The sequence below is a fragment of the Hyperolius riggenbachi genome, chromosome 1 (assembly GCF_040937935.1).
Source record: "Hyperolius riggenbachi isolate aHypRig1 chromosome 1, aHypRig1.pri, whole genome shotgun sequence".
In the NCBI taxonomy this organism is placed as follows: domain Eukaryota; kingdom Metazoa; phylum Chordata; class Amphibia; order Anura; family Hyperoliidae; genus Hyperolius; species Hyperolius riggenbachi.
The window spans coordinates 674,490,133-674,634,311 of record NC_090646.1 but is presented as its reverse complement, the minus strand read 5'-3'; the positions used below and the strand labels follow the sequence as shown (position 1 = coordinate 674,634,311).

The 144,179-nt window shown below is 45.6% G+C and overlaps 1 protein-coding gene across 2 annotated transcripts; it reads right to left on the bottom strand.

The window, feature by feature from the left end:
• Positions 1-48,452: 48,452 nt before the first annotated feature.
• Positions 48,453-140,993, bottom strand: LOC137532524 (uncharacterized). Of its 2 annotated transcripts, none has more exons than XM_068253126.1 (7): positions 140,912-140,993; positions 127,999-128,171; positions 120,994-121,237; positions 106,866-107,179; positions 76,398-81,709; positions 61,253-61,394; positions 48,453-48,879 (listed from the first exon to the last, which is right to left on the bottom strand). In XM_068253126.1, the coding sequence occupies exons 2-7, from the start codon at positions 128,083-128,085 to the stop codon at positions 48,739-48,741; spliced, it is 6,240 nt and encodes a 2,079-aa protein (XP_068109227.1). In that variant the 5' UTR covers positions 128,086-128,171; positions 140,912-140,993; the 3' UTR covers positions 48,453-48,738. The 2 variants fall into 2 exon arrangements, with proteins under 2 accessions (XP_068109227.1, XP_068109219.1); XM_068253118.1 differs by lacking the exon at positions 140,912-140,993 and adding an exon at positions 128,428-128,542.
• Between the last annotated feature and the right edge of the window lie 3,186 nt (positions 140,994-144,179).

Sequence of the window (144,179 nt, the reverse complement as noted above, 5' to 3'; positions counted from 1 at the left end):
TTGGCGCCCATTGCCCTATTTAAACAGGTCTGCCCATAACTCAGTGCTGTTTGTTCATACAGCGTGTGCCCAGTGAACCTGTTATTATATTGATTGTTTTCCCGGTATTGACCCCTGGCTTGTGACCTCGACTACTCCTGTCTGCTGCCCGTCTTGATCCCTGGCTTGTCTCTCCGCTATTGACCGTCTGCTGCCTGCCTCGACCTCCGGCCTGTCCCTGACCATTCTGATCTCCGCCTGCCCTGATCTTGGCTTGCCTTCGACTTCGAGTACACCTGTACCTTGGCTCTCCACACTGAGACGTCACCTGTTCTCCAACCCACTGTGGGATTATCCTGAGCGCAACCTGGTGGGCACTAGGCAGCGAAGTTCCACTTCCCCCTCCTGGGGTAGTGGTCCTGCTTCCCCCTCAAGGGGTCGTGGGTGAAGACCCGTGGTCACTTAGACTCTGCGCTTGGGTGGTCCGTATCATAGTGGGGCGGTCAACAGCCCTTTCCGCAACCCTAACATGGACACAATGTGGGCTGCACGACCGCTGTCTGGGACCTCCTGCCTGCTGTGTTTATTTACAGCCCTGGTATCACCGCTAGGTACCAGGGCTATTATGTCACGCTGCCTGCCTCATTGACTGCCTGCTGCCACACACTCATCCTCCTCCTCCTGCTGCTGAATTTACCTCCTGCTGTCTGTGTGTTTCCACTGCCAGGGAGCACATACAATGGCGCTTCCAACATGCGTGCGCCACCAGCTATTTGTTACGCTCAAAAATAGCTGCATTTCTTTAAAAAAAAAAATTTGAAAAGAGGAAGAAGAAGAAGAAGAAGAAGAAGAAGAAGAAGAAGAAGAAGAAGAAGAAGAAGAAGAAGAAGAAGAAGAAGAAGAAGAAGAAGAAGAAGATACAGTACTGAACAAATTTCTGGACACAACTTCTCTTTTCAACTTTTTTTTTTTAAAGGAACATCCCAACATAATCACTTGCTGTTGTTACTTGGAAAAAAAGAGGTTTCTTGCATCATTCACCCTCAAAACAAGTGTTGGAAGCTATTTAAGGCCATTTCGAATAGTCAGCTCGAATAATGAGCTCGAATACCGACTCGAATAGTGAGCTCGAATTCCGAGGTCGAATCGAATAGTAAAAATTATTCGACTCGAATATTCGACTGACCTCGAATAATTTACTATTCGAATTCGACCTAACTCGAATTTTGAAAAGGGGTATTTGAGCATCACTGTAGGAAACCACTGCTAAGGACAGGCAACAAGCAGAAGAGACTTGTTTGGACTTAAGAACACAAGGAATGGACATTAGACCAGTGGAAATCTGTGCTTTGGTCTGATGAGTCCAAATTTGAGATTTTTGGTTCCAACCACCGTGTCTTTGTGCGACGTAGAAAAGGTGAACGGATGGTCTCTACATGCCTGGTTCCCACCGTGAAGCATGGAGGAGGAGGTGTGATGGTGTGGGGGTGCTTTGCTGGTGACACTGTTGGGCATTTATTCAAAATTGAAGGCATACTGAACCAGCATGGCTACCACAGCATCTTGCAGCAGCATGCTATTCCATCCGGTTTGCGTTTAGTTGGACCATCATTTATTTTTCAACAGGACAATGGCCCCAAACACACCTCCAGGCTGTGTAAGGGCTATTTGACTAGAAAGGAGAGTGATGGGGTGCTGCGCCAGATGACCTGGCCTCCCCAGTCACCAGACCAGAACCCAATCGAGATGGTGTGGGGTGAGCTGGACCACAGAGTGAACACAAAAGGGCCAACAAGTGCTAAGCATCTCTGGGAACTCCTTCAAGACTGTTGGAAGACCATTTCAGGTGACTACCTCTTGAAGCTCATCAAGAGAATGCCAAGAGTGTGCAAAGCAGTAATCAAAGCAAAAGGCGGCTACTTTGAAAAACCTAAAATATGACAGGTTTTCAGCTGCTTCACACTATTTGGTTATGTACTATACTTCCACATGTGCTAATTCACAGTTTGGATGCCTTCAGTGTGAATCTACAATGTTCATAGTCATGAAAATAAAGAAACCTCTTTGAATGAGAAGGTGTGTCCAAACTTTCGGTCTCTATATATATATATATATATATATATATATATATATATATATATATATATATACATATACAGTGGGTTGCAAAAGTATTCGGCCCCCTTGAAGTTTTCCACATTTTGTCACATTACTGCCACAAACATGAATCAATTTTATTGGTATTCCACGTGAAAGACCAATACAAAGTGGTGTACACATGAGAAGTGGAATGAAAATCATACATTACGCCAAACATTTTTTACAAATAAATAACTGCAAAGTGGGGTGTGCGTAATTATTCAGCCCCCTGAGTCAATACTTTGTAGAACCACCTTTTGCTGCAATTACAGCTGCCAGTCTTTTAGGGTATGTCTCTACCAGCTTTGCACATCTAGAGACTGAAATCCTTGCCCATTCTTCTTTGCAAATCAGCTCCAGCTCAGTCAGATTAGATGGACAGCGTTTGTGAACAGCAGTTTTCAGATCTTGTCACAGATTCTCGATTGGATTTAGATCTGGACTTTGACTGGGCCATTCTAACACATAGATATGTTTTGTTTTAAACCATTCCATTGTTGCCCTGGCTTTATGTTTAGGGTCGTTGTCCTTCTGGAAGGTGAACCTCTGCCCCAGTCTCAAGTCTTTTCCAGTCTCCAAGAGGTTTTCTTCCAAGTTTGCCTGTATTTGGCTCCATCCATCTTCCCATCAACTCTGACCAGCTTCCCTGTCCCTGCTGAAGAGATGCACCCCCCGAGTATGATGCTGCCACCACCATATTTGACAGTGGGGATGGTGTGTTCAGAGTGATGTGCAGTGTTAGTTTTCCGCCACACATAGCGTTTTGCATTTTGGCCAAAAAGTTCCATTTTGGTTTCATCTGACCAGAGCACCTTCTTCCACATGGTTGCTGTGTCCCCCACATGGCTTGTGGCAAACTGCAAACGGACTTCTTATGCTTTCTGTTAACAATGCCTTTCTTCTTGCCACTCTTCCATAAAGGCCAACTTTGTACAGTGCATGACTAATAGTTGTCCTATGGACAGAGTCTCCCACCTGAGCTGTAGATCTCTGCAGCTCGTCCAGAGTCACCATAGGCCTCTTGACTGCATTTCTGATCAGCGCTCTCCTTGTTCGGCCTGTGAGTTTAGGTGGACGGCCTTGTCTTGGTAGGTTTACAGTTGTGCCATACTCCTTCCATTTCTGAATGATCGCTTGAACAGTGCTCCGTGGGATGTTCGAGGCTTTGGAAATCTTTTTGTAGCCTAAGCCTGCTTTACATTTCTTAATAACTTGATCCCTGACCTGTCTTGTGTGTTCTTTGGACTTCACAGTGTTGTTGCTCCCAATATTCTGTTAGACAACCTCTGAGGCCCTCACAGAGCAGCTGTATTTGTACTGACATTAGATTACACACAGGTGCACTCTATTTAGTCATTAGCACTCATCAGGCAATGTCTATAGGCAACTGACTACACTCAGATCAAAGGGGGCCGAAAAATGATGCACACACCACTTTGCAGTTATGTACTTGTAAAAAATGTTTGGAATCATGTATGGTTTCCGTTCCACTTCTCACGTGTACACGACTTTGTATTGGTCTTTCACGTGGAATTCCAATAAAATTGATTCATGTTTGTGGCAGTAATATGACAAAATGTGGAAAACTTCAAGGGGGCCAAATACTTTTGCAGCCCACTGTATATATGTGTGTATGTATGTATCTATCTATATATGTATGTTACCTTTTTCTATTTATAATATTATTAATGCGTACAATTTTTAAGGCTATTTGTTCTATTACAAATATATACATTATGTGTTATGGGTGTTTGTGCAGTGGGGATGGGTGGGGTTAGGCACTCCCAGGGCGGTCTTAGGGTTAGGCACCACCAGGGGGGTCTTAGGGTTAGGCACCACCATGGGGGTGGTAAGGATTAGGCACCACCATGGGGCTGGTTAGGGTTAGGCATCACCAGGGGGGTGGTTAGGGTTAGGCACCACCAGCGGGGTGGTTAGGATAAAGGTCCGTACACACGCCGGACTGCAGGCAACGACGGGTCCGTCGTCACTTCCCGCTGGGTGGGCGTTCCAGCGACAGTCCGGCGTGTGTACAGTCTGTCTGCAGACTGATACGGCTGTTTCTGAGCGACCCGCCCGACGGATCGCTCAGAAACAGCCGTATCAGTCTGCAGACAGACTGTACACACGCCGGACTGTCGCTGGAACGCCCACCCAGCGGGAGGTGACAACGGACCCGTCGTTGCCTGCAGTCCGGCGTGTGTACGGACCTTTAGGAACCACAAGGAGGGGTTTAGGGTTAGGCACCACCAGTGGAGTCTAGGGGTTAGGGATAAGTACAGGGAGGGTTCTGTATGAGAGTAAGGTTAGGTATAGTTACAGTACAACATTTGTAATATATAAAATGTATTACATTATGTATATTTACACAAAGGGGGGGGGACTAGTGGTTAGGGTTAGGGAGAGATCTGTGTGAGCCTATAGTTAGGTATAATTGCAGTAAAATACCTGTAAAATCTACCATTGTATTATTATACTTCATACAAGTGTAAATATCATTTTTGTTATAGACGCTATTTGACATTTCATTTCCGCACTAGAAGTACATTTAGCACTAGATTTTTGTTTATAAACTATAAACGAAAAATATTGTTTTACATTACAACTTATAATTTCGGCTATATCCCGCACCCTTTTTTCCAGGCGCCCTTTTTTGATGCATGTCTTTTGGCGTGTATCCCACTCCGCCACGCCCCCCTCCAGATGTTAGAAACGTCTTTTTCATCACTTTTGTGGCCAGAATTAGTGTTTGTAGTTTTCAAAGTTTGCCTGTCCATTGAAGTCTACGGCAGTTCGCAAAGTTTTTTTTTTGTTTTTTTTTCATCAATCTTTTATTGATTCAGGCCTCTTTCACACCAGGACGTTGCGTTAGAGGGGACGTTAGGGTCGCATAACGTGCCCCTAACGCAACGCCTAGTGGTGTTGGAGCAGGACGCTACCAAGAGCCGCGTTACAAGCAGCTCTTGGAGCGCCTGCTCTGTCGGAGGCACTGCGGAGACCACGTGAGCAGAGCTCTCCGCATCACGTGGTCCCGTCAGCCAAACCGCGGCCGCTCCAGGATGTAAACACTGCAAGTGCAGTGAATAATAAGTAGCCATGTGCCTGGGTACGTAGCGGCCTCTCCCCGCCTCCTCTCCGCCCATAAAATGAAAAAAAAAAACCTACTGAGCATGTGCAAACAGTCTAACGCGGCTTAGCTGCGTGTAAAGTTTTGCATGCAGTACGTTATGTAGACGTGCTGCGTTACAATGTAACGCAATGTGGGCACTGTGAACAGCCCATTGATTTTTCATTGCTGTGCGTTGGGGTGCGTTACAGGCTGCTCTAACGTGCGCCTGTAACGTCCCACTTTGAAACCAGCCTCAAAGTTGAACGATCATAAACATGAATCGTGCAGCATAAAAAGACATATAGATTCCAAGTATACATGAACAAGATCTGTATCCAGCTTGTGCAGCGGTAATGCATATTACAAAAACTTTTGAGCATTTTTTTCAGATACCAATAAAGCACAGCTTGGTTAAGGCTGCTTTCACACAGGGATGTTACAGGTGCACGTTAGTGCAGCCTGTAACGCTCCCCCAACGCACAGCAATGTAACACAAGTGGGCTGTTCACACTGCCCACGTTGCGTTACATGTAACGCTGCACGTTGTAGTGAAAGTGCAGCATGCTGTGCGTTCTAGCGGCTTTAGCCACGTTAGACTGTTTGCACATGCTCAGTGGGGGCGGAGAGGAGGCGGGTAGATGCCGCTACAGTAGCCGCGCACATGGCTACTTAATATGCACTGCACTGGCGGCCGCTGATTGGCCGGCGGGACCACATGATGCGGAGTGTCTTGCTCCGCATCACGTGGTCCCGCCGGCCAATCAGCGCCACTCTGGGAGACCTTATGCAGATAGAGCCGCCTAACGCGGCTCACTCTAACGTCCTCTCCCGCACCACCATGCGTTGCGTTAGGGGCACGTTCATGCAACCATAACGTCCCCTAAAACGCAACGTCTTCGTGTGTAAGTAGCCTAAAGGGTACACAAGCTATGATTGTGTCCTTGTTAGTCCTGTATGCACTAATTTCAACTTGTTATTCCGGAGGTGCTCGAGGACACCTAATTTGTGTCCCCCCCCCCACCTGGGAACATACAACAACAATAGTCTTATTGGACAGTTGGCCCTTAGGACCCCAATAAGTTTGCATTAGACTTACATATAGCGTGTATCAAAAATATATTAGTAAGTTATTTAGTATACTCAGTATGTAAACATAAGAAGTAGAAACGTTAGTTATGGTAATCAACGGATAACGTTTAACTTAACCTAACCTAACCTCACCTTTATTTCCTTGGCTAATCTCTTTAAGTTTGTTTTTTTGAGTCGAAGCTATATTATTGGAATTTGTTCCTGATTACTGTTATATTGTGTGTTAGTTCCCTATCCATAATTTAGGCAAATTGAAGGAGAACGATCCCCCTGAGGTGCGATTTCTAATTTGTTGCTCCATTAATATGTTTCTCTGAACTGTATATTTTAGTTGCTCAATGGAAATTTGGTCAGCTGATTTCCAGTTGGCTGAGATTAATGAAAGCGCTACGAATACAATATGTGCAATTTGAGGTCTGATTGACTTAGGTAAATCCTCTAATAGGGTTCGCAAAGTTTGTCAGTTCGCTAACCTTTTGTGGAAGTGGAACCTAAAATCGGAGGTTCGAGACAGTGCTACTCACATGAGGTAATTTGTTTGATAACCCTACCAGAATTGAGGCCAATATTTTACAGAAAATGTCAGGGAAAAGGTTGTAAAATATTCCTGGATGCTTAAGTTACCATTGATGTGGCTATGTATGTGGAAGGCACTGCAGGGATTGCCAGCAGCATACCAATCCCATGGATTCACTTACTGAACTCATATCTGCCAGCAGGTCAAAAATACCTCATCCTCATGTGTGACAACTAAATCAGGTCCCAAATACCATACAAAACATTCATCTGAGGCATAAAGCAAGCAGTGAAACAATAGCCACTTCTAAAATCTTAAATCAAAATTAGGAAGAAATCCCCGGTGTTTACATCCCCGGTCATCTGATAGGCTTTAGCCTATCTGAGGTGGTACAGGACGGATCGCCATCCTGTACCGCCCATAGAGCGAAGCGGAGGGATGCAGAGGAAGGAGGGAATAGCGCTGCGGAGGGGGGCTTTGAGGAGCCCCCCCGCCAGGCACTAGCAGAGCGGCGGCGATCAGACCCCCCCAACAGGACATCCCCCTAGTGGGGAAAAAAAGGGGGGGGGGAAGTCTGATTGCCCTGCTGCAATCCTGATCGGTGCTGTGGGCTGAAGAGCTCACCCAACACTGATCTGAAAAACCAGCCCTGGTCCTTAAGTGGTTAATAGGCAGCATATACCCAAAGCAACATACAGGGCCAGCACTACCATAGAAGCAAAGGAGGCAATCGCCCCAGGGCCCCAGAGCCTGTAGGGGCCTCCAGTGGCTAGAAGAGGAAAAAAACATTTTCAAAAGACTTTATAGTGTTTGAGAAAATCGATTTTAAAGTTTCAATGGAAAAAAAAATACACATTTAAAAACCCGCCGACTTGAATGGTTAATAGCAAATCCACCTTAAATTCTAGAAACCCTAAATGTGCAGAATATGTTAAGGAGATCATTGGGAATAAGACCTAATGCTTTGTTCACACTTACGCTTTTCAAATTGCGGGAGTGATTTTCACGCGATTTAACATGGAAAAATCACTGGGCGGTGCAGCGATTTCTCAGCGATCGCGTTTTGCGCTTCTATAGCACTGAAACGCGATTGCCTGGAAATCGCCTGAAAATTGTGCAGGCTACGCGTTTGTGTTTGCGTTTTTCGGGCGCTTTTGGGCGATTTGTGCAAATCGCCCAAGTAAGAACAGGCCCATAGGCTTTCATTACACTAGCGCTTTGAAAAAGCGCTAGCGTTTGAGTGTTTTGCCAAAATCGTGCCAAAACGCTCTAGTGTGAATGAGGTCTCATAGTTTTTGAGAAGATCGATTTTAAAGTTTTGAAGTAAAAAAGTATACTTTTAAATGCGGTAAATGTCACTTTTAGTAGCAAACCTAACGGTAGTGTAATTTTACATGCATCAAAAGAAAGCGCAATAAATTTCCTGACGGGGTTTCCAGGGGGTCTATACGCAGCCGCAGCGCTTTGGCCAGGGATCGCTATACAGCCGCAATATGGCTGTATGAAGATCCCTGGCATTTTTTCCTATTTTCCCAATTTTTTTTTTTTTTTTTTTTTATGTTTAGAGTGTGGGATTTTTTATTTATTTATTATTATTTTTTTAATTATGTGGCCTCCCCCCTCCTGAAACGTTTTAACCCCTTGTTCCCCATGCAGGCTGGGGTAGCCAGAATGTGGAGCTCCGACCGATTGGGGCTTTACACCCTGACTATACCAGCTGCAAAAAAAGGTCCCTTAATGTCGATTTTTTGTTCCAGGGTATCTGTTGGGGGCCCCCCCCAGGTTTATTTTGCCCTGGGGCCCCATTGTTGCTAAAACCGGCCCTGGCAACATAATAGGCAGTGTGTTCCAATAAAGTTTATCTGTGAGGGGAAAAACAATAAAATATAGATACTTTCCTCACAGTGGTGCTCACCCGGATTCCGGATATCCGAGTTACCCGGATATCCGAACTTTTTACCGCTATCCGACCGGATTCAGATTCCGGATATCTGGGCTGAAATCCGAATAGCACTATGCGGATATTTGGTCGCATACCCAGATATCCGCGGATATCCGTCGGATATCCGAATACGAATATGGAGACTAAGGAGATTATATCAATGAGCCAATCAGAGGGCTCCCAGCAGAAGCCCAAGCAACCAATCACAGAGGGGAACCCTGGCCAGCCCCACCTGTATATAAGTGGCGGCCATGATGGGAAAAATCGTCCTTGCTTTGTGAGAGACATCTCCAGCGTGTTTGGCTAAAGCAAGTGCTTTCTACTGTGTAAAACCCAGCGTTTTATTTATGAACTTCAATTATGCAACGCATTTCGCAGGTTTGATCCCGCTTCATCAGGCAATAACAACGGAGCAATAGCATATGTGGTCAGTAGAAGAGCCAGAGGTGCCTGGTTCTTCTACTGACCACATATGCTATTGCTCCATTGTTATTGCCTGATGAAGCGGGATCAAACCTGCGAAACGCGTTGCATATTTGGAGTTCATAAATAAAATGGTATCAATAATATCCAACCACACTTACGCCCTGTAATCTGCCATATTTTAATGTCTTCCCTACAACTAATTACCTATAATTGGAAGTCCTCGGATGACCTATCTTTTATCCAAGTACTAACCACTACCAAATCTAATCTTATACTTGACCATAATTCAATCGCCTCTTACTATGCCTACCATCCACTCTAGGTTCTATCCTCCCACAAAATCTTTGGGACCAAGCTATCAAGCTATGTTATGTTAAACTGAGTTCTGATTCTTGCTGTTTCAATTTTTTTCAGTTGCACCTTGATGTAGCACTTTAGTCTAACACTTTAATAAGTCGAACTACATTTTATGAAGCTAGCTTCCCAAGCCTGATGGGCCATGTAAATTGGGAAAACTGCTAGCTACCAACTCTTCATAACATTTCATGCCCTTATTTGATTGTAGATAACTAATACCGTATTTTCCGTCGTATAAGACGCACTTTTTCTCCCCAAAAAGTGGGGACAAAAAGTCCCTGCGTCTTATACAGCAAAGACAAGGAATCCCCGACTTACGAACGCCCGCCGATACACACTGCCGACCTGCCACCATCGGGGATTCCCTGCCTTTGTCCCCGCTGTGCCTGGCTTATGGCTTTCCCCCTGCATGCATCTCCTTCCTCCCCCTTGTGTCTCGGGGCCCCCCGTGCAAGCAGCAGCAGCAGCTTACCTCCTCCATCATGCCCGCAGCGATTGAAGACATCCGGCTTCTGCGTGTGGCTTCCTCTAGTGCCGGGCTTCTAATGACGCGTCATCAATGACGCATCATTAGAAGCGTCGCGGGCATAATGGAGGAGGTAAGCTGCTGCCGCTGCTTGCATGGGGGGGAAGGGGGGGGAGACACAAGGGGGAGGGAGGAGACGCAGGCAGGGGGAAGCCACAAGCCAGGCACAGCGAGGACACAGGGGGCTAACAGGAGGACACAGGGGGCTAACAGGAGGACACAGGGGGCTGACAGGAGGACACAGGGGGCTAACAGGAGGGCACAGGGGGCCAAAAGGAGGACACAGGGGGCTGACAGGAGGCCACAGGGGGCTGACAGGAGGCCACAGGGGGCTAACAGGTGGGCACAGGGGGCTAAAAGGAGGACACTGGGGGCTAACAGAAGGACACAGGGGGCTAACAGGAGGACACAGGGTGCTGACGAGAAGACACAGGGGGCTGACAGGAGGACACAGGGGGCTGACAGGGGACACAGGGGGCTGACAAGAGGACACAGGTGGCCTAACATAGGACACAGGGGGGATTCCAGGACATGGGAGGACAAGGGGGTCACACCAGAGGACATAGGGGGGAGACATGGGGCATACAGGGAGGAGACATGGGGCATACAGGGGGAGACATGGGGCATACAGGGGGAGACATGGGGCATACAGGAGGACACATGGGGGACACATGAGGAACATAGGAGGACACCATTTGTGGGAGGACATGTACAAGACACTACTGATATATGGACGCTCCAGACCAGGTTTCGTTTATTTTTTTCCCTGATTTTTGCCCTCTAAACCTGGGTGCGTCTTATATGCCGGCGTGTCTTATACGGCGAAAAGTACGGTCATTTGCTGCCATGGTGTTTGTTCATAATTTTCATATCCATGTATCAATCTCTGGTATTTTTTGTAACATTGATGGACGTATGTCTCGATGGACGTATGTCTTTTTTCAACCATAATAACTATGTAACACAATTTTAATTAAAATATAAGATTAAATACAACAGAGTCTATTCAATTGTACAATATTGTAAACATATAGATCAATATGAATATGTCCGTAGACCAACTGTGAGTGCACAAGATAGTAAAAAAAAGTTGGAGTGCAAAAAATAGAAACCGGGACCAACCCGAATAAAGTTCTAGTGCAGTAAGGTAGCCAAGAAGAAAAGTATGATGAGGTAGATATAGTGCCTAGAGAAGTTGAGCCAAGAAAGTGCCCTATAAAGTGCCATATAGATGAATATCCTATACAATAAAACCTAACTGTCCCTGTTTCATCCACTTTCCCTGTCGGCCCGTCTAAAGCTTTTTTATACTGCGCATGTGCGCAGTACAGACAGCCATAGGGGCAGGGGGTAGAGCCAGGGAGCAGGGCGGGCAGGTGCGTGCGCAGCAGCCGGGTGCAAGCGCGTGGTGGGTGCACGCGCTCCTGGCCGGCCCCCGCCCCACTGACTGGTGGCGGTGGTGCGGCTGTATTTCTAGCTAGAGCCCGTTTTTAAACGGGCTTCGGTAGACTAGTACTGTGCATAATTAAAGTGACAAATGCGTAGGAACAATAAAGTGAATTAGAGGAAAACTTAAGTGAACTATAAAAAATGAGATTTACTCACCTGGGGCTCCCCTCAGCCCCCAGCAGCCGATCGGTGCCCTCGCAGTCCCGCTCAGATGCTCCAGGACCCGCCGGCGAACACTTCCCGTTTGGCCGTCACCGGCCGACAGGCATGGGAACGCGAGTATATCGCCAGCTGGTCGCAATAGCAGCATAGGGGCGATATACAGGCTGGGAACGCGAAGAATCACGCTGAGGGGGAGCCCCAGGTGAGTAAATCTCATTTTTTATAGTTGATTTAAGTTTTCCTTTAAGGACAGATTGATATAATGCCCATATGATAATGACACCAGTCCAAAGTGCACAACCGATTGGAGTATGTAAAAGAAACATCCGATATGAGATATCGCAGTTGCAATAATAAGTATGGCTGATCTAAAGATTTAAGATAAACAATTGAACAGTAGCCTTTTAAGATGATGAATCTTACCATGCCAGAGAAGGGGGGTGACGATTGATGGCCAGCAGGATGCAACGGCTCGACTCGACGGCTCGGCAGCTTATTGCGAAACTAGTCGGGCCGTTGCATCCTGCTGGCCATCATCATTCCTGGAATGGGGATTGCAGGGGAGAGAGCACTAATGCGCGCGCATCCCCTCTCTGATGACGGAGTTCCACTCTGCCTTCAGCCTCTCAGCAGCGATCGCCGTTCAGAGTCTGTTAGAAGGTGAAACCGCCGCCTAATAACTTAGTACAGCGCTGCAATCTAACGCAGCACTGTACTGGGGACAGCTGTGCTGAAGCCTACGACAGCCAATCACGCTGATTGGCTGGCGGGGGGAGGGAGAGGGGGCGGTTGAAAAATATAAATTAAATAATAGTAAAATGTATTTAAAAAATACATAGATATTTATAAATAAATAAACATTGGGGGAGCATTCAGACCCCACCAACAGAGAGCTCTGTAGTTTGGCAGAAAGGGAGGGGGGGGGGGGGGGGTTCAATCATTTGTGTGCTGAGTTGGACAGCCCTGCAGTAAGGCCTTAAAGCTGCAGTGGCTTATTTCTGTAAAAATGACCTGGTCACTAGGGGGGTTTAACACTGCGGTCCTCAAGTGGTTAGCATACCTATTTCCTCAATAAAATTGCAATTGTTTATTGTATTAGTTCAATTGTTGTGTTTTTTGCAGGGTACTAACCCTATATAAACTGTGGGAAATCGCTTTCTTTTGGTTTTAATCTCGTGAGACCTACATTTTCCCACCAGGAACCTCCCCGGTTACCCCTGGGGATGCTCTTGAGTACGATTGTTTTTTTCTTTGTTTACACTAATGAAAAAAAATCTGCTAACCAATCCACTCAGATTAATGAATTGGATTTTCGGACCGATCCCGTCAATCTTATCGGATTGGTTACGAGATTTTTGTCTATTAGGGGTTCCAAACTATTGTTTCCAATCGCTCATATGAATATTCATTTGTAAACAATCATTTGGAAAATGATATCGTGGCCGTTTTAACCCTTATTGCGGCCAGCGATATGCGCAGACGGTACTGAGGTGTCCTTACCACGGTTAGCGCAGGTGGACACCGCATTTAAAACCCGTTTATTATATCTGAGTAATAAACAAACAGCATTCATTTTGATTGTTTGTTTTCTAATGCTAAAAATAACACTCTAGATTTACACCAATAATCCTGGGGTGAAATAAGTGACTGTCCACAGCAGTAAATTAGCCAGGCACTGGTACTGGATATTAGCGGCCATCAAAAGTAGTCCTGTGGTCAGGCAATGACAGTGGTTTCCCAGCGATTAGGGAGCTGTAACGATATGCAAATCACTCCAGAAATAAGTTCTAGATTCCTGATAATGACCCATATGCAACTGAGGGCTGGTGCACAACAAGAGCGCTTCTGAGCATTTTTTTAAAAAACCGCTGGTGCTTTGAAAAGCGCTTGGTTAATGTATTTGATTGAGATGGTGCACAGCAGAGCGATGTGATTTTTTTCCCAAACACAAATGTGGGTCCTGCAGCATTTTTGAGGTGATTCTGCCTCAATGTAAAGTATCGGGAAAGTGGAAAACCGCTCTAAAAAGCGCTAGATCAGAGTGATTTTCCAGGCTTTATTTCACAAAAGCTTTTTACTTTCAGCTCTACTGTGCGGTGTCCCCTGCTGTTCTCCATTTACACCACCTCCATCGGAAAACTCATCTCCTCTCTGGGTTTCAACTATCACCTATATGCAGATGACACCCAGATTTACCTCCATACCACTGACCTCTCCACCACCACCATGGAGAAGGTATCCTCTGGCCTCTCGGCTATTTCATCCTGGATGTCTGCCAGGTTCCTAAAATTAAACCTGGATAAGACTGAACTCCTAATCTTCCTGCCCCGTGCTGCCTCACCCCCCACTGACCTCTACGTCACTGTCAATGGCACAATCATTCATCCAACCACACAAGCCCGCTGCCTGGGTGTCACCCTGGACTCGGCCCTCTCCTTCACCTCCCACATCCAAACCGTAGCTAGGGCCTGCTATTTCCACCTACGCAACATCTCCAAGATCCGGCCTTTCCTGACCCCAGACACTGCCAAACTCCTTGTCCATGCCCTCATCATCTCCCGCCTGGACTACTGCAACTCACTCCTGTCCGGCCTCCCTCAAAACCGCATAGCCCCCCTACAATCCATCATGAACGCAGCAGCCAGACTCATCTACTCCTCCCACCGCTCTGTCTCCACGGCTCCCCTACGCAAATCCCTTCATTGGCTTCCAATTCACTTCAGAATTAGCTTCAAGGTCCTATGTTTGTCCTACAAATCCTTACACAAGTCCTGCCCAAGCTACATCTCTGACCTGGTCAGCAGATATACACCTGGCCACCCACTTCGCTCCTCCAACAACCTCCTCTTAACCACCCCACGCATCTCGCACTCCCATGCACGACTGCAGGACTTCACTAGAGCTGCCCCCATCCTGTGGAACTCTCTCCCACTGCTCATCAGGCTCGCTCCCACCTTCAACACCTTCAAAAAAGCATTCAAAACTCACTTCTTCAAGGAGGCCTACATCAACTCAACACTACCCTAATCCTTTCTGCCCATAACTTCTTGCTGCACCCCCTCCTTTTGTGTCACCAACCCTTCCCTCTAGATTGTAAGCCTTTGGCAGGGCCCTCTCCCCTATGTGTATCATACATGACTGTGTGCACTTTACCCAGAATTTGGAACTTGTTACCACTACCACTCCAGTGTATGATCTGGCATTGTACTACTGTCTGCATTGTGTATCTTTTTGCTATTACCTGTATTGTTGTATCTATGGTCTGTTACCTGTATTGTTCTGTCACCCCTGTTATCATTGTCTGTAACCTTATTTATTGTACAGCGCTGCGTAATATGTTGGCGCTATATAAATCTAATAAATAATAATAATACTGTATAAAAAATAAAAAAGTGCTACACCAAAAAGCTCCAAAAATCATTAATACTCAGAAAAATCACTTCTAAAAATGCTCAGCGTTTGCGATTACGCTAGCGCTTCTAGGTGTGCACCAGCCCTGACTCCGGAATTTTTTCCTAGGAGATAATTTTTCATCCTCTATCAAAGATAACTTTTCAGAACATTGAAATACAAAAAGTACCAAAATAACAAAAAGTAGGTGAAAAACTACCTCAAAACTGTATTTGAGTAATTTGAGCCAATGCCCCATATGCAATTAACTTTTTCACCTAAGTTATCTCCTAGGTGATGTTTTTACAACTTGTAATAAAACGCCTTTTAAACCACCAGCAAGTAAGACAATACTTAAAATACTTTGGATAGAACCTTTACACCTATTTGTGGCACTTTTCCAATTGCAAAGTTCTGAAAAATTAGTTTAAATGCAAGATAAAATATTATCTCCTAGGAGAAACCGCAGGCGAAAAAGTGAAGTGCCTTTGGGACAATGGCCTCAATTCACTAAGATTTATCGATTAGGTAAATGATCAAACGTTTGATAAAGTGTTTGATAAAGCTTAGTGAATTGAGGCCAATGAGTACGATGAGATCCACCATGCGCAGGGTCGGACTGGGACACTGGGGGCCCACCAAAGAAATTTCAACCTGGGGCTAGTGTTGGGCGAACAGTGTTCGCCACTGTTCGGGTTCTGCAGAACATCACCCTGTTCGGGTGATGTTCGAGTTCGGCCGAACACCTGATGGTGTTCGGCCTTTTAAGTTCGGGTTCGCCCCGAACTTCTGTATGCCCCCGAACAGGGCCCCTGTTCGGGCGAACAGGGCCCTGTTCGGCCGAACAGGCCGCAATACGGCCCCCCTATGGGGTCGCAGGCATAAGGGGGGAGCATGCCCCGATCGCGGGGGGGGTCGGAAATTCCCCCCACCCCCTCCGCTAGCGCTCCCCCCTCTGCCCGCTTCCCCATAAAAAAAGTTTAAATCAAGTTCAATAGTAGTGTACCTGGGCTGGTGGCATTGGCTGGCAGTGGAGTGAGGAGGAGGAGGAGTCCGAGTAGCAGAGTGACGTTGAGGCCGGGCAGCGGGCGGTTCAGCGCTAGTACCCTTGTGGTACTTCCGCCCTTTCTCTGACCTCACGTCCTCTGCATACGAGGGTACGCATCACGCGTACCCTCGTATGCGTCATCACGCAGAGGACGTGAGGTCAGAGAAAGGGCGGAAGTACCACAAGGGTACTAGCGCTGAACCGCCCGCTGCCCGGCCTCAACGTCACTCTGCTATTCGGACTCCTCCTCCTCCTCACTCCACTGCCAGCCAATGCCACCAGCCCAGGTACTATTGAACTTGATTTAAACTTTTTGTATGGGGAAGCGGGCAGAGGGGGGAGCGCTAGCGGAGGGGGTGGGGGGAATTTCCGACCCCCCCCGCGACCGGGGCATGCTCCCCCCTTATGCCTGCGACCCCATAGGGCCCCCAAAATGGGCATGTTCGGGGGTCCCATTGACTCCCATTGAGTTCGGCGTTCGGGCCGAACATGCCGAACATCTGGCCCATGTTCGGCCTGTTCGGCCCGAACCCGAACATCCAGGTGTTCGCCCAACACTACCTGGGGCCCACACATCCCATGAGTGCAGTGAAAAAAGGACGTGGTCATGATGTATTATGGACAGGGCCAAATGTACATGATCTTAGCAGCATTGTAATTCAGAGATACTGCTGCCCAGCAAAACTTTGCATATGGTCCCCTCCTTCAATATAAAGTAATGTCCTACTTTGCAGAGGTTGCGACCGCAGAGATTGCGATGGCATTGGGGCTCTTGGGCCAAAGGGGCCCTGGAGGGCCCTCCCTCAACTACAGTATTACCTCTCTATTGGTCCTTTGCTCATAATAATCACTTCTAGAGATACTTTGAACAGTGGTAATCAGTAACAAGCTATTTCCCATCCCCTTCTGGCACCTCTGACACTGTAGTTGCCATTGGCAGGGATTGCTATGTATAGAGTGCTTGGGGGTAATCAGTAACAAGCTGCTCCCCATCCCCTTCTTGCACCTCTGACACTGTAGTTGCCATTGGCAGGGATTGCTATGTATAGAGTGCTTGGGGGTAATCAGTAACAAGCTGCTCCCCATCCCCTTCTTGCACCTCTGACACTGTAGTTGCCATTGGCAGGGATTGCTATGTATAGAGTGCTTGGGGGTAATCAGTAACAAGCTGCTCCCCATCCCCTTCTTGCACCTCTGACACTGTAGTTGCCATTGGCAGGGATTGCTATGTATAGAGTGCTTGGGGGTAATCAGTAACAAGCTGTTCCCCATCCCCTTCTTGCTCCTCTGACACTGTAGTTGCCATTGGCAGGGATTGCTATGTATAGAGTGCTTGGGGGTAATCAGTAACAAGCTGCTCCCCATCCCCTTCTTGCACCTCTGACACTGTAGCTGCCATTGGCAGGGATTGCTATGTATAGAGTGCTTGGGGGTAATCAGTAACAAGCTGCTCCCCAGCCCCTTCTTGTACCTCTGACACTGTAGTTGCCACTGGCAGGGATTGCTATGTATAGAGTGCTTGGGGGTAATCAGTAACAAGCTATTTCCCATCCCTTTCTTGCACCTCTGACACTGTAGCTGCCATTGGCAGGTTTTGGTGCGTCGTATCAATTGTTATGTATAGAGTGCTTGGTGGGCCCCAATGTAAAACTTGCATCGGGGCCCACAGCTCCTTAGCTACGCCACTGCTCTCACCATGAGTGATTACAGCACTGAGAAGAGAATTTTTGTGCTGCAGGCAGCAATTGGAGCTCTGTCAGACAAGGAGGGGGGCCCACCAGAGACCTGGAGGGGGGGCCCACCGAGGGAAAAAACTGTACTACTGTGGCCCAGTCCGACCCTGACCATGCGATGGAAAGTCACAGTGATATGCATAGAGTATAAACTACCATTTCCCTGGCACTAATTCAATTCCAGGTGATATGTAAGCAATGCAGAGCAATCCAGTAATCCAGCTAAGGCCTATACATAATCCAGGGACAGAGTGTGGAGGACTGTCCTATAAATGGTGCAAGACGACTAAATCCACTTCCTGATTTACATTCTGAAATGTATCATGGGCGGCGACATCTCTAGTGCTGACTGGTGCATCACTGCAGAATGTTTGTTTGTTGTGTGTTTTGAAGTGAGCAGAAACAACACCTGGGGCTATATGCAATTAACTGTTTATTCCGAGTTTTCTCCTAGGTGATCATTTTAAACTTTTCAATAAAATGCCTTTTAAGCAAGAAAATACTCAAAATAATTTTGATAGTACTTTTTCACCTGCTTTTCGATACTTTTCAGTTGCTGAAAAGTTATTTTAAATAGAAAATGAAAATGATGGTATCTCCTAGGAGAAAACTCGGAAGAAAAAGTTAATTGCATGAGTCCAGGGCCCGTATGCAATTACATTTTTCTCCTGAGTTTTCTCCTGGGAGATAATTTTTCACTTTCAATTCAAATTACATTTTCTGCACTTTGCAATTGAAAACTTTCCAAAAAGTTGGTGAAAAAATAAAATCAAAATTATTCTGATTATTTCCTTGCTTGCTGGTGGTTTAAAATGCATTTTATTGACAAGCTTGAAATTATCTCCTAGGAGAAAATATAGATTGTTATAGATTGGTCCTTTAGATTGTGAGCTCGCAAGGGCAGAGCTCTCTCCCCTTTTGTGTCTTGAAAATGATCATACATTTTATTTATCATGTTGCTTTTATCACCGTCATTACCACTTCTGTATTTTCTATTCTGTATTTTGTATCATTCTTGTATTTTGTCACTAATTATGTATCTTGTATATTAGCGTACACCATTGTCAAACTCGGCAGCTGCCTCTCCCGAGTGAGGACCACAAATACTGGTGCCCCCCAAGGATGCGTACTGTCTCCGATCCTTTTCTCCCTGTATACAAACAGCTGCACCCCTACTGCCGACCATGTTAAGGTCATCAAATTCGCAGATGACACTACCATCCTTGGCCTCATCGACAGTGATGACGAATGTGCCTACTGCAGCAAGGTCGAGCGTATCTGCAACTGGTGTAAGGACAACAATTTCGTCCTAAACGCAGCAAATACGGTCGAATTGGTTGTGGACTTCAGAAAGCGCCCACCCCCCCTCCCCCCCCTCTAAATCCGGTCTATATCGAGGGCACCGAAGTCACAAGAGTATCAAGTGTCCGCTTTCTGGGCACCACCATCACCAATGACCTGAGATGGAGAGAAAATACCACTAAATGCCAAAAGAAGGCTCAGCAACGGCTGTTCTTCCTAAGACAACTAAGGAAGTTTGGTATGCAGCAGGAGCTGTTGTCAAGTTTCTACACGGCAACCATCGAGTCTATCCTTTGCTCCTCCATCATCGTTTGGTACGGTGGAGCCACGTCTAGCGACAAGTACAGGCTACAAAAGGTCATAAATGCCGCAGAAAAGATTATTGGTACTCCCTTACCACCACTGGACCTCCTCTACGAATCCAGGATGAGAACCAGGGCAAACAGGATCACGAACGATCCTCGTCACCCCGGCAGTCACTTTTTCCACCGCATGCGCTCAGGCCGCCGCTACAGATCTATTCCCGCCAAAACCTCCAGGCACAGGAACTCCTTTTACCCTCAAGCAGTGCTCCTTCTGAACTCCAGCTGAACTCATGCACAGCACACAGCGAAGCCCCCTAGGATGACTGTCACCTAGGCCAAAATAACTTGTATAGTCTTATTCTATGTTTGCGCATTGCATGTTTGTTGTTTTTGTTTTGTTTTTTTGCACTACTATGGTCAATGACTTTCTCTTTGTAAATTTCTTCTCTCTTTATTTTCTCCCTGCACTATGCACTTGCACTATACTACATGCCGATGTGTACCACAAACAATTCCGGGTGCGGCAACCACCGCACGTGGCGAAATAAATACGATTCTGATTCTGTATTATGTACCCCATGTTTGTTTCTTACTTTGTACAGCGCCACGGAATGTGTTGGCGCTTTATAAATCAATAATAATAATAAAATACTTAATTACATAATGTAGATAAAGGAAGTGAATCTGATGCTGAAATCAGGATAAATAACGTAACATTGGTTATCTTGAATAATTCAGTACATTCTTCTATATGTCGTGCCGCTGGGGGGTTACTTACCTCAGCAGGGGGAGCTTCTGGATCTTAAAGGACACCCGAAGCGAAAATAAACTAATGAAATAAACAATTGTATCTATCTTCCTTCTCCTAAAAAATGAGTTTTGAAGATATTCCACAGTTTTATTTTATGTTTAAATCTATTTTTTAAGTTTTACCTGTTTTATGGTTTTTGTTCAATGACACATTCATTGAAGTATGCCAGAGCTAAAATCTATGAACTATTGACCATTTTTATAAGAAAGGGGAGAACCGAGAGCCCAATATAGTGTAGTAAGTCAAGGCAAAATGGTATAATAAAGAGTAATGTATATACTCACAAACCAGGGTTACCTCCAGGCAACCACTGTATAGGCAGGTGAGGAGATTAGCCTGTCCCCACTCAGGACTAAGAAGTCGCTCTCTGTAGACGTGAAGAAGAAAAAGGGGGTATCCCCCTCCACCAAGGGTGGATATATAATGTAGTATGAGACTGAACAGAGGCGCCAAAAGTATAAAAACAGTATTTAAAATATTAAAAATTGCTTTGGAGGCAGTGGTGGACTTACCTCCCTCAAGCTGACACAGGAAACTGTGTATTTCAACAAAACAAAAATTTATTGGTATATTGGTATATGGAATTCACAAAAATTGTACAGACATCACCGATTACAACTCACAATCTGAGATTCTTGCTAGTAAATTCAAAGCATGGCAATATCCCAAAAAAATAATCAAGGACGCCATATTCAAAGCAAAAAAAAACAAAAAATACGAACCCACCATCCCACTATAGACAACTGTCCTCCACCGATGGCCCTCAATTCATTACACAATTTAATGCTTAACACCCCCAGATCCACTCCATTTTGAAAAAAAGATGGGAAATCCTACTCCATGACCCATACCTCCGCCCAATTATTCCACCTACTCCTGCCATTACTTTTAGGAGAGAACCCAATCTAAAAAGTCTTCTAGCACCAAGTTGGTTAAAAACACCCACAATTAACAATGACACAAATAACCAACATACACCTGGATGCGCGCCCTGCAATAACACCAGGTGCACAGCCTGCCCGTTCGTACTAACCACTACCTCTTTTCAATCCCACATTACAAAATTACAACTAGAAAAGATCTACTAATCAGCTTTATTTTACCCTTTTAGTCGCCTCTTTTATCATCTTCGTTTTGAGCATTTTTTTATTTTAATTTCTTATATTTATATTTTGTATTTTTATATTTGTTTATTATGTAGAACCGTATGTTATTCTCTATATTTTCATTGCATTTCTCTTATCATGATGTTTATGACAACAACCTTTAAATATAAAGCTGGGACCAATATCCCCAATATAAACTTAGCATAAAACCTCCTTGTATAACACAAGGTCTTTACACAATTTATTTTACTGTTTATTTTTCTCATGATATATACTGCTTTTTAGATTTGCCTGTCTTTTATATATATATATATATATATATGTCTGTCGCTTTTATTCATATAGGATGTATCTTTTTATATATATGGATGTTCTTCTTTTTTATATATATATATGGATGTTTATCAATTTTTAATTATTGCTTACATTCCATTAACCTTCATTTATTGATTTTTTTCTACATAAGCATTGGGCTGTGTTGAACCTCACATGTCAACAAGAGTACATAGTACCAATAATGTCCAGTAGATGTCACCAGCACACTTGAATAAGAATTCTCCTCTGTACTCACAACGAGACAATTCTTTCATATAAATAAGACAGCTTACATCTAATTCTCATAGATAATTGCCACCCCTTTTTTTCCCTTCAGGAAAGCCATCAACCTTCACAACATAACTTAATCCTCTTGTCAGGGCCGTAGCAATAGGGGTTGCAGAGGTTGCGACCGCATCAGGGCCCTTGGGCCAGAGGGGCCCCGAAGGGCCCTCCCTCATCTACAGAATAAGCTTCCTATTGGTCCTGTGCTCATAATTATCACTTCTATAGATACTTTGAATAGTGGTAATCATTAACAAACTGCTCCCCATCCCCTTCTTGCACCTCTGACACTGTATTTGCCATTGGCAGGTTTTGGTGCGCCGTATCAATTGTTATGTATAGAGTGCTTGGGGGGCCCCATTGTAAAACTTGCATTGGGGCCCACAGCTCCTTAGCTACACCACTGCCTCTTGTGCCCGCTTCTACGTCTAAAAAGCCCCTGCTGGCAAGTATTCCCACAGCAAATATGGTGCATGTTAATCCCACACATGCGCACTTGTGAGTGTCCCGTGTTCCGGCCGATACTCCCGGCCGGGTGGAAATGACGCATTACCACAGCCCTCTCCAACGCGGAAGTAAGTACGCAACAATGCGTCTTACTTAGCCTGACACACGGCGCCATGGCAACGCACCGGCGCTTTTTGATGACGCGTCTCAATGGCCGCCTACAATGCGGACGCGGCTGACATGGCAAAAAAACGCCCGCCCAGCCAGAAATCAAGCAATTAAGGGCGTTCCTTACAATACATAAGCGGCGAGTCAGTAACACCTAGGCACAAAGGCGCCAGGTGTGACTCTGACACTGTGCTGGTAAGTTCTATGTTTCCCCTTAGTGTTTTTTATCTGCCTTTTTACTTTTGCCTATAGCCCCTTATAATGTCCATACCCACCAAACCATTCTACATCTAACCTACCCACTTTGCATTGTATACATTTATAATGTCCATACCCACCCAACTATTCTCCATACAACTTGTACACTCTACAGGATCCTCCCCTTAGCACTATGTATCACACTCTTCTCTCCACTACTCAGAACCTCCCTATATTTATTCAACCTCTCCACTCCACCTCCTCCCTCTAAGCTCCTCCCATCTTCCTATACAGGTCTATAATATACGTTGCACATACTATTATAATGTATCATATTTTACACAATTTTCCTATGCCAAATAAATCTTTTTTCACCCAGCAGCTCCCCTCATTCCCTTTCACAAATAGTTACCTTCTCCCCAAAATATATATATCCAAACAAAGAAATTGATTGCATGTTTATTATGTTGTGTCGAAATCACATACCAAATGCGTGCCTTTTGTCCCTATCAGTGTACTCCTGCCTCTACTGCCTGAAGAAGCGGATGTAGACCTGCGAAACGCGTTGTAAGCAATGCCCTGGAGTGTACCAATAAATTTACTTTTTGTTGAAATACACAGTTTCCTGTGTCTGCTTGAGGGAGGTAAGTCCACCACTGCCTCCAAAGCAATTTTTAATATTTTAAATACTGTTTTTATACTTTTGGCGCCTCTGTTCAGTCTCATACTATATTGACAATTTTTATCTCTTTCCTGCTCTCAGAAGCCATTTTCTGCTAGGAAAGTGTTTTATAGTTAGGAAGTGACTACAGTCTGACCCTCACTGATAAGAAATTCTGTCTGATTTAGGACTGAGTCGGCCACTTACATACCTGATATTTAACTCTTTCAGGCAGAGAAAGAAAGAAAAGGAACATAGCATAGTTATTTGTGTGCTAGACACTGTACATACACATGTCTATCTCATCATGTCACATGTCACCTCGGGTATCCTTTAACCATTTCTGCCGCCCGGAGGTGAAGCTCACGTCCAGGCGGCTGCTCTGATGTGGTGTCGCGCTTCGGCGCGCTCCCGCCCGCGACCACAGGCGCCCCCGCCTCCCCGTGGTGTCCCCCGGTAGCCCTGGGATCAGTGAAAGGGAACATGGTTCCCGATCACCGATCCTTTTCCCCTGCAGAAAAACCGAAGCGCTCACCCGTGAGGCTTCAGTTCTTCTGCCCAGAAGAATTTCCGCATCTCCCTTGTACTTCCGCTTAGCGAGAAGTACAAGGAGGGAAACCAAAAAACGAAGGTGGCCATCTTGTGGCCAAATAGTAAAACTACATCTACACATTTTTTATATTACAATTTACACACATACTAACATAAAAAATTAGCTATTTATGTCCCACACCAAAATATTCACCAAATAAAATTTTTAATGGAAAAAAAAATATATAAATAAAAAAAAAAGACAAATAGTTATCTAAGGGTCTGAAATTTTTAAATATGCTTTTGAAGGGGGTATACTACAAACATTTTTTTAAATTATAAACTTGTAAATAGTGATGGGCACAAAACGGAAACAATGCACCTTTATTTCCAAATAAAATATTGGCGCCATACATTGTGATAGGGACCAAATTTAAATGGTATAATAACCGAGACATACGGGCAAATAAAATACATAGGTTTTAACTATGGTAGCGTGGATTATTTTAAAGCTATAACGGCCGAAAACTGAGAAATAATTAATTTTTTCCATTTTTTTCTTATTAATCCTGTTAAAATGCATTTACAGTAAAGTGGCTCTTAGCAAAATGTACCACCCACAGAAAGCCTAATTAGTGGCTGAAAAAACAAGATATAGATCATTAAATTGTGATAAGTAGTGATAAAGTTATTAGCGAATGAATGGGAGGTGAAAATTGCTCCGATGCATAAGATGAAGAATCCCAGTGGGCTGAAATGGTTAATGAGGCTTCCCCTGTCCTCCTAACATCAGTAATCTAGTGGTGCCAGCCCCCATGCATACTAGTGTCTCTCCACTCAGGCTCCAGTGGAAATAGCTGAGCCCGACCGGGTCTGCTCTACTCCTCAGGTGCAAGGCGTCTGCACCGGCGTTGTAGAGCTGACCCGATCGGGCTCAGCTATTTCTGCCAGAGTCCCAGCGGAGAGCTGCTAGAGAGCATGTGTGAACCCCACCAAGCGAAGACAAGGAGATCTTTAGGGGGGCCCAGCATTGGATCCCCTCTGCTGGAGATGGGAGGAGCCTCTTTAAGATCCAGAGCCTTCCTCCTCCTGAGGTAAGTACCCCTAGGGGCACTTCTTTTCCATACCGGTTTACTTTAAAGTGAACCTCCAGACTAAAAATCGACTCAGCAGCACTGAAAAGGCCTGGTGTTTCTTTAACAGTTTCACAGCATCAGAACTTTGTTTCTCTTATTTTTAGCTGCATAGAATAAAACTGCCCGGGCATTTTTCCCCTAATGCTGTGCATTTTACATTTTGAATTTGACATTTGAAGCCTAGTGTGTGCAGCTGGGAGGGGTTATCAGGACAGTTGGAACTGTGTCTCATGCTCACTGTCACCTCCTTTCAACCAAAAAGATGGCTGTCCCCCATGACAAAGATGGCAGCCCCCATGAATCACAAACATTTGCCTGTTCTTTTAAAACAGGGTGGGTAAAAGATTATATTACCCATCTATTCTAATTAACATAACTAATGTAACTTAATAACAGTATGTTTGTTTAGGCTGAAGTTCCCCTTTAAGTGATGCAAAGGTGTGTTCAGTTTATCGTACCTGTTGCTTCTTCCAACCCCCTGTAGTCCTTTATGTCCCTCACTGTCCTCCTAGTCCGCTGCATTTTGTTGCCTGTGTCCCACCGATTCAGCCCTGTCACCGAGTCAGCTACTGCACATGTGTGGCCCGGGCATGTGCACTTATAAGTTTTATGAACTGTGTGTGTGCAAAACACTCCCACCCATGGAAGCGCGAGGAGGAGGAGGTTACTAGCCAGAGATTTCAGAGGCGGAGGGGAGAAGGGAGTGATTTTTTCACATGCTGAGGACTGGAGATGCAGAGCAGCTTGCCTGTAATGATGACAAACAGAACATGGCTGCCCTTGTTGTATCACAGGAATAAATCATCATATACTGTTGACGCTGTTTGCAGACAGGTTTGCTGTGTAATCGATCTAAACTTTAGATAACATATATAGACAAGTTACTTGTTATAATTAGTTTATCATCTCAGATCCGCTTTAAATAGGTCTATGGCCTCGATTCATCATTGTCTTTGGGATAACTTTTTCCAGTTTGTTAAATTACCGAATTTAAAGTTTATCGATTTCTAGTTGTATTCATCAAGGTTTTTCCGCATTCGGTGTGAATTCGATAAAACATCGATAACAATTTGGTAACCATTCGGTAACGTGCCGATATATCCATTTTACAGCGGTAATTTAACACAAGGCCATAAGATTCCCATGGAATTGTGGGTAAAAGGCGGTCCTTTGAACACTACGTAGCAACACTCTGAATAGGGCTTTACACCTGGACCAGGATTCTGGAAGTGGCTTGGGACACTCCCACAATTTTGCCAGCTGCGGCTTGATAGGAGCCTTTTCTAAAAAAAAAAATATAGTGCATCTAGCAATTTAGTTAACCCCGGCACTGCCTGTGTTCTCTTACAAGATGATTCAAGAGAAATGCAGATGTCCTGTTATAGCAAATAAATCTATTCTCTTACAGATTGATATGGTTCTAGACCTTATTCTTGCCCTTCTGCGCCTTCGAATCACTCTCAGCTGATAAAGAACCACTTCAAATGGCTCCATCTTCTCTGTCAGCAATGATCTGACAGGAATGACGACAGAGCAGTGAAGGAGATAACTAATCCTAAATATAACGCTAAACCACGCCCACTTTCACTTTCATGAATTGCACTTTCTTCCGTTTTATCACATCACTAACGAATGATTACCGAATTATTACCGAATGCTTGCTAACAGCTGTACATAACTTTGATGAATCCTGAAATCAACTTTTCGAATTGGTTAACAACAGTTCAGTAAAATACCGAATTCGATAAGTCTTGATGAATCGAGGCCTATGTCCCACAATGGTAACTTTTCTCTTATCCTTTTGTGGTGTATGCTAATGTCTGTGTAAGATGTCACTCAAAATTCCCCAGATCACCCCCCAGCTCTTCATTCTTCTCAGTGTGCCTGGAGGGGGCGTGGATGATCATGACATTGCGGTGGCGTTGGTGTTCCCGAAGGGAATGTACCCCCTTGCTCTAAAGCAGGGCTGGGCAAACTTTTTCCGCATGCTGCAGACCGTGTCCACATTCCTTTAATTTCTCCCCTTCTTCCCCCCTCCCTCCCTGCAGAGTCGTGGGCGGACGGCAAGCGGGAAAACTCACTAGCTCCGATTCCAGCGTCGTCTCCATGGCAATAGGGCATCACATGACTCTCTGTCAGGATGTTGCCAGCATATTACATGCTGGTTGCCAGGATGTAATATGCTGGCATGTCCTGACATTGACTACACCACTTTCTGATCAGAATCTAGGAGGAAAAAACAATGTACATAGTGTAATACTGTTATTTCCACTTAGTTCTCCCCTCCCAGCGACAGTGAATCACTCGGGTTTTCAAGCTGGCTCCACACTCCGATATATAATATGCTCACCAGATGATGGCCATCTCAGACTCAGGAGGATATAGGCGTTTTTTCAAGAATAACCTCACTGGCTCTTTATATCTTCAAGATCACTTTTAATTGTAATCCCAGATGCTTGCCATATGCAATAAAAACAACCGTAGCGTAAAACCTTTCATAAAAATAAAGCCACCTGCGCTATAATGCGCACTCATGTCTCCGGTAGTGCATGAAATACATCAATGAACCAAGGGAATGACAGGCTGCTGGTAGATAGGTTGTAGGTAGTTATACACTTTACAGAAGACGTGGTCAGTACAATCCGAGTCGGTCCAAGCAGAGTTCATAAGAATAGTTCTTTAAATGAGCAAGGATCGATCCAGGCAGCAATCAGGGAAATCCAGAATAGCAATGGGTAATCCAATGGGAAATCCAGAATAGCAATGGGTAATCCATTGGGAAATCCAGAATAGCAATGGGTAATCCATTGGGAAATCCAGAATAGCAATGGGTAATCCAATGGGAAATCCAGAATAGCAATGGGTAATCCAATGGGAAATCCAGAATAGCAATGGGTAATCCAATGGGAAATCCAGAATAGCAATGGGTAATCCAATGGGAAATCCAGAATAGCAATGGGTAATCCATTGGGAAATCCAGAATAGCAATGGGTAATCCATTGGGAAATCCAGAATAGCAATGGGTAATCCAATGGGAAATCCAGAATAGCAATGGGTAATCCAATGGGAAATCCAGAATAGCAATGGGTAATCCAATGGGAAATCCAGAATAGCAATGGGTAATCCATTGGGAAATCCAGAATAGCAATGGGTAATCCATTGGGAAATCCAGAATAGCAATGGGTAATCCAATGGGAAATCCAGAATAGCAATGGGTAATCCAATGGGAAATCCAGAATAGCAATGGGTAATCCAATGGGAAATCCAGAATAGCAATGGGTAATCCAATGGGAAATCCAGAATAGCAATGGGTAATCCAATGGGAAATCCAGAATAGCAATGGGCAATCCAATGGGAAATCCAGAATAGCAATGGGCAATCCAATGGGAAATCCAGAATAGCAATGGGTAATCCAATGGGAAATCCAGAATAGCAATGGGTAATCCAATGGGAAATCCAGAATAGCACACCATCCGTGGGGCGGTGGCCTGTATGTGCAAGGATTGGACACATTGGTTTGTTATTCAGGCATTTTTTGTATTTTGTATTTTGCATATTGTTTCACGTGTGTATAATTTTATTGGGATACATGTGATTTTTTGCATAGCTGTCATTTTGCACATTAGCTATTTGCACATATATGTGTGTATGCACACGCACGCACGTTTTGTGTGGACGTGGTAATGCACACAGCTTTTTCTCTTTTTTCCAGGATCAAATCACGGCACTAGACACTTTATATTTATGGTGACGATACTATGCACTTTTTGATAGCATCTATTCAGTAGTGGCATCTCATCTGACCAGTGATTGATTATATATTATTGTTGATTTTATCTAATATTGTCTATACGGCGGGAGTAAAATGCCGATTATAATTGGCACTACCCGAGAGATCTAGATGTTTTAATTGTTATTAATTATATTGCTGGCTTTAATAAAGACTATTTTCTTCATCAGAGATCCGAGTATTTGTACATTGTTATCAAATTGTAGGCCCAGATAGACTTCTCTTTTCTTCTGTGTAGATGGTCTTTGAAAATATTTTCAACGAAAATCTGGGCTAACTCTTTGGCTGAAGGCAGTTTAGGAACAGGTACAAAGTGTGACATTTTACTAAATCTGTCCACTACTACCCAAATGACAGTTTTACGCTGGGAAACTGGAAGATCAACCACAAAATCCATGGAAACATGAGACAAGGGCTTTTCAGGAATGGGCAAAGGCAACAAAGTAGCCTGAGGTGCAGAACGTGTCACCTTACTTTGAGCACAAACAGAATATGATTTCACAAAGGTTTCCACATCTTTACTAAGAGAGGGCCACCAAACATCCCTCCTGAGAAGCTCAATGTTTTTTTTTAACCCCAGGATGACCTACAGACTTGTCTGCATGAAATTATTTAATAACCTTTTCACGTAAATCATCAAGAATAAACATTTTCCAAGGGGGTTTATCTTTTGGAGCCTGGTCTTGAGCTGTAACAATCTTACCTTCCAGCGGCGGTTCCCACAGCGTCTCTGGCGGTGTCCGTGCGCTGACATCTTCCAACGGCATCCCCAGCACCTCTGCGGCGGTGAATCCAAGCGCACGCATGCGCAGTGTGTCCAGACAGACGCGCGCGAGACCAAACAGACCTTATAGGCTAAGGAGGCGGGTCTGATTGGTGTCAGAGGTGATGTCACCAGCTGACATCCTCTTACAGGAGGTGCTGTTAATTCTGGGAGTGGTTTTCTGGGATCATCCTTTGTGTATTTAAGGCCAGGGCATTCATTTGCTCACTGGCCTTGATACTAATCAGTTCGCCGGTTCTTGGCCTAGATAATGAGAAATTGAGAGCTACATTTCATATATTGCGCTTCTGCGCAATATATATGTACTCTAGTCAGTCAGTCATATTATTTTGTAGTATTATACATTTATAATATTATCATATCGTAATATATATTGTAACATCTCATATTGTATATTATTCTGTGTACCGACCCTTGCCTGCCTCTAGACCTCGCTCTTGTTTAGTCCTCCTGTACCACTGCCATCTGATTTACGTGTTTGACTCGGCCTGGCCCTGACTCCGCTACTGCCTGATCCTTCCAATACGACTGACATCTAACTTATGTGTATGACCCTGCCTGTTATTTGACTATGATATTGCCTAGCGACCTTGTACTTCTATCTCTGCTCTTGTGATCGATCACGACCTGACCCTGACTACGCCTGTCTCACTGCTATCTGTGAATTGTACTAGTACGCTAGAACTCATCACGTATCAGCGCGATATTATCAAGGCCCAGAAATGGAGGAGTATCGAGACCAGATTTTGTCACTCGCAGGTGCTGTCAATCACCTCACTGAGCAAGTTGCCACTCAGCAAACACAGTTGACTCAGCTGTCTAACACACTTACTCAGATGAATATTGCTGCTAATGTCAATAATCAGCAGACTACTCCACCGGCTCCTATTCCACCTATCATAGAGCCTAAAATGCCGTTGACCATACACTAACCGAATACAATGAGTACCAGGGAATAAATTGTTGCAAACACTCAAGTCCAGAAGGACATAGCCCTATGGGTACAACTCTAAAAGCGTATAACTTTAATTTATAGCTACATAACATAGTAGTAAAAGTTGAGGTTCCACTGTTGTGGATACTCTCTTGTGGGGGTATCAAATTTTTCACCACGTCAGATTGGGGGGGTCGTTGCTTATCCCCCTGGACACAGGAAACTACTGCCAGTTCCAGGTGTAGCTATCCCCCAGCTAGACTGGTGCCTCCACAATGTACATGGATGTGCAGTGAGGACTGGTTGAACACTACCCACTGTTCAATGTGTCAGAACAGAATGGTGTGGACACCTAAAGTCTAGTCCCCCTGCAATCCCATATATGATGGGTGGGTATTACATAGAGAAATTAGTGCGCGGTGCTGTACATGGACTTTAACATGAGCATGTTTCACCCAAAGGCTTCATCAGAAAGTGCATAATACATATATACAGTGGCTTAACGAACCAAACACCACATATTTACAAAGATATATACAGAAAACCCCCCATCATAAATAGCCCCAGTCAGAATGCAAAATGCCGTTACCAGAGAAATTCTTGGGTTCACGATCTTATCTTAGTAATTTTCGTAATCGATGTATGTCATACTTTGTGGTCAGGTCTAGATCTTCTGGAACAGAATCCCAGAAGATTACTCTGATCAAGACCTTACTACAGGGTGACTCCCAAACCTGGGCCTATGGGTTAAATCCCGATCATGTAGCTCTCACCTCTGTTGAAAGTTTTTTTTATGCCATGGCAACTATATATGCTGATCCCGATATTTCAGCCACAGCTACTCGTAAATTGCGAGACCTATGTCAGCGTAGGCAAACTGATGAGGAGTATGCGGCTGAGTTTAGGAGATGGTCTGTTTCCGTCAAATGGGGCAGCACTCTTAGACCAATTTCTCTTCGGCTTAGCTGATTCTATGAATGATGTGCTAGTGGGCCATCCTGAGCCTAGGAATCTGGAAGATGCTATCTCCCTGGCCATAAAGGTTTACAGACGGATTAGACATAGATGTCAGGGTAAAGTCTATTCTGCCTCAGGGAAACTCCGGTCGGGTAGCTCTTCTACTAGTGAAGAACCCATGCAACTAGGCTTCTCCAGACTTTCACCTGCTGAGAAATTCAGAAGAAAACGGGAGGGGCTTTGTATGTGTTATGGTGAGAAGGGTCATTTTGCGCAGACATGTTCTGCAAAGAAGGCTCCGGAAAACTCCAGCGCCTAGGTGAAGTTGGGGAACTTCACTTGGGCGAGCCAGTACTTCCCCTCAAAATAAAAATAATTCTGTTGCCAGTTACCATACATTGGGGCGATAAGTCATTCCACTCTGAAGCTTTTATTGATTCTGGCGCTTCAGGTAATTTTATTGATACCACTTTCACCGCCAATTTAGGTATTCCTGCCATCTCTTTGCAGAACAAGCTGTACGTCACAACTATTGATGACCCTCCTTTACAGACTAAGCAACCAATTTCTATTATGTCTGAAGTTTCATTACAGGTTGGGGCTTTGCATCTTGAAAAGATCCAGTTCTATTTGCTCAGGATGCCATCCAGTCCTTTGGTATTAGGCCTACCTTGGTTGCAGGGTCATAACCCCCACATATATTGGTGTTCAGGGCAACTTACTAGCTTGTCATATCACTGTCAGGACATATGTTTAAGGGGTGTTCCTCTTTTAAGTTTAGGGGTCAAACAGATTGACTTACCACAACCATACTTAGACTTTTCCGATGTTTTCACTCCTCAATCAGCTGACAAATTACCACCGCATAGACCTTATGACTGTCCCATTGACTTGTTACCTGGTACCATGCCCCCACGCGGTAATCTGTATAACCTCACGGGTCCTGAAAAACTAGCAATGAAAGAATATATCAAGGAGAATCTTGAGAAAGGGTTTATTAGACCATCCACCTCACCAGCCGGCGCCGTTTTTTTCTTTGTGGAAACTTTGCTAAACAAAATCACCGTAAAAATCGATACCCTTTACCTCTGATCGAGGATCTTTTCTCCCAGGTGTCAGGAGCCAGAGTCTTTTCTAAATTAGATTTACAAGGTGCTTACAACTTGATCAGAATATACCAGGGGGACGAGTGGAAGACAGCCTTTAACACCCAAGATGGTCACTATGAATACCTGGTGATGCCCTTTGGCCTGTGTAATGCACCAGCTGTCTTCCAAGATTTCGTGAATGATGTGTTCAGAGATGTATTGGGTAGATTTGTGGTCGTTTACTTGGATGACATTCTGATATACTCTAATTCTTTGTCTGAGCATCGGGGTCATGTAAGATTTGTAATACAGAAATTGAGAGATAATTCCTTGTTTGCCAAATTTGAAAAATGTCTGTTTGAAGTCACACAAGTTCCATTCTTGGGTTATGTCATTTCAGACACAGGGTTGTCTATGGATGAAAAAATACTGTCAGCAGTGTTGGACTGGCCACCACCCAAAGGCCTCAAGGCCATTCAACGGTTCATAGGCTTTGCCAATTATTATTGTAGATTTATAAAAAAAAACTTTCCTCTCTGGCTGCCCCTCTAACTGACTTAACTAAAAAGGATGCAGACCCTGTCAATTGGTCCTCACAGGCTTATAAGGCTTTTTCTGACCTCAAAACAGCCTTCTGCTCTGCTCCTATCCTCACCCACCCTGATGTAAATTTACCTTTCATTGTAGAGGTTGATACTTCTGAGTTGGGGGTGGGAGCCATACTCTCACAGTTTTCCGGACGTCCTGAACAGTTACATCCATGTGCCTTCTTCTCCAAGAAATTATCTCCTGCAGAACACCATTACGATATTGGGAACCGAGAACTTTTGGCTGTTAAGATGGATTTCGAGGAGTGGAGGCACTGGCTGGAGGGAGCAATTCATCTGATTACAGTTTACACAGATCACAAAAATCTGGAATATATTGCTGGGGCTAAAAGGCTTAATCCCAGGCAGGAACGATGGGCACTATTCTTTTCCCGATTCAATTCTGTGATCACGTACAAACCCGGGTCCAAGAATTTAAAGACTGATGCCTTATCTAGAACCTTTGATCCTGAAACATCCCAGGTTGTATCTCCTAAAAATATTGTACCCGCACATTGTCTTCTGGCTGCCACCCACACTCAAGTTTCCTGATTTGTATGATTCTCTGCAGTCTTTTCAACAAGACAGCCCTCCTGAGAAGCCTCCTAATGTTGATTATGTACCTTTGCATCTTTGTCTCCAAATACTTCAGGTATTCCATGAGTCCAAAATGGCAGGGCATCCTGGGGAAACCAAAACCTTAGAGCTCCTTTCTCGTCATGTATGGTGGCCTTCTATAAACAAGGACTGTAAAGCATTTGTGGCAGCCTGTGCCACTTGTGCCAGAAATAGGGTGTCTCGGGCTGCCCCCCGAAGTCATCTTATGCCATTACCTATCCCATCAAGACCTTGATCTCATCTATCAATGGATTTTGTGGCGGACTTTCCCTCCTCTGTGGGTAAAACAGTAATTTGGGTCATTATTGATGGTTTCAGCAAGATGGCACATTTTGTACCTCTCTCTGGTCTTCCCTCAACTCAAGAACTGGCCAAGTTGTTCATAATTCATGTATTCCGCCTACATGGAATAGTGTCAGACCGGGGGGTCCAGTTTGTGCCTTTCAGTAATCTCCTGGGTATCAATCTGTTCTTTTCTTCCGGTTTTCACCCTGAAACCAATGGACAAACAGAGAGGACTAATCAATCTTTGGAGCAGTACCTCCGTTGTTTTGTGTAAGATTGTCAGGAGTCATGGTTAGATTATTTACCATTTGCTGAATTTGCTTTCAACAACCTGCCTAATTCATCTACCAAATTATCACCTTTTTGGATTGTCACTGGTCAAAATCCTAAATTCACTTTCTTTCCATCCTCTCCTCCTTTTCCGGCTTTGGAGGATTGGAGTACTCACAACCAGCAGATTTGGCCTCAGGTTCAGCAAACTTTGCAGAATGCTGTTTTCCGTCAGAAATTCTATGCCGATGCCCGACGTTCACCTGAATTTAAATTTTCCACGGGAGACCTTGTGTCAGTTTCTACCTGTAATATTCCTTTATGTTAACCTTCTGTGAAATTAGGTCCTAGATTTATTGGTCCCTATCCCATTCAAGAGAAAATTAATGATGTCGTGTATTGGGTGACATTACCTCAATCCATCAATGGAGTCAATTATTTTCATGTCTCTCTTTTGAAACCAGCTGCTAACACAATGTCATCTTCAGCTCCTCCCCCACCTGTCGAGGTAGAGGGTGAACCTGAATATGAAATAGAGAGAATTCTTGACTCTAGGAAAATTTGTGGTTCCTTGCAGTATTTGGTGGATTGGAAGGGATATTGTGAGAAAACGCGGAAAAGCCGCCGCGTGCGCTCAGAGCAAGGCGGCTGATTCCGCGTCCAACGCGGCGGTTTGCACGCGTAGGCCTACATAAACTAATGTAACAACCTTACCTTCCAGCGGCGGTTCCCATGGCATCTCTGGAGGTGTCCGTGCACTGACATCTTCAAGCGGCATCCCCAAGCACCTCTGAGTCGTTGAATCCACGTGAATCCACGCATGCAAGACCAAATGGACCTTATAGGCTAAGGAGGCGGGTCTGATTGGTGTCATTGGTGATGTCACCAGCTGACATCATCTTACAGGAGGTGCTGTCAATTCTGGGAGTGGTTTTCTGGGATCATCCTTTATGTATTTAAGGCCAGGGCATTCATTTGCTCACTGGCCTTGATACTTATCAGTTCGTCGGTTCTTGGTCTAGATAGTGATAAATTGAGAGCTACATTTCATATATTGCGCTTCTGCATGATATACAGTGGTGTGAAAAACTATTTGCCCCCCTCCTGATTTCTTATTCTTACAGTACACTACAGTACTTTTGTTCTCATTTGTTCCTGAATTTCTTTGGATCTTGGCATGATGTCTGGCTTTTGAGGTGCTTTTGGTCTACTTCTCTGTGTCAGATAGCTCCTATTTAAGTGATTTCTTGATTGAAACAGATGTGGCAGTAATCAGGCCTGGGGGTGACTACAGAAATTGAACTCAGGTGTGATAAACCACAGTTAAGTTATTTTTGTAACAAGGGGGGCAATCACTTTTTCACACAGGGCCATGTAGATTTGGAGGGTTTTTTTTCTCACTAAATAATAAAAACCATCATGTAAAACTGCATTTTGTGTTCAATTATGTTATCTTTGACTAATAGTTAATGGTTTTTGATGAGCAGAAACATTTAAGTGTGACAAACATGCAAAAGAATAAGAAATCAGGAACATAGTTTTTCACACCACTGTATATGTACTCTAGTCAGTCAGTCATATTAGTAATATTTATTGTAACATCTCTTATTGTATATTATTCTGTGTACCGACCCTTGCCTGCCTCTAGACCTCGCTCTTGTTTAGTCCTTCTGTGCCACTGCTATCTGATTTACGTGTTTGACTCGGCCTGGCCGACTCCACTACTGCCTGATCCTTCCAATACGACTGACATCTGAATTATGTGTATGACCATGCCTGTTAATTGATTACGCTATTGCCCAGCGACCTTGTACTTCTATCTCTGCTCTTGTCATCAATCACGACCTGACCCTGACTACGCCTGTCTCACTACTATCTGTGAATTGTACTAGTACGCTAGACTTCATCACCTATCAGTGTGATATGAGCTTTGAGCAACTGGTTGGAAAGGTCAGGAGACAATTTACAAACAGAAATGATACACTTCCTAGGAATTATGGATACAGGATCCATACTATTATTTTCTTTCAGAAAACATCTTTGACAAGGCATCGGCCTTAATGTTTTTTGAACCAGGTTTATAAGTGATTCGAAAATGAAACCTAGAAAGAAATAATGCCCAACGGGCTTGTGTGTGAATTCAACCGCTTAACATTCTTAATGTACTTAAGATTTTTATGATCGATGTAAATTGTCACAAAATTGTCATTGGATTTTCTGCACTTTCCAACCAATTTCTCCATCCTTCTAGAGCTATTTTAATAGCTAATATCTCTCTGTTCCCAATATCATCATTTCTCTCTCAGCAGGAGAGAATTTCCAAGAGAAAAGCGCACATGGGTGTAGACACTCAGGACCTAACAGCCCCAACTCCCACCTTAGATGCGTCAACGTCGACAATGAACAATTTTTTAATGTCTTAGTGAACCAAAATAGGAGCTGAACAGAAGGCCTGTTTTAATTTCTCAAAAGCCGCAACAGCCTCAGGACTCCAATTAGATGGGTCAGCCCCTTTTTTTAGTAAGATCTGTGAGAAGAGCAACTTTGCCAGAGAAATTACTAATACATTTCCTATAACAATTGGCAAATGCCAAAAAACGTTGCAGGGCTCTAAAGCTGTTTGGCTGAGGCCACTCTAATACAGCTTTGAACTTCTCCTGATCCATGGTCAAACTGGTATCAGAGATTACATACCCCACAAATGTGACTTGATTGACCTTAAAAATGCCTTCCTACAGCTTAGCATACAATCGATTCTCTCTCAATTTGGTCACGATGTTCAGATAATGCGTAAGAAAAGATCAAGATATCATCTAAATACACCACCATAAATTTACCCAGGAACTCACGAAAAACATCATTAACAAAATGCTGAAAAACTGCAGGAGCATTACATAACCCAAAGGGCATAACCAGGGTAACTGCCAGGTAACTGGTATTGCTTAAAAGGAAATAAATATGCCACGCCTCCATATTCTTCTCACTTCAGTTGTCCTATAACCATTACACTATCCAGCCACTGCAAAAAATGTAGTATGTATTAATTTTCCTACAGAAAGAGGTTGGGCAATAGCAATTCCAACAGATTCTGTAAAAACATCAATATATGTTCCAATCACAATAAAGTACATGTGAACTTGACATGTTGCGCATTTCATGGCTCTTAAGACGACTTCCTCAGTGGCTTATAATAGAACAATCACATCGGGGATACATTTGTGTTGGGCCAGCATATGTCAGAACCCCCACATTGCCTCTTGTTGATCACTAATGATGTCTGTAGGTGTATTGATAACTTCCCTATTTAAATATCTTATTTAAGATATGGAGACATAATGGCCATGCCTTTTAAGTGTTTTTATTGATTGTAGGCATCAAATAAAGTTGTATTTTGAAATTATACTGTGGCGTATACATTTCTGAATCCCTGACTTTGCATGGGAGCTGTTCTTGTTCTGTTTCAGAGTGAACTTATAGTTGCATTCATAGAAACATGCTGAAACACTGTATCTATATTCAAAATTAATATTATAAAAATGTCATCAAAATATTATGTAATAAAATGTAATATACTGAAAAATAAATCATGAAATCAGGCACCAGAACATATGCATATACCTTCTCTATCTCTGCTTCTTCAATTGAATCTCATGTGGGAGGAGTCTCTTCAAGCGTGTGTAACGATTGCGGAATTATTTCCGTGGTCAGCGCACAAGATGTGTGCTGACACTGCGGAAATCCTCCAAAAGTGTGTAATTTAATGGAACCCAGCTTTGGTGCAAAGCACCTGTAGAGGGAAATTCCCGCCGGCAGATGGAGCTGTGGAGTGCAGAGGAACACAGCCTCTGCCCTACCACAGATGCCAGATGGGAATTGTACAAATTGAAGCAATGCAGGGCAAGATAGCCCTTAAAGAAAGAGAGAGCACAGAAACAGAATGTATGTGTGTCCACCAATCTAGTCGCCACCCAGCGACGGTGAACACACAACAGCGGAAACGAAGTGGGAACGCAATCGCAAGAGTGGCAATTGCCAATAGTGACACAAGACCGAATCAGACAGAGTACAAGTGTAGCAAGAAAAACATAGCAAATAACAATGATCAGAACGTCAAAGAAAATAACAAACGCTAGCTAAACGCGAACTCCGCACTCATTCGCAACAGCGAACGCGTTAAAGACACGATCACCACGCGTTAGACGCCCAGTGATAAGCGTGCCACCCTAATTAACCAATGTAACACAAACACGAAAATAGAGAACGCGAATGCTTGCTAAACGGTTACCTCACCGAGCCTACAGCAAGCGTTCGTACCAGACAAGACAGAGAAAAGGAGTAGCCAGCAGCAACTGCAGCTCTGGCCTACACTCTCAGACACAGTACAGAAGGAACCACCGCCACTACCGCTAGGGCGAATTGCGATCCAGACAGACAGATGGGGCTAGCAGTAGCAACCGCTGCTCTGGTTAGCACCCCTAAGGCAGAATACAGAAGGAACCACCACCACTATCGCTAGGGCGAATGCGATCCCAACAGACAGAACGATTTCCTGTCGACTGCCGCTGGCGACAAGACAACCGCAACAGATAGACAGTAGAAGGCAAACAGATAATACAACCTGACTTCGCTAGAAGGAATGCCTAGTGCACTCCCAAGGAATTACTCTAAGATAATATTAACAAACGATTAGCAAAGGCTGAGACTCCAGGTAAGTCAGCAGGAACAAACCATCATGACCAGCCAGGAATTCTGGGAAGAAATGGTTTTTATACTGCAAACCATCAGAGGAAGCAGCTAAGCAATTTGCATGACAAGTGGATGCAAATTCCTCCCCAGAACAGCAGCTCAGCAAGTTGCAGAGTGAAGACAGGTCTCCTTTCCAGGGACCTGCAATGCTCAGAGCTACAAAATGGTCAAAAAGCTGTCTGCCTGTGCAGACAACAGAGCAGATCATTACAGCGTGGTTCAGGCCTCTGTGTTTCTGCTAGGCTGGAAGCCATTTATTTTATACAACATTTTTGAAAACTGATGCATATGTGGAATTTCCCCACTGACACATTCTTTATATCTTTGAATTTCAAATTAAGTTTCTTATTTCCAAAGCCTGACATTTGATTAATGTGAAAACCTTTGGAAACCTGTGCATCCTTCCACCATACAAACAAGGACACACATATCAAATGCTACAATATTAAAGTTCTATACTTTCCATGTACTTTTTACTTGAACTGAGCCCATCAAATGCATTTCCTGCCTGTCCTCACAGTATAGAATTTGCAGTTATGTTTATTATATTTTATCAACTATAACACATGTCATTTGATATAAACCATGCACCATTTAATACATGCTGCCAACATGTCCATTAGATAAAAACAGCAGATAGCATGCCCACCTCAGAACATGTTTACATATCAGGTTCCCACACATGACAATGGCCACAATTCACTAACATCACGCTGGTGATAATAAGGAAAGTGAAAACTTACCACCACATATCTGTACAAAGCGATCATATGGTTCAGATTCTTGCAATATAAAATCCCCTATTTACATTAGAAACCATAGTTTAGTCTGAGATCCATACAGAATTTTCCTTTAACCATTTCAGCCCACGGGTATTTTTCACCTTACGGATGAGAGGAATTTTCACATTTCAGCGCTTCTCCCTTTCATTCCCCAATAACTTTATCACTACTTTCAAGGAAATGATCTATACCTTGTTTTTTTTCCACCACCAATTAGGCTTTCTTTGGGTGGTACATTATGTTTAGAATTATTTTATCCTAAATGCATTTTAACATGAATAATAAGAAAAAAGTGGAAAAAAATCACTATTTCTCAGTTTTCAGCCATATAGTTTTAAAAGAATACATGCTACTGTAGTTAAAATCCACACATTTTATTTGCCCATCCGTCCCGGTTATCGCAACATTAAAATTATATCCCTAGTATAATGTATGGTGACAATATTTTATTTGGAAATAAAGGTGCATTTTTTTCAGTTTTACAACCATCACTAATTTTTAGCCCATAAATTAATAATAATATGCCCTCTTGACACACATAGTAAACTATTTTTATTCCCTAAACACCGTAGGTGTAATTTTACTATTTGGCCACAAGATTTCCCCATTGAGAACTTCCTATTAGCGCACAATACGTACGCTACAGGAAGCAATGTGTTGTCACATTGTAACTAGGGAAGTGACGCAAGCATCAATGGATGCCTGCGATCACGGTGGCCTGCGGGGAGATTAATGAATGGGAACTTTGTTCCCATTCATAAATCTAACAATTGGCAGCAATAAGCGGTGGAAATCAGCGGCGTGAGGAAGCGCGGTGGCTCGTCTAAGAATAAACACAGTTTTTTAACAAAAACAGTGTTTACTCTCAGCGGACGAGAACGGATTGGGCACATTTGTCCCCTGCAGCCAATCCCCCCTTTTGCCAGCAACATAGCCCCCCAAGCTATGACTATCGCGTCCCTGCGGCTGTATCAGCTGCCGCTGCAGATGTGAGGCTCGTGTCCCAGCGGCAGAAATGGTTAAAGAGACACTGAAGCGAAAAAAAAATAATGTGATATAATGATTTGTATGTGTAGTACAGCTAAGAAGTAAAACATTCTGAGCAGAGACATAAGCCTAATATTGTTTCCAGTACAGGTAGAGTTAAGAAACTCCAGTTATCTATGTAAAAGTGTCATTGAGCTCCACGACTTTCAAAGTCGCAGAGAGCTCTGTCTTATCTCAAGTGTCAGTCACTGTAATGTTTTTTTTTCTGCAGAGGACAGATAGAAAGTTCATTGGCCTGCTTTGTAAAATCATTTAGAATGCTGAGTAGTGTGCAAACTGCAAATATTAGAGATTGATGCAATGTTATAAAAAACACTAGGGGCTTGATTCACAAAAGAGTGCTAACTGTTAGCACGGCCGTTTTCGCGCGAATTTTTGCATTGCGCACGATCGCGAATTTTTGCACGAAACGATAACGTTTTCACGCGCAAATGTGAATGTTCTTGCAAAATCGATATCATTTTCGCGCAAAAATTTGCAAACGCGCGCAATGCGAAAATTCGCGCGAAAACGGCCGTGCTAACAGTTAGCACTCTTTTATGAATCAAGCCCAATGTAACTGAAAATAAAAATATGAGAATATTTTCTTGCTACTAATGTTCTAGTAATTATCGGTACTACACATATAATTCATTACATCATAATTTATTTATTTTTTGCTTCAGTGTCTCTTTAAGAGACATTCTACAGCAGGCGGGTCAAACTGGTCCCTCAAGGGCCGGGGTCCTAACATATTTTTGACACAGCTCAAATGAATTGATGGGTCTGAATCAGGAAAGGTGCGGTCCATCAGCTAGAACACATTCCTTTCTTTCTCAGTCCCTCCTAAACACTGGCATGGATCTGGCCCTCCAGGCCTGGAGTTCCACACCTGTGCTCTAGAGAGAAATAACTCTCTAGGCTTTTAGTGGGATATTTTACTTGGCAGTAAAGCTCAAACACGGCTTTATCTGCTCACATGTGTAGACAGCCCAGCTCTGGGGCTAGCAAAATATAAACCAACTCGCCTCAATTCCAAGACACATGGATTCCTGGAATGGAGGGTACAAGTCAGCGGAAGCGCCCATTTTGGTTCTATGTTCCGGTGCATGTGCACTAAGCCCTCTGCACATCACATGCTCCTGACAGCCAATAGACAGCTTAGAATGAAATGTACAGCTGGCCCACGCTCACAGGGTGATGTCAAGGTGTAACCCTTGGTAAGCTGGAGGGTTTTCTGCTTATAATAGAGGCGCACAATTTGCAGGGACGCCATCTTCTCTTCACTCCATCTTTACTTCAGCTTCTACTTATGCTGTAGTTTCTTGTAGGGTAACGTAATTTAAACTGTTCCTAAGAGGAACCTGAGCCAGTTAACCCCCTTGCCGTTCCAATTATCTCGTCAAGGGGGCGGCGCAGCACTTTTTGAATTTTTTTTTTAATTCATGTAGCTAGCTTAGCGCTAGCTACATGATAGCTGCTGACGAGCGGCATCCCCCTTCCTGCTTTGATCGCCGCCGTCGATCTTTGCAAAGAGGAAATCCTGTTCAGAATGGGATTTCCAGCAAGGCTCCCCCCGTCGCCATGGCGACGGGGCAGGATGACGTCACCGACGTCATGGATGTCAGAGGGAATCCCGATCCACCCCTCAGCGCTGCCTGGCACTGATTGGCCAGGCTGCGCAGGGGTTTGGGGGGGGGCGGCTTGGCGGGTAGCGACGAATCGGCGGGTAGCGGCGACGTTCGCGTACTACGCGCAGCTAGCAAAGTGCTAGCTGCGTGTAGGGAAAGAAAAAATTTGCGAAAATCGGCCCAGCAGGGCCAGAGCAATCCTCCTGCGAGAGTTACCCTGAGCTCAGCTCGGGATAACCGGCAAGGATGTTAATAGGACTGACTTTAAGAGGAACTCCAGTGAAAATAATGTTATAAAAAAAGTGCTTCATTTTTACAATAATTATGTATAAATGATTTAGTCAGTGCTCACCCACTGTAAAATCTTTCCTCTCCCTGATTTACATTCTGACATTTATCACATGGTGGCATCTTTACTGCTGGCAGGTGATGTAGCTGCTGTATGCTGTTTTGGCAGTTGGAAACACCTGTAAACAGCTATTTCCCACAATGCAGCAAGGTTCACAGACAGGAAACTGCCAGGAGTACCACGGTCCTCAGAGTTTCTTGTGGGAGGGGTTTCACCACAATATCAGTCATACAGCGCCCCCTGATGGTCTGTTTGTGAAAAGGAATAGATTTATCATGTAAAAGAGGGTATCAGCTACTGATTGGGAGAAAGTTCAATTCTTGGTCGGAGTTTCTCTTTTTAAAGGAATCATCAGCCAAATTATAAAAAAAGCCGATTTACTTACCTGGGGCTTTCTCCAGCTCCTTGCAGCTGACATGTCCCACGCCGCAGCTCCGCTCTCCACCGCTGGCCCGGGGTCCCCGCACGGTGTCTCTCCAGGCGTTCTCTACTACACCTGCGTGAGCAACACTGTCAATCAAGGCCACGTTGTCTGCGGCTTACTGCGCAGGCACAGAATGACTGCGCCTGCGCAGTACGCTGCATACAACGTGGCCTTCATTGACAGCGGAGCTTCACGCAGGCATAGTAAGGACAACCTCGAGGTCGTCCTCTGCACCGTGCGGCGACGCCAGGCTGGTGGCGGAGAGCAGTTAGCTGCAGAGAAAGCCCCAGGTAAGTAAATCAGCTTTTTTATAATTTGGCTGAGGATTCCTTTAAACACTTCACAACTGAGCGGTTTTACCCCTTCAGCACCCGAGCAATTTTCACCTTTCAGCGCTCCTTCCATTCATTCGTCTATAACTTTATCATTACTTATCACAATGAAATGAACTATATCTTGTTTTTTTCCGCCACCAATTAGGCTTTCTTTAGGTGGGACATTATGCCAAGAATTATTTTATTCTAAATGTGTTTTAATGGGAAAATAGGAAAAATGTGGGGAAAAAAAATCATTTTTCAGTTTTCGGCCATTATAGTTTTTAAATAATGCATGCTACTGTAATTAAAATCCATGAAATGTATTTGCCCATTTGTCCCAGTTAGGGATGCTCATTCGGATTCCGCGGAAATGCAATTTCCAAAATTCCGATTGGAAATTGCATTTCCGCATCGGAATGCGGAAATCGGTAATGCAAGTGCCTTAGGCGTATTTCCGCCGGAAATCGCTGAAATTTCCGCCGGAAATCGTGGAAATTCCGCCCGACTTTAACATCGATTTTCTCAAAAGCTATAAGGTCTTTTTAAAAACTTTTTTTGCATCTTGTTCACAAGATTCAGTTTAATAAACCCTGAACACTTGGTGTTTCTAGGACTTACAGGGGCTTTGCTATTAACCGCTAAAGTCGGCGGATTTTTACTGTAATGTAAAATGCAGAAAATCTGCTTCTGCCTATTTTCTGCATTTACATTACAGTAAAAATCCGCCGACTTTAGCGGTTAATAGCAAAGCCCCCGTAAGTCCTAGAAACACCAAATTTTCAGGGTTTATTAAACAGAATCTTCTGAACAAGATGCAAAAAAAGTTTTCAAAAAGACCTAATAGTTTTTGAGAAAATCGATGTTAAAGTCGGCTGGAATTTCCACGATTTCCGGCGGAAATTCCGCATTGGAATGCGGAAATTGGTAGCGGAAAGCAGAATCGGTATTTGGCAATGGCGGAATGACCGCAGAATCGGAAATTGGCATTTCCGACCATCCCTAGTCCTGGTTATAAAACCGTTTAAATTATGACCCTATCACAATGTTTGGCGCCAATATTGTATTTGGAAATAAAGGTGCATTTTTTCAGCATCCATAATTACAAGCCCATAGTTTATAAAGTAACAAGTGTTATGCCCTCTTGACATAAATATTTAAAGAGTTCAGTCCCTAAGGTAACTATGTATGTATTTTTTTTTAATTGTAATTTTTTTTCTTTTTATTACCAAAAAAAAAAAACTTGGGGAGTGTGGGAGGTAATGAGTTAATTTATAGTGTAAGACTATGTATTTATATATGAAAAATGTTTTTGGGTGTAACTTTACTATTTGGCCACAAGATGGCAACAGTAATTTTTTTGTGAATGGGTCCTGTAAGCGTAGGAAGTACGCTTACAGGAAGTACAATGAGGCTGGGAAACTTTTTTCACAATGATCGCGCAGCTTCTCACGGAAGCTTGCCGATCATTGCTGCGGGGAGTTAGATAAATGAACGGGAACAGTTTTCCCGTTCATTGATCTCCAGGCGAGCATTTGGCGGCAAGCACGGGCGCGGGAGCGCGTTTACGAGTGAGCGGGAGCGCAATCAGCGGCGGAAGCGGCAGAGGGTGCGTGCATCTACGCCCCTGGTGGGGAAAAGGTGTCAAAAGGGGTGTAGATACACGCACCGCTGGTGGTAAAGTGGTTAAAGGAGTACTGTAGGGGGGGGGGGGTTGGAGGATGCAATGCGGACACATAGCCGCATCCCACCGTAGGTGTCCTGAACCCAATGCACCGCAATGGAACAGTGTCCATTGTGCGCGGAGCGATCTGAGAATGTGCAGCATGCTGCAGATTCTCGCATATCCGCTCGCAGTCTTGTCCAGTCACTTTCACATCAGGAGATGCGGAAGTGATGCGGCCATCAGCGGAAGTGATGCAACGCAGCGAGGTAGCCGGATTCACGTCACTATCCCAGTGGAAAAGGGCCCTTAGTGACTTGACATTTCACAGTCTAACAGATATTTCCCAACGCGGACAACAGATGTCACAAGCATTTAAAGACTTTTCTTTGGCAAATGCAGGAATACAAGGGTATAGATCATCAGCAATCTTTGTTACCTCAGCAAAGCAAGAATATGTATACCATCTTGGTGTTGCATTGCAATCTTAAAGGGACACTGTAGGGGGTCGGGGGAAAATGAGTTGAACTTACCCGGGGCTTCTAATGGTCCCCCGCAGACATCCTGTGCCCGCGCAGGATTTGTATCAGCTGTAACAAAGAAATGTTCTTCTTTAAAGGTTATTATGCTGTTAAGTATCTTTTAGAGCAAAGAGGATTGAAACCTTAACTCACGCTTCCCTTATAAAGCTGCATTGCTTTAGCAGAGAAGCTTGATGAATCAAACCCTTAAATTAAGGAGAGAATCCTTATTTTAAGGTTTACCTGGGATAAATTGCTTAGCGAATATGACATACTTTATCCCCTTGGTGATAACAGTAAAAACATCACAAAATCGTTATTAAAGACAGGAGATGAGCTTAGTGAATAGTGGCCGTTGTCAGGTATCATGTCCCCCACAGTTCAATTGCAATTAATATGTCACCCACAAATTAAATGCAAAGAAAATTCCCCCTATAGATCATATGCAAAGAAAATGTCCCCTATAGATCAAATGCAAATAACACGTCCCCTATAGATCAAATACAAATAACATGTCCCCTATAGATCAAATGCAAATAACAAGTCCCCTATAGATCAAATGCAAATAACATGTCCCCTATAGATCAAATGCACATAACATGTCCCCCATAGATCAAATGCAAATAACATGTCCCCTATAGATCAGATTAAATGCAAATAACTTGTCCCCCACAGATCAAATGCAAATAGCATGTCCCCTATAGATCAAATGCAAATAACATGTCCCCTATAGATCAAATGCAAATAACATGTCCCCTATAGATCAAATGCAAATGACATGCCCCCTATAGATCAAATGCAAATAACATGTCCCCTATAAATCAAATGCAAATATCATGTCCCCTATAGATCAAATGCAAATAACATGTCCCCTATAGATCAAATGCAAATAACATGTCCCCTATAGACCAAATGCAAAGAAAATGTCCCCATAGATCAAATGCAAAGAAAATGTCTCCCACAGATAACATGGAAGGGAAAGGTCACTGTGGCTACTGCTGGGGGTGGGGGAGGGGATGGCCACTAAATTTTTCCAGGGGGAGGAGTGGTTACAGGGTGCTGCTAGGGAGGAGGGGGAAAGAGGTCACTGAATGCTGCTAGGGAGCAGGTTTTCTGTATCTCTATTGGCCAGGGGGCGGAGTAGTTGCAACGTGAAGGTGGCTGTAACGATTGGTGTCAGCAAGAGGCACAAATATCTGATTATGTGGTGATCAGCAGTATCACCACTAATGCAGATATATTTTAGCAAAGTAATCAGTATCTTCCTGATAGTAAATCAGCGGAAGGCTCACTCACACAATCAGTGCTTGTAACGATCTTTTCAAGATCAGTGTCACACCCAGAGCCCTGATTTTCGGGGATCCGCAGAATCACCAATAATACAAGGATTGACCCGATTATATAGCAATATGCGGAATTGCTAATAATGCGGGCTGATCAAAAGCAGGGGACACACGAACAATGTGGAAATAAACAATGCAGCATATACAATCACAAGGTTGTGGAAATATCCACCACACGGCAATTCCTCAGAGGTGTGGCTACCTCTGAATGGGAACCCCGTGTGTGAGATCCTCCAAGGTAGCAGTGGAGAAGTCTCGGCCTCTGGCAGTAACGGTCTGCTAGGGCAGGCGTCTCAGAGAGGCAAGCCTCAGATAGTACCCTACAGTGGGAGACGTTCCACTGAAGGGAGAAAGGTCAGACAGACAGAGGTTCGGCAACAGTACAGGCGGCACAGTACAAAAACGTGAGACGAGAGAATAGTCAGAAACCAAGCCAATAGTCGATAACGGTACGGGCTGGCAAAGTACATAATCAGAAAGCAGAAGAGTGGTCAAGACAGGCACAGAATCATACACAGATAATCAATAACAATATTACAATCTCCTAGTCTAGGTGTGAAGTCCTTGGTTTCAACACCTGGGATCTAGTCTAAGGTCTGAGTGCTGACACAGGGTATCGCAAACACAGACAAAGTGTGACTGAAAAGCACTTCCTTATATACTGCCTGGGAAAGAAGTCTCCACCCCAGGCAGCAACCAATCAGAGCACGCTAAAATGTCAGCTGACCTCCAGGTCAGCTGACACGCTTTCTAAGAGTATAAAGGCGTGTCTGGCATGCGGCCGCACCCCCTAGAGGCAAGATGGCAGAACCTTGGTGAGCAGCATGCTGGTGAGTTTGGAGCAGAGTGCTCGGACGGGTTTGCGCAGCAGATGCAGATGAATTTTCGCATCCCGCGTTGGAAGGTCCGCTTGCCGGACTGGATGCGACCATACTTCCGCAATCCATCCGGCGTTGCAGATTTTTCGTTACAGTGGCACTGCTGAAGGGTTTGCATTTTGGTCAATAATGAGGATTTTCTCTGTTGATTGCAAATCCCCCATATATATATATATATTGATACCAAAAGGCTAACCCAAGGAATATGTCTTTTTTAAAGACCTTATAATTTTTGAGAAAATTGATTTCTCGTTGTAAAACTTTTGTACATGCTATTGTCTCTGGATTTTCCATGTATGTCAGGGTCAACAGTGAGGACATGACAAAACTGTTTGTTTGTTTTTTTGTTGTTCATTTTTTTAAAAGAGCTTCCAGCTTTTTAGAAAATTGATGTTCTCAATATCTTTTATAATAATAATCTGAACATTTATATAGCGCTTTTCTCCTGTCGGACTCAAAGTGCTCAAGGGCTGCAGCCACTGGGACGCGCTCAAGAGGCCACCCTGCAGTGTTAGGGAGTCTTGCCTTGAACTCCTTACTGAATAGGTACTGACCCTAGCCAGGGTTCGAACCCTGGTCGCCCTTAACCAGTACACTATTCAGCCACACTACAAATCTTAAGTCTTTCTTTGGTTCTCGTTGTCTGTTTGGTTCTCTTCGTGCCCCGGCATGGTGTAGTGAGCCGCCATCTTCCTCCATTCCTCCCGCTGGAGATCTCTGCTGATCTGCAGCAAGTACTGGTCCGGGTTCTGTTGGATCTGCAAAACAGTCAGGCATGGGGTTATACACTTCCTGCTGAAAATCTTAATAGTAATATAAAGATCAAGAATGCACTCAACATGGGAAAAACTAGGAACCTTTCATTTTACACCATTTTTACACAAAACGTTTTTGGGGAAATGTTTTTGCTTTTTGCTAACTGACATGTATTGTAGTCAGTGGGGCAATCTTGGGTATTTCTTTATTTGCAAAAGTACTTACTGAACAGGAGCTGCTCCGTCCAACAACCAATAATGTGCAAGGAAGTAGTGAAACTGGCTGGCATCTTGGTATAAATAAGTTGTCGCCTTTGTCGCCAAAAAAAATCTGTATTTTGCGCAAACGCTTTTTTGTTATTTTTAAAGAAATGTTAATGGCCGCTGACTATAGTGGTTAATAGCAAAGCCGCTAGAAACGCCACATTTGCAGGGTATGGAGACAAAAAAAGCCCTAATAGTTTTGGAGAAAATCGATTTTCAAGGTGTGGAAAACTGGCTGGAACTTACTTTAGCAATTATTAGCAAAGCCCCCATACAAACTAGAAACACCACATGTTCAGGGTATGTTAGGAAGACAGTGGGAACAAGAGGAAAAAAATGTTTCAAAAACACCTTGTAGTTGATAATGTATCAACATGTTTATAAATGTATTTATATATGTTCAGAGTGTGGGAAATAAAATGCCAGCTTGCACGGTCCATGGTATGGAGGGTCTCTGGAGAAAAGTGGCAGCCAAGCCTCCCCCTCTCCCCCAGAGCCCTTGTCCAATCCATGGATAGGGGTCTCTTCCCCACCGCCGGTGCCCCAGGAGGAGTTGGAGGCCGACGGCACCCTGGGAGGGTTCATGGTGGCATGTGGGAATCTCCTTTAAAAAGGAGAGTCCCAGATGCCAGCCCCCTCCACAGGAGAAATGAGTATGTGGCTCTGTACAATTAAAGTAGTCATCAGCCTATCTTTGCTACCCCACGATCCACTTACCTGGGGCTTCCTCTAGCCCCTTGCAGCTGACACGCCACAGCTCCGCTCTCAGCCGCCGGCCCGTGGTCTCCGCCGGTGCAGAGGGCGACCTTGAGGCCATTCTCTACTGCACCAGCGCAAGTGCTGCTGCCAATCAAATCCACGTTGTCCGGACTGTACTGAACAAGCACAGTAGTTCTGCACCTGCGCAGTTCAGTGTGGACAATGCAGACTTGATTGACAGCGGCCCTCGTGCAGGCGCAGTAGAGGACGGCCTGGCGAGACACCGTCTGGGACCCCGGACATGTCAACTGTATGGGGGCTGGAGGAGGCCCCAGGTAAGTAGATCGTGGGGTAGCAAAGATAGGCGGATGACTCCTTTAACAAGCTAACACATCATTACATTCCAGCGGATCTGGATGTGTGGTTAGCTTCTAAGGACAAGAATGGTTGATTTGCATATTTCAGCAGTGGTGCATTGTGGGAGACATCCTGGAGCTCACTCCAACCTGAATCGCAAATACCTTCTGTTTTTAAAAGTCAAACTTTTGTTTTGCTTAACATTTTAGTAAGAGGGCTATTTGGTCCTTTGTTGCCCCATTACACACTCCTGGGAGTTCTGGGTCACCATCAGCTTGCTGTGTAGTCTGGGACTGGGAAAGTTCAAAGAGTCATTCATTTTGCTTTTTTTCACATCCTAAAAGACATGGGCCCATATGCAATTCACTTTTTCTACAGAGTTTTCTCCTAGGTGATATTTTTCCAACTTTTTTTTTTGCCTTAAGTATTCCTTTAAGTAGCTAAAGGAACCTCAATATTAAGTAGCTAGAGGTGCCCCTGACTGAAGGGAGATCTCATCAGTTGAATGCTGTGAGCAGGTTGATTAATCTCTTATTTACACTCTCATCAGGGCTCTGCATAAGTAAGGAAGGAGGGAGGCGCTCAGGGGTGGATAGTGAGCCACCTTTCCATCATCAGGCGCCTGTAGGCATGTGCCTACAGTGCCTTATGCTAAACCCAGCCCTGCAAGAGACCCGTATGCAATTTACTTTTTCTTTTGACATTTCTCCTAGGTGATGTTTCAACAACTTGTAAATAAAATGCCTTTTAAGCCACCAGCAACAAGAAAATACTCAGAATAATTTGATAGTATTTTTTCATCTACTTTGTTATTTTAAAGAGAAGATAAAACTATCTTTAACCTATTTTGGTTCCTGGACGTAGAAACTACGTCCAGGAACCATGCGAGCTCCCACGGCCGATCGCGCGTGTGCATGCGCACTCCCGGCCGCGGATTCGGTAACCACGGAATCAATGTATCGGGCTATGGCGATTCCTCTCCCCCGCTGAAAAAGCGACAGTTTCTCTCGGAAGCTGTGGTTTTTCTGGCCGTTGCCTCCCCCCTGCGTCACTCTAAGCGTGTGTTACGCTTAGAGTGACGTCATGTAAACAAACTCATGGCCGCCATCTTGTGGCCAAAAAGTAAAACTACAACTAAAAGTAAAAAAAATTACAAACAACACACAATTACATTATAAAACTATAGTTTACATCCCACCCTCCCAAAAATCCCCAAATAAAATGTTTAATATAAAAAAAAAACCATTACAATAAAAAAAAAACATGTAAATATTTACCTAAGGGTCTAAACTTTTTAACCACTTTACCCCCGCCCGTACGGATTTCTCCGTCCCTTTTTCCATCCTTTAACCCCCAGGGACGGAGAAATCCGTACTTTGCGCACTCCCGCCGCTGCCCGCGCTCCCGCTCGTAAACACGCCGCCCGCCGCTAGTAAACACGCCGCCGCCCGCTCTCCCGGAGATCAATGAACGGGAAAATCCATTCCCGTTCGTTGATTTTAGCCCCGCAATGATCCGCTGCTCTCTGATGGGCAGCGAGATCATTGTGAAACGATACAAACTTACCCAGCCTCTAAGTACTTCCTCCAAGCTTCCGGAAGGACGCTTGGAGGTCGCATTAAAGCAAAAAGTTACTGTGGCCATCTTGTGGCCAAATAGTAAAATACACCCTACACATTTTTTACATACAAATAAATTACTTTTACACAAAAAATTAACTCATTACCTCCCACACTCCCAATTTTTTTTTTTGTAATAAAAAAAAAATTAAAAAATGTACAATAAAAAAAAATACATAAATAGTTACCTTAGGGACTGAACTTTTTAAATATTTATGTCAGGAGGGTACAACACTGTTACTTTATAAACTATGGGCTTGTAATTAGGGATGGACGCAAAACTGAAAAAAATGCACCTTTATTTCCAAATAAAATATAGGCGCCAAACATTGTGATAGGGACATAATTTAAATGGTTTTTATAACCGGGACAAAAGGGCAAATACATTTCATGGGTTTTAATTACAGTAGCATGCATTATTTAAAAACTATAATGGCCGAAAACTGAAAAATAATTAATTTTTTTCCCACATTTTTCCTATTTTCCCATTAAAACACATTTAGAATAAAATAATTCTTGGCATAATGTCCCACCTAAAGAAAGCCTAATTGGTGGTGGAAAAAACAAGATATAGATCGTTTAATTGTGATAAGTAATGATAAAGTTATAGACGAATGAATGGAAGGAGCGCTGAAAGGTGAAAATTGCTCTGGTGGTCAAGGGGTAAAACACCTCAGTGGTGAAGTGGTTAAATATCAATGTAAAGATGAAATATTTCTATATTTTTTTTTATTTTAAACTTGTAAATAGTGATAGATGCAGAACGGAAAAAATGTACCTTTATTTCCAAATAAAATATTGTCGCCATACATTGTGATAGGGACATAATTTTAACGGTGTAATAACCGGGACATATGGGCAAATACAATACGTGAGTTTTAATTATGGAGGCATGTATTATTTTAAAACTATAATGGCTGAAAACGGAGAAATAATGATTTTTTCCGTTTTTTTCTTATTCTTCCTGTTAAAATGCATTTATAGTAAAGTGGCTCTTAGCAAAATGTACCCCCCAAAGAAAGCCTAATTGGTGGCGGAAAAAACAAGACATAGATCAGTTCATTGTGATAAGTAGTGATAAAGTTATAGGCTAATGAATGGGAGGTGAACATTTCTCAAGTGAAAACAACGGAACGCGAATGGGTTAATTAATTAATTTTTTTTTATGCTTGGTTGTGGCGTTGTGGAGTTCAGCCAATGTACTTGGATTCTGCTTGTTATGATGTGAATTTTAATTTTTATTGTTGTTTGATTTTTGTTTTGTGAGATATTGGAAAATGACTGCGTCTGATGTTTTGGGTAACGGAATATCCCTGTATTTCTTCTGTTTGTCTTTGACCAGATATCTTGGTTAGTTCCAAAGATTTTGATTACTTTATTACATTTTGTAACTTTTTGATTGGGTTCCTCTGAGCCCAGTGGCGGCTCCAGGGATTTTTTTTAGGGGGTGCTATGCAGGTGCTGGACCAAATTCCGGGGTAGCTGATGATGGGAAAAAAATGGGTGTGGCTCACAAAAATGGGCATGGTCATGACTGGATGAGGGCGGAGCTAACTGTAATTTAAAAGTGCAACGCAAAGACAGTGAGCCCAAGTTTTGGTGACCCTTTCCCGAGAAAATTCACATAATTCACATGTGCAGGTTTTCTCAAGAAAATACACGTAATGTGAGCAGATTTGAACAAAAACCACCTTCAATAATTTGGTAGATCTGACCCCAATATGGACAATCGTTGGCAGATCTGACCCCAATATGCACAATCGGTAGCAGATATGAATCCCAATATGCACAATCGGTAGCAGATCTGACCCCAATATGCACAATCGGTAGCAGATCTGACCCCAATATGCACAATCGGTAGCAGATCTGACCCCAATATGCACAATCGGTAGCAGATCTGACCCCAATATGCACAATCGGTAGCAGATCTGACCCCAATATGCACAATCGGTAGCAGATCTGACCCCAATATGCACAATCGGTAGCAGATCTGACCCCAATATGCACAATCGGTAGCAGATCTGACCCCAATACGCACAATCGGTAGCAGATATGACCCCAATATGCACATTCGTTAGCAGATATGACCCCAATATGCACAATTGTTAGCAGATCTGACCCCAATATGCACAATCGTTAGCAGATATGACCCCAATATGCACAATCGTTAGCAGAAATGACCCCAATATGCACAATCGTTAGCAGAAATGACCCCAATATGCACAATCGTTAGCAGATATGACTCCAATATGCACAATCCTCAGCAGTTCTGACCCCAATATGCACAATCCTCAGCAGATCTGACCCCAATATGCACAATCCTCAGCAGATCTGACCACAATATGCACAATCCTCAGCAGATCTGACCACAATATGCACAATCCTCAGCAGATCTGACCCCAATATGCACAATTGTTAGCAGATCTGACCCCAATATGCACAATCGTTAGCAGATCTGACCCCAATATGCACAATCGTTAGCAGATATGACTCCAATATGCACAATCCTCAGCAGATCTGACCCCAATATGCACAATCCTCAGCAGATCTGACCACAATATGCACAATCCTCAGCAGATCTGACCACAATATGCACAATCCTCAGCAGATCTGACCACAATATGCACAATCCTCAGCAGATCTGACCACAATATGCACAATCCTCAGCAGTTCTGACCACAATCAGCAGCACCACCTGTTGAAAAACCCATTTACTCACCTACAGTAAGAAGACCTCCTGTCCCGACCTCCTCCTGTCCCGACCTCCTTGTGGCGCACAGCTCCCACGATCATCTTCCTTCCCGACGTCACGTGACTTCCTGCCTGCATGCTGAGAGCAGGGCTACGGGAAAATGGCCGCCCGAAGCCCTGCACTGCAGACTCGGAGTCTGCAGAGCAGGGCTTTCGGAAGCCATCTTACCGTAGCCCTGCTCTGCTGCTTCGGGCTGCCGCTGTGAACTGACTCGGCGTCTCTTAGACGCCTGAAGTCAGTTCACGCCAGGGGGTGCTTTGGGGGTGCTTGGACAATGCTAGCGGGTGCTTGAGCACCCAAAAGCACCCCCCTGGCGCCGCCCCTGTCTGAGCCCATATTCTAAAATGCATGTCTGTTTAATTTTGAAATAAAGTTTTTTTGGGGGAAAACTTAATGGGGTGAGGTGGTTTAGAATGAGACTGTAAGGAACTCACCTGTCAACGGTTCCAGCGCCAGCGGCTCAGACAGCGGAGTGCGACCATGATCTTCCTCCTTCGGGGGGATCCCGGGCACCCCTGCAGCGGTGACCGGGAGGGCGTGCTTTCCTTGTGTCCCTGGGCGTGCGCGGCTCAGAGCCACTTTTATACCGTCCGACGTCTGAGGATTTAGTGTCAGCTGACACTCTGATTGATTGCTGTGGGTTGAGGCCAGCCCTGGGTGGGCTTTATATTATTTAAACCCCTGGCTCACCTTCACTCACTGCCCGTGATAGCATTCAGTACGCTGGTGCTGGGCACTCTGACTCTCTGTGATATATTTGTATGTTATTAGTCTAGTTGCTCTGATAGATATATATGCAGTGTTTGCAATATATATATATATATATATATATATATATATATATATATATATATATATATATATATATATATATATATATATATCCTTTAGACTAGTGTTTGTTATTTTCTTGATATACTGTGTACGACTTTTGCTATTCCTTGACCTCAACTCTGTCTCAACCATTGTACCTCAGCCATCTGACCTCCTGTGTATGACCCGAGCCTGTTAAACGACCTAGATTTTGTCTCAGCCTATTGTACCTCAGTCATCTGACCACCTGTTTATGATCTTAGCCTATTTAACGACTTAGCCTTTGCCTCAGCCCATTGTACCTCAGCATTCTGACCTCCAGTGTATGACCCGAGCCTGTTAAATGACCTAGCTTTTGTCTCAGCCTATTGTACCTCAGCTATCTGACCACCCGTGTATGATCTTAGCCTGTTTAACGACTTAGCCTTTGCCTCAGCCCATTGTACCTCAGCCGTCTGACCTACCGTGTATGACCCGAGCCTGTTAAACAACCTAGCTTTTGTCTCAGCCTATTGTACCTCAGCCATCTGACCACCCGTGTATGTTCTTAGCCTGTTTAACGACTTAGCCTTTGCCTCAGCCCATTGTACCGCAGCTATCTGATATCTCGTGTATGATCCTAGTTACGTTTCGACTATGACTAATCTGAGTCTCAGTACATACGCCTTATACCAAACGTGATAGAGACAAAGCAAAATAGCACAAGGAAATTTGGGCGCACCAAGCACCACTACAGGCTGTAATATGAATCACGGCTATAGCAGACAGTAATTTGGGTGTTGTCAAAAGACGGCATCCAAATTACTATAAAATAGTGTAATTTGCCCTCCCATCCCCTCCCCCAAAGCACAGACACAAAAGGATCCTTCTAGCCTATCCCCAGCCACACACACCCTGATGAAGCTCTCCAAAGGAGAAGCACACAATACTTAGGTGAGCATTGTCACCTCCCACAACTTTGAATGACTGCTCCCATAGGTGGGTGGCACAGGGGCGAGCCTGGGGTGCCTGGCACCTGGGTGCAAGATTTTCTCTGGCGCCTATGGGAGTGGTTAAATTAACCACGCCCAACCACATAACCACACCCATGTTCTGCCTAATCACACCCACACCTTCCACCTCTTTACGCATGCATGTGATACCCCATTCCTACCCCCTCTTCCATGGGCTTGCTCCTGCCTGCAAGTCTGCTAGTCTCTGGACTGACTCAGGCTGAGAGGCTCTGCGAGTGCGACGCAGTCACACACTGCGTATTTATGGCTGCCTGCGGCCACCCTACTCTCTCTCGCTGTCGTCGGCTCCTCCCCCCGCCAAGCCCAAGCGTGAGATGGGCTGCCTATATCTTTCCCGTTGCGTCGCGCAGCCTGCCAGTGTTGCCAACCTTTCACGTTATTTTTTACTGACAAATGCCTAAAGATTTACTGACAAGATTTTTACTGACAAAATTTCCCCACTAAATGCACATAATAAGAGACCGCTTTTCCCCAGTAAATGCACATAATAAGAGACCGCTTTTCCCCAGTAAATGCACATAAGAGACCGCTTTTCCCCAGTAAATGCACATAAGAGACCGCTTTTACCCAGTAAATGCACATAAGAGACCGCTTTTCCCCAGTAAATGCACATAAGAGACCGCTTTTCCCCAGTAAATGCACATAAGAGACCGCTTTTCCCCAGTAAATGCACATAAGAGACCGCTTTTCCCCAGTAAATGCACATAATAAGAGACCGCTTTTCACCAGTAAATGCACATAATAAGAGACTGCTTTTCACCAGTAAATGCACATAATAAGAGACCGCTTTTCACCAGTAAATGCACATAATAAGAGACCGCTTTTCACCAGTAAATGAACATAATAAGAGACCGCTTTTCACCAGTAAATGCACATAACAAGAAACCGCTTTTCACCAGCAAATGCACATAATAAGAGACAGCTTTTCCCCAGTAAATGCACATAAGAGACCGCTTTTCCCCAGTAAATGCACATAATAAGAGACCGCTTTTCACCAGTAAATGCACATAATAAGAGACTGCTTTTCACCAGTAAATGCACATAAGAGACCGCTTTTCCCCAGTAAATGCACATAATAAGAGACCGCTTTTCACCAGTAAATGCACATAATAAGAGACAGCTTTTCCCCAGTAAATGCACATAAGAGACCGCTTTTCCCCAGTAAATGCACATAATAAGAGACCGCTTTTCCCCAGTAAATGCACATAAGAGACCGCTTTTCACCAGTAAATGCACATAATAAGAGACTGCTTTTCACCAGTAAATGCACATAATAAGAGACCGCTTTTCACCAGTAAATGCACATAATAAGAGACCGCTTTTCACCAGTAAATGAACATAATAAGAGACCGCTTTTCACCAGTAAATGCACATAACAAGAAACCGCTTTTCACCAGCAAATGCACATAATAAGAGACAGCTTTTCCCCAGTAAATGCACATAAGAGACCGCTTTTCCCCAGTAAATGCACATAATAAGAGACCGCTTTTCACCAGTAAATGCACATAATAAGAGACTGCTTTTCACCAGTAAATGCACATAAGAGACCGCTTTTCCCCAGTAAATGCACATAATAAGAGACCGCTTTTCACCAGTAAATGCACATAATAAGAGACAGCTTTTCCCCAGTAAATGCACATAAGAGACCGCTTTTCCCCAGTAAATGCACATAATAAGAGACCGCTTTTCCCCAGTAAATGCACATAAGAGACCGCTTTTCCCCAGTAAATGCACATAAGAGACCGCTTTTCCCCAGTAAATGCACATAAGAGACTGCTTTTCCCCAGTAAATGCACATAAGAGACCGCTTTTCCCCAGTAAATGCACATAAGAGACCGCTTTTCCCCAGTAAATGCACATAATAAGAGACCGCTTTTCACCAGTAAATGCACATAATAAGAGACTGCTTTTCACCAGTAAATGAACATAATAAGAGACCGCTTTTCACCAGTAAATGAACATAATAAGAGACCGCTTTTCACCAGTAAATGCACATAACAAGAAACCGCTTTTTACCAGCAAATGCACATAATAAGAGACAGCTTTTCACCAGTCAATGCACATAATGACAAACAGCCAGTGTCCCCAGTATATGTAGCCAGCCTGGACCCCTACAGGTAGTGAGTGACAGGGACCCCTACAGGTAGTGAGTGACAGGGACCCCTACAGGTAGTGAGTGACAGGGACCCCTACAGGTAGTGAGTGACAGGGACCCCCATATAGCTAGTGAGTGACAGGGACCCCCATATAGCTAGTGAGTGACAGGGACCCCCATATAGCTAGTGAGTGACAGGGACCCCCATATAGCTAGTGAGTGACAGGGACCCCCATATAGCTAGTGAGTGACAGGGACCCCCATATAGCTAGTGAGTGACAGGGACCCCCATATAGCTAGTGAGTGACAGGGACCCCCATATAGCTAGTAAGTGACAGGGACCCCCATATAGCGAGTGACAGGGACCCCCATATAGCGAGTGACAGGGACCCCCATATAGCTAGTGAGTGACAGGGACCCCCATATAGCTAGTGAGTGACAGGGACCCCCATATAGCTAGTGAGTGACAGGGACCCCCATATAGCTAGTGAGTGACAGGGACCCCCATATAGCTAGTGAGTGACAGGGACCCCCGTATAGCTAGTGAGTGACAAGGACCCCCGTATAGCTAGTGAGTGACAGGGACCCCCGTATAGCTAGTGAGTGACAGGGACCCCCGTATAGCTAGTGAGTGACCCCCGTATAGCTAGTGAGTGACAGGGACCCCCGTATAGCTAGTGAGTGACAGGGACCCCCGTATAGCTAGTAAGTGACAGGGAGTCCCGTATAGCTAGTGAGTGACAGGGAGCCCCCCGTATAGCTAGTGAGTGACAGGGAGCCCCCCCGTATAGCTAGTGAGTGACAGGGAGCCCCCCCGTATAGCTAGTGAGTGACAGGGAGCCTCCCAGTATAGCTAGTGAGTGACAGGGAGCCCCCCCCCCCCATATAGCTAGTGAGTGACAGGGATCCTCCCAGTATAGCTAGTGAGTGACAGGTAGCCCCCCCGTATAGCTAGTGAGTGACAGGGAGCCTCCCAGTATAGCTAGTGAGTGACAGGGAGCCCCACCGTATAGCTAGTGAGTGACAGGGAGCCGCCGCCCCCCCCCCCCGTATTAGTGAGTGACAGGGAGCCTCCCCTCCCCCCTCTAGCCGCCGCCACCGCTGCTGCTTCTCCCTTACCTTGCAGCCAGAAGCAGCCCAGCGTCAGACCTCAGGATCAGCGGCGACCCGACCAGCAAGAGCGGGCGCCGGACGCACCCGCTCTATATGCGGAAGTGATGGCGGCGAGGGAGGGAGGTTAGTTGGCGGCGAGGGAGAGAGGGAGTTAGCGGCGGCCAGAGGGGGTGAGCGGCGGCCAGGCGGCGCCTGTCTGAGACAGGCGCCTGGGTGCAATGCACCCGCAGCACCCGCCCAGGCGCGGCCCTGGGGTGGCATCAACTGCACTGCATGCTGGACAAGTGTGCACACTGTGTACTGGTGTAGCTACACTAGCAGTGAGTTGGCTGTCCGTTAGCAGCACACTACTCTATCTATGTCTCCCTTGGCCATTGGTGGACTGTTGATATCCAGAGTAACTGGGTTTTTACCTGAAGCCAGGTGACTAATCACCACGTAGACTGCTAGTTTGGTAGGATAGATCCAGTTTGTCCATTTCTGTGATGTTGAGATTTACAGCTGATTAAGCCAATGACTCATACCTCTCACATTGGCCTCAATTCACTAAGCTTTATCGAACACTTTATCAAACGTTTGATAATTTACCTCATGAGTAAATCTAATTTTGAATTCACTAAGATGTTATAGATTTATTGAACATTTAATCGATAAAACATTGGATAAATCTATAACACCTTAGTGAATTCAAAATTAGATTTTACTCATGAGGTAAATTATCAAATGTTTGATAAAATGTTTGATAAAGCCTAGTGAATTGAGGCCATTGTCTCCCCACTCTGAGGAAAATATGGATTTAGCTAGGTGTCAGTACCAGAGTATTAATTATTATTATTATTATTATTATTATTATTAAGTGTATGTGTTTGGGGCCGGTATGTGTGATGTGAGGTGTGTGAAGTAAAGCTCCAGAGCAGATAACTTTTTTTAAGTGTTTTTAAAGAGACTCTGTAACAAAAAAAAAAGTTCCCCTTGGTGGTACTCACCTTGGGAGGGGGAAGCCTCAGGGTCCCGATGAGGCTTCCCTGTAGCTGCCGGCAATCCAGCGCTGGCTCCCCCTGAAGTCTCTGGCAATCCTCCCTCGACAAGCCCGACAATCGCTGATATGTGCTGATTTTTTTACCTACCCTGGCTCCAGCGGGGGCGCTATTGCGGCTCTCAGCGCGGAGATAGCCGATCTCCGTCGGGTCCGCTCTACTACGCAGGCGCAGGAGACTTGCGGCTGGGCAGTAGAGCGGTCCGACAGCGATCGGCTATTTTCGCCAATCTCCGAGCTGAGAGCCGATACTGCGCCTGCGCTGGAGCCGGAAAGGTAAATATTTACATCCCCGCTGTTGAGCTTTATCACCGCCGTGGGACCGAGGAGGACCGGGGAGGCCTCAATAGGATCCGCAGGCTTCCCCAACCCGAGGTGAGTACCTCCCGGGGGAACTTTTTACGTTACAGGTTTTCTTTAGAAGTTAGATTGCTCTGTTTGACTACAGAAATTGAAGAGAGCTGCTTTTCGAGTTTGGTATCCTAGAGTGACATTACTAGTTATTGATTAACGATGTAATTATATGTAAGTGATGTCATTCCAACCTTGCTTATTCTTTTCTTCCACAGACGTTCTCCTCTGACCCATATCTCATGTACCCTGAACTGTAGTTACCTGGTTGTGGATGGATGCCTTTATGACATCATCACTGATCTTCCGTCCAATAGCGTGTGACAAGGTGTCATACAGGTCACTCCATCTCCTGCTGACGGTACCATCCATGGTTGTTTGGAGCCTAAACTGTTGGGATTGCGTGCTGGAAAACAAAAAAACAGGACCACATTGCAGATTATTACCGGTCAACCTCAGCAAGTTTTTCCCATTCTCAAAACCCTGACATAATACCCCCCCCCAACATGTATCAGAAATCCTCATTTTATGGAATCCCCCCCCCCCCCCCAAATAAAACTTGCCAATGTAAGAAGTTATTCTTCATCCGGGTTTTATTAATCCTTCCTTATTTAAAAGATACCTTAGCTTTCCCTAAAGTTCATAACATCTCAGTCCAGTCCTGTTATCAGAGCCGGCCTTTGGGGGTGGCAAGTGGGGCAATCGCCCCAGGCCCCGCACCTGAGGAGGCCCTGCACCCTCTGCAGTGCTGGGGAGAGCGGGCATAGTTGTTAAAACTCACGTGTCTCCGATGCTCACAGCCACCATCTATTTCCTCTCCCAGCATCTGTGTATTGGTAACAGCGCCCCCTATGAAGACGTGACCGCATGTCACCACAGGGGGGCACTGTTACCAATACACAGATGCTGGGAGAGGAAATAGATGGTGGCTGTGAGAGCATCGGAGACACGTGAGTTTTAACAACTATGCCCGCTCTCCCCAGCACTGCAGCCACCTTCCTATCTAACCTGTACTGCGGGGCACTTACCTATCTAATCTATACTGCAGGGCTTCTACCTATATAATCTATACTGCAGGGCATCTACCTATCTAATCTATACTGCAGGGCATCTACCTATCTAATCTATACTGCAGGGCATCTACCTATCTAATCTATACTGCAGGGCATCTACCTATCTAATCTATACTGCAGGGCATCTACCTATCTAATCTATACTGTAGGGCATCTACCTATATAATCTATACTGCGGGGCACCTACCTATATAATCTATAGTGCGGGGCACCTACCTATCTAATCTCTACTGCAGGCACCTATCTAATCTATACTGCGGGGCACCTACCTAATCTATACTGCAGGCTGGCACCTATCTAATCTATACTGCAGGCACCTATCCAACCTATACTGCAGGCAGGCACCTATCTAATCTATACTGCAGGCACCTATCTAACCTATACTGCAGGCTGGCACCTATCTAATCTATACAGCAGGCACCTATCTAATATATACTGCAGGCTGGCACCTATCTAACCTATACTGCAGGCACCTATCTAATCTATACTGCAGGCACCTATCTAACCTATACTGCAGGCTGGCACCTATCTAACCTATACTGCAGGCACCTATCTAACCTATGCTGCAGGCTGGCACCTATCTAATCTATACTGCAGGCACCTATCTAATCTATACTGCAGGCTGGCACCTATCTAATCTATACTGCAGGGCACCTATCTAATCTGTACTGCAGGGCACCACCCTACCTAATCAATACTGCAGGCACCTATCTAATATATACTGTGGGGTACCTACCTAACTAATCTATACTGCAGGCACCTTCCTATCTAATCTGTACTGCGGGGCACCTACCTACCTATCTAATCTGTATTGCAGGGCACCTACCTACCAATCTGGAGGCACCTACCTATCTAACCTATACAGTGTGTGCTTCCACAACATGTATCCACAGCACGTCCCAGGCCCCGCGTACTCTAAGGCCACCTCTGTCTGTTATGCTGTAATCACCTCCTAAAGCCACTTCCTGGTCGGGCGGGTTGGCAAGTAGTGCACAGGTGCTGCCCGGTGACGCTCGTCCTTGATTGCATGCCTGCGGCCGGAAACGCGTTACCTAGTCGTGACGTCAAATGGAGCTTGTTTGTGGATGACAACTTAAAGGGACTCCGAGCAGTGCAGAAACTATGGAAAGATGCATACCATTTTCAAGCGCTCTTTCTCCCCTTTCCAACACTATATAAACCGCCGCCCTACACCTTTTAGTTTTTGCTATTTTCGCGATCGAAATTGTGGCCACCGCAATTTCGATTGCGAAAATAACGAAAACTAAAAGGCGTAGGGTGGCGGTTTATGTGTCGTTGGAAAGAGGAGAAAGTGAGCTTCAAAATGGTATGCATCTTTCCATAGTTTCTGCACTGCTCGGAGTCCCTTTAAGTTTATTATATACAGGATCTTCTCAAAAAATTAGCATATTGTGATAAAGTTCATTATTTTCTGTAATGTACTGATAAACTTTAGACTTTCATATATTTTAGATTCATTACACACAACTGAAGTAGTTCAAAGCCTTTAATTGTTTTAATATTGATGATTGTGGCATACAGCTCATGAAAACCCAAAATTCCTATCTCAAAAAATTAGCATATCATGAAAAGGTTCTCTAAATGAGGTATTAACCCAATCATCTGAATCAACTAATTAACTCTAAACACCTGCAAAAGATTCCTGAGGCTTTTAAAAACTCCCAGCCTGGTTCATTACTCAAAACCGCAATCATGGGTAAGACTGCCGACCTGACTGCTGTCCAGAAGGCCATCATTGACACCCTCAAGCAAGAGGGTAAGACACAGAAAGAAATTTCTGAACGAATAGGCTGTTCCCAGAGTGCTGTATCAAGGAACCTCAGTGGAAAGTCTGTGGGAAGGAAAAGGTGTGGCAGAAAACGCTGCACAACAAGAAGAGGTGACCGGACTCTAAGGAAGATTGTAGAGATGGACCGATTCCAGACCTTGGGGGACCTGTGGAAGCAGTGGACTGAGTCTGGAGTAGAAACATCCAGAGCCACCGTGTACAGGCATGTACAGGAAATGGGCTACAGGTGCCGCATTCCCCAGGTCAAGCCACTTTTGAACCAGAAACAGCGGCAGAAGCGCCTGACCTGTACTTGACACTGGACTTCAGGCATTTTGGCATTTCCCTCTCCCCAGTCTTTCTCCAGACTCTGGCACCTTGATTTGCGAATGACATGTAAATGTTGCTTTCATCCGAAAAAAGTACTTTGGACCACTGAGCAACAGTCCAGTGCTGCTTCTCTGTAGCCCAGGTCAGTCGCTTCTGCCGCTGTTTCTGGTTCAAAAGTGGCTTGACCTGGGGAATGCGGCACCTGTAGCCCATTTCCTGCACACACCTGTACACAGTGGCTCTGGATGTTTCTACTCCAGACTCAGTCCACTGCTTCCGCAGGTCCCCCAAGGTCTGGAATCGGTCCTTCTCCACAATCTTCCTCAGGGTCCGGTCACCTCTTCTCCTGGTGCAGCGTTTTCTGTCACACTTTTTCCTTCCCACAGACTTCCCACTGAGGTGCCTTGATACAGCACTCTGGGAACAGCCTATTCGTTCAGAAATTTCTTTCTGTGTCTTACCCTCTTGCTTGAGGGTGTCAATGATGGCCTTCTGGACAGCAATCAGGTCGGCAGTCTTACCCATGATTGCGGTTTTGAGTAATGAACCAGGCTGGGAGTTTTTAAAAGCCTCAGGAATCTTTTGCAGGTGTTTAGCGTTAATTAGTTGATTCAGATGATTAGGTTAATAGCTCGTTTAGAGAACCTTTTCGTGATATGCTAATTTTTTGAGATAGGAATTTTGGGTTCTCATGAGCTGTATGCCAAAATCATCAATATTATAACAATAAAAGGCTTTGAACTACTTCAGTTGTGTGTAATGAATCTAAAATATATGAAAGTCTAATGTTTATCAGTACATTACAGAAAATAATGAACTTCATCACAATATGCTAATTTTTTGAGAAGATCCTGTATATTGCCCCACATATGCCTCTGATAATGGGGAAGGCCAAGACCAGTTGGGAAGCAGAAGCTGTGTGTATGTGTTGATCTGATATGTGGTTTGATGCACTGGGTCCAGTATGCATGGAACCGCGATGTAAGTGTTTTTAAATCAACTTTTAATGTTTGTTGTATTTGAAATAAATTGTACTTCCCCTTAAAAAAGTAAAGTGGCAGTGGTGGTCACCCTGATCTGTGTTGAACACTTAGGCCCGGTTCACATTAGCGTTCCAGGTCCGGCTTCCCCGGACCCGGAACGCTCCGTACACAGCGAATGGTGAATGGATACATTGTTAATCATTGTATCCATTCACACTCATGCGACTATCCGGATCCGATCCGGGAACGCAGCTCCAGGACGATCCGGCTTTTTTCCAACATGCTCCATTTTTCAGTCCGTCCCAGTGCGGCTGCGGACCCGGGCCGGATCCTGACGGATGTTTCTCATCACACTGGCAATAGGACCGGATGCTTCCAGCACAGGTCCTATGGCACTTGGGGGGCCCGGACTACACGCCAGTATCCCCCATGCTTGCAGTGCCTTTCCGGAACTGATACATGCATCCGGCGCAACTTGTGGCCACCGCAGAGACCCGTACGGTCTCTTTGCGGCCCCTGGACCCGAACCCCCGGACACTTGCGGACTCGAACCGCAAGTGTGAACGGGGCTTAAAGAGAATCTGTATTGTTAAAATCTCACAAAAGTTAACATACCAGTGCGTTAGGGGACATCTCCTATTACCCTCTGTCACAATTTCGCCACTCTCCGCCGCATTAAAAGTGGTTAAAAACGGTTTTAAAAAGTTTGTTTGTAAACAAACAAAATGGCCACCAAAACAGGAAGTAGGTTGATGTACACATAGAAAATACATCCATACACAAGCAGGCTGTATACACCCTTCCTTTTGAATCTCAAGAGATCATTTGTGTGTTTCTTTCCCCCTGCAGCTATCTTCCACTGAAGTGTCAGGCTGTTTCTTCCTGCAGAGTGCAGACAGCTCTGCCTGTATGTAATTCTTCAGTATGTGAAAGCCCAGCCAGCTCAGAGGAGGATTTATCCAGCTTGTAAAAGATAATAGAGCAGAGAGAAGCTGCACTAATCTAAATAACACACAGGCAGTGTGCAGAGAGGGGCCTGGAGGGTGGAGATGCATGACAGAACCACAACACTGAATAACTTGGCAGCCTTCCAGACACAGGCTGACAAGTCTGACAAGAGAGAGATAAGTTGATTTATTACAGAGATGGTGATAGTAGAACGTGCTGCAGTAAGCCAGAGCACATTAGAATAGATTTTGGAACTTGTAGGATGGAAGAAAACCGGATGAAATTTTTGTTACGGAGTCTCTTTAAGTGGCTGCAGATGTTTGATCAGTGTGGGAAATACATATGCATTGCAAGCGCTGAGGAATACTTAGGCACGGAATTTGTCTTGTCATATAACCTGTTTGCATTATGTAACATGAACTTTATGGGTATACTTGATAAAAAAACATTTCACATGTATTACATATGGTAACTACATTCACATCCTTACTTCCCTTCATACCTCTTACTTCTTACCCCCTATAGTTTTTTGCTTTTTTTTTACCACCACAATTTAGGTTGAGTAAATATTCCCCACTTCACATTCATCCTACTGGACAATGCAGTACAGTGTACATCCTGCAACATGTATGCGCGCCTTGATCATTAGCAGATTGAGATCAATTACTGCTGCCCTGGGTGTGTGTTAGTTGTTTACATGATCAAGGTTTGAGGACGTAGAATCTACATCCTGTATTAATTCCCGGTGCCTGCCGCCGAGCGTGCACGCGCGCGATCCTGCTTGTGCACATTACCGTGCATGCTCGTGCACAGTCACGTGAATGGTAAAGTGAATGATTGTTGCTGTTAGCTAGCAACAATCAGTCAATAAAGTTAGAAAAAAAAAGTTGCAAAAGTAAAAAAAAAAAAAAATTAAAGTGACATAGTACCAATAAAATAAAGTTGTTTTTTTTTTTTTTTTAATTCCCCATTAATGTTTAACCCAAACCTAGTCTATTAACCCATTATTAACCCCTATAATACCTAAACCTGTTTATAAACGTTTAATGACTGCCGCCAGTAGCGATTGGATGCAATCGCTAGGACAAAAGTTTCAGACCCCAATGCTCTACAGATGTAACGCTCTGCCATTGCCTAGCGATGCATCTGTACAGCTCTATGCCCCCTGAACAGCCACAGACGTGCAGATTGGGGATAACGGTCTGCCACATGCTCAGCTAGAAGTAAAATGTGGCATATGGGGTATCACTTTAATTGGGAAGGTCCAAATCATTTATTTGTAAATGTTTTATAACTATGGGATGTGTGATGTGAAAATTAGGGAGGGTAAAAAATAAAAAAAAAATGTTTGTTTTCTGCATTTACGCCTCATTTCCCCCCGTAAATGGACTATAAAATAAAATAGTTTTGGGAGAAAAATATTACCCAAAGAAAGCCTAGATTGTACTGAAAAAAACAAGACGTATCACTAAGATGGCATAGATAATTAAAAAGTTACTGCTGTATCAAAACGACACAGCTAAAGTGTAAAAAATGTCAGGAACTTTAGGCTTCTTGCACACAGGGACGTTACAGGCGCACGTTAGTGCAGCCTGTAACGCTCCCCCAACGCACAGCAATGTAACACAAGTGGGCTGTTCACACTGCCCACGTTGCGTTACATTGTAACGCAGCAAAGTGCTGCATGCTGTGCGTTCGACTGTTTGCACATGCTCAGTCATGTTGGGGAGGAGGGGAGAGCGGCCGGAGCACATGGCTAATTAATATTCACCAATCACGGCATCATGGACGCCAGAGTGAGCTACACAACGGCTCACTCCGACGTCCACACCAGAGAGCACCAGGCGTTGCGGTAGGGGCACGTTATGTGCCCTATAACGTCCCCTAAACGCAACGTCCTGGTGTGTAACTAGCCTTAAAGAGACACTGAAGCGAAAAAAAATTATGATATTACGATTTCTATGTGTAGCACAGCTAAGAAATAAACCATTAAGATCAGATACATCAGTGTAATTGTTTCCAGTACAGGAAGAGTTAGGAAACTACAGTTGTTATCTCTATGCAAAAAAGCCATTAATCTCTACGACTTTCAAAGTCGTGGAGAGGGCTGTCTTCTGACCTTTATTATCTCAACTATAAGTGAACAGTTTTCTTTTTATCTGCTAGAGGAGAGGTCATTAGTTCACAGACTGCTCTGAAAGAATCATTTTGAATGCTGAGTGTTGTGTAATCTGCACATATTATAGAATGATGCAATGTTAGAAAACACACTATATACCTGAAAATAAAAATATGAGAATATTTTCTTTGCTGCTAATCTTCTAGTAATTATTCATAGTACACAACCAAGTCATTATATCATATTTTTTTTTCACTTCAGTGTCTCTTTAAGGTGTAAAACTGGAACGAGAACCAGTTAATTAGAGGCTGAAGTCAGAGAGCTAAATGAGCGGCTTGCAACATTGAAATGCATAGACAACATGGAGAAGAGCTTGGATCTCACGATCCAGACACTGAATGGAACCTGTGAGGAGGTGGAGCCCAGCTGCACCAAGACACAGAGGTTGCTGCTAGCTGCGATGCTAAACAGAGATGGGCAGCGTCTGCTACATGATCCAGTTCCACCCACGGTTATTCGAGGGAGAAAGAGATATGGAATATCTGAAGTGATCATATTTCTGCGTCAGTTCAACACATTATGTGGAAAATGAGACCTGTGTGTTCCTTGTGCCCCTGGCCTCGCCCATAGACTGAACACTTATGGATTATGATATTTCATTTCAAAGAAAACCATATCTTGGTGCCAGAAGATGGTAGACAAATGCTTTGTGGCTTAAACACCCCCAGATCAAGTCTAGTGCACGTGTGCTAATATTGACATGGCTGTCATCTATGGAAGATCGATTAATGTAGTAAAATAATTGGTTTATTCTCAGATTAATAATAAAAGCAATCCCTCTGTCAGAGTACGTGGAGGAATGTAGATTTTAAAAGCAAGAAATTTACGACCCGTGATCTGGTTTCTGGCCCCTCACACTCTCCTTATCAATGTCCTTTGAGGTAGACCCAAAGAATGTGAGGGGAGTCAGGTGGAGAAACCAGACCTGTTGAAGAAGTTAATGGTTTTTATGATGCTTTCTGATGTTTTCTACAAGGTGGAAAATAACCAAATTACAATTTCCTCCAGAGCAGAGGCCTGAACTGAAAGGAACACAGTTTTTTTCAAAACAGGCTAAGACTTAAAGGGATACTTTGAATCATGGTGTGTGTGCTCGATTTTGTGTGATTGTGCAGATGGCGCAGCCAAATCGGTGACAACCACTGACTACCTAATACTGGGGGGGGACACCTCTGGCTACCTAATAGTTGGGGGGCACTGCTAATACTAGGGGGAACCCCTGACTATATAATAGTGGGAGGACACCTTTGTCTACCTATTTATAACACAACTCACTCACCTAGCCCCAAGCCAGCGGCAACTGCTCAATAGCTGGGGGACGCTGACCCAGCAGGCTTCTGGGATCAGCGTCCTCGGCTCACTGAGCTTGCGCACTCCATTTGTCCCAGCAGCAGAGGGGGTGTCCACAGAACTGTTGTGCTGGTCAGGATTCTTAAAGGAAAACTATCGATGTATGCATTCATTTGTAAATGCTGTATGTTGTAGCACACATTAGGACAAGTACTAGGAGCAATTTGATTCCTCACACAGCTGTTCCTCTCAGCTGTAAAATCCTCCGTCAGTTTTGGCGTCAGTGTTGGATACAAATGTATCTAAATACTGAGGGCTCCCAGAGGGCTAGACCATGTCTCTGCACAGGGGAGCTGCTATCAACTCCTCAGTTTATAGTTTAATTATCACCTTGCTGAAAGAATCTTGTTGATATGGTGGTAAGGCGTTAAAGATTCTAGCAATGTGTGTTTATTATCTTTGCTTCTCTTGACTGATAAAGATACTATTAATGCTAATTGTAGACAGTGGTCTGCCCCTCTCAGCAGCTTGTAAAGTGGATGCAGCCTGGAGTGAATCACCTCAAGCAGGCAGCCAGTCTGAGTGTAAACACAGACTAGTGTTATAGCTAGTTATATTCCAGCAATATTTCAGCTCATTTAGTTACCTGTTACCACCTCAGATCAGCCTATTTCTCCTCATGTCTGCTGCATGCTGTGAGTGACACAGTGACATATATTTGTGAGCTGTGTGACAGAGTAACCAAGCAGCTCAGGGTGACCCAAACTACTATGAGCTGTGTGAGAAATGAATTTTTAAGCAGGGATAGCAAGAGAGAGACCTGGGTGAATAAATAAAGTGCCCCTAGCACTAGTGGTAATGTGTACACTAATATAGAGTATTAAAAAAAAAGTCATTTCAATCGATAGTATTCCATCTGGCCACAGAGCCGCGACATGCTCTCACGCCATCTCTAGCTTGAACCTTTGCTCCCAGCCTGTCTGTCTGTCAGTTTGATCTGTCATGCCAGTCGGAGTCTAATTGCCTGTCTTGTCTGTCATTGCCTTGCCTGTCCCTTTGCTTGGTCAAATCTGTCTGTCACGTCTGCCCTATCGGTCAATCCTGTCATTCATCTGTAGAAGGGGAAGTAGAGAGAGATCAGGAGCCCAGTCCTGCGGTATCATAAGGTATAGGAGGAAAATTATAAAATAATGTTAGGTTTGGATTATAACGACCCTGTCAGTACAGCCCAGTCTGTTCCCTCCAGGCTGCCCTTTCCAGGCTGTACATTCCAGTACTCCGGGATTTATTCAGCATCTCCTGCCCAGTACTCCAACAAGACACAAGACAAATAACATTTATATCACGCTTTTCTCCTGGTGGACTCAAAGCGCCAGAGCAGCAGCCACTAGGTAGAGTGACCAGACATCCCGGATTGCCCGGGACGAGTCCCGAATTCGGGGTCCGCTGTCCCAGGCTGCATGAGGTCCCGGGAAACGTCCCGCTTTCAGCAGCGGGACGTCCCAGCCTCGGGACTCTGGCCACTCTATCCTTCATGAACTGGCAGCGGCGTCTATAGACGCCGTGCCAGTTCATTGCCCGCAGCCCCGCTCCAGCCTCCTCTTCCGGTGTCTGTTCCGACACCGGCAGGTGACCAGGGCTACGGCAAGATGGCTGCCGAAGCCCTGTACTGGAGACTATTTGTGTCTCCAGTACAGGGCTTCGGGCGCCATCTTACCGTAACCCTGTCAGCGCGGGAGACGAGCAGGAGGAAGGTGGTCCCGGGAGCAGCGCGCCAGAGGCCGGAAACTTCTGCCAGGTGAGTAAATGCTTTCTTTTCCAGGTGAAATTTGCTCCCATTACGTTTCTTTTCTGGTGAAATGTTTGCCCGCATTGCGTTTCTTTTCTGGTGAAATGTTTGCCCGCATTGCGTTTCTTTTCTGGTGAAATGTTTGCCCGCATTGCGTTTCTTTTCTGGTGAAATGTTTGCCCGCATTGCGTTTATGTTCTGGTGAAATGTTTGCCCGCATTGCGTTTATGTTCTGGTGAGATGTTTGCCCGCATTGCGTCCTCCCCACGCGTGCCGCACCCCCCCTCCCCGCACCCCCCTCCCTGTCCCAGGTTGGACCCACAAAAATCTGGTAACTCTACCACTAGGACGCGCTCTATAGGCAGTAGCAGTGTTAGGCCAGAGCTGCAGCCACTAGGAGTGCTCTATAGGCAGTAGCAGTGTTAGGCCAGAGCTGCAGCCACTAGGGGGTGCTCTATAGGCAGTAGCAGTATTAGGCCAGAGCTGCAGCCACTAGGACACGCTCTGTATGCAGTAGCAGTGTTAGGCCAGAGCTGCAGCCACTAGGGGGTGCTCTATAGGCAGTAGCAGTGTTAGGCCAGAGCTGCAGCCACTAGGGGGTGCTCTATAGGCAGTAGCAGTGTTAGGCCAGAGCTGCAGTCACTAGGACACGCTCTATAGGCAGTAGCAGTGTTAGGCCAGAGCTGCAGCCACTAGGACGCACTCTATAGGCAGTAGCAGTGTTGGGCCAGAGCTGCAGCCACTAGGGGGCGCTCTATAGGCAGTAGCAGTGTTAGGGAGACTTGCCTAAGGTCTCTTACTGAGTAGGTGCTGGCTTACTGAATAGGCAGAGCTGAGATTGGAACCCTGGTCTCCTGTGTCAGAGGCAGAGCCCTTAACCATTACACCATCCAGCCACTACAGTACTTATCAAGCTAGTCCTTGTTCAGCCATCCATGGTACCCGTTCTATTCTCCTTGTCTCTGGTGGGGCAGTCCTACAGGTTGTGTCCTCTTGAGCACCAGGCAGCAAAGTAATCCACCACCCATTAGGGGTGACGGGCCATCATTCCTGCAGAGTGTGCTGGTGAAGACCCGTGCTTGCTTAGACTCCACACCCTGGGACTACCCATATCTATTACCAGTGACGAGATTAATAGAGCCCTAACACTAGGGGGAGGACCACTGACTAATACTAGGGGGAGGACCACTGACTAATACTAGGGGGAGGACCACTGACTAATACTAGGGGGAGGACCACTGACTAACACTAGGGGGAGGTCCACTGACTAATACTAGGGGGAGGACCACTGACTAATACTAGGGGGAGGACCACTGACTAATACTAGGGGGAGGACCACTGACTAATACTAGGGGGAGGACCACTGACTAATACTGACTAATACTAGGGGGAGGACCACTGACTAACACTAGGGGGAGGACCACTGACTAACACTAGGGGGAGGACCACTGACTAATACTAGGGGGAGGACCACTGACTAATACTAGGGGGAGGACCACTGACTAACACTAGGGGGAGGACCACTGACTAATACTAGGGGGAGGACCACTGACTAATACTAGGGGGAGGACCACTGACTAACACTAGGGGGAGGACCACTGACTAATACTAGGGGGAGGACCACTAACTAACACTAGGGGGAGGACCACTGACTAACACTAGGGGGAGGACCACTGACTAATACTAGGGGGAGGACCACTAACTAATACTAGGGGGAGGACCACTGACTAATACTAGGGGAGGACCACTGACTAATACTAGGGGGAGGACCAATGACTAATACTAGGGGAGGACCACTGACTAATACTAGGGGGAGGACCACTGACTAATACTAGGGGGAGGACCACTGACTAATACTAGGGGGACCTCTGACTATCCAATACTGGGGGCACCTCAATTAGCCACATCCTTTAAATTGTACTTGTTTATTCACATCTACCATTCACCGCAATTCATTAAGCGCATGGCTAACTCTGTCCCTCCCGGTGTGTCTCTCTTTCTCAGCTTCAAATGTTGGGAGATATGCTTGTTGCAGGTGTGTGAATAAAACACAACTACAGCCATAAGCTCAGGGTGACAGCCAGGTAACTGGCATTTTTTATAAGGGGATGAAGATGGAAGACTCCATAATCCTCTCACTTCAGGTTCTATTTAAGCAGTGCATGTTTTAAAGAACACCTGAAGAAACAAATCACATTGCCCAGCTGTCCTGCTGCTCCTCTGTCTCTAATACTGTCTCTCTGAACAAGCATAGAGATAAGAGTGTGACTGGATTTGCCACATGCTTGTTTAAAGGATACCCGAAGTGACATGTGACATGATGAGATAGACATGGGTATATACAGTGCCTAGTACACAAATATCTAGGCTGTGTTCCTTTTTTCCTTTCTCTGCCTGAAAGAGTTAAACATCAGGTATGTAAGTGGCTGACTCAGTCCTGACTCAGACAGGAAGTGACTACAGTGTGACCCTCACTGATAAGAAATTCCAACTATAAAACACTTTCCTAGCAGAAAATGGCTTCTGAGAGCAGGAAAGAGATAAAAAGGGGAATTTCTTATCAGTGAGGGTCACACTGTAGTCACTTCCTGTCTGAGTCAGGACTGAGTCAGCCACTTACATACCTGATGTTAAAACTCTTACAGGCAGAGAAAGGAAAAAAGGAACACAGCCTAGTTATTTGTATGCTAGGCGCTGTACATATACATGTCTATTTCATCACGTCACATGTCACTTGAGGTATCCTATAAGGCGTGTGACACTACAGACACCACTGCAGCCTGAAGGAGCAGCAGGATGCCAGGTAGCTGGATTTGTTTAAAAGGAAATGAATATGACAGCCCATATACACCACTCATTTCAGGTGTCCTGTAGGCCCTGTTCACAGTGGTCAGTGGTCAGAAAAATTCTGCATGTCAACTCACTGCCCATACAATTCTATGGGCCTGTTCACAGCACTGTGTTGTAACTGATCACGTTGCTCTAACTCGCTGCCCATACAAATCTATGGGCCTGTTCACAGCACTGTGTTGTAACTGATCACATTATTCTAACTCGCTGCCCATACAATTCTATGGGCCTGTTCACAGCACTGTGTTGTAACTGATCACGTTTATAAGAAGGGAGAACCGAGAGCCCAATATAGTGTAGTAAGTCAAGGTAAATGGTATATGTAAGGAGTAAAATTTATACTCACAAACCAGGGTTACCTCCAGGTAACCACTGAATAAACAGGTGAGGAGATTGACCTGTCCCCACTCAGGATTAAGAAGTCGCTCTCTGTAGACGTGAAGAAAGAAAGGGGTATCCCCCTCCACCAAGGGTGGATATATGATATAGTATTAGACTGAACAGAGGCGCCAACAGGTTAAAAGCAGTAATTAAAGAGTAACTGTCAGGCTGCAGAAGCTAATTTAAACCTCTATTCTCCTGTGTTAAACAGTTTAGAAGGAAGCTCAAAAGCCATTAGTGAAGATAAACATTTCAGTTACCTTTGATGTGTGCTTATCAGCAAGTCTGTTATAGACCCATAAAGACGCAAGCCGCAGCTAAACTGCAAAGCATTCTGGGGCCCTCCCCTCGGCTGCTAATGAGACGTTACAGAAGCTTGTAATCCGTCTAGCTGTGTAGCACTGATAAATCTCGGGGCAGAGTACTCTGCAGAAGTCAGCTATTGTTCCTAGCCACATGGCTCATTAATATTCACTGCACACCGTGTTGTTCAAGAACGAGCTTATCTGTGATCAGGAATCAGGCAGGACATGACGACACATTTGACAGAAAAACATGGAGCCTGCCATGAGCTGTCAGGAGCATCTATCTCTGCATATACTATATACAAATTCTGTGAAGTACAAACGTGGACAGTGAAATGCATATGTAATGTAAGTACAGCCAATCTTTAGCTACTGATATATGTGTTTATTTTCTCTGAGACCCTATACCTAACAGCTCCTCTTTAAAACGTTTAAAATTGCTTAGGAGGTAGTGGTGGACTTACCTCCCTCAAGCAGACACAAGCAACTGTGTATTTCAACAAAAATTGAATTTATTGGTACACTCCAGGGTATTGTTTACAACGCGTTTTGCAGGTCTATACCCGCCTCATCAGGCAATAGAAGTAGGAGTACACAGCAGAGTGTCAGACTCGCACCTGGCGCCTTTGTTTAACAAAGGCGCCAGGTGCGAGTCTGACACTCTGCTGTGTACTCCTACTTCTATTGCCTGATGAGGCGGGTATAGACCTGCGAAACGCGTTGTAAACAATACCCTGGAGTGTACCAATAAATTCAATTTTTGTTGAAATACACAGTTGCTTGTATCTGCTTGAGGGAGGTAAGTCCACCACTACCTCCTAAGCAATTTTAAACGTTTTAATTACTGCTTTTAACCTGTTGGCGCCTCTCTTCAGTCTAATACTATAACTGATCACGTTGTTCTAACTCGCTGCCCATACAATTCTATGGGCCTGTTCACAGCACTGTGTTGTAACTGATCACACATTATTCTAACTCACTGCCCATACAATTCTATGGGCCTGTTCACAGTACTGCACTGTAACTGAGCACATTATTCTAACTCGCTGCCCATACAATTCTATGGGCCTGTTCACAGTACTGCACTGTAACTGATCACATTGTTCTAACTCACTGCCCATACAATTCTATGGGCCTGTTCACAGTACTGCACTGTAACTGATCACATTGTTCTAACTCACTGCCCATACAATTCTATGGGCCTGGTCACAGTACTGCACTGTAACTGATCACATTATTCTAACTCTCTGTGCATACAATTCTATGGGCCTGTTCACAGCACTGCACTGTAACTGATCACATTATTCTAACTCGCTGCATGCAGGCTTTGTATTAGAGTCTACAGCCAGACTTCATTGTGATTCACAGTCGCTATAACTCATTATAAGGCGTGCATTACGCAACTGACCACTGTGCATCTAGCCTTTATGTGAAATACATAGAGTTATGAAGTACAGACTCAGAAAATAAATATGTAAAATATATTCCTTACCTATTCATCACCTGAAGCTCAATAGTCTCAGCTTGTGGGTTATTTCCTGGGTAATAGTCTGAGGATATTTTAACTCCATCCATCTGTACCAAAGTCATTTTAATTCCTCTGCCTTCCATCAGATCACTATTGGTAAGGGCCCTGAGTTCCAGGTCAATGTTTTGGCAGTTGCCCGTTGTCAGCTTGGTTATGTATGATTTGGCATCTTCTGCCTTTATTTGTATAGACTGCTCTGGGTTGCTCTCATTTTGCTCCTGGCTTTTGGTTTGGTGGATTTGAAAGCACATTTTTGGGGTCTTTTTCAGCCACTGTCCTGCCTTCTCTGCCATCTTCTTAACATTTTTTTGAACGTATGGAATTTCCCATGTGGCTTTCAGGAGTTCAGAGAACTGGTCAGTCAGTATGTCAATAAATTCTTTGGTCACCTGTTCCGATATGCTTTTCTGTATTTCATCTTTCAATTTTAGAACATCCTTGAAGTTGCTACGATCATCCTTCTCAGTCGTGTTGTCTTCAGACAAGCCAGAGATAACGTGAGGTATTTTTTCTTCACTGACTATCGATTCAATGGGAACAGATTGTAAAAAATTTGCAATTTTTATTTCAAATTTTACAATGGTTGCGCTTAGCTTGATCATTTCTACAGTAGTTGATGAAGCCTCTGACTCCAGTATTTTTATGAGAAAGTCACTAGCAGTCCCCAAGTGTTTTAGAACTTCTTTATATGTCTCATCATGGCTGAAGGCCTGTTTCATAGCAGAGCTAGCCAGCTTCTCTGTTGACATTTTTATTTGTTTTTTGTTGTTTTCCGGGATTATATAATTCTGAGGATTCTGTTTTTGTAGAGTCGAGAGAGGAACTGCCTGTGTAACAATGAACCTAATTAGAGCTTGCTCTAGCTCTTTATTGCTTTTCACAATTGTTTCTATTTTTTTAGAAACACAGGCTTCAAAGATCTTATTCAGCGCTGCTTTGACAGCTTCGTCAATTACATAATTACTGATTTTTGATAATCCTTTCTTGACCAGTTCTTTACCAGCATATTTTGCAGTCTCTTTCATGACTTGCTTGGCAGGAGTTCTAGTTGCAAGCCCAGTGAAGGATTTAGTCACAGATGTCACTCCAGACTTGACTGAAGAAAGTAACGTTTTTCCCGATTTAACAACATCGCGAGCCAGTGAGCCGAATGTCCGTGTCCCATTCAGAAGATCTTTCGTAGCTGTGAATATTGCCTTCCCAACTTTCTTGATGAGATTGAACCCTGCTGTGACTAGAGATAGTCCAATACTTATGGCTTTTGAAATTGCCCATTCCGCCCAGTCAAAAGTACCCTTAATCATACCTTCTATTCCTGATAGCATGTCACTAATGCCTTCAGAGATGAGACCTAATCCAAACTGGCTTGCAGCTCCACAGGTTAGACCACAAATCAATACCCCAGCCAGAACCTGTAAAGCACCAAGAATACAACAGAAGAGGGCATCAAAGCAAAACCTGGGCTTTTGTTTCACTTCAAAAACAAATGGGAGCCCATAATCATAGAGGAGGGACAGCTCGTCTTCCTTGATTTTACTGCTATGAGTATTTTCACACAGCATAAAAACACTGGTTTCTTCAGTTATGGCGCCTTCATTCTTTTCGTTTAGCTCTTCTAACTTTGCCACTGCATTCTCAATGTATGTTTTCCAGGAATTTAATAGCTGCATCTTGGTCTCCTTCTGCAAAGCAAAGTTAGTCGTTTGGTTGTGTGGCTCAAATCTTGAGTTCTGTGTCATGTCTCCAAATGCATGAATATTACAGATCTCAGAGGCATATGTTCCCAGAGCTGTCTTGGCTTCTGTCAGTAAGGTAATAGCATTGGTTTTGTAGTCACCATTCCCCATATTGATAACGATTAAAGCACGATTGTAAAGTGAGATTGCCCGGTACACATTATCAGCACTTTCTATTTTCTCCCAAAAAGGCAAAGCACCAAAGTCATTCTTCTTGTCGTTCATGTGCAAGAATGTTCGATCCATCGCCACCTTAATGTAGTCATAAAAATTTTCAGATCTTCCATGTAGAAGGTTTTCGGACTTTGTCTCTAGAATGGAGCTCAAATTATCTTTTAATGAGCCCAAGTCCTTGTGGTCATTAATGTCATCTTCATGAGTTGTAAGCCATAAGGCCCAGCTCTCTTTCAAGGAGTTTAAGGCAGGATGGTAATCCATTTTTGGGGTTTTGTCTTCTTGTCTATTGATTTCTTGTTTTTCTTTTTTGGAATAATGACTGTCAAGAATTTTCAAATGTTTACAGAACAAAGTGAAGAGCTCATGACGTGTGTTTATTTCTACAAGTTCATCATTTTCCATATCTGCAATACGCTCTTTTTCATAATTTTGTCTCAGTTCCCTCATCTCCTCCACAGTTTGTCCCTGGTAGGATGGAGCCAGATCATGCATGTTTAATACCATTTGTACCATTCCAGGATTCCCTTTACGCGATGTACGTCCAAATATTTGCTTTTCCACTCGTCTGTTGGCAGGAAAATGAGTGAGGATGACACTCAGTCCTCCACTTTTGTTCACTCCTTTGGTTACTTTGAAATCTGTTCCTCTGCCACCAAGATTTGTAGCTAAAATGACATCTCCTGCTTGAAAGGTTGTGGTGTCCACATTGTGTTTGTCACTTCTGGTGTACAGAGTAATTCTGCCTGATACAAACTTTAATTCACTCAATTTGTTTTGAAGTTCTTCTGCAGTCTTTACATCTTCACAAACCACCAGAACACATTGTCCTTCCATGCCATATCTTGGACTTGTTCTTTTCTGCACTAACATACAGATTTCCTTAATCCATGCCTCTCGGCCTCCTTTCACCTGAACAACTGGCAGCTCCAATTTTTTTGTGAAGCGGTGAGTGGGCATAAGGTAGCTATATACTTTAAAGTGCCTCTGTAAGAAGCGAAAATCAACCTTATCACCTAAAGTCCCTGATACTCCATAAACTCCAGAACCATAGAGGTATCTCTGAAAGAAATGGAAGTTGGACATGAAGTTGGTGACAGTGGATATTGGAGATATGGCTAATTTGTGTTTTAGCTCCAGAAATTGCTGCAGACCATCTCCCCAGCGTTTATTTTTCTCCAGTACTCCAGTTGATTTGAAGTCAATAGGTATTATGCTATGATATTCCGGTGAATCTGACTTGTCCCTGCTATCTATAGTGTATTCTCTACCATTTTCCATCACTATGGCCTGTAGTGCACTCTCCACAAAGACAGGAAGTCGATTTTTGGTGTACTCCTTTAGGTGTTTCGGAAGCAGAATGACACTTTCATCACTTTTATCCATCATTGGCTTGTACTCATCAGAGTATTTGATTTTGTGAGACAGTTCTTCAACAGTAGCATCCACCAGTTGTTTCTTGGTCATGAGCAAACATGCCTTTCCACCAGGCAGAAGAAGGACATTGATGGGCTCTCCTGAATCACAGCTGTATTCTATGAAAGAAGCCTTCTCATCCTCCAATTCATAAAATTTAAATTGGACAGAATCGTTCAAAATTTTGCCTAATACTTTTAGCACATCTTTCTGCTGTTGTGGTCCAAACTTTCCTATGAGCATTTCAAGCTCTCTGTTTTGTAGGTCACTGCTGTCTGCTTCAGAAGGTGCCACTTTAGAAACATCTTTCAGGTCTTCCTCGGTGAACAGACCTATCTCTACCCCAGATTTTAAAATATGAAGGGAACTGAAATGCTCATTTGCTGTCTGTCCCAAAATGGTATCAGTTGCAAGCTTGTGAAAATATTGTATTCCTGGAGCCCAAAATATATCACCCGATTCTTCCATAATTTTTTGGCACATGTGAAGTTTGGCCCAAATGGCAGTTAACAGCTGATCCAAGTGTCTCATCCCGGTGGCATCATGAGAAAGAAACGTAATCTGGACTCCGTTGTCCAAGGTCATGTAGTCCACTTCATCTACAATTGCAATATCAAACTTGCGATCATTTCTTGTACTTTTTCTTTCAAACTCCTGCCTTAGAATGTCTGCAGCAAAGTCTTCTACTGTTCCATAAACAATCTGTGAATTATAGGCATGTTGAATTGCCTTATCTATTTCTCGGACATCAGGGTAGCCATCTAAACGGGGTGGAGGAATAACGCTGCAGGTCACATCAAACTTTTCATATAGTTTTTTCCACTCTTCTGCATCCCGACGAGCCAACACTGGAGAGCTGGTGACAATATCTACCTTCTTTCCTCGTATTGCATGTATAAGAGCAAACAAGGCCACAATGCATGATTTTCCTTCGCCTGTTGCAATTTCCAATAAACGACCTTTACCTTCTTGCGAATCTGAAAGCAATAAGGTTAGGACAGCAGCAAGCTGAGTAGCTCGAGGAAAATAGCCCTTTGCTTTCTTTGTAGGGTCATCAGAAGGAACACTTGTGGTGTCCTCAACTGCTACTGATAAAATAGTCAGGATCTTCAACATAGCTTCTAAATTAGGGTTGGCAAGGTCTAAATCTCCTATCATTTTGATCACATCCTGCTTCATCTGGGCATCAAGATCTTCATCTTCATACTGGGGAAGATCGTTCATCAATTTTTCTAAAACATTTTCAAGAAAATTCAAAAGAGTGTCTGAATGACCTAAATGTCTCATTTCTTGTATAATTGTCTTCACATCCTTATCAGTTTCCTTTTTAATCTCTGTGCTCAGATATTGTAAGGAGTTACTTTCCCGAAGAGCAGAAATGGCCGTGTCCACTCCTAGACGGTAAGTTTGTACATGATGGAGAATTTTTTCTATATCATCTTGAGCTATGCCTATATTGCACGTTTCTAGATAAAAGGTAAGTGTCTGGACAGGGTTCCATATACCATTGAACAAAATCAGAGTTAGTTGCTCTTTACCAACATCTGTGAATTGTTGTGTGATTCTTAACACAATATTGCCAGCTGTGGTCTTACTGTCTTGAAAGAGCTTGTCCATAACACTGATTAGAAAAAGTGTCTTCTCGTCTATCTTTGTACCACTAGAAGAGACCTGAGTGTCTTCTTCTCTTGTAGGATCTGTCAAAGCAACCCCAGTCAGTGCTTTGAGTATCTTTACATGTTCAGTCAGAGAGAGGTTCTCATAACCAAACACCTGGTGTACATTCTGGAATGCCTGCTCCATTATTCCTTTCTTCTGGGCATATATAGATATCATTTTGTACTGCAGGGTGATCATCCTCTCAGTCAAGCTTCTAGACTGTATTACTTCATCTTCCACAATGCCATTCTTGATGAGGAGTTCATTAAACCTCGCCCCAACATCTTTAACCTGGAGGAAAAATAAAATACATTTGTTAATAATTGTATAACTTGTTTCTTCATTAAAATACATTAATAGAATAAAGTTAGTTGGTAAGCTTTTTTATGCCATTTCTACATCCTCGCAGTATAACCCCCACACGCTCTTAGGAGTCGTTGCTTCCTACAGTTTGTTGGGGCATACAGAGATAATTTGCATATTCAGTAGCGGTGCATTGTGGGTAACCACAGATGTCCACTTTAAAGCGGAATGAAACCCAGCATTTCTTCTTTGCTCTAAAAGATAATTTACAGCATATTATATACTACCAGCATTTTTTTTTTTACTAGAACAGCATTCAGTTGCATGGATGCATCCGAACTGGAGATAATGTTATCTTGTGTTTACATTCCTCACGTGATACAATTAAGTAAATACTTATCCGACTGTGCAGACACTCCTGAACACAGTCAGAGACTCAGAAAGCATTTCTGCTTATATTACAAGGTGAAAAACCAGTTATGAATAAAATGCAAAGGCAGCTCTCAGAGCAAAAAACTGTACTTTGGGAACTTGTAATTTCTAAATGAATAATAATACTTATGCACAAATGCAAATATGATAACCGTATGGCATGTAAAAGGTAGGAAAACATGTTTTTATTGAATATTATGTCGGGGTTTTATACCGCTTTAAGCTGAATTATCGCAAATTCCTTCTGGTTTAAGATGGCAAACCACACTTAGCATTGTAGGAGGGCTTTTCAGTCTCTTTAAGTCCCCTATACCTTCCTTGTGGTTTTGGGTCACCCCGACCTGCTTGGTTACTGTGTTGTACTGGTCCAAGCCCATATACCATAGTGCCATATCAATCCCTGCCATGCACTGAAGATGACCAACAGTCCGAAACAGGCTGTCTGCATGTGGGATTGGTGTGGCTCTGCAGAATATAGAGCTATAGGCTTGCTATACACCAGCAGTTCAGGATGCAAGCTTGGCTTCTGTGGCATAAAGAGATAATGTGCATATTCAATAGCAGTGCATTGTGGGTAACCACAGATGTTCTCTTTAAAGGAGTCATCAAGCAAAGTAAATGACAGTCCTTCACTTACCTGGGGCTTCCTCCTGCCCCTTGCAGCTGACTGTCCCACACTGATAGCTCTGTTCGCAGCCGCCGGCCCGGGGTCCCCACACGGTGCAGAGGCCAACCTCGAGGTCGTCCTTACTGCGCCTGCGTGAAACGCCGCTGTCAATCAAGCCCACGTTGTGCGCGGCGTACTAATATCATCAGTGGCGTAGCTACAAACCTCTGGGCCCCGATGCGGAATCTGGATGTGGGCCCCCCAGCAACAACAGCCCCCCCTCCCTCCCCCGGCAACACCCGACGCACACACATATCCGAATCCCTATAGCCAGCTATAGGTCCCCCCAGTATAAGTAGCCAGGCATAGGTAAGCCAGTATAGTTGCCCCCGGTATAGGTTAGCCAGGTAGGTGCCTCCAGCATAGGTAGCCAGTATAGTTGCGCCCAGTATAGGTGAGATAGGTGGGTGCCTCTAATATAGGTAGCCAGAATAGTTGCCCCCAGCATAGGTTAGATAGGTAGGTGCCCCCAGTATAGGTTAGTGAGGTAGGTGCCTCCAATATAGGGAGACAGTATAGTTGCCACCTGTATAGGCTAGCTAGGTGCCCCCAATACAGGTTAGCTAGGTGGGTGCCTCTAATATAGGTAGCCAGAATAGTTGCCCCCAGCATAGGTTAGATAGGTAGGTGCCCCCAGTATAGGTTAGTGAGGTAGGTGCCTCCAATCTAGGGAGACAGTATAGTTGCCACCTGTATAGGCTAGCTAGGTGCCCCCACTACAGGTTAGATAAGTAAGTGCCCCCAGTATAGGTTAGATGAGGTAGGTGCCCCCCAGTATAGGTTAGATTAGGTAGCTGCCCCCAGTATAGGTTAGATAGGTAGGTGCCCCCCAGTATAGGTTAGATTAGGTAGGTGCCCCCCATTACAGGTTAGATTAGGTAGGTGCCCCCCAGTATAGGTTAGATTAGGTAGCTGCCCCCCAGGATAGATTAGGTAGCTGCCCCCCAGGATAGATTAGGTAGCTGCCCCTCAGGATAGATTAGGTAGCTGCCCCGAGGATAGATTAGGTAGGTGCCCCCCAGTATAGGTTAGATTAGGTAAGTGCCCCCCCCAGTATAGGTTAGATTAGGTAGGTGCCCCCTAGTATAGGTTAGATTAGGTAGGTGCCCCCCATTATAGGTTAGATTAGGTAGGTGCCCCCCAGTATAGGTTAAATTAGGTAGCTGTCCCCCAGGATAGATTAGGTAGCTGCCCCCCAGGATAGATTAGGTAGCTGCCCCCCAGGATAGGTTAGATTAGGTAGCTGCCCCCCAGGATAGATTAGGTAGCTGCCCCCCAGGATAGGTTAGATTAGGTAGCTTCCCCCCAGGATAGGTTAGATTAGGTAGCTGCCCCCCAGGATAGATTAGGTAGCTGTCCCCCAGGATAGATTAGGTAGCTGCCCCCCAGGATAGATTAGGTAGCTGCCCCCCAGGATAGGTTAGATTAGGTAGCTGCCCCCCCCCCCCCAGGATAGATTAGGTAGCTGCCCCCCCAGGATAGATTAGGTAGCTGCCCCCCAGGATAGATTAGGTAGCTGCCCCCCAGGGTAAATTAGGTAGCTGCCCCCCAGGATAGGTTAGAGTAGGTAGCTGCCCCCCAGGATAGGTTAGAGTAGGTAGCTGCCCCCCAGGATAGGTTAGAGTAGGTAGCTGCCCCCAGGATAGGTTAGGTAGCTGCCCCCCAGGATAGGTTAGATTAGGTAGCTGCCCCCCCCCAGGATAGGTTAGGTAGGTAGCTGCCCCCCCAGGATAGGTTAGGTAGGTAGCTGCCCCCCCAGGATAGGTTAGGTAGGTAGTTGCCCCCCCCAGGATAGATTAGGTAGGTAGCTGCCCCCCAGGATAGGTTAGGTAGGTAGCTGCCCCCCAGGATAGGTTAGAGTAGGTAGTTGCCCCCAGGATAGGTTAGAGTAGGTAGCTGCCCCCCAGGATAGGTTAGATTAGGTAGGTGCCCCCCCCCCCAGGATAGGTTAGGTAGGTAGCTGCCCCCCAGGATAGGTTAGGTAGGTAGCTGCCCCCAGGATAGGTTAGAGTAGGTAGCTGCCCCCCAGGATAGGTTAGAGTAGGTAGCTGCCCCCCAGGATAGGTTAGAGTAGGTAGCTGCCCCCCAGGATAGGTTAGAGTAGGTAGCTGCCCCCCAGGATAGGTTAGAGTAGGTAGCTGCCCCCCAGGATAGGTTAGGTAGCTGCCCCCAGGATAGGTTAGAGTAGGTAGCTGCCCCCCAGGATAGGTTAGAGTAGGTAGCTGCCCCCCAGGATAGGTTAGGTAGCTGCCCCCCAGGATAGGTTAGATTAGGTAGCTGCCCCCCCCCCCCAGGATAGGTTAGGTAGGTAGCTGCCCCCGCAGGATAGGTTAGGTAGGTAGCTGCCCCCCCCCCCCCAGGATAGATTAGGTAGGTAGCTGCCCCCCAGGATAGGTTAGGTAGGTAGCTGCCCCCCAGGATAAGTTAGAGTAGGTAGTTGCCCCCAGGATAGGTTAGAGTAGGTAGCTGCCCCCCAGGATAGGTTAGAGTAGGTAGGTGCCCCCCCAGGATAGGTTAGGTAGGTAGCTGACCCCCAGGATAGGTTAGGTAGGTAGCTGCCCCCAGGATAGGTTAGAGTAGGTAGCTGCCCCCCAGGATAGGTTAGAGTAGGTAGCTGCCCCCCAGGATAGGTTAGAGTAGGTAGCTGCCCCCCAGGATAGATTAGAGTAGGTAGCTGCCCCCCAGGATAGGTTAGAGTAGGTAACTGCCCCCCAGGATAGGTTAGGTAGCTGCCCCCCAGGATAGGTTAGATTAGGTAGCTGCCCCCCCCCCCCAGGATAGGTTAGGTAGGTAGCTGCCCCCAGGATAGGTTAGGTAGGTAGCTGCCCACCAGGATAGGTTAGAGTAGGTAGCTGCCCCCAGGATAGGTTAGAGTAGGTAGCTGCCCCCCAGGATAGGTTAGAGTAGGTAGCTGCCCCCCAGGATAGGTTAGGTAGCTGCCCCCCAGGATAGGTTAGATTAGGTAGCTGCCCCCCCCCAGGATAGGTTAGGTAGGTAGCTGCCCCCCCAGGATAGGTTAGGTAGGTAGCTGCCCCCCCAGGATAGGTTAGGTAGGTAGTTGCCCCCCCCTAGGATAGATTAGGTAGGTAGCTGCCCCCCAGGATAGGTTAGGTAGGTAGCTGCCCCCCAGGATAGGTTAGAGTAGGTAGCTGCCCCCCCAGGATAGGTTAGGTAGGTAGTTGCCCCCCCAGGATAGATTAGGTAGGTAGCTGCCCCCCAGGATAGGTTAGGTAGGTAGCTGCCCCCAGGATAGGTTAGAGTAGGTAGCTGCCCCCAGGGGGGACAGGCAAAAATGGCGCACAGCGCCATAAGTGTCAGAATGGCACTGCACTTAAAACGATATTTATCGTTTTATATGTTAATTTTTTTTTTTGCAGGGATTGGGCTGGAGAGGCAGCGGGCAGTGGGCTGGCAGCGGAGTCAGGGTGGAGAGGCAGCGGGCAGTAGGCTGGCAGCGGAGTCAGGGTGGAGAGGCAGCGGGCAGTAGGCTGGCAGCGGGGGTCGGGCTGGAGAGGCAGCGGGCAGTGGGCTGGCAGCGGGGTCAGGGTGGAGAGGCAGCGGGCAGTAGGCTGGCAGCGGGGTCAGGGTGGAGAGGCAGCGGGCAGTAGGCTGGCAGCGGGGTCAGGGTGGAGAGGCAGCGGGCAGTAGGCTGGCAGCAGGGGTCGGGCTGGAGAGGCAGCGGGGTGGAGGGATTAGGATTAGGTAGCATGTGTATACATTACCTCGTCCCGGCCGGCGATCGCTCCTTCACTTCATAGCTTGCACGAGTCCTGCATCCAACCAATCACCAGGTGGCTTCAGTTTCCGCATGGTGATTGGCTGGATGCAGGACTTCTGCAAGCTATGAAGTGAAGGAGCGATCGCCGGCCGGGACGAAGTAATGTATACACATGCTACCTAATCCTACTCCCTCCACCCCGCTGCCTCTCCAGCCCGACCCCTGCTGCCAGCCTACTGCCCGCTGCCTCTCCACCCTGACCCCGCTGCCAGCCCACTGCCCGCTGCCTCTCCAGCCCGACCCCCGCTGCCAGCCTACTGCCCGCTGCCTCTCCACCCTGACCCCGCTGCCAGCCTACTGCCCGCTGCCTCTCCACCCTGACCCCGCTGCCAGCCCACTGCCCGCTGCCTCTCCACCCTGACCCCGCTGCCAGCCTACTGCCCGCTGCCTCTCCACCCTGACCCCGCTGCCAGCCCACTGCCCGCTGCCTCTCCAGCCCGACCCCCGCTGCCAGCCTACTGCCCGCTGCCTCTCCACCCTGACCCCGCTGCCAGCCTACTGCCCGCTGCCTCTCCACCCTGACCCCGCTGCCAGCCCACTGCCCGCTGCCTCTCCTCCAGCCCGACCTCCTCTGCCTGACTATCTCCCTGAATTTTTCAATGGCACACTGTTCCGCTGTTTTATAAAACGCTATTTACCGTTTTAATGTATTTACATTCACGGTAAATAGCGTTTTATGATCGGCAGAACGGTGCGCCATTTTTTAATCTGCGCCATTTTTGACTGTATGTGCCCCCAGGATAGGTTAGAGTAGGTAGCTGCCCCAGGATAGGTTAGAGTAGGTAGCTGCCCCCCAGGATAGGTTAGATTAGGTAGCTGCCCCCCAGGATAGGTTAGGTAGGTAGCTGCCCCCCAGGATAGGTTAGGTAGGTAGCTGCCCCCCCAGGATAGGTTAGGTAGGTAGTTGCCCCCCCAGGATAGGTTAGGTAGGTAGCTGCCCCCCAGGATAGATTAGGTATGTAGCTGCCCCCCAGGATAGGGTAGGTAGGCAGCTGCCCCCCAGGATAGGTTAGGTAGGTAGCTGCCCCCCAGGATAGATTAGGTAGGTAGCTGCCCCCCAGGATAGGTTAGGTAGGTAGCTGCCCCCCCAGAATAGGTTAGGTAGGTAGTTGCCCCCCCAGGATAGATTAGGTAGGTAGTTACCCCCCCCCCCAGGATAGATTAGGTAAGTAGTTGCCCCCCCCCAGGATAGATTAGGTAGGTAGCTGCCCCCCAGGATAGGTTAGGTAGGTAGCTGCCCCCCATAATGGAGGGGGGAGCCGCAGCCGCGGGGAGGGCAGCCCGACCTCTCTCTCCCTTCCTCTACCCGGGCCCCCCCCCCCCCCCCTCAGATGCAGAGTGAGCGCGCACGGAAGTGCTGTAGGCAGAACTCACCTCTGTTCCTGGTTCCAATCGCCACTGATCTCCTCCCGCTCTGTATAGATGCTGATACACACTCTGCCGGAAGCAGTGTGTGTATCAGCTTCTATGCAGAGAGGAGATCAGCGGCGATTGGAACGCAGGGAGGTGAGTTCTGCCTACAGCGCTTCCGTGCGCGCTCACTCTGCATCTGAGGGGGGGGGGGGGGGCCCGGGGAGAGGAAGGGAGAGAGAGGTCGGGCTGCCCTCCCCGCGGCTGCGGCTCTCCCCTCCCAATAGCATGCACGGGCCGCATGGCCGCATGTGCCTCCAAACGGACATGGGCTCCCCGGGCCCCTCCCCCGCCTTCTCAGGATCCGGGCCCGGTCGCCATGGCGACCTTTGCGACCGCGGGCCCTACGCCATTGAATATCATTGTCCAGGGTATGTTTCAAGATCTCCTGGATCACTAGCTCTATATTACAAACTAGCCGACCCGCGGCGTAGCATACGCCGCATAAGGGGGTAGAGGGCAGGAAGGGGGTATGGGGCACAGCGGCGGGAGGGGGGTCAGACCCCCCTCAACTGGGTCCCCCATGTGTGCTCCCCCTACAGCTTAAGCTCAGCAGGAACCCCCCCCCCTCACCTGGGTCCCCCATGTGCACTGCCCCTCCAGCTTAAGCTCAGCAGGAACCCCCCTCCTCCCTCACCTGGGTCTCCCATGTGCGCTCCCCCTGTAACCCTGTGTGTGTGTCATTGCAACAGACACACACACCAAGGGTTACAGATGCATTTACTTTTTGTGAAAGTGCTGCTGTAAAGGGAACCTGCAGGTGCTGTCAGGTGGAGCCCATGAGCAGGAAAGAAGAGAGAGAAGCTGGGCATGTGCAGGGAGGAAGTAACAGTTGAGTTTTACAGTTGAAGGCTAGTGAGGGGGAGGAGTCAAGTAGCCATGGAGACTGAGGTGATGAGGCAGCAAGAAATAAAGTGTGTCACGATACTATACTGTACTGCAGCAAGAAATACGCTTGATTTGTGAGGAAATAGAGTAGAGACACGGGAAGAGACCAGCCATTGGTGAGACGGTCTGAGCAAGGCAGAGGCACAGACAAGTAAGCACTTACCGGAAACTGAACTAAGGAAGAGAAAAATAGCTGCAGACATTACATGAGAGGAGAGAGACCACTCACAGCTACAGGCCAGTAAAGAGCAGCAATACTGGAGAGATAAGCCAGAAGAGAAACAGTAAGCAATAAGAAAGAAAGACAAGGATATTACAATGTACCTGTAACAGAGAGAGATAACAGAAACCAGCAGAGACATTACAGTGACACAGAGACAACAGGACAGCAATGCATACAAGAGAGAGATAACAGAAACCAGCAGAGACATTACAGTGACACAGAGACAACAGGACAGCAATGCATACAGGAGAGAGAGATAACAGAAAACAGCAGAGACATTACAGTGACACAGAGACAACAGGACAGCAATGCATACAGGAGAGAGAGATAACAGAAACCAGCAGAGACATTACAGTGACACAGAGACAACAGGACAGCAATGCATACAAGAGAGAGAGAGATAACAGAAACCAGCAGAGACATTACAGTGACACAGAGACAGCAGGACAGCAATGCATACAAGAGAGAGAGATAACAGAAACCAGCAGAGACATTACAGTGACACGGAGACAACAGGACAGCAATGCATACAGGAGAGAGAGATAACAGAAACCAGCAGAGACATTACAGTGACACAGAGACAGCAGGACAGCAATGCATACAAGAGAGAGAGATAACAGAAACCAGCAGAGACATTACAGTGACACAGAGACAGCAGGACAGCAATGCATACAAGAGAGAGATAACAGAAACCAGCAGAGACATTACAGTGACACAGAGACAGCAGGACAGCAATGCATACAGGAGAGAGAGATAACAGAAACCAGCAGAGACATTACAGTGACACAGAGACAGCAGGACAGCAATGCATACAGGAGAGAGAGATAACAGAAACCAGCAGAGACATTACAGTGACACAGAGACAGCAGGACAGCAATGCATACAAGAGAGAGAGATAACAGAAACCAGCAGAGACATTACAGTGACACAGGGACAGCAGGACAGCAATGCATACAAGAGAGAGAGATAACAGAAACCAGCAGAGACATTACAGTGACACGGAGACAACAGGACAGCAATGCATACAAGAGAGAGAGAGATAACAGAAACCAGCAGAGACATTACAGTGACACAGAGACAGCAGGACAGCAATGCATACAAGAGAGAGAGATAACAGAAACCAGCAGAGACATTACAGTGACACAGAGACAGCAGGACAGCAATGCATACAAGAGAGAGAGAGATAACAGAAACCAGCAGAGACATTACAGTGACACAGAGACAGCAGGACAGCAATGCATACAAGAGAGAGATAACAGAAACCAGCAGAGACATTACAGTGACACAGAGACAGCAGGACAGCAATGCATACAAGAGAGAGAGATAACAGAAACCAGCAGAGACATTACAGTGACACAGAGACAGCAGGACAGCAATGCATACAAGAGAGAGAGAGATAACAGAAACCAGCAGAGACATTACAGTGACACGGAGACAACAGGACAGCAATGCATACAAGAGAGAGAGAGATAACAGAAACCAGCAGAGACATTACAGTGACACAGAGACAGCAGGACAGTAATGCATACAAGAGAGAGAGATAACAGAAACCAGCAGAGACATTACAGTGACACAGAGACAGCAGGACAGCAATGCATACAAGAGAGAGATAACAGAAACCAGCAGAGACATTACAGTGACACAGAGACAGCAGGACAGCAATGCATACAAGAGAGAGATAACAGAAACCAGCAGAGACATTACAGTGACACGGAGACAACAGGACAGCAATGCATACAAGAGAGAGAGAGATAACAGAAACCAGCAGAGACATTACAGTGACACGGAGACAACAGGACAGCAATGCATACAAGAGAGAGAGAGATAACAGAAACCAGCAGAGACATTACAGTGACACAGAGACAGCAGGACAGTAATGCATACAAGAGAGAGAGATAACAGAAACCAGCAGAGACATTACAGTGACACAGAGACAGCAGGACAGCAATGCATACAAGAGAGAGAGATAACAGAAACCAGCAGAGACATTACAGTGACACAGAGACAGCAGGACAGCAATGCATACAAGAGAGAGAGATAACAGAAACCAGCAGAGACATTACAGTGACACAGAGACAGCAGGACAGCAATGCATACAGGAGAGAGAGATAACAGAAACCAGCAGAGACATTACAGTGACACAGGGACAGCAGGACAGCAATGCATACAGGAGAGAGAGATAACAGAAACCAGCAGAGACATTACAGTGACACGGAGACAACAGGACAGCAATGCATACAAGAGAGAGATAACAGAAACCAGCAGAGACATTACAGTGACACAGAGACAACAGGACAGCAATGCATACAAGAGAGAGATAACAGAAACCAGCAGAGACATTACAGTGACACAGAGACAGCAGGACAGCAATGCATACAAGAGAGAGAGATAACAGAAACCAGCAGAGACATTACAGTGACACAGGGACAGCAGGACAGCAATGCATACAGGAGAGAGAGATAACAGAAACCAGCAGAGACATTACAGTGACACGGAGACAACAGGACAGCAATGCATACAAGAGAGAGAGAGATAACAGAAACCAGCAGAGACATTACAGTGACACAGAGACAGCAGGACAGCAATGCATACAAGAGAGAGATAACAGAAACCAGCAGAGACATTACAGTGACACAGAGACAGCAGGACAGCAATGCATACAAGAGAGAGATAACAGAAAACAGCAGAGACATTACAGTGACACAGAGACAGCAGGACAGCAATGCATACAAGAGAGAGATAACAGAAACCAGCAGAGACATTACAGTGACACAGAGACAGCAGGACAGCAATGCATACAAGAGAGAGAGATAACAGAAACCAGCAGAGACATTACAGTGACACAGAGACAGCAGGACAGCAATGCATACAAGAGAGAGATAACAGAAACCAGCAGAGACATTACAGTGACACAGAGACAGCAGGACAGCAATGCATACAAGAGAGAGATAACAGAAACCAGCAGAGACATTACAGTGACACAGAGACAGCAGGACAGCAATGCATACAAGAGAGAGATAACAGAAACCAGCAGAGACATTACAGTGACACAGAGACAGCAGGACAGCAATGCATACAAGAGAGAGATAACAGAAACCAGCAGAGACATTACAGTGACACAGAGACAGCAGGACAGCAATGCATACAAGAGAGAGATAACAGAAACCAGCAGAGACATTACAGTGACACAGAGACAGCAGGACAGCAATGCATACAAGAGAGAGAGATAACAGAAACCAGCAGAGACATTACAGTGACACAGAGACAGCAGGACAGCAATGCATACAGGAGAGAGAGATAACAGAAACCAGCAGAGACATTACAGTGACACAGGGACAGCAGGACAGCAATGCATACAGGAGAGAGAGATAACAGAAACCAGCAGAGACATTACAGTGACACAGAGACAGCAGGACAGCAATGCATACAAGAGAGAGATAACAGAAACCAGCAGAGACATTACAGTGACACGGAGACAACAGGACAGCAATGCATACAAGAGAGAGAGATAACAGAAAACAGCAGAGACATTACAGTGACACGGAGACAACAGGACAGCAATGCATACAAGAGAGAGATAACAGAAACCAGCAGAGACATTACAGTGACACAGAGACAGCAGGACAGCAATGCATACAAGAGAGAGAGATAACAGAAAACAGCAGAGACATTACAGTGACACGGAGACAACAGGACAGCAATGCATACAAGAGAGAGATAACAGAAACCAGCAGAGACATTACAGTGACACAGAGACAACAGGACAGCAATGCATACAAGAGAGAGATAACAGAAACCAGCAGAGACATTACAGTGACACAGAGACAGCAGGACAGCAATGCATACAAGAGAGAGATAACAGAAACCAGCAGAGACATTACAGTGACACAGAGACAGCAGGACAGCAATGCATACAAGAGAGAGAGATAACAGAAACCAGCAGAGACATTACAGTGACACAGAGACAGCAGGACAGCAATGCATACAAGAGAGAGATAACAGAAACCAGCAGAGACATTACAGTGACACAGAGACAGCAGGACAGCAATGCATACAAGAGAGAGAGATAACAGAAACCAGCAGAGACATTACAGTGACACAGAGACAACAGGACAGCAATGCATACAGGAGAGAGAGATAACAGAAACCAGCAGAGACATTACAGTGACACAGAGACAACAGGACAGCAAAGCATACAAGAGAGAGAGATAACAGAAAACAGCAGAGACATTACAGTGACACAGAGACAGCAGGACAGCAATGCATACAAGAGAGAGAGATAACAGAAACCAGCAGAGACATTACAGTGACACAGAGACAACAGGACAGCAATGCATACAAGAGAGAGATAACAGAAACCAGCAGAGACATTACAGTGACACAGAGACAGCAGGACAGCAATGCATACAAGAGAGAGAGATAACAGAAACCAGCAGAGACATTACAGTGACACGGAGACAACAGGACAGCAATGCATACAAGAGAGAGAGAGATAACAGAAACCAGCAGAGACATTACAGTGACACAGAGACAGCAGGACAGTAATGCATACAAGAGAGAGAGATAACAGAAACCAGCAGAGACATTACAGTGACACAGAGACAGCAGGACAGCAATGCATACAAGAGAGAGAGATAACAGAAACCAGCAGAGACATTACAGTGACACAGAGACAACAGGACAGCAATGCATACAAGAGAGAGATAACAGAAACCAGCAGAGACATTACAGTGACACAGAGACAGCAGGACAGCAATGCATACAAGAGAGAGAGATAACAGAAACCAGCAGAGACATTACAGTGACACAGAGACAGCAGGACAGCAATGCATACAAGAGAGAGAGATAACAGAAACCAGCAGAGACATTACAGTGACACAGAGACAGCAGGACAGCAATGCATACAAGAGAGAGATAACAGAAACCAGCAGAGACATTACAGTGACACAGAGACAACAGGACAGCAATGCATACAAGAGAGAGAGATAACAGAAACCAGCAGAGACATTACAGTGACACAGAGACAGCAGGACAGCAATGCATACAAGAGAGAGAGATAACAGAAACCAGCAGAGACATTACAGTGACACAGGGACAGCAGGACAGCAATGCATACAGGAGAGAGAGATAACAGAAACCAGCAGAGACATTACAGTGACACAGAGACAGCAGGACAGCAATGCATACAGGAGAGAGAGATAACAGAAACCAGCAGAGACATTACAGTGACACAGAGACAACAGGACAGCAATGCATACAAGAGAGAGAGAGATAACAGAAACCAGCAGAGACATTACAGTGACACAGAGACAACAGGACAGCAATGCATACAAGAGAGAGAGAGATAACAGAAACCAGCAGAGACATTACAGTGACACAGAGACAGCAGGACAGCAATGCATACAAGAGAGAGAGATAACAGAAACCAGCAGAGACATTACAGTGACACAGAGACAGCAGGACAGCAATGCATACAAGAGAGAGAGAGATAACAGAAACCAGCAGAGACATTACAGTGACACAGAGACAGCAGGACAGCAATGCATACAAGAGAGAGAGATAACAGAAACCAGCAGAGACATTACAGTGACACAGGGACAGCAGGACAGCAATGCATACAAGAGAGAGAGATAACAGAAACCAGCAGAGACATTACAGTGACACGGAGACAACAGGACAGCAATGCATACAAGAGAGAGAGAGATAACAGAAACCAGCAGAGACATTACAGTGACACAGAGACAGCAGGACAGCAATGCATACAAGAGAGAGAGATAACAGAAACCAGCAGAGACATTACAGTGACACAGAGACAGCAGGACAGCAATGCATACAAGAGAGAGAGAGATAACAGAAACCAGCAGAGACATTACAGTGACACAGAGACAGCAGGACAGCAATGCATACAAGAGAGAGAGATAACAGAAACCAGCAGAGACATTACAGTGACACAGAGACAGCAGGACAGCAATGCATACAAGAGAGAGAGAGATAACAGAAACCAGCAGAGACATTACAGTGACACAGAGACAGCAGGACAGCAATGCATACAAGAGAGAGAGATAACAGAAACCAGCAGAGACATTACAGTGACACAGAGACAGCAGGACAGCAATGCATACAAGAGAGAGATAACAGAAACCAGCAGAGACATTACAGTGACACAGAGACAGCAGGACAGCAATGCATACAGGAGAGAGAGATAACAGAAACCAGCAGAGACATTACAGTGACACAGAGACAGCAGGACAGTAATGCATACAAGAGAGAGAGATAACAGAAACCAGCAGAGACATTACAGTGACACAGAGACAGCAGGACAGTAATGCATACAAGAGAGAGAGATAACAGAAACCAGCAGAGACATTACAGTGACACAGAGACAGCAGGACAGCAATGCATACAAGAGAGAGAGATAACAGAAACCAGCAGAGACATTACAGTGACACAGAGACAGCAGGACAGCAATGCATACAAGAGAGAGAGATAACAGAAACCAGCAGAGACATTACAGTGACACAGAGACAGCAGGACAGCAATGCATACAAGAGAGAGAGATAACAGAAACCAGCAGAGACATTACAGTGACACAGAGACAGCAGGACAGCAATGCATACAAGAGAGAGAGAGATAACAGAAACCAGCAGAGACATTACAGTGACACAGAGACAGCAGGACAGCAATGCATACAAGAGAGAGAGATAACAGAAACCAGCAGAGACATTACAGTGACACAGGGACAGCAGGACAGCAATGCATACAAGAGAGAGAGAGATAACAGAAAACAGCAGAGACATTACAGTGACACAGAGACAGCAGGACAGCAATGCATACAAGAGAGAGAGAGATAACAGAAACCAGCAGAGACATTACAGTGACACGGAGACAACAGGACAGCAATGCATACAAGAGAGAGAGAGATAACAGAAACCAGCAGAGACATTACAGTGACACAGAGACAGCAGGACAGCAATGCATACAAGAGAGAGAGATAACAGAAACCAGCAGAGACATTACAGTGACACGGAGACAACAGGACAGCAATGCATACAAGAGAGAGAGAGATAACAGAAACCAGCAGAGACATTACAGTGACACAGAGACAGCAGGACAGTAATGCATACAAGAGAGAGAGATAACAGAAACCAGCAGAGACATTACAGTGACACAGAGACAGCAGGACAGCAATGCATACAAGAGAGAGAGATAACAGAAACCAGCAGAGACATTACAGTGACACAGGGACAGCAGGACAGCAATGCATACAGGAGAGAGAGATAACAGAAACCAGCAGAGACATTACAGTGACACAGAGACAGCAGGACAGCAATGCATACAAGAGAGAGATAACAGAAACCAGCAGAGACATTACAGTGACACAGAGACAGCAGGACAGCAATGCATACAAGAGAGAGAGATAACAGAAAACAGCAGAGACATTACAGTGACACGGAGACAACAGGACAGCAATGCATACAAGAGAGAGATAACAGAAACCAGCAGAGACATTACAGTGACACAGAGACAACAGGACAGCAATGCATACAAGAGAGAGAGAGATAACAGAAACCAGCAGAGACATTACAGTGACACGGAGACAGCAGGACAGCAATGCATACAAGAGAGAGATAACAGAAACCAGCAGAGACATTACAGTGACACAGAGACAGCAGGACAGCAATGCATACAAGAGAGAGATAACAGAAACCAGCAGAGACATTACAGTGACACAGAGACAGCAGGACAGCAATGCATACAAGAGAGAGAGATAACAGAAACCAGCAGAGACATTACAGTGACACAGAGACAGCAGGACAGCAATGCATACAAGAGAGAGATAACAGAAACCAGCAGAGACATTACAGTGACACAGAGACAGCAGGACAGCAATGCATACAAGAGAGAGAGATAACAGAAACCAGCAGAGACATTACAGTGACACAGAGACAACAGGACAGCAAAGCATACAAGAGAGAGAGATAACAGAAAACAGCAGAGACATTACAGTGACACAGAGACAGCAGGACAGCAATGCATACAAGAGAGAGAGATAACAGAAACCAGCAGAGACATTACAGTGACACGGAGACAGCAGGACAGCAATGCATACAGGAGAGAGAGATAACAGAAACCAGCAGAGACATTACAGTGACACAGAGACAGCAGGACAGCAATGCATACAGGAGAGAGAGATAACAGAAACCAGCAGAGACATTACAGTGACACAGAGACAACAGGACAGCAATGCATACAAGAGAGAGAGATAACAGAAACCAGCAGAGACATTACAGTGACACAGAGACAACAGGACAGCAATGCATACAAGAGAGAGAGATAACAGAAAACAGCAGAGACATTACAGTGACACAGAGACAACAGGACAGCAATGCATACAGGAGAGAGAGATAACAGAAACCAGCAGAGACATTACAGTGACACAGAGACAACAGGACAGCAATGCATACAAGAGTGACACAGAGCAACAAGTGACAGGATTACAGAAAAGGAGTGAAGACTGCAGTGCAGTGTCTGAAGAGATTGTGTGACAACAGCTGGCAGACAAAATACAGAGAATACAGCGGTGCTTCTTATACATTAAGTGATCATTCACAATTATCAATTCAACATATTTGTCTCATCCTGGATGTTGCTAGGTAACCACCAGACATTTCTCTACTTTCCCTTCTGTCCTATGCAAGAATTCAGATCCACTTTAAAAAGACAGCAGTGAAGAAGTGACAAATAGCAGAGTGCTGTGTATGGAAAATTCTGGCAAGTAAATGCTAATAAACTGAATTACTTATATGGTTCCTGAACTAGCCCTGATCCTAACAGGCTGAAGATAAGAAGTTTATGAATGTTTTGTCACTAAACTATTTTTTTATCCATATCATTTAATACAAATATTTCTTAAAAAGAACTTGATTGGTGTCTGGAGGATTTCTTTACAGTTAAAGCATTATAGAGGTGTTACATTTGGCGTACAGTCGGCAGGATATTACCTAAGTGCCTTAAAACTGGAAGATGGAGTCTCAGCCTACACTTCCCACCAGAAATGATGCTTCAGCTACTCAGGCTGCAGGAGAATGGTCAGCAAGCTACACATCAGTGTTGACCATGACTGCTATTGGGATGTTAGCTGCATACCTACCAAGGTTCAATGGTTATAATATGGCCCTGAGAGAGTGGAGTGAAAGAATAGAGAGTGCTGTGCAGGCTTATAAAGTGCCAATAGAGCTGCATATGGAAATAGCAGTTATAACTTTGGAGGGAGATGCTCAACGAACAGTAATTAATGCTAAATTGCCCACACCAGTATCGCTGAAACAAATTATCGAGGTATTGGAAGACATATATGGAGATCCTACAGAGCTGCATTTATGGAGAAAGAGATTTGTTGACAGAATTCAGAAGGATAACGAAAATATTCCTCAGTTCGCCAATGCCTTACAAGAAATAATGAGTGGACTACAGATAAAAGAGGAAAAGGAAAGAGGACAAACTACCACAGATTCTGCTGTGTGGCTGAGAGATCAGTTTATATGGGGATTAAGGAGCAACTTTATTAAAAGATCCTTAAAACAGAAAGTAGAATATTCTCCAAGTTTGAATTTCCGGACACTTCAAAGCTTAGCTATCAAGCTCAGTCAGGAGGAAGAAACCAATCAGCTGGGAACACTGCAACAAAACACCACTATGATTACTCATACAAATTCAGCAGTTGAATTCATAACCAATAATACTCAGGGGAAATTGAGAGAAATAAAAACAACACTCAAAGAACTAAGTGAAGAGTTAGCCAAAATGAAACAAAACATGGAGAAAACTGAACTCAGAACAGAACATTCAAGGTGGAGATATAGAAACACGGAGGAATCAGGATGTTGGATCTGTCACCATAGTGATCACACTGCAAGAGACTGTGGAAGAGGTTTTCAGAGAAAATCAAGGAATTCTGCAGTGGTGGTCCGCATGGCAGGACAAAACAAGAAGGCCTCAGAGAAATGGAAGGAAGATAAGCTAAAGAGAAAAAATAAGGTCATCGCAACCAAAGTTCTAGGCATTGTCAAATGGTTTCATGTGCGAAATGGATACGGATTTTTAAATCGGAATGACACCAAAGAAGATGTGTTTGTGCACTGGTCTGCCATGAAGAAGAACAACCCCAGGCATTATCTTTGCAGTCTAAGAGATGGAGATTTGGTTGAATTTGACGTTGTGGAAGGACGGAAAGGTACAGAAGCCGCTAATTTAACTGGCCCTGGTGGAACTCCAGTTCAAGGTAGCAAGGATGCAAGACGTTGGAGACCATATAAGCCTCAGGGACACTATGGTGATTATCACTTGAAGAGCTTCTTGTACAGCCAGAAACAAGGAGGAGCAAAATACCCTGTACAACCTACTTTATATGAAGAATTTAGACAGAGGTGTGATCCAGATTCATCTGTTCCTCAACCAGGAAGAACAACAAGTGATACTGAAAGTTTTCTGGAAGCTGGAACTAATGAAGGAAACAAAAGTAAGAATCCAGATGAACCTATTATTCATGCTCAGGGTAGAGCACCAGAAGATTTAGGCCATCAGAAGGCTGAAGACTGTGAAAGTAGTCGGATAAATAGAGAAATACCAGGACCTAGTCAGCAAGTAATGATTAACGACTTCTTAGTAGGAGATGAAGTATTACAACATAGAACAGATACTTCTCGAAGAAAGGAAGTGGAATTGTATTGGCAACCGATGCTACAACCTCAACGGCTCAAGCGTTCTAAACGGACACAGTGTTCATCGGAAACCATTCAGCTTACAAACGTCAAGGTAGCTCAAGGCAAAGAGTTTGAGAAGTCAGAGAAGGGAGAGCAAAGGTGCTCTACACAAACAGAACTAGACCACGAGTCAAAATGGAAAAATACTCAACATTCCCCACTTCCTGAACAGTTCGGATTATATGTAGACACTGTGACTTGGTTAAAAGAAAAATTGTAGGGACTACAATTTGAAAAAAAGGGGGTGAATGTAACCCTGTGTGTGTGTCATTGCAACAGACACACACACCAAGGGTTACAGATGCATTTACTTTTTGTGAAAGTGCTGCTGTAAAGGGAACCTGCAGGTGCTGTCAGGTGGAGCCCATGAGCAGGAAAGAAGAGAGAGAAGCTGGGCATGTGCAGGGAGGAAGTAACAGTTGAGTTTTACAGTTGAAGGCTAGTGAGGGGGAGGAGTCAAGTAGCCATGGAGACTGAGGTGATGAGGCAGCAAGAAATAAAGTGTGTCACGATACTATACTGTACTGCAGCAAGAAATACGCTTGATTTGTGAGGAAATAGAGTAGAGACACGGGAAGAGACCAGCCATTGGTGAGACGGTCTGAGCAAGGCAGAGGCACAGACAAGGGAGCACTTACTGAAAACTAAACTAAGGAAGAGAAAGAGAGCTGCAGACATTACAGGAGAGGAGAGAGACCACTTACAGCTACAGGCCAGTAAAGAGCAGCGATACTGGAGAGATAAGCCAGAGGAGAGAGAGAGCTGCAGACATTACATGAGAGGAGAGAGACCACTCACAGCTACAGGCCAGTAAAGAGCAGCGATACTGGAGAGATAAGCCAGAGGAGAGAGAGAGAGCTGCAGACATTACATGAGAGGAGAGAGACCGCTCACAGCTACAGGCCAGTAAAGAGCAGCAATACTGGAGAGATAAGCCAGAAGAGAGAGAGCTGCAGACATTACAGGAGAGGAGAGAGATCACTCACAGCTACAGGCCAGTAAAGAGCAGCGATACTGGAGAGATAAGCCAGAAGAGAGAGAGCTGCAGACATTACAGGAGAGGAGAGAGACCGCTCACAGCTACAGGCCAGTAAAGAGCAGCAATACTGGAGAGATAAGCCAGAAGAGAGAGAGCTGCAGACATTACAGGAGAGGAGAGAGACCGCTCACAGCTACAGGCCAGTAAAGAGCAGCAATACTGGAGAGATAAGCCAGAAGAGAGAGAGCTGCAGACATTACAGGAGAGGAGAGAGACCACTCACAGCTACAGGCCAGTAAAGAGCAGCAATACTGGAGAGATAAGCCAGAAGAGAGAGAGCTGCAGACATTACAGGAGAGGAGAGAGACCACTCACAGCTACAGGCCAGTAAAGAGCAGCAATACTGGAGAGATAAGCCAGAAGAGAGAGAGCTGCAGACATTACAGGAGAGGAGAGAGACCACTCACAGCTACAGGCCAGTAAAGAGCAACAATACTGGAGAGATAAGCCAGAAGAGAAACAGTAAGCAATAAGAAAGAAAGACAAGGATATTAAAATGTACCTGTAACAGAGAGAGATAACAGAAACCAGCAGAGACATTACAGTGACACAGAGACAACAGGACAGCAATGCATACAAGAGTGACACAGAGCAACAAGTGACAGGATTACAGAAAAGGAGTGAAGACTGCAGTGCAGTGTCTGAAGAGATTGTGTGACAACAGCTGGCAGACAAAATACAGAGAATACAGCGGTGCTTCTTATACATTAAGTGATCATTCACAATTATCAATTCAACATATTTGTCTCATCCTGGATGTTGCTAGGTAACCACCAGACATTTCTCTACTTTCCCTTCTGTCCTATGCAAGAATTCAGATCCACTTTAAAAAGACAGCAGTGAAGAAGTGACAAATAGCAGAGTGCTGTGTATGGAAAATTCTGGCAAGTAAATGCTAATAAACTGAATTACTTATATGGTTCCTGAACTAGCCCTGATCCTAACAGGCTGAAGATAAGAAGTTTATGAATGTTTTGTCACTAAACTATTTTTTTATCCATATCATTTAATACAAATATTTCTTAAAAAGAACTTGATTGGTGTCTGGAGGATTTCTTTACAGTTAAAGCATTATAGAGGTGTTACACCCCTCCTGCTTAAGCTCAGCAGCAGCCGCCACTATTAGTAAGAGGCAACGGGCGGGGATGCCTCACCTCTTCCGTGTTCCAGCATGCGTTCCACTGTTGTCACTTCCTGCAATGCCGCACACTGTATTAGTGTAATTTGCCTTTTTAAAACAGAAGGAAAACTGCAATAATTCAGCTATAAGTGAACATTTGTGGTTACCCACAATGCACTGCTACTAAATATGCAAATTATTCCTTTTCACCCTTGGTAAGTCAAGCAAGCCTATGGGCCTGATTCACAAAGCGGTGCAAACTGTTTAGCACGGGTGTGCTAAACAGTTAGCATGTGAAGTGCCGTTCGCGGGCGTTTGCACAGGCAAAGTGCTGCGATTTGTGCGATCGCTGTCTTTTGCACGCGCAATTTGCCGCGAATCGCTGCACTTTGCGCACACAAAAGTCCGCCAATGGCACTTCCCGTGCTAAACAATTTGCACTGCTTTGTGAATCAGGCCCTATTGCTTTAAATTTTACACATTCATATCAAACCCACATGTGACAGCCTATTTCAGACTTTTGGTCCTCATCAGTACATAGCAGGGATAGATAAGGCTGTATGAGATAGGGCTTGGACCAGTACAACAGAGTAACCAAGCAGCTCAGGGTGACCCAAACTTCTAAGAATGTATAGGAGGATAAAAGAGACCAAAAAGCCCTCCTACTAAAAAAGCAAAGCTTGGTGTAATTTTCCTTCTTAAAACAGAAGAAAATCTGCAATAATTCAGCTAATTCAGCAAGTGAACATTTGTGGTTACCAACAATGCACTGCTACTGAATATGCAAATTATTCCTTTTCACCCTTGGTAAGTCAAGCAAGCCTATGGGCCTGATTCACAAAGCGGTGCAAACTGTTTAGTCTGGGTGTGCTAAACAGTTAGCACGTGAAGTGCCGTTCGCGGACTTTTGCGCGCGCAATTTGCTGCGAATCGTGGCACTTTGTGCACGTAAAAGTCAGCGATCGCACGAATCGCGGCAACTTGCGCGCGCAAAAGATCACGATCGCGCAAATTGCTTTGTGAATCAGGCCCTACAGCTTTAAATTTTACACAGTCATATCAAACTCACATGTGACAGCCTATTTTAGACTTTTGGTCCTCATCAGTACATGGCAGGGATTGATACGGCTGTATGAGATAGGGCTTGGACCAGTACAACAGAGTAACCAAGCAGCTCAAGGTGACCCAAACCACTCGGAATGTGTAGGGGGATAAAAGAGACCAAAAAGCCCTCCTACTAAAAAAAGCAAAGCTTGGTGTAATTTTCCTTCTTAAAACAGAAGCAAATCTGCAATAATTCAGCTATAAGTGAACATTTGTGGTTACCCACAATGCACTGCTACTGAATATGCAAATTATCCCTCTTTGCCCTTGGTTTGATATGACACTACTTCTTCTTCTTGCTTGGACCAGCCGCTTCTTCTTGCTTGGACCGGCCCTGGGGGCAGGGCGCTACTTCTTCTTCTTGTTTGAAGGTTGAGGCACTTAGTCTATTATATATATAGATAGGATTCTCCGGTAGTTTACAGTATGTAATCCAACAGTAGACAATAAATCTCATTCTTATAGTAGTCAGTATCCATAATACAGGGGATTGGATGCCAAAAGGTGGAAGCACTTCAAGACTGGTTTATTCCAGGTATGGTTACACTGTATGGTTACACTATAAGCTGATGTGGGCAGTTGTTATTTAGACACTGACACAGCTTGAGAAAGGAGAGTTTCCCCCTGAGACATCGCTTTATTGCTACTGCTGCTGCCAGCATTGTGTTATGCATGTGTCTTGGAATTCAAAAAGCCTAATTACATATTGATGCGGCAGGTTGTCACTTTGTACAACGGCATACAAGCTCCCACATGCTGACAAACTAATGGCCCATACTCACGGGCATCAAAAGTGGCCTGTCGCCAGCACACGTGAGCGTGCGGGCGACAGGCCGGCGACAGCTCCTTGCCAGGTCCCTCCGCGTACACACGCGGAAGAGGGACCAGCGGCTCGACGGAAGCTGTCGCCGACGTTCCTCCTCCCCCCGCCGGAAGCTCTGCATACCTCAATGGAGGTTGCTGTCGCTAGTCCGCGTACTCACGCGGACTAGCGACAGCTGCGGCGGAGTTGCGGCGGCGACTGTCGCCAGGCGATTGAACATTTCAATCGCCTGGCGACATCAGCGACGGGCGACAGTTCGGGGTGCGCGCCCGTTCAACGGCCCATACTCACGGGCGACCTGTCGCCGCAACACACGCGCGCCGCGGCGACATTTGTAGCCCGTGAGTATGGGCCATTAGACCAGGCACACCATCAAGACTTCCAGGTGTGCTTTCCACGCTATACGTTAATGTTTATTCTTTCCATAAGCACTGCATGAGAAGGACCTATACAGAGTTGCTGACAAGCCTCCTTATTTGTTTTCCCACTATTCTGGCAGATGTACTATGCCAGGAGAATCCCCCATGAGGCAGCACGGTGGGGTAGTGGTTAGCGCTCTTGCCTTGCAGTGCTGGGTCCCCAGTTCGAATCCCAGCCAGGTCAACATCTGCAAGGACTTTGTATGTCATCCCCATGTCCTTGGGGGTTTCCTCCAGGCACTCCAGTTTCCTCCCAGTTCCCCCAAAAACCATACAGATAAGTTAATTGGCTTCCACATAAATTAGACTAGTCTATGATACATACACTACACGATACATACATAGACATGACTATGGTAGCATTAGATTGTGAGTCCCTCTGAGTGACAGTGACAAGACAATATACTCTGTACAGTGCTGGGTTATGGAGCTAGTAAAAAAGGGCACACAGGGATAGTGGACAAAAAGGGCGCCGCCATAGACTGTAATGCAAAATATCGGCTATTCGGCGCCCGACAGGAAAAAAGGGCGCCCGAGAAATACTGTAACGGTTACAGGGATCGTCTTAACAAAAGTTTTCGTTTACAGGATAAAGTTTATAACAAATATCGTTTACAAGTTGGTTTTGACTTTGTATTATACTTATTTTTTCGTTTGTAAATTTCGCTTATATGAGTTTTACCTAGTTTTTTCGTTTTCAAATTGCGCTTACAAAACTATAACAACTAAAATTTCGTTTACACTTTTTTTTATCATTTAAAATTCGTTTTCATATGTATAATGCTTAAATAACGTTTCTCAACCTGATTGTATTAGAAATACATCGCTTTTGGTATTAACTTTGTTTTTACACTTCTAATGCGTTGATTATAGTTACTAAAATATCGCTTTAAATATTACTGTTATTTTAAGATTTCTAATGCATATGTGATTGTAAGGCTATCTATTGTATTGTATGTGTATATATATTATATATACCTTTTTCTACTTATAATATTATTAATGTATACGTGATTTTAAGGCTAGTTATTCTATTACAAATATATAAATTATTTTATTCATGTTATTTGGAGTGAAGTATTTTAAGGATTAAATATATTATTGTTTATATGTGTTTAGCGTGTTTGTGCAGTGGGGATGGTTAGGTTTAGGCATTACTAGGGGGTCTAGGGGTTAGGGATAGGTACAGGGAGGGTTAGGTATAGGTTTAGGCACCACCAGGAGGGTCTTAGGTTTAGGCACCACCAGGGGGGTCTTAGGTTTAGGCACCACCAGGGGGGGTCTTAGGTTTAGGCACCACCAGGCGGGTCTTAGGTTTAGGCACCACCAGGGGTGTCTTAGGTTTAGGCACCACCAGGGGGGTCTTAGGTTTAGGCACCACCAGGGGGGTCTAGGGGTTAGGGATAGGTACAGGGAGGGTTAGGTATAGTTACAGTGCAATATACACCACCAGGGGGGTGGTTAGGTTTAGGCACCACCAGGGGGGTGGTTAGTTTTAGGCACCGCCAGAGGGGTCTTAGGTTTAGGCACCACCAGGGGGGTCTTAGGTTTAGGCACCACCAGGGGGGTCTTAGGTTTAGGCACCACCAGGGGGGTCTTAGGTTTAGGCACCACCAGGGGGGTCTAGGGGTTAGGGATAGGTACAGGGAGGGTTAGGTATAGTTACAGTGCAATATACACCACCAGGGGGGTGGTTAGGTTTAGGCACCACCAGGGGGGTGGTTAGTTTTAGGCACCGCCAGAGGGGTCTTAGGTTTAGGCACCACCAGGGGGGTCTTAGGTTTAGGCACCACCAGGGTGTCTTAGGTTTAGGCACCACCAGGGGGGTCTTAGGTTTAGGCACCACCAGGGGGGTCTTAGGTTTAGGCACCACCAGGGGGGTCTAGGGGTTAGGGATAGGTACAGGAAGGGCTCTGTATGAGAGTAAGGTTAGGTATAATTATAGTACAATATATGTAATATATACAATTTATTACATTATGTGTATTTACACAAAGGGGGGGTCTAGGTGTGAGGGATAGGGATAAGGAGAGATATCTGTGACCCTAAAGTTAGGTATAATTGTAGTAAAATACCTGTAAAACCTACCATTCTAGTACTATGCTTAATACAAGTGTAAATATCGTTTTTGCTATAGACGCTATTTGACGTTGCATTTCAGAATTCGTTTCCTGTTATAGACGGTATTTTGCCATTTCATTTCCGTTTATTTAACCTATTTAGCACTAAATTATCGTTTATAGCCTCTTAAACGAAAAATATGGTTTTGCATTCAAACTTACAATTTCGGCTATACCCCGCACCCTTTTTTCCAGGCGCCCTTTTTTGATACACGCGCTGTGTTATATGCCAGCGCTATATAAATAAATAAAAATGAGGAGTTGGACTAGTTTAAAAACGGTTTCTAACTTTCTAAGATGGGTTCAGAGATGCCAGATTAAGACCTCCTGTAAGTCATAGTTACATAGGATATGTTACCTCATTGGTTTGGATTGGAAGGGCATCATCCTCTACTATATTACGAAGGATGTGAGCTTGCTTCTGTCTTTGTGTCACTCGACTGAGTTGTCTCATCTTCATATCCAGCTTCTTATTGAACTGGGCCTGTTTTTCTTCCAGAGCTCTACTCTCGTTCTCGATCTCCTGCTGGATTCGTCTCTCCCGCTCCATCTGCTGTTGTCTTCTCCTCTCCTCTTCCTGCCTTCTCCTCCTCTCCTCCTGCCTTCTCCTCTCCTCCTCCTCCTCCTGCCTTCTCCGCTCTTCCTCCTGCCTTCTGTCTGCTTCCTGTTTGCCTAAAAAATTAAATAAAAGCCATATTAGGAAGTACCTGTAATAGGAAAGATGTTCATCATAGTATATAGAACATTTGTTTGAAAGGTTTTTCCATTTTTAGTAAGAGAAAGAAACCATCACAGCAGGGCTGTGGAATACCCAGATAGCTCATAGTGACCCAAAATCAGAAGGAAAGTATAAGGGGCTAAAAGAGTTCAAAAAGCAGGACTGTGGTGACTAGTCTTGAACAAGCTGTGATCTGTGGTGGGTGGGTATGTAGCGTAGACCTTTGATCTAGTAGTAAAGGAAACTGATTCATACACTGAACTAGAAATAGGTTTCTGAATATGAGTCCATTTCTTCTACTTCCAATCAATATTTCTTCATTTCCAACGAATCCATTGAATTTATATAAGTAGTCATCACTTTGACAGCACAGGGAACTACTTCAGAGTACCATCACTACCCTCCATGTTTCATCATAAACCAATGGTTCATGAGCTAGCATGCAGGGTAAAAGTAATTTTTTTTTTAAGGTGTTCCTAATTTTTCTTTTTTTTTTTTTTGTAGTTGCTGTTCTGATTGCCAGAGTTTGATTTATGCAGGGTAGTGGTATTGAGCAGTCAGTGTGATAAGTTGGCTTTTTGACAGCTAGGAATTGCTAGATCTTTTTTTATGTAATCTTTATTCAAGATAATACTGCATATTACAAATACTGTCTTTTGAAATGTATCATATCTCAAGTCAATAGTACATTGCCAAGAAATTTCTTATTTCACATTTCAACTAAGGCACCACTGAGGATTGCTGGACCTAGATACAGTTCACCTTAAAGTGAAGCTCTCAACCATACCGTCTCAGAAAAAATAAAAACACATTTATAAGTAGATAAATACTTGCTCTACTTACATAACATGTATTGCACTGTCCACATTTAGATTTTTAGTCATTTTTGCTATTGTAAAAAAGAGAAAATCCTTCGTAGGATTTTCCGTTTTGTCTGTGTCTGTCTTGGAGCCAATCCTGACATCATTTCATCCCTTACTCTGTCTGTATATCATTGCCCGTCCTCAGACACTTCCACCCAAGTCACAGTAGAAAGTGCATTGAGAAATATTGGCCAATCAGAGAGGAACAGAGGTGTGGGAGGGGAAAACAGGAGAGAAAGAGGCTTCAGCCAATCAGGCTGCATTAGTTAAGTCTGAGTGGAAAGCGATGCGCTGTGCCTTTAGCCCAGCGGCATCATGACCCCAGGCGAGTTCTCACGAACTCCCAAGTATAGTGGGGTAGATGAGGGATTAAAAGGTGAGGGGCGGGAGAGAGAGCTGAGGCAGGGCTATGGGGGCTGGAGCTAGTTTAGTGCAGGAAGTTAAGAGGGGCTTCCGGGGGGTTGGTCACAACCTCCGTGGATGGCAGTCTGAGCAAACGTCCCACCCACCCGCCCTTTAGTTTAATTTTAGTAAGGTTGGGAGGGGGTTGGTGGTTTTTTGTTTTTAAGTTGGAGCCAAAAGTTTGGCGCTTCCATGGGTGGTGGGAGACAAGCGTTTATTAGGTAGGGGGTAAGTTTTTCCCGGGGTAGGCCGTTGGGGTCTGAGCTTTTAGTAATTATTCTCTTTTCTTTCAGATGTCACAGCTACGGCGGCGGTCCCCTTCTGCTGGGAAGGGTGGCAAGTAAGACTGAGGGGTCTGAGTGCTAATTGGGGTTCTGAACGAAATAAATGGACGATTTTGAAAATTAAGGTACTGGGTTATTTGGAGATTTAAAGGAGGAGCATGGCATGTAAGCCCACGGAACTCCCGGGCCAGGTAACACGGCTGGGAGTTTGGTTGCATGCTCGGGTGGACGGTTGCAATTTTGGGGGGCCCCTCGGTCGCCACCAAGTAGCAGTGGGGGATGAAGATTGAATTCTTCAAGCGTTTTGTTTGATTATTGTTATTTATGTTGTATCTAAACTGTTCATTGATTAATGTTATTTGTTGGTGTGTTCAGCTGTGGACGAGTATTAAAGTGTCACTCCAAATGACAACAACATGGAGTCTCTAGTATTCATTTAGTTGTGAGTGTAGTGGGAATGGTCGGTCATGGCTGCTTTAAGTATAATATAAAAAAAAAAAAAGAAAGGTATTGGTTGTTGGGAAGATATATCGGGGGGAAGAGTGGTTCGGTAGTGTAGGATATTTAGTGGGTGCGTGAGTGTATAAGGCTGCTGGGTCAAGTAAATTAAAAAAAACAGCATGCCCTGCAACATCCTTTGTGCGGCAGACGTACCTAATAAGAGCCAGGGAAACTGGGGAATGATGTTTTATGGAGAAGAAAAATAAAAGTGATTTTTAACTTTTGGATTGCCTTGTTGGTATCCTTTATTGTTTTTAAAAAATGTTATTGGCAGAGTATCAAAAACGTACAGGCAAGACATGAAGGGTGCATACAGAATGCGTCACTGATATAATATGCCATAAGAAGAAGCTATTAGTATGGATAAGGCAATGGAGAAAATGATGGTAACAAAAAGCACTAAGTTGCGTCTTGCCTATCACAGCAATGCCAGATGGTAATGACAGTGTATTAATCAGTACAACATTGCAACAAGCAATAACAATAGTAAACAACCAACATAGTGGAATGTACAGAATATTAAAAGAGAATGAATATAATATTTAGATCAGATCAGAAAATATAAGGCAATACATAATGGATAGTAACATTCTACCAACTTCCAGAATAAAGTCGTTATTTTTATCTTATTTTACCCATTTGGACCACACCTTAAAGAGGAACTCCAGTGAAAATAATGTAATAAAATAAGTGCTTCATTTTTACCATAATTATGTATAAATGATTTAGTCAGTGTTTGCTCATTGTAAAATCTTTCCTCTCCCCGATTTACATTCTGACATGTATTACATGGTGACATTTTTACTGTGGGCAGGTTATGCAGCTGCTCCTAGCTGTTCTGGCCGTTACAGACAGCTTTAAACAGCTAATTCCTGTCTGTGAACCTTGTTACAGTGTGGCAGTTTGCCAGGAGTACCGCGGTACTCAGAGCTTCTTGTGGGAGGGGTTTCAGCACAAAATCAGTCATACAGCGCCCCCTGATGGTCTGTTTGTGAAAATCATTATATTTTTCATGTAAAAGGGGGTATCAGCTACTGATTGGGATAAAGTTCAATTCTAGGTTGGAGTTTCTCTTTAAGGAACCTGGATAAGACTGAACTCCTAATCTTTCCGCCTTGTGCTGTTTCACCCCCCACAGACCTCTACGTCACTGTCAATGGCACAATCCGTCGTCTAACTGTACAAGCCCGCTGCCTGGGTGTCACCCTGGACTCAGCCCTCTCCATCAACCCCCAAACCGTAACTAGGGCCTGCAACATCTCCAAGATCCGGCCTTTCCTGAGCCCAGACACAGCCAAACTCCTTGTCCATGCCCTCATCATCTCCCGCCTGGACTGAGGAAGGCAACTCCCTCCTGTCAGGCCTTCCTCAAAACCGCATCGCCCACCTACTATCCATCATAAACGCAGCAGCCAGACTAATCTACTCCTCCCACCGCTCTGTCTCCACAACTCCCCTACGCAAATCCCTCCACTGGCTTCCAATTCGCTTCAGAATCAGCTTCAAGATCTGATGTTTGGCCTACAAATCCTTACACAAGTCCTGCCCGACCTACATCTCTGACCTGCTCAGCAGATACACACCTGAACACCCACTCCACTCCTCCAACAACCTCCTCCTATCCAGCTTCACTATCCTATGCCTGGCCTACAAATCCTTACACAAGTCCTGCCCGACCTACATCTCTGACCTGGTCAGCAGATACACACCTGAACATCCACTTCGCTCTTCCAACAACCTCCTCCTAACCACCCCACACATCTCGCACTCCCATGCACGACTACAGGACTTTACTAAAGCTGCCCCCATCCTGTGGATCTCTCTCCCACTGCTCATCTGGCTTGCCCCCACCTTCAACACCTTCAAAAAAGCACTCAAAACTCATTTCTTCAAGGAGGCCTACCCAAAATCAACACTGCCCTAACCCTCTCTGCCAAGAACTTCCTGATGCACCCCCTCCTATCGTGTCACCAACCCCTCCCTGTAGATTGTAAACCTTTGGCAGGGCCCTCTCCCCTTGTGTATCATACTTGACTGTGCACTTTACCCAGAATTATGGGAACTTGTATTTTTACCGCTACCACTCCAGTGTATGATCTGGCATTGTACTACTATCTGCCTTGTTGTGTATCTTATTGCTATTACCTGTATTGTTCTGTCACCCCTGTTATCATTGTCTGTAATCCTATTTATTGTACAGCGCTGCGTAATATGTTGGCGCTATATACATCCAATAAATAATAATAATAATTACTTTCTGGGATATCCCAATTTAATGTATGGTAGAACTTTATTCACTTGAAGTATCCATTCAGTTAGACTAGGAACTGTGGGAGTAATCCAACTCGTTGTAATAACCTTACGGGCATATAATAAAGATTCTCAAAGTATAATACCTTCAAATTTAGTTTGTTGGCCTTCTGGTATAGCCCCCAGCATACAGACCTTGGGGCAAACCAGCTGCGGATGCCCCTAAATGTCTGCCAGTGGGTGGGTAACCTGCCTCCAGTAGCCCTGAATGCAGTCACAGCTTCACACCATGTGCCAGAAGTCCACTACAGCAGCCTGACACTTAGGGCATGAAGAGGAATAATCAGCCCTGATTCTAGAAAGCCTGAGTCGCGTGGGATATGCGGGACGGAAAATATAGAACTAAGGCCCGGTTCACATTTGCATTTTTTCCCAAAAACGGACCAGTCCGGATCCGGTCCGGATGCATCTGGTTGCAATCCGGATCCGGTCCGTTTGCATCCGGATTTTCATCCGTTACGGATCCGGTTGCTATCCGGATCCGTTTTTTAAAGAGATAACAGACTATTAAAATTCCTGGGGTCTGGGAGGTCTGCAGAAGCCCTGGGGTCATTGTTGGAGACAGCCTGACGTGTGGAGACCATCCTTGGATAGAAAGACTGCCGTTTGAACCATGGATCCAGTGTATTTTTACTCATTTTACCTAGGAATTGTCTCCTTTTTAATTTGTACCTACTACTATGCTCCCACAGTCTTTTGCACAGCCTGACATTGCTGTGGTCTTTGTCCCCCTTGTCCCACAGGGCTGGTAGCTGCTGCACCTGTACAATCAGGTCCTCAGGTGTGAAAGTCCTGACCTCTTCTTGTGACATGGTCCCAAATAGCTCTAGCAAGAACTCACTGCTGCTCCACTCCTCAAATGCTGAGCCCATGTGTCACCATCCAAAATGGCCGCTATCACCATAGAAAACGCTACGGAAGTGGGGTACATAGGCCGGATTTTATAGCCAGTGTGTTGTGTCATTTCAGATTCTCATTGGTTTTTGCTGTGCGGATGGTGTAGTCAGGATCCGGTCCGGGTGCGGCGGCCGGATGAAGCGTACGGCAAAAATAGAGCAGGTTGGAAAAATCCGGACCGTAGCCCAGAGTCCGTATCCGGTCAGGATCCGGTCAGTGAGGAATGGACGAGTGTGTACGGATCCATAGAGTTACATTGGATCGCCGAACGTCCGTTCCGTTTGTACAGTATACGGTCCGGATCCGGTCTGGAAAATCCTGACGGCGAACGCCAATGTGAACCAGGCCTAAATTAGACAACCATTTGCCGATATAGAGGCATGCTTATGGGACTCTAATGCATCCTCCTATTCTTCAGATTCGAGATCAGGGATCATAGTAAGCCATTTACATTTTAGGGAAACTGAATCTTTATCAGCTATTACAGTAATAAGAGAGGTATATAGAGTAGTAAGCAAACCACCCATTCCTTGGGTACAAAGAATACCTAGAATAGGAAAGTCAGAAAATCTCATTGGGCCAGTGCCAAACTGTGGCTGCCAACAGTGCCGAAACTGGAGAAGTTTGTAAAAGTGAGTATTAGGAATTGTGGTAAAAAGAAAGAAATACGTGCACCTTCTGTCCTCAGTTGCTCGTGTTTATTTCAGCAGTAACTCAATCCATCACATCGGATCCATAGTTACAGTCCTACAATAACATACTGTGTGGCGATGGTGGTGGAGGAGATGGATGGCAGGCAATGGCGGGGGAGAGCGACTGCCGTTTCGTGTCACGGAGACACTTGGTCACCCTGCGTTCCACCTAACATACTGTGTGGAGATGTTGGTGGAGGAGGTGGGTGGCAGGCAATGGCGGGGGAGAGCGGCTCTCCCCCACCATTGCCCGCCACCCACCTACTCCACCACCATCGCCACACAGTATGTTATTGTAGGACTGTAACTATGGATCTGATGTGATGGATTGAGTCACTGCTGAAATAAACACAAGCAACAGAGGACGGAAGGTGCACGTATTTCTTTCTTTTTACCACAAAGATTATGAAACCTCTTTCCCTGTAGCTTGACGGAGCACACGTTCCTGATTGACAGCAAGTATCCGGCCGAAGGTGGTGAGAGTTTTGCTTTTTATTCCCTTCTACTGCACAGTTGAATTGAATTATATGGAGTGCCGCACTGTTTCTTCCTCTTGTAATACAGAAAGTATTAGGAATACTATAACGTGTTCTAAATTGCTTAAATGGGAGGCCCGTGGGAGCATGGGAGGGGGTCCACTAGGAGGTCAGGGAATGCTATGGGGGGACTGCCAGACAACCTGGCAGCAAGACCAGCAGAAAGCCAGAGCAGACAGGTAACTCTGCCTAGTTATGTTTAAATGACAAGCAAGTAAGAAGAGCAGGAAAGCTGGCACTGCTGCAAGTGTTCAATTTATTGTAGCATATATAAAGTGCAGGCGTGCAACATCTTGCAAATGGCATAAAAAGTCATCAACATACCCTTGTGAGAGGAGGCGTGGGTGGTGGTGGGTGCTGGGCATAGCGCTTCTACGGAGGCAGCAGTGAAACGGCTGTCAGGCACCTTTGCCCAGCACCCACCACCCCCCACGCCTCCTCTCACAAGGGTATGTTGATGACTTTTTATGCCATTTGCAAGATGTTGCACGCCTGCACTTTACCTATGCTACAATAAATTGAACACTTGCAGCAGTGCCAGCTTTCCTGCTCTTCTTACTTGCTTGCTGTTTGACGTTCCTAGCTTGAGCACGCTGAAGAGGTTCTAGAGAGGAGGTGCATGCGTTTCCTCCAGTGCACACTGCATGTCCTTTTAACTGAGTAGTCTTTGTTGCAATCGCTGTAGTGCCAACCGCCTGCTTCCCTTTGTCTATGTTTAAATGACACTGCCTATTTATGTGATATGCTGCATCTATTACCATTATTATTATTATTATTATTACTACGTTATTAATACAGAAGAAGGCTTCATCCAACGTTTTCCTGAGCAAGCCTACTTAGACCGCTGTTAAAGAGACTCTGAAGCAAGAATAAATCTCGCTTCAGCTCTCATATATAGCAGGGGCACGTGTGCCCCTGCTAAAACGCCGCTATCCCGCGGCTAAACGGGGGTCCCTTCACCCCCAAACCCACCCCTGCAAAACTTGGTCGTGGCTTGGTCGTAAATCTTCCCTTCCTGGAGGCAGGGCTAACGGCTGCAGCCCTGCCTCCAGTCGCGTCTATCAGCGGCGCATCGCCGCCTCGCCCCCGCCCCTCTCAGTGAAGGAAGACTGAGAGGGGCGGGGGAGAGGCAGAGATACGCGCTGACAGACCAGCGTGGGGCAGGGCTGCGGCGGTTAGCCCTGCCCCAATGCGGAAGCGCTCCCCCGCTGTTCAGAGGGGATTTGGGGGTGAAGGGACCCCCGTTTAGCAGCGCTATAGCGGCGGTTTAGCAGGGGCACACATGCCCCTGCTATCTATGAGGTCTGAAGCGAGATTTATTCTCGCTTCAGACTCTCTTTAAGTTCATGTAAATTTGGGTCCACCCATGACCACACCCACATTCTGGTGTGTGGCCACACCCATTTTCCAGCTGGACTACTCATAAGTGCCCCGGATCTCTTAGGATCTTAGTAACGCCCCTGCGTGTACTTTAACTTTTTGTGATAGTGGCCCTTTAATGGGGTGCATCTGGCATGAATCAGGGAACTTCTCTCTTGTTCAGAAGTAGGATTGTAAGAGTTATTTTTGTAAAAGTCGGGGCTGCAGTAGATCAACTTCTGTAGGGGAAGCAACGTGATTTGGAATGCTCCTGCAACAGTAATTTCGGGAGCAGGAAATTCGGGTGCTTGCAGCTTATTTACAACGTGGGAACTGTCATGGGTGCTAAAGCAAATATAGGCTATTGGGTGCCAAAAGGATCCGTCCAACCAAGACGTTTTCATTTTTGAAATGTATCATTTTGAAAATGAGAAAAGTATAATTTTATGAAATGTATTATTATTTTTATTTATTGCTTTTGAAATTTATCATTTTTGTATTTGCGTTATTTGTGGCTGTGGTAGGAATGTGCGTGGGTAAGGTTAAAGAGAAACTCCGACCAAGAATTGAACTTTATCCTAATCAGTAGCTGATACCCCCTTTTACATGAGAAATCTTTTCCTTTTCACAATCAGACCATCAGGGGGCGCTGTATGACTGATATTGTGGTGAGACCCCTCCCACAAGAAGCTCTGAGTACCATGGTACTCCTGGCAGTTTCCTGTCTGTGAACCTCGCTGCATTGTGGGAAATAGCTGTTTACAGCTGTTTCCAACTGCCAAAAAAGCTAGCAGCAGCTACATCACCTGCCCACAGTAAAAATGTCACCATGTAATAAATGTCAGAATGTAAATCAGGGAGAGGAAAGATTTTACAATGGGAAAACACTGACTAAATCATTTATACATAATTATTGTAAAAATTAAGCACTTTTTTATTACATTATTTTCACTGGAGTTCCTCTTTAAGTGGCAGGAAAGGGGGGGATAGGTTAGGCATCAGGAAAGGGGGTTTTAGAGTTTGGGGTCAGGAAGGGGGTTTTACGGTTAGGCATCAGGAAGGGGGGGTGGAGGTTTAAGGTTAGGGGTCAGGAATACATATGAATTAGCCGCCGGCAGACTTGGGCGCAGGATACAGGCAGCCGGTATATGGCTGATCCTGCTGCTGCACAAGTCCCAGCCGTGTTAATTACTATTCCCCCTCCAGGTCCACATGGATAGTGGGGAATGATGTAATTCCGCTTCCAGCCATTGCTGGCGGCCGAATTACAGTGTTTTGAATGTAACTTCAACTCCATCTTCTGACGGCGCCGAAGTTCCTCCCTGTGCGCCGCTATAGCTGTAATTCCTATTACGGTCTATGGTGGCGCCGGCTGCGCCCAAATCTCCTGTGCTGTAATTACAGCGTTCGGTTAGAAGGGGGTTTTAAGGTTAAGCAACAAGAAGGGGGGTTTAAGGTTAGGCGTTAGGAAGGGGGGGGGGGGTAGTTAGGTTTAAGCGAAAGTAAGCGGGAGTGTGAGGATAGGCATTGGAGGGGGGAAGGTTCTGTGTGAGAGTAAGGTTAGGTTTAGCTGTAGTAAACTATTGGTAACATTTACCAATGTTTTCCTATCATCATTACCACTGTAAATATTTTCTGTTTTCATTTATCGCCCAATTCACAATGCTGTTTGTTTAGACTTCTGTAGGCCTCGACCCGCATCCATTTTTCCTTGGGCTTTGATTTCATGCATATTTGCCCAGGAGTTGCAGAGTTTGGTCCCCATGCTTAACCACCCTGGCGTTCTATTAAGATCGCCAGGGCAGCTGCACGAGGGTTTTTTTTAAATAAAAAAAAAAATATTTCATGCAGCCAACTGAAAGTTGGCTGCATGAAAGCCCACTAGATGGCGCTCCGGAGGCGTTCTTCTGATCGCCTCCGGCGCCCGGAATAAACAAGGAAGGCCGCAATGAGCGGCCTTCCTTGTTTTGCTTAGATCGTCGCCATAGCGACGAGCGGAGTGACGTCATGGACGTCAGCCGACGTCCTGACGTCTGCCGCCTCCGATCCAGCCCTTAGCGCTGGCCGGAACTATTTGTTCCGGCTGCGCAGGGCTCAGGCGGCTGGGGGGACCCTCTTTCGCCGCTGCTCGCGGCGGATCGCCGCAGAGCGGCGGCGATCGGGCAGCACACGCGGCTGGCAAAGTGCCGGCTGCGTGTGCTGCTCTTTATTTCATGTAAATCGGCCCAGCAGGGCCTGAGCGGCACCCTCTGGCGGTAATGGACGAGCTGAGCTCGTCCATACCGCTAAGGTGGTTAAAAAAAAAGACTTACTTACTAAAAATCTTTTATTTTTAAGGTAGCCATACATCTAGCGATTCTGATTCAATTGATAAAGCAAGAAACTTTATTGGGCTTGAAAAATAGTTATTATCATATTCTGCTAATTACAGTTACGTGAAATGCCACGTAAACTTTCACCATTACGGACATGCGTAATTACAATTTAGACAGTTGATTTCATAAAGTCTATTCGTAAATTTGCATAATTTCTTGCCAGGTTTAGTGGTTAATAACAAAGCCCCTGTACATGCCATCATCTCCAAAATTGCTATGTTAAAGGATAACCGAAGGGACATGTGACATGATGAGATAGACATGTGTATGTACAGAGCCTAGCACATAAATAACTAGGCTGTGTTCCTTTTATTCTTTCTCTGCCTGAATGAGTTAAATATCAGGTATGTACATGGCAGTTCCTGTCTGGACTGGGTCAGACTTCATCAACTATAGAACACTGTCCTACCAGAAAATGGCTTCTGAGAGCAGAAAAGAGATAAAAAGAGTCAATAGTTCATAGATTTTTGCTCTGGCATACTTTAAAGTGAACCTAAAGTCAACCCAAAAAAATGAGATTAACTCACCCGGGGCTTCCCTCAGCCCCCTGCAGACGATCGGTGCCCTCGCAGCCCCGCTCCGATGCTCCTGGACCCGCCGGCGAACACTTCCGGTTTGGCCGTCACCGGCCGACAGGCATGGGAACGCGAGTGATTGTTCGCGTTCCCAGCCTGTATATCGCCCCCTATGCTGCTATTGCGGCATCCTGTTAGGTTTAAAGCAAACTGTAATTTATAATGTAGGTACTCTTTAAAGCAGGGGTCCCCAACCTGTTTCAGTCCAAGGACCGGGATCCAGACCAAACCTTTCTCCGGGGCCTGGGGGGGGTGTTACAGGGGGCGGGGTTAGTGCCTGAATCCCGCCAAATTTGTAGTGGCAGGAGCCCCCCTCCGATTTGGAGTGTATAGGTTAATAGGTAGGGTATCTAGGTATAGTTGCCCCCAGCATAGGTGGCTAATATAGTTGCTCTAGCATAGTTAGCCCAGTGTGGCTAGTATAGTCAGCCCAGTGTGGCTAGTATAGTCAGCCCAGTGTGGCTTGTATAGTTAGTCCAGTGTGGCTAGTATAGTTAGTCCAGTGTGGCTAGTATAGTTAGTCCTGTGTGGCTAGTATAGTTAGTCCTGTGTGGCTAGTATAGTTAGCCCAGTGTGTGTAGCCCGGACAGGTGCCCTGAGTGCCCCCTCCCTCCCTCCACGGTCGCCGGTCCAGTTACCTTATGAGCGGCGGCTGCTTGCACTTTTATATTCCGTGGTGGCCCCTGTCCTCCATGCTCTATCTTCTATAATCGCAGCAGCATGTCCCGCGGCTGCTAAGGAGGAAGGAAGCATGAGAGCGGCTTCCTGTGACGGCGATATACGCCGTTACCATGGTAACCGCTCTTGTTTCCTTCCTCCTTAGCAGCCGCGGGACATGCTGCTGCGATTATAGTAGATAGAGCATGGAGGACAGGGGCCACCACGGAATATAAAAGTGCAAGCAGCCGCCGTTCATAAGTTAACAGGAGCGGCGGCCGCGGAGGGAGGGGGGCAAGAGGCCAGATCCACGGCCCGGATGAAAACTGCTCACGGACCGGCACCGGGCCGCGGCCCGGTGGTTGGGGACCCCTGCTTTAAAGGATACCAGATGCGAATCAACTTAGAGAAATCTCTCTACCTCTCCTCTCCTTGCATTCTATCTAAATCGAAGTGCCCCCTCCGGCAGCCAACTACTGCCGGAGTCGGACACTACTGCGCAGGCGCTGGCTGGGCTACACACATCCTACAGCGCATGCCTGTGGTCGGGAGCGCTCTGCACATGCATATGACATCACTATGTCATGTGCATGATGTCATATGCATGCACAGTGTGCTCCCAGCCACAGGCAAGCGCTGTAGGACATGTGCAGCCCAGCCAGCGCCTGCGCAGTACTGCCCGATTCCGGAGTCTAGGAGTCGGGTTCATTCGCATCTGGTATGCTTTAAAGAAATTGTTTAAACATCTCAGATGTTTTATGCTACCTTGTCATTGCATTTCCAAATACACGCGGAAGTTATTAGGTATACTGTATATGTACAGACTAACCAGCAAGCTCATGTATGTATATATGTACATACTGTATAGAGTCTGGTGCCATATTTGTACAGTTTCACTATTTTTTAAGTTTATTCATAAATTAATTTTAATTACCAGTATGTCAACAATGTTGTGCTCTAGTCTTTTATTATACGTGAGGTGTCTATAAGACTTTTATTCTGACATATTTTGGTGAGTTATGACTTAAGAATTGGAGGTCTAAAATTCTTGGAAAAAAATATACCACTTTTAGACCCACAAATCCAGAAAGAAATGAACCGCCAGGGAGTTTAATGTAAATGGGAAGGCCCAAAAAAAATCAAAAAATCTAAGAGATACTCACCTAACAAGAGGGGAGGCTCTGGGCCCTACATTGCCTACCCACTCCTCTCATGGTCCGTTCTTTCTGGTGCTGGCTCCCCCGTTAAAATCACCTGCCGCGAGAGGTTTTGGAAGTCTTCGGGAGCCCAAGTGCTCCAGAAGGCAGGTGGCTCTGTACTGCTCATGTTTGAGGGCACAAGAAAGCATGCTCGTGCAGGCAGGGGCGTATCTGGGTAATATAGCGCCTATGGTAAACACTGAAATTGTGCCTCCCTATCCCCATCAGACCACTTTGTCCCATAATAACAGCTTATTTACTTGCAATGTTAGCCCCCAAGTAAAAATAACCAGAGGCAACACCCTAGTATAGGTAGCCAGAGGTAGTTCACCCAGTATAAGTAGACCCCAGTTTACGTTGCCCTCCCAGTATATGTAGAGATGTCTCCCCACTATAAGTAGTCAACCAGTATAGGTAATGAGAGGTTCCCCTCAGTATAAGTAACCCCCACAGTATAGGTTTTGCAGATATCCCCCAGTATAAATAGACCCCCCAGTATAGGTAGTGAAAGATGTCCTCCAGTATAAGAGCAGGTACAAATGCCTGAGAGGTATCCCTCAGTATGGTGGTGGAGCATGAGGGAGGAGATGGCAGCCATGGTGCCCATGAAGCTGTGGCGCCCATGGCACAAGCCATGTTTGCACCCCTCTAGATACGCCTCTGAGCAGGCGCAGTACCGTGTGGCACATCTTTGGTAGCACTTAGGCTCCCAAAGACTTCCGAAGCCTGCCCGCAGAGGCAGAGAGCAGTCTCCGACCCATCGGTCAGAGACTGGAGACTGCTAACGGGAGAGCCAGTGCTTGAATGCAGGGACCATGAGAGGAGCGAAAAGGCACTATAGGACCAAGAGCCTTCACTCTCCTCAGGTAATTGTGTTTGATTTAATTTTTGTGCTTCCCATTAACTTTTAGCCTTTTCACTAGTACTTCAAGTGCAAATTCACTTTCACAGCAGCTGTAAACGACTCACTTATCAGTCGTCTACTAGAACAATACAAAAGGATTTGCGTGTGAGGAACAGCAGTAAAATGTAAATAATCTGGCAAGCTTTACGTACTGCAAACTACTGTTTATTGTTACAAGTAAACCAAATGAATAAACAAAGTCAATTTTTCTTACCATAATTTGGGCATGTACGAACATCATCATCCAATCTATTTGACAGCTGGAATAAAGACCTGCCGTGACCGTATTCCCGGATATAGAAGGTGTTGCAGTGATAGGGGTTGTAATACCAATGCATGTCTGGTCTGTATCGAGTGTCATTTTGTGTATTATGTTGTCCATATTTGATGTAGAAGTTAACTTGCCCGGGTTGTTGAGGTATTTTCGGGGAAGACCGAGGACTGAGAACGGCATGTCCCTAGAGCAGAAAGCAGAAGTATGAATAGAAGCAAAGCAAGCACAGCGATAATTATCAATGGGGCTGCTGATAAAAAGGTTATTAGCTACATTTCTAATGCTTTTGATTTTCTTATGCTCCACTAGTACCATGAATGTTTATGAGCATTAATCACCTCCTCCATGATGCCAGCCGCTAATCCGGAAGTGAGGGCCATCACAGCATGACGTTTCTGTGACAACCAGATTACCTTGACCAGCCCTGCTGAATGTTGCTCAGCAGTCGGGATCCACCACAGGGGCTTCCCCCGACCTCACTCCACCTCCAGCTATTTTCCCACAATTAAATGTTAGCAGTGAGCAGGTGGGGAGAAGCAATGACTCACCTTCCTTCTTACACTCCAGCGTTGGGTTCCACCGCTTGCATCACTTCCTGCAATGCCGGCCACTGTACAGTGACACAGCTCAAATACAGTGGGCAGCATTGCAGGAAGTGATGCAAGCGGTGGAACGCAATGCTGGAATGGAAGAAGGAAGGTGAGTTATTGCTTCTCCCCGCCCCACTCGCTGCTGACATTTAATGGTGGGAAAACTAGCTGGAGGGGAAGCGCGGTCGGGGGAGCCCCAGGTGAGGGGGGGCGACCCCCCTCCCCACTGCTGTGCTCGCTGCTACCCCCTCCAGGCTGCCTATACTCCGGCAAAAGTTGCTACCTGGGGGGGGGGGGGGGGCGACAGCCTCACAAGTTTGCCTCAGGTGGCAAAAAGTCTAGAACCGGCCTTTAGCGTCAACCATCACTGCAGTTTCTTTCATGAAGGACTGGGTCATCACTGCTGAACCTTCACCTCCCTCTGCCCCCCTGATGTCTCCTTATGGATAAAAGATGATGCAAAGTGCAACTGGTGTCGCTGTAGTATGGCAGCCTCAGCTCTTGGCTTTAAGATATTATGCCCCCCTCCTTCTGGAACCTGTATAAACCAAATCCAATGCCGGGTACAACCCCCCTTTGTACTTGGTGGAATAAGTGATTCTGAGAAACCTCTAGAGCAGGGGTGTCAACCTCAAATACAAAGTGGGCCAAAATTGAACGCTGGAACCTAGTTGCAGGCCAACCTCAATGTCTACTGGCCACCTTCCTCCCTTATAAAGTTCCCTGGTGTCTAATGGCTCCCCTCCAACCCCTATACAGTTCGCTGGTGTCTCGTGGCTCCCCTCCCTCTCCTATACAGTTCCCCGGTGTCTAGTGGACCTCCTCCCTCCCTTATACAGGTCTCCCATCACTAAGTGCTTTATGGAACTTCCTGTGTAAACAGAATGTACACTGAGGACATAGAACACAGTCCTAACTAACGTTATCACTGTCAGCAGTCAGCAGCACGCTCTCCCTGATCTGATCAATTGTTGGCTCCATTATAATGTATAGGGGGCGGGCCGAACACGCTATATGGTCGCGAACAGACGCAAACAGCCGATGTTCGCTGGGAACTGTCCGCCGGCGAACAGTTTGGGCCATCTTTAGGGATTAGATGCTTTGGGGTGGAAAGATACATTCGCCCCCAGGACTGTACACCAATTGGCGTTAGGTGGTCCTGGGGTTGCCGCCGCGTCCACCCCATTGGCGTGGAGTGGTCTTTAGGTAGTGAAGACGTAGTGATTTCAGTGAACACTGTGCAACATTGTTTTTAATTGACGAAATAGCATTGATTGAACATTATACCGTATATACTCGCATATAAGCCGACCCGCATATAAGCCGACCCCCTAACATTTACCTCAGAATTCAGCAAAAAATGATTGGCTCGCATATAAGCCGAGGACAGGACAACACCGGGGTGGTTGTTGCATTTCATATGGTGATTATTGCAGAGATCACATCTGTATGAAACAGACGCAGGAGTCGGCACCATTTAACTGGTAATCTTTACTAAATGTACTGGTAATTATATAAAGCCATGTGCCTTGTGTATGCACTCTGCACACAGAACTCCCACCACACGATCTACAGGCAGAGCTGAAATCTACATTACTGACCTCATTCTTAAAGAAAAATGCCTGTTTATCATGGTGATCATTTAATGTCAGTACAGTCACATAGCTGTAACAAGCAGGCAGCTAGTTTAGGTGGAGTGGATTCAGAACACCCCGTTCAGTCTGCACCCTGTGCTTGATCTGGTTGGAGTCAGAACAACCAGTGTCCATTGGTGCCAAGCAGGGCTTGCAGGCTGTGCATTGGATAGCACACAGTGGAGCCAGCTAAATGGGTGCCTTTACTGTGGATGAGTGAAGGGGAGTGCAACAGCTGCGATGCAGGAGTTGTGCTGACTGACCTGCAGAGATGATCGGAATGTAGCGGTGATGCATGTGCGGGCTTCAGCATGCTTCCTGGATTTTCGGAGGTGCGGGCCAGCTGATTGGATTACTGCCGGTGGTGCGGGCTGTGCAGGGGAGCTGATCGGCGTGCACATAATCTCGCGCTTCCGGCACAGGAAGCACGAGATTATGTGCACGGAAGAGCGGAGCTGTGTTACTGGCCATCCATCTCTCCTGCTTTGCTCTCCCCGGACCTCTGATCGCACCTGCCGAGACCTAAACAGGAGATCCTAACGCACATCAGTTGTTGCTCTCGGCGGTCCCTTTCAGCAATGCATCTCCACAGTACAGGCACCCACCGATCAGCTCCCCTGCACAGCCCGCACCACCGGCAGTAATCCAATCAGCTGGCCCGCACCTCCGAACATCCAGGAAGCATGCTGAAGCCCGCACAAGCATCACCGCTACATTCCGATCATCTCTGCAGGTCAGTGTGCACACCCCCACCACAGACGCAGGCAGATGACCCGCATATAGGCCGAAGGGGTAACTTTTCAGCACATTTTTTGTGCTGAAAAATTCGGCCTATATGCGAGTATATACGTGGGTGGGCTGACCTCTGTAACTATGCACTCAATAATACCAACTGCGCCAACCAAATAGTGTCCACTATCAGTGGATATTAACCCTCCTGGCGGTAATCCCGAGCTAAGCTCGGGCTAAGATTCCTTTGCTCCGAGCGGTAAGCCCAAAACCGCTGCACACTGCTTTTTTCTGCACGATCTGCGCTGCTCAGCGGGACCCAGGCTTCTCACCCACAGCCGCCGGGATCCCCTCACCTCCATTCACCTTCCGGGGATCACCGGCGGCCAATCAGGACGGCTGAGTGGCGGTGTGGCGTGACGTCATCGAGGGAAAGTTAAAGTCCTTTGGCACAGGAAACAACGGGAACTGATCAGATCTATGTGTATGTACAGTATATATATATAGATATAGATAGATAGAGAGAGAGAGAGAGAGAGAGAGAGAGAGAGAGAGAGAGGTTAGCCTGTCTAATTCCTCCTCATTTGACTCTAATTACAGATTGTAATTTGATCTCTACTCGTGTCACCTGACTGCCATGGCAGAGATGGCAGATAAGCTCACTTAAAAGCACAGGATGTAAACAATATAGCCATTTGGTTTCCCACCTGCTTCTGAGCTAAGTGCTTCTGCCTTACTGTTACCGATTTTTGCCTGGATTTTGAATACTCTCTGCCTGCCGCCTGCACCGACCTCTGCATGGATTTTTTTTCTACTCTCTGCCTGCCACCTGCACCGACCTCTCCCTGGATTTTGACTACTCTCTGCCTGCCGCCTGTACCAACCTCTGCCTGGATTTTGACTACTCTCTGCCTGCCGCCTGCACCGACCTCTGCATGGATTTTTTTCTACTCTCTGCCTGCCTTATTTGTACAGTTTCACAATGTTTTAGTTTATTCATAAATGTAATTATTTCAACAATTTTGTGTTCCAGTCTTTTATTTATATGCAGAATGTCTGCCAGGCTTTTATTCTGATATATTTTGGTGAGTTATGACTTAAGAATTGGAGGTCTAAAAATCTTTTTAAAAAATGTACCGCTGTTGACTCATAATTCCAGACAGAAATGCACCACCAGGGAGGTTAACAATTAGTGTCCACTACCAATGGGTAATACCAAGAAAATAGCAACAGTCACTGTCCAATGTGTGATCGCTATCAAGAGATTCCAGTGAAGATCATAGACAGTAAGATACGACAGCGCTCTTCCACTTTTATATCCGTATGCCTACAATAGAGAATGGCTCTACATAGTTCATGACTGTTATACACTCATAATCACAGCACGCCACCAGTGGAAACATGATCCACAAGTTCTCCACACAGTGTCCTCCACACACTAATCCCCCTCAAGCATATGAGCTCACCAGATCACAGCCACCTGTGGATTGCTGCCAGGTGCATCTGACGTCATCCAGAGGAAGGAGCCACCGCCCGGTAGAGTACTGTATATACTCGCATATACTCGCATATAAGCCGACCCACATATAAGCAGAGGTACCCACTTTTCACATAAATCAGGGGAAAAAAGTAACTGACTCACGTATAAGCCCTGTATAGCCCCCTTCACAGTAGCCATATGTGCCCCCAGTACAAGTAAGCCCCCTCCCCATAGCCAGATGTGCCACAGGATGATACAGCTGTGTCTCAAGACACCACTAGATGGCATCATAGATATGAGACACAGCGATTTCCACACAGGAAGCATCCCCGATCATTGCACCACTGACAGGTTGCTTGCACGCTCCGCTCCACAAGCCAGGGGTCACAGGTAGTCTTGTGCAGCGCACTCTGCACACCATGTTGCAGGGGATGGGGGGGGGGGGGGCACACAAACACAGCAGGGAGCCAGCTGGCAAGATTTTTGTGCTCAAAAATTAGGCTTATATGCGAAGATATGAGGTACTACACCAAGAGAACCCTAATCCACAGCAATGGAGTGGACATCACTGGGCACATGGTTGACAGACCTAATGATCCATTCACACGCGTGAGTGCACTGGTTAGTGCGGGGCAATTCTCTGTCATTTTATGAATGTTATACTATGATGTTTTTTATGCTCTTATCTTTATCTATGAGGAGGCTGTAATAAAAAAATCTTTTATGCAGTTTGGAACGACAGCCTATAATTTATACAAAAAACACTAGACCCCCCCTGAACTCTGAGGTGGCTGTGATCTGGTGAGCTCATATGCTTGAGGGGATTAGTGTGTGGGGCACTGGTGGATCAGGTTTGCACTGGTGGTGTGCTCTGTTGTAGGCATACAGATATAAAAGTGGAAGAGCGCTGTCGTATCTTACTGTCTACTCTTCAAAGGATACCAGATGTGAAATAACCTAGAGAAATAGGGGGGGGAGCAGGCATATACTACTACCTGTCCTGATGCCTACCGCACCCCCTGTTCCCCCCTCTGCCGCCGCAGTCTACCTAATGTAGTGTCACATGTGCAGAGCGCTCCCGCCCACGAGCACGCGCTATAGGATCCGCCCATCCCTGCCAGTGCCTGCCCAGTAGTGCCTGACTCCAGGGACCCAGAAGAGGCTGCCGGAGGGGCATTTAGGTAGACTGCGGGGGCAGAGAGGAGAATGGGCATCAGGACAGGTAACAGTATATGCCTGCTCCCCCCGTTTTCCAGGTTATTTCACATCTGGTATCCTTTAATTATGCAAATAAGGGATGTGTTTTAATCAGCACAATGTATTTAAAGGTGTGGGAACAAGAAGCTTGTAAATCCTGACGAAGACAAAACCCTGGGTTGGGAAAATTGAGATTTGAAATAACCCAAGATCTTTTTTAGTAAGTTTAACTGGCTGCGGGTATCTCCGACCCCGGATGCAGTCTGCATCTATTGGTCTTGTTTTTCCTTGCCTCATGTGTGCGCAGACACGGCCAGCCACCTGTAGGGGGACGCAGGCGGAAGTAACACGGACACGAGAGATGTAGCTCCTCCCTCCTTCATGATTCAAGCTACAGAGCTAAGCGCTGAACTGAATGAAATCCACCCACATATACTCAGATTCATGATGGCTGTGCATTATACGTTAACACCTGCTTCCTGCAGGTCTAAAGTTAGTCCTCATGTCAGGCTTTCTCAACCAGGGTTCCTTGAGTACTCTGCAGGGGTTCCCTGGCATTTTCCGCCATCGTGGGGGAAGTATAATAGAGCACATTATAGGTGGTACTGTAACAAGAAGCACTAAATTGGGGGTTCCTTGATATCTAAAACTTATTTGCAGGATTCCTACAGGGTAAAAAGGCTTCTTTCAGGACCGGTTCTAGTAACAACGTGGCCCTAGGGCAAAATTTACCTGGAGGCCCCCAACAGACACCATGACCAAAAATCGGCTATAGAGGCTCATTGTAGCAGCCTAACTCCCCTCTTGGACCCCTGAGCCTGATGCTGACCCTCCTCCCCATCACCTACCAACTTTACTGCTGCTTCCTGGGGCCCCTGAAAAGTCTTGTAGCATCTCATTTGCCGGCCAGCACAGGTGATATGCGACTCTGTCAAAGACTCGACAGGGGCCCCAGGAAGCAACAGTTAAGTTGGGTGGAGACACCTTGCGGGCCCCTACAGGCTCTGGGGCGATTGCCCCCTTTGCCTCTATGGTAGTGCCGGCCCTGGCTGCCTTATGTCATAGATCAGACTCTGCTAGCAGCATAAAAGCTGACGTGAAGAATTCAATAGAAAATGTATTAGCAAGCATAACTGTAATTTCTGCACAAAATTAAAGCAAATCTTTTCTCTCTTATACTGAGTGAAAATGTGAAAATGGAGCATGAGATAAAATGAAGTTGGTCAACAAAAACAAAATTATGAGCTAAAACTGGCATTAAAAACAAAGAGGTGTAGTTTGTATCAGGCCCTCGGAGTGTAAATATTCAGCTTACCCAGACAGCGTCCGGCGAAGACCTGTATGAAAAGCAGTAGGTGAAATAATAAGGAGTTTCATTATGAATCGACACCTCCCCTCCCATTTTCTCCTGTCCTTCTCTGGTGATAAACAGAATCAAAAAACTTCCGTTCCAGGCAATGACCTCTGCTGGTGATTATTGTCCAGGGCCTACAAAAGAACAATATAGAACTTCATAAACGATGTTAAAAAAAAAAAAATACAAATCAAACAATAAAGCTGATGTAAGCAAAAAGGATGTAAGTGCAAATAGATAATAACTGTCTCATATATATATATTGTGAAGTTTAGAGGGGTCGCAGCCAGCACGCAGTACACAGTTATATAAAATAAAGTCCGTTTATTGTGCAGCAGAAGATAAACAGCTTTAGTTCAGCAGTAAAAAAGTGGAAAACAGTCGGCTTACTTCAGCTTTGTAGTATAAAGTCCAGTATGTTCAAACAAAGTTCATTTTTCCATCAGGTCAATGCCATACTAACAACAGACCAGCGTATGGTTTGGCTTCCATCAAGTGATCTCCAATATTCCTTGTCAGGAGATTCTGTAGCAGACATGCTACTCCTCCAACACCTCTCCTCAGACTGCCTGTGAGGCTGCTTTTTATGAATAAATTAGCATCTGATCAACACCACATTAGTGAGGCTCTCAGCTCCACTGACAACCAGGTGTGTACCTAGGTGGGATGGGAAGGCCCGCCCTTCCTTCCCTCCCATCCCAGGAGTCCGGCCCTGAAAAGAGAAAAAACACAAGCAGCAACTGCTTGCTGCCACCAAAATCCGGACTCCTTTCCTAGGACCACACAAGGTTTTAAAGGGGCCACAGTCCAAATACCGGGGAAATGTACCTCCCATCTAATACCCAGCCCCGATGACCCCTACAATATATATATATATATATATATATATATATATATATATATATATATATATATATATATATATATATATATGTATGTATATATATATATATATATATATATATATATATATAGTGAGTTGCAAAAGTATTCGGCCCCCTTGAAGTTTTCCACATTTTGTCACATTACTGCCACAAATATGCATCAATTTTATTGGAATTCTACGTGAAAGACCAATACAAAGTGGTGTACATGTGAGAAGTGGATCGAAAATCATATACGATTCCAACATTTTTTTTTACAAATAAATAACTGCAAAGTGGGGTGTGCTTAATTATTCGGCCCCCTGAGTCAATACTTTGTAGAACCACCTTTTGCTGCAATTACAGCTGCCAGTCTTTTAGGGTATGTCTCTACCAGCTTTGCACATCTAGAGACTGAAATCCTTGCCCATTCTTCTTTGAAAAACAGTCCAACTCAGTCAGATTGATGGACGGCGTTTGTGAACAGCAGTTTTCAGATCTTGCCACAGATTCTCGATTGGATTTAGATCTGGACTTTGACTGGGCCATTCTAACACATAGATATGTTTTGTTTTAAACCATTCCATTGTTGCCCTGGCTTTATGTTTAGGGTCATTGTCCTGCTGGAAGGTGAACCTCCGCCCCAGTCTCAAGTCTTTTTCAGTCTCCAAGAGGTTTTCTTCCAAGTTTGCCCTGAATTTGGCTCCATCCATCTTCCCATCAACTCTGACCAGCTTCCCTGTCCCTGCAGAAGAGATGCACCCCCCGAGCATGATGCTGCCACCACCATATTTGACAGTGGGGATGGTGTGTTCAGAGTAATGTGCAGTGTTAGTTTTCTGCCACACATAGCGTTTTGCATTTTGGCCAAAAAGTTCAATTTCGGTCTCATCTGACCAGAGCACCTTCTTCCACATGGTTGCTGGGTCCCCCACATGGCTTGTGGCAAATTGCAAACTGGACTTCTTATGCTTTCTGTTAACAATGCCTTTCTTCTTGCCACTCTTCCATAAAGGCCAACTTTGTACAGTGCATGACTAATAGTTGTCCAATGGACAGAGTCTCCCACCTGAGCTGTAGATCTCTGCAGCTCGTCCAGAGTCACCATGGGCCTCTTGACTGCATTTCTGATCAGCGCTCTCCTTGTTCGGCCTGTGAGTTTAGGTTGATGGCCTTGTCTTGGTAGGTAAAAAAGAGAGAAATCGAGAGCCCAATATGGTGTAGTATGTCAGAGATACGAAGGGAAATGAATAGGTGAGATGGTTATACTCACAAACATGGGTTACCGCTCAGGCAACCACTGTATAGGCAGGTGAGGAGATTAGACCTGTCCTCACTCAGGATTAAGAAGTCGCTCTCTGTAGATCAGAAAAAAATGGGGTAGGGTCACCCCTCCACCTGGGGTGGACTCAAGTATACTGGTAGGTGATCAGAGGCGCCAGCAGAATAAAATTAATATAAAATTGTTAAGAATTGCCGGGAGGGAAAGTGGTGGACTTCCCCTCAATAATTAGACACCAAGGTCTGTCATCGAATCAAACGAATACATTTATTCAATAGTACCCCAAAATCTGCAACGCGTTTCGAGGGAGCAGACAAACACAGCAATCAATGTGCAGTGAATTTAGCACCTCTGGGAGAGGTGCTAAATTCACTGCACATTGATTGCTGTGTTTGTTGTCCCCGTTTTATTGCCTGAAGAAGTGGGTCTGCTCCCACGAAACGCGTTGCAGATTTTGGGGTACTATTGAATAAATGTATTCGTTTGATTCGATGACAGACCTTGGTGTCTAATTATTGAGGGGAAGTCCACCACTTTCCCTCCCGGCAATTCTTAACAATTTTATATTAATTTTATTCTGCTGGCGCCTCTGATCACCTACCAGTTGTCTTGGTAGGTGTACAGTTGTGCCATACTCCTTCCATTTCTGAATGATCGCTTGAACAGTGCGCCGTGGGATGTTCAAGGCTTTGGAAATCTTTTTGTAGCCTAAGCCTGCTTTAAATTTCTCAATAACTTTATCTCTGACCTGTCTGGTGTGTTCTTTGGACTTCACGGTATTGTTGCTCCCAATATTCTCTTAGACAACCTCTGAGGTCCTCACAGAGCAGCTGTATTTGTACTGACATTAGATTACACACAGGTGCACTCTATTTAGTCATTAGCACTCATCAGGCAATGTCTATAGGCAACTGACTGCACTCAGAGCAAAGGGGGCCGAATAATTATGCACACACCACTTTGCAGTTATTTATTTGTAAAAAATGTTTGGAATCATGTATGATTTTCGTTCCACTTCTCATGTGTACACCACTTTGTGTTGGTCTTTCATGTGGAATTCCAATAAAATTGATTCATGTTTGTGGCAGTAATATGACAAAATGTGGAAAACTTCAAGGGGGTCAAATACTTTTGCAACCCACTGTATATATATATATATATATATACAGTATATAAAGATTAATTGTCCCAGTGGAAGTGAACTTATAATGAATGGGACCCTGAAATGTGTTCTAAACAAGGGAACAAGACTTACCTGGGGCTTCCTCCAGCCCACCATAGCCCGCGAGGTCCCCAGCATCCTCCTGGACCCCTCTGTGGTCCTGGTGGCAGCTCTGGCACACCTCCCAACTTTTTGAGATGAGAAAAAGGGACACTTAAGCCACGCCCATCGCACACTCCTGCCCATGCCCCACCACACCCCTAGTCGCCCATACCATAAAGATTTCATAAGAAAAATATGTTGTTTTATAATTCAAACCACACTGGTCCTTTCTGTCCTGGTTCGTTTTCCTTCATAGTAACATTTAAAAATTAGTAACTTATCAATTTAAAGGATGGGAATAAAGTTTAGAGTCAATCAAACACATTTTTACTATAGAAATATATATATTTACATAGAAAGAGGGACACATGAGGAGTAAGGAGGGACAGGGCTTCCAAAAAGGGACTGTCTCTTCGAAAAAGGGACAGTAGGGAGCTATACTCCGGTAATACGCTGTCTTCGGGTGAAGAGCATTGTGAGTCCTGCGCGATTCAGTCTTTTGAGAACTGCGCCTTGCGCAGGACTCTAATGGCGGCTGGTGTGATGACACGACGGGTACGCAGCGGGGCCAGCTTCACCTGAACTCAGCGTAGAGCTGCTAGCGGGACCACGGAAGGAGCCAGGAGGATGCCAGGGACCTTGCAGGCTATGGTGGGCTCGAAGAATCCCCAGGTAAGTCACGTTTTCTTTCATAGGACACAGCTCAGGGTCCAGTGCAATGCTGTCACATGGTCTGAGGCACTGTTGGTCCTGCTGTTATGGCCGTGGTTGGGGGTAAGCACACGTATGTTCGCCTATGAGCACACATAGAGATGCTTAAAGCAAACTTGTGACTTTTTCAAATTAAACAGTTAGATACTTGAGTCTATGCCGTAGATACTGGTCACACAATGCACGGTACACACAAGGGGATGGAGAGTGGGGCTATAGGAGGTGGGGTGGGTGGAAGGTGGTGGGTGGGGTGGTTGGGATTGGGAGGGCTGTATTGGGTAAAGATTAATGTTCACTTTGTCTCCATGCCCTGGGACTGCCCATATCTGTAACCAATGACGAGATCGATAGAACGCTAACACTAACCCTATCCTCTCCACCCCCGCTGCCAGGGCCGGCCTTAGGTTTCACAGTGCCCTGAGCGAAACCTGATTTTTGTGCCCCCCTTTATCCTCTACGCCCATTCGTGCACACCCATACACACACAGGCCCATATGCAATTCCTTTTCTCCTGAGATATCTCCTATCTCCTAACCTTTTTTGACGTTGTGACACATCACGCCAAATGCTTAGATCTCTGTGACACATCACATATGTATAATAGAAAAAATACTATTAACCACTTAAGCTCTCAGTCGTTTTCACTTTATGCATCCGAGCAATGTTCACCTCCCATTCATTAGCCTATAACTTTATCACTACTTATCACAATGAACTGATCTATATCTTGTTTTTTCCGCCACCAATTAGGCTTTCTTTGGGGGGTGCATTTTGCTAAGAGCTACCTTACTGTAAATGCATTTTAACAGTAAGAATAAGAAAAAAAATGAAAAAATTAATTATTTGTCAGTTTTCGGCCATTATAGTTTTAAAATAATACATACCTCCATAATTAAAACCCACGTATTGTAATTGCCCATTTGTCACAGTTATTTCACCATTTAAAATATGTCCCTATCACAATGTATGGCGACAATATTTTATTTGGAAATAAAAGAGCATTTTTTCCGTTTTGCATACATCACTATTTACAAGCTTATAAAAAAAAATAGAGAGAAATATTTCATCTTTACATAGATATTTAAAAAGTTTAGACCCTTAGGTAAATATTTGTGTATTTTTTTTATAGTAATGTTTTTTGTTTTTTTTTATTAAACATTTTATGTGGGCATTTTTGGGAGGGTGGGATATAAAAGTGTTTTATTTGGGGAAATATTTGTGTAGTGTAATTTTTTTTTTATTTTACTTGTAGTTTTACTTTTTGGCCACAAGATGGCTATCTTGAGTTTGTATACATGACGTCACTCTAAGCGTACAATGTACACTTAGAGGGACATAGGTTCAGAAAGAGCGAAGCTTCCGAGAGAAGCTGTCGCTTTTTCAGCGGGGGAGAGGAATCAATGATCGGGCTCCATAGCCCGATACATTGATTCCGTGGCTACCGAATCCGCGGTCGGGAGTGCGCGTGCACGCGCGCAATCGGCCGCGGGAGCGCGCGGGAGCGCGCCTGTCCTCCTTGAGGACAAAGTGGTTAATAACCACAAACGGATGGAAAGAGTGCATTATCCTGAGCAATGTTGCTATTTTTGCAGATGATACAAAATTGTGCAGAATCATCAACTCTCAGGAAGATAGTGTCATATTGCAACAGGATCTGGATAGGATGGCTATATGGGCACATACATGGCAGATGAAATTCAATGTTGACAAATGTAAAGTCATGCATTTTGGTCGTACCAATGGTCTAGCACCATACAAAATAAATGGGATACAGTTGGGAACATCAAACTTGGAGAAGGACTTAGGAGTACTCATCGACAACAAGTTAAATAATCGTACGCAATGCCAAGCAGCTGCAGCTAAAGCGAACAAAATTTTGGGATGCATTAAAAGGGAAATAAAAACTCGAGATGCTAGCATAATATTGCCCCTGTTTTACCCTCCTGGCGGTTTGCAAAAAAATCGCCAGGGGGCAGCAAATCTTTTTTTTAAATTTTTTTTTTTTTTCATGTAGCGAGACAAAGTCTCGCTACATGATAGCCGCTGCTCAGCGGCATCCCCCCAGCCCCTCCGATCGCCGCCGGCGATCGGAGATCCGGAGATCCCGTTCAAAGAACGGGATCTCCCGGAGGGCTTCCCCAGTCGCCATGGCGACGGGGCGGGATGACGTCACCGACGTCATCGACGTCGTGACGTCAAAGGGGATTCCGATCCACCCCATAGAGCTGCCTGGCACTGATTGGCCAGGCAGCGCACGGGGTCTGGGGGGGGGGGGCGGCTGCGGCGCGACGGATATGCAAATCGGCCCAGCGGGGCCTGAGCGGTGCCTTCCGGCGGCTTACCCCGAGCTCAGCTCGGGCTACCACCAGGAAGGTTAACTCTCTAGTAAGGCCACATCTGGAATATGGAATTCAGTTCTGGGCACCACATTACAAAAAAGATATTGCAGTTTTAGAGCAGGTGGAGAGACGAGCAACAAAATTGATACGTGGGATGGAAGGTCTCGCTTACCAAGAAAGGTTAGATAAACTGGGTTTATTTAGTCTAGAGAAAAGACGCCTTAGAGGAGATCTAATTAACATGTATAAATACATCAGAGGGCAATATAATAGCTTGGCGGATGAGCTTTTTGTCCCTAGGCCTTCTCAAAGGACTAGAGGACATGAGATGCGCATGGAGGAAAAACGTTTTAGCCATTTATTTAGGAAACGGTTCTTTACAGTAAGAGTGATTAAGATGTGGAATGCATTGTCACAGGAAGTCGTTATGGCAAACTCTATACCTGCATTTAAAGGGGGCTTAGATGCTTTCCTTGCGTTGAAAGACATCCATGGCTACAATTACTAGGTTATGCCTAATGATGTTGATCCAGGGATTTTATCTGATTGCCATCTGGAGTCAGGAAGGAATTTTTCCCTTTTGGGGCTAATTGGACCATGCCTTGTGGGTTTTTTTCCGCCTTCCTCTGGATCAACAGGGGTATGTGGGGGACGGGCTGGAGATGTACTTTGTACTGGTTGAACTCGATGGACGTATGTCTTTTTTCAACCCAAATAACTATGTAACTATCCTGAATATACTTAAAAATGAAGGCTAGAACCTTTCAGGAATAATAATAAAAACAATCAATGGGACAGTTAGCCCCCCCCCCCCCACCACCACTTAGAATGACAAAGAAAGTCAATTTGCACCACACGTTACAGCCGCAGTGCTCCCCCCAAAAAAAAAAAAAAAAAAAAAAAAAATAAACACCCTCAAACTCAATATAGGTAGGTAGCCAGGTATAGGTGCCATAGTATAGGATCTCATGTGTAGGTGCCCTCAATGTAGGTTGCCAAGCATAGGTGCCCCCAGTACAGGAAGTCAGTTGAAGATCTCCACCCCCCCCCCCCCATACGTATCCAGGCGTAAGTGCCTCCAGTATAGGTAGCCATGTGTTGGTGCCCTCAGTAAAGGTAGCCAGCTATAGGTGCCCCCAGTATAGGAAGTCAAGTGTAAGTGCCCTCAGTATAGGTAACCAGCTATAGGCGCCCCCTTGGAAGCCGGCGCCCTGAGCGACCGCTACGGTCGCTCATATCAAAGGCCGGCTATGCCCGCTGCCTACCCTTACCACTCCACCCCCATGCCTAACATTAGCTACCCCCTGCCTAACACTACTCCCCTGCCTAATTTTAGCTAACCCTAACCCTAATCCCTGCCTTGTCTTAGCCCTTTAAAGCATCCCCTGCCGCTATAGACGGTAATAGTAAAGGCTGAGATTAGGCAAAGAAGTTAAATTGTAGCCCCCAATAAATAGTGGGTGCTAGATGCCTGCTATTTATCAGACACCATGATGTAACTTCCTTGCTGCTAATCACAGCTTTTTATATTACCACCTAAGGCAGCACCATTTCTAGCACACTCCTCCTGTGTAATTTTTATCTGCACCAGTGACACCGCAATTTACAATATTTTACAGTATTGTACAAGCAAGGATCGAAGAGAGGGGGCTCTCACTGGCTACCCACTGGGAAGGGGCTCTATAACTACCTATACTGGGGGGGGGTTCTCTGGCTACCTATACTTGGGGGGGTTCTATGGCTACCTATACTTGGGGGAGGGGCTCTCTGGCTACCTATACTGGGGGGAGGATGCTTGCTGGCTACCAATACTGGGGGAGCTCTCTGGCTACCTATACTGGGGGGACTCTCTGGCTACCTATACTGGAAGGCTCTCTGGCTACCTATACTGGGAAGCCCTCTCTGGCTACCTATACTGGGGGGCTCTCTGGCTACCTATACTGGGAGGCCCTCTCTGGCTACCTATACTGGGGGGGCACACTGGCTAACTATACTGGGAGGGCTCTCTGACTATCTAAACTGGGGGGCTCTCTCGTTAGCTATACTGGGGTGGCTCTCTTGCTACCTATACTGGGGGGCTCTCTGACTACCCATACTGGGAGGTCTCTCTGGCTACCTATACTGGAAGGCTCTCTGGCTACCTATACTGGGGGGCTCTCTGGCTACCTATACTGGGAAGCCCTCTCTGGCTACCTATACTGGGGGGCTCTCTGGCTACCTATACTGGGAGGCCCTCTCTGGCTACCTATACTGGGGGGGCACACTGGCTAACTATACTGGGTGGGCTCTCTGACTAAACACGGCAGGCTCTCTCGTTAGCTATGCTGGGGTGGCTCTCTTGCTACCTATACTGGGGGGCTCTCTGACTACCTAAACTGGGTGCTCTCTGGTTACCTATACTGGGGGGCTCTCTGGCTACCTATACTGGGGGTCTCTCTGGCTACCTATACTGGGGGCTCTCTGTCTACCTATACTGGGGGCTCTCTGACTACTTATACTGGGGGTGTCTCTGACTAAGTATACTGGGGGGCTCTCTGGCTACCTATACTGGGGGCTCTCTGTCTACCTATACTGGGGGGCTCTCTGACTACCTAAACTGGTTGCTCTCTGGTTACCTATACTGGAGGGCTCTCTGGCTACCTATACTGGGGGGCTCTCTGGCTACCTATACCCGGGGCTCTCTGTCTACCTATACTGGGTGCTCTCTGGCTACCTATACTGGGGGGACTCTCTGGCTACCTATACTGGGGGGCTCTCTGGATACCTATACTGGGGGCTCTCTGGATACCTATACTGGGGGCTCTCTGTCTACCTATACTGGGGGCTCTCTGACTACCTATACTGGTGGTGTCTCTGACTACCTATTCTGGGGGGCTCTCTGGCTACCTATACTGGGGGGCTCTCTGGCTACCTATACTTGGGGTGCACTCTCTGGCTACCCATACTGGGAGGTCTCTCTGGCTACCTATAATGGGGACTCTCTGGCTACCTATACTGGGAGGCCCTCTCTGGCTACCTATACTGGGGGGACTCTCTGGCTACCTATACTGGGGGGCTGGGCTATCTGGCTACCTATACTGGGGGGGCGCTCTCTGGCTACCTATACTGGGGAGGGACTCTCTGGCTACTTATACTAGGGGGACTCTCTGGCTACCTATACTTGGGGGGCACTCTCTGACTACCTATACTGGGAGGACTCTCTGGCAACCTATACTGGGGGGTCTCTCTGGCTACCTATACTGGAAGGTTTCTATAGCTACCTATACTGAGAGGACTCGTTGGCTACCTATACTGGGAGGTTTCTATAGCTACCTATACTGAGAGGACTCTCTGGCTACCTATACTGGGAGGGCTCTGGCTACCTATACTGGGGGGCTGGGCTCTCTGGCTACCTATACTGGGGGGCTCTCTGGCTACCTATACTGGGGGGCTCTCTGACTACCTATACTGGGGGGCACTCTGGCTACCTATACTGGGGGGGCCCTCTCTTGCTACCTATAATGGGGGAGCTCTCTGGATACCTATACTAGGCAGGGACTCTCTGGCTACATATACTGGGGACTCTCTGGCTACCTATACTGGGGGGCTCTCTGGCTACCTATAATGGGGATTCTCTGGCTACCTATACTTGGGGGGCACTCTCTGGCTACCTATAATGGGGGCTCTCTGGCTACCTATACTGGGGGGCCCTCTCTGGCTACCTATACTGGGGGGCTCTCTGGCCACCTATACTGGGGACTCTCTGGCTACCTATACTGGGGACTCTTTGGCTACCTATACTGGGGGGCTCTCTGGCTACCTATACTGGGGGCTCTCTGTCTACCTATACTGGGGGGTTCTCTGGCTACCTATACTGGGCTCTCTCTGTCTACCTATACTGGGGGGCTCTCTGGCTACCTATACTGGGGGGCTCTTCGGCCACCTATACTGGGGACTCTCTGGCTACCTATACTGGGGGACTCTCTGGCTACCTATACTGGGGGTTCTCTGGCTACCTATACTGGGGGCTCTCTGTCTACCTATACTGGGGGGCTCTCTGGCTACCTATACTGGGGGGCTCTCTGGCTACCTATACTGGGGGGCTCTTCGGCCACCTATACTGGGGACTCTCTGGCTACCTATACTGGGGACTCTCTGGCTACCTATACTGGGGGACTCTCTGGCTACCTATACTGGGGGACTCTCTGGCTACCTATACTGGGGGGCTCTTCGGCCACCTATACTGGGGACTCTCTGACTACCTATACTGGGGACTCTCTGGCTACCTATACTGGGGGACTCTCTGGCTACCTATACTGGGGGGCCCTCTCTGGCTACCTATACTGGGGGAGCTCTCTGGCTACCTATACTGGGGGGCTCTCTGGCTACCTATACTGGGGGGCTCTCTGGCTACATATACTAGTGGAGTGGACTCTTTGACTACCTATACTGGAGGGCTCTCCAATGGCTGAAATCTGGGTGGGGGGAGGTAGGGTGGCATCAAAGTTAAAGTGGACCTGAATTCAGAATTTCCTCTCTGCTCTAAAAGTTACACAGCAGCATAATAACCTTTAAAGAAAAAACATGTTTGTTTTTTTTGTTACATCTGATACAAATCCTGCAAAAAATCTGCATTGTGTCTACTTCCTGTTTTCATGGAAACCGACATAGGGTTACCATCCTGTGTTTACACATTAGCAGGTCTGCCATGGCAGAGGAGATTCCTGAGCTGACAGAGCTTAGAGAGCAATTTGCTCCACCCTCCATCATTACATGACACATATAAGTCTTCCTTTTCTATTTGTGGTGGAAGTGATGACATATAAACACCCTTTGCTCTAAAGGGAATAATGTTCCTGAGCCAAGGCTGGAAGCCAGACCTCTGTGTACAGGAGGAGCCTGGCCCTGGCTGTTTCCTGGCTTGCATGAAAAAAAGGGAGGAAGGAAAAATGGGTGCAGGGTGCCTAACCCTAATACTTCCCCCCTGGTGGTGCCTAATGTGAAGACCAACCCTGGTGGTGCCTAACCCTAATACTCCCCCCTGGTGGTGCCTAACCCTAATACTCCCCCATATATTTCAAAAACTTTAATGTTTTAACCTCTTAAAGAGACACTGAAGCGAAAAAAAATATATGATATAGTGAATTGGTTGTGTACTATGAATAATTACTAGAAGATTAGCAGCAAAGAAAATATTCTCATACTTTTATTTTCAGGTATATAGTGTTTTTTCTAACATTGCAACACTCTATAATATGTGCAGATTACACAACACTCAGCATTCAAAATGAGTCTTTCAGAGCAGTCTGTGAAGTAATAAACTCTCCTCTGCTAGAGGAAAAGTAAACAGTTTAATTACAGTTGAGATAATAAAAGTCAGATAACAGCCCTCTCCAAGACCAAGTTAGTCGGAGAGCTTAATAGCTTTTTTGCATAGAGATAACAACTGGAGTTTCTCAACTCTTCCTGCACTGGAAACAATTAGACTGATGTATCTGATCTTAATGTTTTTTTTCTTAGCTGTAGTACACATACAAATCATAATATCATCATTTTTTTTCCGCTTCAGTGTCTCTTTAAGGACCACAGGCTTACAAACCCCCCCCCCACTGCCCCCCCCCCCTCCCACCCCCCAATGACCAGGTTATTTTTTTCTGTTCAGTGCTCTGCAGCTTTAGTGGCTTGCTGCAGAGCCATACAACTTATCCCACAAACCAATCTCCTCCCCCCCTTTTCTGCTCTGCCCACCAACAGAGTTTTCTGTTAGTGGACTCTGATCGCTGCTGCAGGCTTTTTTTTTATAAATGTATTAGTTTGTTTTCGTTTTTCTTGGTTTTTTTTTTTTTTAATACATTTGCTTATTTTTTAATGTAATTTTCCCTCCCCCCGATGGCCAATCACATTGATCCTCTCTCATAGGCTACAGCCTATGAGAGAGGATCGTATTTGGAGCCTCTCCAGGGGACAGCCGAGTGACACGGCTGTCCCAGCTGTACAAGGAAAAGAAAAGGTAACTTATTTTTCAGTCTGCAAGCGGCGACTGGCAGACTGTTGATGGAGCAAAGCTCTGTCATTCAAGTGGGAATGCGTGCGCATCGGCATGCGATCCCCTGCAAAACACTCCCCCAGGACTTGACGCCAATCAGCGTTAGGCAGTCCTGGGGGAGCAACCTTGCAGCCACCTTTTGGCGTTAGGCCGTCGTAAGGTGGATAATGTTGAAAACGTTTTTAATCGGACGCCCAAATTTGTGCTTTAGATGCCATATTATTGAGAGTTCCATTACCACCTATGGAGTGCCCAAATCGTCCGCTAGCCACCGGCGCCCAACTTCTGGAGCTAGGCTTTACATGTAGGATACAGAGATATTTCAAAGAAAGTAAAAGAATAAATCAAAGAAGGAAATACAAAGCCAAAAACCATAAAATATAAACTCACCTTCTGCCGTTAGTGACCCAGTTCTGAAAAACCGTACAGACGATCCGTCATTTGTCACAATGTGAATGTTCTGAACACAGGTTGTCTGCCCATTTTTTATTTATATCTAGAAACAGAAAGTGAAATACAACATACTATGTGAGAAACTGAGAATATGAATCATTTCCTTCATAAAAGTTTATTACAGCTGTATAATGATTACAAATACAATTAATAGATTATGGTCGACCTTAAAACCCTTTTTATACCCACCTCAAAGAAAACAGACAAATAGACATTAACAGCATACTTTTTTAAATTGATATATGGGGAGACATGCTATCTGTCTACCTATAATGCGAGGTCTCTGGCTACCTATACTGGGGGACCCTCTGGCTACCTATACTGGGGGACCCTCTGGCTACCTATACTGGGGGGGCTCTCTGGCTACCTATACTGGGGGCCCTCTGGCTACCTATACTGGGGGACCCTCTGGCTACCTATACTGGGGGCTCTCTGGCTACCTATACTGGGGGCTCTCTGGCTACCTATACTGGCGGGGCTCTCTGGCTACCTATACTGGAGGGGCTCTCTGGCTACCTATACTGAGGGACCCTCTGGCTACCTATACTGGGGGACCCTCTGGCTACCTATACTGGGGGCTCTCTGGCTACCTATACTGGGGGCTCTCTGGCTACCTATACTGGCGGGGCTCTCTGGCTACCTATACTGGAGGGGCTCTCTGGCTACCTATACTGAGGGACCCTCTGGCTACCTATACTGGGGGGGGTCTCTGGCTACCTATACTGGAGGAGCTCTCTGGCTACCTATACTGGGGGGGAGGGGGCTTTCTAGCTACTTATACTGGGGGGGGGAGACTCTCTGGTTACCTATACTGGAGGAGGGGGGTTTCTCTGGCTACCTATAATGGGGGCTCTTTGGCTACCTATGCTGGGGGGTATTCCCTGGTTACCTATACTGGGGGCCCCTCTCTGGCTACCTATACTGGGGGACTCTCTGGCTACCTATACTGGGGGGCCCTCTCTGGCTACCTATACTGGGGGAGCTCTCTGGCTACCTATACTGGAGGGCTCTCTGGCTACCAATACTGGGGGACTCTCTGGCTACCTATACTGAGGGCCCTCTCTGGCTACCTATACTGGGAGGACACTCTTGCTATATATTCTAGGAGGACTCTCTGGCTTCCTATACTGGGAGACTCTCTGGCTACCTATACTGGGGGGCCCTCTCTGGCTACCTATACTGGGAGGACTCTCTGGCTACCTATACTGGGGGGCCCTCTCTGGCTACCTATACTGGGAGGACTCTCTGGCTACCTATACTGGGGGGCCCTCTCTGGCTACCTACACTGGGAGGACACTCTTGCTATATATTCTAGGAGGACTCTCTGGCTTCCTATACTGGGGGACTCTCTGGCTACCTATACTGGGGGGCCCTCTCTGGCTACCTATACTGGGAGGACTCTCTGGCTACCTATACTGGAGGGCCCTCTCTGGCTACCTACACTGGGAGGACACTCTTGCTATATATTCTAGGAGGACTCTCTGGCTACCAATACTGGGGGACTCTCTGGCTAACTATACTGGGGGGCCCTCTCTGGCTACCTACACTGGGAGGACACTCTTGCTATATATTCTAGGAGGACTCTCTGGCTTCCTATACTGGGGGACTCTCTGGCTACCTATACTGGGGGGCCCTCTCTGGCTACCTATACTGGGGGGCCCTCTCTGGCTACCTATACTGGGAGGAAACTCTTGCTATATATTCTAGGAGGACTCTCTGGCTTCCTATACTGGGGGACTCTCTGGCTACCTATACTGGGGGGCCCTCTCTGGCTACCTATACTGGGAGGACTCTCTGGCTACCTATACTGGGGGGCCCTCTCTGGCTACCTACACTGGGAGGACACTCTTGCTATATATTCTAGGAGGACTCTCTGGCTTCCTATACTGGGGGACTCTCTGGCTACCTATACTGGGGGGCTCTCTGGCTACCTATACTGGGGGACTCTCTGGCTACCTATACTGGGGGGTCCTCTCTGGCTACCTATACTGGGAGGACACTCTTGCTATATATTCTAGGAGGACTCTCTGGCTTCCTATACTGGGGGACTCTCTGGCTACCTATACTGGGAGGACTCTCTGGCTTCCTATACTGGGGGGCCCTCACTGGCTACCTATACTGGGAGGACTCTCTGGCTACCTATATTGGGGGGCCTTCTCTGGCTACCTATACTGGGAGGACTCTCTGGCTTCCTATACTGGGGGACTCTCTGGCTACCTATACTGGGGGGCCCTCTCTGGCTACCTACACTGGGAGGACACTCTTGCTATATATTCTAGGAGGACTCTCTGGCTTCCTATACTGGGGGACTCTCTGGCTTCCTATACTGGGGGGCTCTCTGGCTACCTATACTGGGGGGCTCTCTGGCTACCTATACTGGGGGACTCTCTGGCTACCTATACTGGGGGGCCCTCTCTGGCTACCTATACTGGGAGGCCCTCTCTGGCTACCTATACTGGGAGGCCCTCTTTGGCTACCTATACTGGGGGGCCCTCTCTGGCTACCTATACTGGGGGGCCCTCTCTGGCTACCTATACTGGGAGGCCCTCTCTGGCTACCTATACTGGGAGGACTCTCTGGCTACCTATACTGGGGGACTCTCTGGCTACCTATACTGGGAGGCCCTCTCTGGCTACCTATACTGGGGGGGGGGGCTCTCTGGCTACCTACACTGGGAGGACACTCTTGCTATATATTCTAGGAGGACTCTCTGGCTTCCTATACTGGGGACTCTCTGACTACCAATACTGGAGGGCTCTCCAATGCCTGAAATCTGGGTGGGGGAGGTAGGGTGGCATCAAAGTTAAAGTGGACCTGAATTCAGAACTTTCTCTCTGCTCTAAAAGATACACTACAGCATAATAACCTTCAAAGAAAAAAACATTTCCTTGTTACAGCTGATACAAATGCTACAAGAAAATATGCAGTGTGTCTACTTCCTGCTTTCATGGAAACCGACATTGGGTTAGCATCCTGTGTTTACACATTAGCAGTTCTGCCATGGCAGAGGAGATTCCTGAGCTGACAGAGCTTAGAGATCAATTTGCTCCACCCTCCATCATTACATGACACATATAAGTCTTCATTTCCTATTTGTGGTGGAAGTAATGACATATAAACACCCTTTGCTCTAAAGGGAATAATGTTCCTGAGCCAAGGCTGGAAGCCAGGCCTCTGTGTACAGGAGGAGCCTGGCCCTGGCTGT

Coding starts and splice junctions, on each gene's coding strand:
- LOC137532524 (XM_068253126.1), bottom strand. CDS start 128,085: ATGGGAGGGGAGGTGTCGATTCATAATGAAACTCCTTATTATTTCACC. Junction 107,180..120,993: donor TCGTACATGCCCAAATTATG/GTAAGAAAAATT, acceptor TTAATTTTTTAG/GCAAACAGGAAGCAGACAGA. Junction 48,880..61,252: donor AGGCATCCATCCACAACCAG/GTAACTACAGTT, acceptor ACTGTTTTGCAG/ATCCAACAGAACCCGGACCA.